Consider the following 144,179-nt stretch of genomic DNA (forward strand, 5'->3'; position numbering starts at 1 on the left):
ATAAATACCTGTGGCATTCTATTGTTTGGTGAACCGACCACCATTTTTCAGTTAGATGCCTGTTCTTGCAAGATCGTGAGTAAATTCTTTCCTTCTCCACAATCAGATGAGCGCTTATTCTCTTTCAAGCACGATGTTCTTTCTAACAAGTGCCTGGTTCATTCCTTTTACTGTGGGTCAAAACTCTTCTTGGGCTACCTGGAAATCTCCTGCTAAAACATCAGGAATCAACACCTTTGGTGCTGCATAATCTCCATCTGACCACAATTTAATTGCATCAGTGAGAGAACTTTCTGGTGAGCAGATGTAGTGAGGCTTGTCTGCTTTCCTTCTTTCTTTTCCCCCTCTCCTCCTCTCCTCCTCCTCCTCTTCCTCCTTCCCCTGCTCCTCCCTCTTTTTCTCTTCTTCTCCCTCTCCCTTTCCCTCTCCCTCTGTCACTCTCTCTCTCCTGCTCTTACTTTCATCTATAAAGATGAGGGTATGTGGCTGAATCATCTGGGACATTTGCACTTGATTCTACAAGCATTTAATAAAAACCCCACACAGTCTGGAAAATTATCAGTCATCTTTTGGAAGACATATACGAGTCAACTGTTCCTTTTTTACTTTGAAAGAGGCTTTCACCATGCCAGAGACCCAGGTTCGATTCCCAGTGCCTGTCCATGTGTTAAAAAAAAAAAAAGAGAGAGAGGCTTTCAGCAACCGAAAGGTCAGAAAGCAAGGCAGAGTAAATACGACCATGCGTTGCCTTCCAATGTGAAGTGAAGTGTACTCTGGAGGCTGTGAGAAATTATGGCTTCCCAAGTAAGCAGAACTAGTGTATAAAGTAATTATACTAAAAATTACCTTTACTCTTCTCGACTGGACTAAGGTTTGCCCATCTTATGGGGGTAGGTTTTAGTAGGTGGGCTTTAAGCACGAGAATGGGTGCTTAATTTATACACCATTATAGTTCTACACCATTAATTTATACACCAAGTATCCATTGAGTGCATACTATGGACTAGGTAGTGTTCAAACACCAGTGACAGATCAGTGAACACACGAAAGTCCCTGTATTCAGCTTGCAAGCTAGTAAGTTGGAGTTAAATAATAGGCAAAAATAAGAAACTTACCTATGTATACTGATTCCAGGGAGTACAATGTTTCACACTAGCAGCTCTGAAAAGTGGGGTACACTCTACTATCACTGTGTCCTATGATTACTGTTGGGCAGGCTGCTGCCAGGAAGTCAGTTTTGTGCATTGTCAGGACTACCTGTGCAAAGCTTCAATTTGATAAAGTTGTATAGAGAAAACCCTGGGGACACGCACAAGAGCTGAAAAAAAAAGGTTCTCTTAAGTTTCCTCTTATCTTTTGAAATTTGAAATTCCCACCAAGGTAGTTGATCCAGATAGACAATCAAGCCGTAGTTCATTCCCTTTAACCCAATACAAAATAAAGGTCACCTGCTAAAACCTGCCCCTATAAGATTGACAAACTCTTGCCCAGTTAAGAGAAGTCAAGATAATTTCCTTTTTAGGTCTATAAAATTTGTGTGCCATCCCTAGAAGCTACTTCTATTCTGGTTTCCTTTGCTGCAGCAAAACTTTGGTATCCCGAATAAAATGCTGGAGTCTGCAAACTCAACTCCCATTCGCCACTGATAATGTCTTCAGAAGTTTACATGATGATAGCACATGGAAACAAGAAGTTATTGTATACAAAGAAGGCATAATAATGACCCCAATTCTAAATTTTCTTGTAAACAACCAGCAAGTGCATTAATATCCTAAGAAAGGAGATGTAAGACATCTTGGAGACAGAAGTCTCCAACAATTTCCAAATTACTAACAGAAATTTGAGAGCTGTGACCTCACATGAAGGCAACGTGCCGTGACCCAATTGGCAACCCTTTTCTTTCAGTGATGACTGATGCAACCTTAAATATGCTGGGTGTTAGAAGTCTTGTGGGGAAAAATCAGACTGGGAGTACCATAGGAGGGGTGCAGCTTGGAATGATGTGGCCATAGACATGCTCCCTGGGAAGGGGACATTTGGGCAGAGCTCGAAGGAGGTCACAGAAACAGGTTTCTTCCAGGGGAAGCATGTCCCAGGCAGAAACATGGAAACAGATCAGTCAGGGGCATGCCCCAGCCAAAGAGAGCAATTGTAGGTTCTCACTGGGACAGGAGATCCAGGAAGACCAAGCTTCTAGCCACTAGATCCCATGCTGGGGCCACTGTGGACAACCAGCAAAAGTTTGTGGAATAAGCTCAAAAAGGGAAGGACTTGTGTTACTGGACAAAGTCTGTGCTCAATAACCAGTTCATAAGACACCAGGGTTTTAAAGAGAGAGTTTATTAATAGGCATGAAATAGGAGAGCAGATGGCCTAACTGCCTAAAATCTGTCTCCCTGAACTGCAGTAATTCTGATAGTTTTGTTAGAGAAAAAGATGGGCAGGGTTTAGGATAATGAGCACAGTGGCCCCAGGTGATCCATTAGAGGTGATCTGATTATTGAGCATGTGCAGATTGATTACATCCTTAGTCACAGAATATATGAAAGAAAATGGTGGAATAAGGTATAGGTGACTTGTAGGTTAAAATCTAAGCTACTGCACATGTGAGGTAGGTCCATTTTGGTTAGATCCAGTCTTGGTCACCAGGATGACTTTGGACTTGGGGTGGGTTAGTCCTGGGCTGACCCAAGACCCTTCATTAATAAACATTAGGGGAGGTCTTTAGTGATTACCAGACTCTGAAGTTGAAAACTGGATAACTGGGTACAAATGAAGGTTAGTCACAAGGTTTTTATAATCCCAGGGGCAGAAGATAAGAGCTAGACAATCATTATCAGAGATCAAGGCAGCTGGATTACCATTTAGAGATTTCAGGAATTTCCCTCTGCAATTCCAATATACCAGAAAGCAAAAGGAATATCTATATAATGATTCAGTAATCAAAATCATCCCTTAAATCCTGATTTCTCAGTTATAATTTCTCCCTCTCATTTGATAATTATTTCTCAATCTTGAGGGATATTTGGGTGACAGCTCTCTAACTGCTACCAGGCTGAGAAGGGGTGTTGTCATTAAGGGACAGAGGGATGAAACAATGAAACAAGTTGTTTTTCTTGGAGAACCCAGTATCTTTGGGTTTCAGAGTTTTTCTGGCATTGGAATAATCTGGAGGTTTCAAGTCTCTGTAAAACAAACTTAATAAATAAAATTTTATAGAGCACAGGATATCTTTCAGGGTTTCCAGGAACACTGTTGGTCAAGGTTTGCTGTATTGTGGCAATTCACAATATCTGGCTGGAACTTGCATAAGATTAACCTCCAGAATGACCTTTCAACTTGATTGAAATCTCTTAGCCATTAAAACTATTTATTTATTCTCTTTTGGTGAACTAATCTATGAAGCCAGGGCCAGGATCATCCTTGGAACTTATGTCTCATGATACCAGGGCCAGTTACGTCCCATGATGCCAGGGCCAGTTATGTTTCATGATGCCAAGGCCAGGCTTATACCCCTGGAAATTATGTTCCATGTCAGGGGGAAGCTCACAGTTTGGCTTAGAACAAGACTATATTTGAGCAACAGCAGAGATTTTCGGGAGATAACTCTTAGCACTAATCATAAGTAGATTTAGTTTACTATTACAGAAATAAGTTTCATAAGGGAAAGACTCACAATTGAGGCCTCAGCTTATTAAATTGGGAAATGTCAGAAATTCCCCAGGTGGGGAAGTTTAATATTTCTATTTTTTTCCCCATCTTTCAGGGGACTTTGCAAAACCTTTTTCATTTTCTGCCCCAAATGCTCTGAAATGCATCATTGCATAATGTTAATTTGTATAGAACATTAAGATTTTATTCCTTATTCCAGGATCTATATCAAATAAAACTGAATTAGATTGTTTAACTGGCTAGACAGATTAAATTAGATAGTGTAAATTTTAGACAAAATAAACATTTTTATTATCTCACACAAAAGTTAAAACTTTAAAATACAGACAATATTATTCTTTATCTTGTATATTAATTTACCTTATTTTTAACCAGGTGAGTTTCATCACATCTTTAATTCGAGTTTGAACATTTTCAGTTATTTTTTTAAAAGTTGCTATATGAACTTATGCTGACTTTCAGAGCTGGAGAACTAAATCTGAGTCTCAGGTGTCAAGCAGATACTTAAAGTTCCAGAGAACTACTAAGTTTTAAAAAGAGCAAAGCATTTCAGAATTTAAAGGTAACAGTTAAAGCTTACAATCCGAGCTTTAATTTTTATAAGTATTTTTAAATGAAGTGACTTTCAGAAATAAAAACATCAGACAGTTGTTTTATATTAAGGAACCATAGCTGAGGTTATGTTCTGTTTCACTTTTACATATTTACTAGTTGTTATTTAACAGAAAAAAATATATATATTTTCCTCTCTTTCTCTTAAAGTTTTTCTTACTGCAGATGGAGCTCTGACCTATAGCTGACCACATATACTTTTAAGTATTAGAGCAAAGTAGTGCGACTCACAATTTGGCTGTTTCTATGATCTGTAGCCTTTTTAGAATAGCTAAAACCATGTCTAACAACACCATACTATTGCTTAACATCATACAGATTAGTATCAGCATATAATATGGACAGTGAGAACATTGTCAAATTTTTAGGAATTTTATACAATCTCTAAATATATGAATAGTATTTTACCTATAAAAATTTAACCAGCAACAGGACAGAAATTTCTTTTAACCACTGTAATTCTTCCCAAACACTTCTTATGCAATCGGTTAAACTATTTTAGCACCTTAACCTACATAAGATATATGAACAAATTATTTGTAACAGTGAGAGAACTGTAATAGTGAGAGGACTTGTCTTCTGAAATAAAGGATAAGGTCAATATAAACATTAATGAGAGTATTATTTTTATGTAAAATCTTTGTTTTCTAGACAGAGTACTCAGGAGATTAAGAAAAACTTTGTTTTAAAAGGCTTTCTATTAAGAGCAGACTAACAAGCCACATTATTTTAACAGGGATAAAACTAAACATAGTTTTGTATGAGTACCCAATTTGACACAAAAGCTTTCTTTTTAAAAAATATTTGATGCACAGTCATTAAATTTTGGCCAGCACTGACTATGACAGACAGAATTCACTTTCATAAACTCCTTTTTTTACAACTCTCTACATTCATTCAGAGCTTATAGTCAACCATGACTATAACAAACAAAGTTCATCTCCTCCAACTTTCTACTATCATCTTCCAAATCCATTCCAACTAAAGCTTTTATTTATGCAGACTGCACATAATCAGAAATAAATTTGACAATAAATCCACGAAGCTTTTAAACCTGTGTATTTCCTTCCAATAACAGTATCCATGATGGGGGAAAGAGATGAAGATACTACAAAATAATGGAAGAAGGAGGAAATTTATGCTTAGATCTAGAACACAGCCAGGCATCTGTATAATTTATACTCAGAACACAAACATTATTATTTACAATATGCCTAAAATCTCTCAGTCCAATTCAGCACTACCTTCAGAGGTGAGAAAAGCACCAAGTTTCAACTATAATCAGCTTTTTGATATGTAAGGGATTTACATCCAGAAAAAAAACCCTCATATTTTAAATAGCATTATTTCCAACTGCTAAATAATACCAGGGATATATTAGTTCAAAAATTAAGTTATGGCTTCTAAAAAACTAGTTCACAGTTCTATTTATTTAAATGCTGCTTTTTAAATTTAAAGGTCTTAAACAAGTGTCATCTCTTCTATGAGGTCCTCTTAGGTTATTCCTTATCTATCTGCTTTTCAAAATTTTCCAGCATTTTAATTCCTTCATTACCATTTTCTATACTATGCCCTGGTATAAATATAGTCTAACTAGAATATAAACTCTCTGAAGTTAAGAATTAGGTTTTCCCTATTTATAACAGCATTTATTAACAGAAATATACTTATTGACATTAACAAAGCCACTACAAATTCAAATTCTTCCACATACTGAGTTAACAAATGGACAAATAACAAAAAGCCAGGTTCTTTGAAATCCAGGTAATCAAGATTGTAAAAAATTCATTTATATTTCTTACTAAATTTAACCAATTTCTTAAATAGGGTATGTTTGAAACATCAGTGTATTCTTAATTATACTTTATATAAGTATTATTATTACCAGGTACATTGCTTAGTTTATGTAACAATCTCTCCAGTTAGGTTATTTTAAGATTAATTTTGAGAAAGTATTTAAAATACTACCTTATTTTTTTTTTCAGTAAGCTTATATAGATTTAGGGAGAAAACACCCGAGCAGAATAAAATTGTATTTGTTCAATTCAAAATTTATCATGAAATTCCTTTTATCAGAGGATGAAAAAAAAACTTTGCTTTCATAATACCTTAGTTATGAACAATTGTAAAAGTACATTAATGATCAAGTTCTGGAAAATATACTATAATTGTTTAATTTGTCCCAAGTCTAAATTCAGGAAAACTTTTCCTTATCTCTCAAAGATCTTTCATTTTACTTAATGAAATTTGGTAAGTAGATTCCCTTCCATTATTCCTATCTCCAGGCTGTTCATATTTAATAATGATCTGATTACCATAGTTACTATTGCAAAGGTATTATTGGAAAAAATGTTATTAACAAACATCAGCCTATTCTGTAGCATTTTTTATGCTTACCATTTCTAATTTCCAGGCCCAGTAAAAAAAGAATTCTAGGCCAACCTTGCCATATCCTTTGTGCCTGGTCTTCCCCCTATAACTGCTTTAGGTGGTTACCCCTTGGGGCAGAGATAGGTTGAACAGAAAAAAAACAGGCTTTTTGGATTTGAAAGTTTTAGGTAAGATCTATGGAATTTTGAGAGTTCCTATGCCCTTCTTGAAGTATTTTCAACTATTAGCTCTAGTTTACTAAGAGCTCTGACCAGGACGATTGGAAAAGGTCTTTGTTCTTTGCAGAGGCAGCCCTTTGGCAGTTTTCTGCTGCCTTAGGGAAATTCCAAGGGTGGTTTTTCTCTAATGTCCAGGTTTGTTTATAGTAATTACAAAACTAAGGTTTTGAATCTTGCTGTTCAGAGAGTTTTATCTCCTTTTGCTCTTTTACTTCAGGAGTACCAATTTATATCTATTTTATATAAAACTGCCTATTTCTTTCTTAAGCAATTCCAATAGAGCTTCTTAAAGAATTTTTGTTACTTTGTTATTACCATCGTGAGGTATGAGAATATACATTGAGCAGGCAGACACAGATAAAAAGTTAATTACACAAGAAATAGAAACACAGAAATAATTTTGAGAGTAACAAATAAAGGATTGACTATATTATCTCATCCCACGTCTACCTTTTTGCAGAACAATTCTAAGTGTAAAACCTTTAACTTGACTATAATGGTAGTATTTTCATTTTAAATTATATTAAGACCAGATTATGTTTCAGAAATAAAATGTTTTTTATAAACTCATAACCAAAATCTTTTCAATTTTCAATACAGCCCAAAGATTCCCTTTTTGAATGTATTTTCATAATCAATAACCAATTAGGAACATGTGACTAATACTAATGCAGGAACATGCCAATCAATAAACCTAAACAGACACTTAATACTTGTTATATTTAAGTAACACACCAATTAATAACTAGACTGAACATACCAACTAACAAAAAGGCATTAAACGCTTATGCACCAATTAACAATTAAACAAACATCAACTCTTCCTATACCAAGGTAACACATTGGCTAACATTAAATAGTTTACTTAATTTCATTAAATACCAATTAGTTGTTGGATTGCTCTTTTTTTTTAGGAGTATAGTCCACAAATTTAGGTCAGGGCCTCAAATCCTGTACAGAGCACACACCCAACACATCAATTAACAATTCACCAGGCATTAAACACTTAGCACAACCAATTAACAATTAAATAATACCTAAGTAACACATGGGCTAGCACTTAAACAGGCCTACTTAATTTTATTAAACACCAATTGATTGTTGGATGAGGTCAGGGCTTCAATCCCTGTATAGTATGGTACCAAAATCAGAGGCATAGTGGTCAGAGCAAAGAGGATCATTGTGGAGGTGTGACCCTGTCCTAGGTCAAGGGGACTTGAACTGCTTATTTATTACCTGATCCACTGTGACCCTGATGACCGACTCACCCAGTCAGATGTCCGGACATGGAACTGGACATGGAAAAGTTTCTCTCTTTAAAGTTTTCCTAAGGTGCCAAAAGTCTCTGGAGCGCCGGCAGAACAGAGAGTCCCCAGTTGCTGAGCCTCTAGACTAAATTCAGTCCAGCGGCCACAAAAGGCTTAATTACCTGGCTCACCTGCTCTGCTGGGGCTCCAGAGATTCTCGCATTCATCCCCTCTGGGTTGCCAAATTGTTACTGGACAAAGGCCGTGGATTATTTTGCCCAATGCACTCAATCACCAATTCCTGAGACACCGGGGTTTCAAAGAGAGAAAAAGTCCTTAACTAGGCACGTAGTAGGAGAGCAGATGGCCTAGTGGCCTAAAATCTGTCTCCCTGAACTGCAGCAATTCTGACAGTTTTTTTTAGAGAAAAAGATGAGCAGAATTTAGGATAATGAACACAGTGGCCCCAGATGACGTAATTAGAGGTGATCTGGTTATTGAGCATGCACAGATTGATTACATGCTTAGTCACAGAATATATGTAAGAAGATGGTGGAATGAGGTATAGGTGACGTGTAGGTTAAGGTCTAAGCTACTGCGCATGTCAGGTGGGCCCATTTTGGTTAGATCCAGTCTTGGTCTTCAAGATAACTTTGGACTTGGGGTGGGTTAGTTCTGGGCTGACCCAGGACCCTTCATTAATAAATATTAGGGGCCATTTTTAGTGATTCCCAGACTCTGAAGTTGAAAAACTGGATAACTGGGTACAAATAAAGGTTAGTGACAAGGTTTTTACAATCACAGGGGCAGAAGATAAGGGCTACACAATTGTTATCAGGGATCAAGGCAGCTGGATTACAATTTAGAGATTTTAGGAATTTCCCTCTGTCTATTCCAGTATATCAGAAAGCAAAAAGAAATGTCTATATAATGATTCAGTTATCAAAATCATCCCTTAAATCTTGACTTCTCAGTTACACCTGGCATATCAGATAATGGGCAAGGAAACCATAAAATGTAATGCCAAAGCAAAGGTCACTGTCAATGTAGTTGGGAGGTTTAAGACTTTTTAAAAGGATTTTTTTTTAAAGAATGGTACAATGTAAAAAACCCCACCATAATAATTACAATCTTGGAGCAATAATTCAAAATTATTTAAGCAAAGCTTATAGGCCAGATGCTATTCAGAAAAAGGGATATAAGAGGCTGTGAACATCTTATCTTACTTGACCTGGAGAAGAGGAAGTTTATAAATTCTATTTAATTGTTCATGTGGATTGAAAAATATGCTTTAATTAAATTAGTTAAAATTGAAGTATAACCATTAGCAAGATAGAAAAGGGTAGAGAAGTTCAAAAAGAGTGTAAGAAAAGAAAGAAAATGTAATCAAGCCATCATGTTAGAAAAGGAAAGAGGAACATAAGAAACAAATTAGAAATACAAACAGAGTTGGCGAGAATTAGGTGAGACTTACCAAGACAGTGGCTAATTCCCTGCATGGAGGGTGGGCTGGGAGCAGGAAAGGGCCACGGTGCATGGCCTGGAAGGAGACTGGCAGTGAGGGTGCTGGCAGGGGCATCCAAGCTGGCAAGCTTCCCTACCCATAGGAGACCCGGAGGGTAGCCAGTGGCTCCCTGGGTGGGACCTGGGCAGTTTGCAAAGTTTGGCTCACCCCCAGCCCTCCCATTGGCCTGCTTGTGAGATTTTCTAGCTGCTGCTCCTCACATTAGGAAATAGGGAAGCACAGGACAGACCATCCTTTTACAGACAGCTCAGTATTAGGACCAGGTTGCAGCTTTATCTGCTTGGGAGCCTCTTCCTTTCTTAGGGGGAAGAAAGGAAGTTCTAGTCTGCCAAAGCTGCCAGAATTCTACACACCAGAGATGGATTGGCTTTTAATAAAAGGGGATTTATTTCATTAAAAACTTATAGTTCTTCAGAGAAAAGGCAGCTGACTTTCATCTGAGGCTCTCTCTTACACTGGAAGTCACAGAGCGATATCTGCTGGCCTTCTCTCCTGGCTTCTGGGTTTCAACAGCTTTCCCCAGGGCAATTCCTTTCTGCATCTCCAAATGTCTGGGTTGAGCGGTGAGAGCTAAAATGAGGTCTGCTGAACTGCTTGGACTGTACTGCATTGAGCTCTCTTCTAACCGCTCTCTTTTAAACCTCCAGCTAATTAAATTAAACGTTACTCACTGCTGAAGTCACTCCCCTTAGCCAACCGCAGATGTAACCAGCCATAGATGAGTTTCACAGGCTAATGGTTCAAGTCCACAGCAGCAGAACTAGGCACCATCACCTGGTCAAGTTGACACCTGAACCAAACTACCACAGGTGTCAAAGCACTTGTTGGTTTTTTATAAGTTATTTCTTCCCTCATTCTAAGGGTGGCACCGTCCGTGTTAGGGAACTGTCCAGGCAAGTCCCCCTTACCCTGCAAGCAGCCCTCCCTATGTGAAGCTGGGGAAGTGGCCAGGGTTCCTGGGCAATTCCAGAAGTTTCCCTGTTTGTCCTTGCCAATGCACCCTACCCCCGACCCCCAACTCATTTTTGTCCCCAGGCAACTCTGAGCTTCAGGATGTTCAGGGTTCCTTGGGGACGTTCTGCTTTTCAAGGAAGCATCCTTACAGAATCACAGACCAGGCAGCCCTGATCACCTTTTCTGTCAGTCCAATTCCATCCACTAAATACCATCCAGAAATATCTCAAAATTTCTGGCTTGTTGATGGCCCTGCCTGTCATTTTCCAGCCCCATTTTATTTGCTTATTTTTATGAGTTTTGGTTGTTTCAGTGGAAGTTTGAGAGGGAGGGGATGGAAGTAGTAATTCAAAGGGGATTTTTAAAGGGGAATTCTGAAATGGCTACCTCGTTGTATAAATGTACTCTGCCTACTTTGGGGGTAAAAACATACACTTTGACACATCAAGTCTGTTATGATATGTTTGCTAAAAACCAAAGCCCCATTTCTTTGAGCACACTAAGAAGGCCTGCCCAGGGAATTTGCACTGCTCTTCTCTCTGCTGGGCAAGGCAGCCCTTTCCCCAGATGCTCCCAGAGCTCATCCCTTCTTCACAGAATCTCTGCTCAGATGCTCCCTCCTAGAGGGTCCAGTTCTATGTACCTTCTCCCTCCCCTTCTCCTTCCTTCCCTGATTTAGTTTTCTCCTTAGCACTTATCATTCCTTGCCATTGTATTATGAATTTATCTGCCCATTTGCTTATTACCTCTCCTCTCACAGGAATCGACTCCAAGTGGGTGGGACTTTGGTGTCACCCCCTCCATTCTTAGCACCTCAGCAGGCCTGGCCTGCAGTGGGACCTCTATCGATATTACAAGGGGAAGAGCTGGTTCACAGTTCACTCATGATCTCTAATAGTGGAGAAGAACTGGTCCAGCTGCCTCAGCTAACCCACCTGCCTCACTCTGCTTTCTGTAATACTAAATTCATGAAACAACCTGTCTTATAATACAATTTAGCTTATAATATGAGATTCTACAAAATCTTACTTTCATTGCATAGTAATAAATTGACAGCATGGTCAACAGATCAGGCCTCTTACTATTGAGTTTTTGAGCTTACAGGGTCTGGAGATGAAACCAAGCCTGAGTTCTAAGCCCTGCCATGGGTCTTCTTTGTACTGGAATTTCCCTCTGAGCATCACCTGTTGTTTGCAAACATGTAGTCCTGATATGCCAGCTGGACAATCACTCAGCGATGAAAAGGCAATACAGCAGTTTCCAATGGCAGTGCTGATGTGATTTTATTGGTAATAGCAATCACTCTTTGCCATTCTATTATTTTCTGGTATGATTAATGGTAAGCTTATGGATGAAAGCAGCTCTACAATAGTGAACGGTCACTGAAGTCATGCTTTGACTACCTCCCACTGACTATTCAAGGGGAAACCAATTGCTAAAGATAGAAATTGCTGTTGCTACATGTAGAATTTAAGTACTGAGAAGTGTAAAGGAGAAGGAGGATCTAAGTGGGCACAAGCCCACCCACACCCTGAAGCTGGCCTTCCAAAGCCTATGTAGGCCACAGCAGGGTGAACCCCCTCTCAGCCTTTTTGCTGGTCAGACTGCAGGCACTATAGGACTGAAAGTCCCCCAGGGAAGAGGGATGGGCCACAAAAAACACAAGCAGGGAGGAAGGAAGGAGTGAACAGAAGAAGTGGAAAAAAAGGAAGTTGTTTTTATTGGAAAGCAATAGAAGATCATAGTAACAGAATTTTGCTCACTGACCTCAGTATGAAATCTTCTATTTAGAACACTTAGTAAGTAGGGCAAGAAGCTGTTCTTGTTCTCATGATTCCATTGACTTCTGGAGATAACAAGAAAGAAGTTGATGGAAAATGCTACGACGTGCTCTGATTTCAGCAAAATTGCACCTGGCATCTGAGGACAGGATTTCACGGACCTTGAAGAGCTTCCAGTTGTACTGTGAAGCTGGCACCAATGGACAGACGTAATGACCATCATGATTGCTGGCCCAGACTCCCTCCTCTGTCCATTAGTAATGGAGACCTTTGCATTGTCTACTAGTGTAGAAAATTCTCTACATTGGTGATATAGTAAAGTTGGAGTCCATCCAGCTTCCAGAAATGACTTTCAGGATATTTTACTGGTCTCATGATGCCAGCTGCTATGTCGGAGCAGAATATGGATATACTAAAACTTAGCTCAAAAGATATATCTTGATGAAAGCTCTTAAAAAGAAAGCCCTTCTCCCTTGGTAGTGCTTCATAATTCCCTCTTCGTTTAGCACCCTCTCCCCCACCCCCGTTGACACCATGCCAACTGGGATGCTATGATAATGGATGGGATACAATCAGGGAGAATGGGAGGAGTCACACCAGAGCAGCTTTGCTTCCTGTTTGGTCTTAATGCTGCCATCCAAGTCCTGGTTAGTGCTCAGCCTTTTATGCTGTATAAATCTCTTCCATGAGTACAGAAAACTTTCCCAGACTTCATTCAACATCGTGGTAACAAAAATAATCCTGGCGTCCAACCTCCCTTCTGGATGCAATATCTCAGACAAATAAGACAATTCCATAAAATCTGGCATCAGAAAAGGGATTTATTTGATGGTAAGAAATAGAAGTTAGCACAGGATTAAAAACAAGGGATTGGGAGACTGAAAAGTCCCAGACTTCCCTTGGGAGCTATGTGAACTTTGGCCAATTACTTATTTTCACTGAGTCTCAATTTCTTTATGTTAGCTGTGGAGCCTCACTCACAGGAGTTCTCATGTAATGCTCTTAGTTGCGGGCCCCACATATGCTAAATACACAATACATAATTGAAATTGTTTGGTTATTACTGTTATCATTAATACTAGAGAAAAATAGGAAGAAATTTTAACCAAAGCAAAATAATTGACTCTAGCTCTTCACTGGCCAAATTCCCTAAGATTCAATTCAGAATCCCACAATAATTGCAGTTGATGCAGACTGGACTGTTGGCTTTTAGTGCCGGGTCCCTCTCACCCATCTTTCATGCCTGTCATTATTTAAAACATGAAAATACTGCCATGTTCCTTTCTGCTTCATCCTCTGGGTCCCTTGGTCCTGAGTAAAGCCCTCTAACACTTTCCGTGGAGGCTCCTGAGAACACCTTGTTCTTACCCCATAATTCTGTAATTCTTCAGAAAAGAGCTCAGACCCCTGAGCTGGACCCAGCAGGGCCCACGGATGCTGGGTATCCCCCCAGAGCGTCCTCTTCTCTCCACTTGGGGAACCACTGGCCATCTTCCAGACATGGCTCAGAGGCAGCCTCCTCTGTGCATCCTTGGCTTAGAGGCAGTCAGCCCATCCCCTCTGCATGCTGCTTGAACCCAGGGCATGCCTCTTGTCTTGTCGGTATTTCCTGGTATTGTGGGCAGCTCTTTGTCTCTCTCCCACTGGACTATATCTGGGGGATTCAGAAGATTGTGTCTTGCTCATCTTGGTGGCTTCCATGCAGCAGGCAGGGTCTGACGACAGAAAGTGCTCAGCAAATTTACTGAATGAATTGAGGAATGGTACTCCATGCCACAGGTCCGTGACTGGAAGCTCCTACCCAGCCTCCCTGCTTTCTCCTTGATGCCGTGGGCATCCCCAGATCCAGCTTGGCAAGTGTCCCCACTCCCTGCCCAGATCCTGTCCATCTTTACCGCCAGCAAATGTTGATTATGTAAATGAAATACAGACAGTACACATCTTTAATATTCGTCTGGGACTTTTAATTGGGAGTTTTAATTGTCTCTTCATATAAAGGCCATATCGTAGACTTCTTGAATTACTTTTAGTGCTGATCCTCAAGAGTTTAATTGGCCCTTAATAGAGACTTTTTTTGTTATTTAAGTCTTTCTTTAATCTTGAATATTATAAGATATTTTGCCATTTTTACATGTCGTAAGTTTTCCCAGAAATGAAAGAAAAATGCCTACTTATAAGTACTTAAATCAAGGTTTTCTCAGAGAGAAAGAATGTTCCAATAATGATGTATAAATAGATAGATGAATATGTGAACAGATGGTGTGCTGTGTGGCAGAAAAGTAGCTCAACACTAGAGGTCCCTCTCTCCATATCAGCGTGGCCTTGCTGGGGATGGCTACAGAATCGGTGACTTCTGGTTTGGAACAAGAATTGAGGAGCAAAGGAAATTTGAACCAGAGAGCTCTTTCTGACACTGCAAATTAGACCTTAAACATTAGGCCTGAACTGCTGAGGCTCCAGCACAGACACAGAAAAAGTGCTGTTTTCTTCCCCCAAATTCTAGCCCCAGTTTAATTTTATTCTATTTATATTTGGCTCTTAAATTAGCCATATGACTTTATTAAAATTCTTTTATCTCTTCCCCATCTGGGAGGCCATCTGGGTTTGGTTGCTAGTTTTACACCGGAATCTCTCTTTGTAGTATGAGCAAGTAATGGTTCTTCAAAAGGCCGTGGAGGACATGGTTATAAGTGCAGGATGACCAGGACCTAGAAGCCCAGACTATATCTTTTCCAGGGTTGACTTTGCCTCACAAAGGGGATGGATCCTCACAGCAACAAAGCACCTTTCATTATTTCCCATGTTGGGGACTGAATCGTGTTCCTTACTAAGACAAGTTCAGGTCTTAATGCATATTCCTTGGGGTGTGAGCCCATTTGTAAATAGTACCTTTGAAGATGCTATGATTAATTAAGGTGTGGACTCATTTGTGAGTAAGATCTTCTAAGATCCTACTTAGATGTGGCCAAATTAAATCAGGATGGGCCATGGGCCATATGACTCGAGTCCTTAGAAGCCAAGGAAATTCACATGCAGCCAGCCCGCAGAAGCCAGAAGTGAGTGGAAATTAGAGGAACGGATGCAAGGTAGAGAGATTGCCACATGATGGAAGCAGAGATGGCAGCCAAGGAACCCCAAGATTGTGGCAAGCTGGTTCCAGAATGACACAGACCCTGGGATAAAGCATGGCCTGTTGAGGCCTTGATTTTGGACTTCCAGCCTCCAAAACTTGAGCCAATAAATTCCTGTTCATTAAGTCAACCCATTTTGCAGTTTTTGTTTTAGCAGTCCTGGCAAACTGAGACACCCCACAATTAACAAGGGCCATACACAAGGATTGAGTCTATTTTTTTTCCATCAAGAATTAATAACTCATAAGAAAAGAGACCAGTAGAGGCATCCATGAAAAGGGCACTGTTTTTATTTTTGTTTGTGTAACAATACACAGAAAATTTAACATGTTAAAAATGAAGAACAGAAAGATGACTTCCAAAGAAATAAGAAAATGATGTTTCAGTTCTTTGTCATGGTGGTGATAGATCAGTGACGAAGAGTGGGTAGAAGGTGAAAGGTTTGCCAGTGGCCTCCTTATTGCTAAAACAAATATGTTTTTAAGGTTTATTATTATGGGAACCCCCAGCAGCAACATTTGCAAGGCCCAGCCCCTAATTTGTCTCTCTGTAGCTGCCCCAAGAGGGGCCTCCCCTCCAACACCTACCCGTTGGCCACCCTTTGTGCTAGGCAGCATGGCCCACCATGCAGAGGACAGACTGAGTCAGAGGCTGATGTGTAGGAAGGGGCTCTTTGGCCAAGGAATTCTGGGTTCTTAGCAGTGGGGCCAAGAGCTCAGGGGAAGGAATATCCTCATTGGCCTCATGAACTACCCCCTTTATCATGAACTCCTTCCCTCACAAGAGGGGCTTGGCTGCAGAAGGACATGCTCAGGCCCACATAGGGTGTCTCGGTGCCCAGATCTCAGGGTGGTCCTAGGTGTCGTTGAGGAACCCACTCTCAGTCCTTTGGCCTCTTTTTCCATGTCCAGACCTCCTTGGGCCGTCCCAGCTCAGGACCAAGGAACACCCTGTCAATAATTCAATCAAGTTTGCTTTTCTCATCTCCGATGGCCAGGACTTTGGGAATTTTTTCCTAATCCAGTGGCTTTGGTCTTGGAACAAAATGTGTGTAGCAAAGGGACTCTGAACCAGAAAATGTTTGATTGATGAGAGTTTTCTTCTGATGGAGAGGCTGAGCCTTGTTTAAAAGTAGTAGAAAGTGGCACATCATCAATGCAATTCTATAACTACCACTGGTACCCTGGCTGGTCCCAAAGTGGATTGCACAAATGAATAAGATTACACACATTTTAAGCTCTGTGCTGAGAGCTTTCAAACAGGGTTCAAAACCACAAGGCTAAGAAGACTTGCCACGCAGCCCCTCTCCTGAAGGTGTGGAGAACCAAGAGCACTATGCAGGGCAGACAGGGTGCTGCACAGATACCTCTCAATGTCAAGAGGGGTGCAACAGAAATTTTTGACATCTCACATTCAAAAGCTATACATCAGATTATGGCCATGTTAGTTTGACACCCTGGAATTCTACTTGTGAGTTGGAAGAACCTCTCAGTTGACTTTGATGTGGCAAAAAATTGGAAGGAAAGGAATGTGTTTCATGTATTATTGGCAACTCTGAGTCCACCCACAGTGGTGAAATAACTCAGGAAATTTCTTTGCTGACTCCTTATTGCTCTTATCTTCCCAACAAAGAGATGACTCAGAGGCCTCTGCAATTTCATGATCAATGAGTAGGAATACCTATAAATTGCTAGTGGCTCGAAAACTTTAAAAAGGTTCAGAACCTGATAAAGATTCTTGTTAATTCAGGGATCAGCAACATGCAACTTTGGACCCCAGAATGAACTGAATTTTCTCAGCATCTTGTTTCTTTTTTTGTGTTATAAGCACATACAACCTCCTATGAGGTGCACAGGTTTTGATATGAAATCCAATTAAACTTTAGCAGTGTTTCATCTGGGAAGCTGGAAAGCACATATGTTTCATCTAATTCTGCAGTTGTTCTGATGCTAATAGATAATAGCATATTGTGAGACCTAATCGATTGTGTTTTTTTTTCACATTAAAAAAAATATTTTTATTATAAACAACGAACCAACACACCAATATTCTTGACATACAATCATTCCTGACATACGAATGTTCTTGACATGGTTACAATCAGTGGCTCAAAATATCATCACATAGTTGTGTATTCATCACTATGATCATATTTTTGAGCATTTGCATTTCTCCAGCAAAAGAAAGAAAAAAGAGGAAATTTATACATGCCAGACTCCTTACCACTTCTTTTCATTGATCACTAGTACTCAGTTTTCTCAATTTATTTGATCCTTAGTTCCCTCTCTTATTTAATTTTAATTTTTTCCCAGGTTTTTATTATTAATTTTTAAATTAAAAAAATATATACAACAACAAACACACACAAACATTCTTAACATATGATCATTCCATTCTACATATATAATTGGTAATTTACAATATCATCACATAGTTGCATATTCATCATCACGATCACTTCTTAGAATATTTGCATCAATTCAGAAAAAGAAATAAAAAGACAGTAGAAAAAAATTCATACATACCATACCCCTTACCCCACCCTTTTATTGATCATAGCATTTCAATCTACTAAATTTATTTTAACATTTTTCTCCCTATTATTTATTTTTATGCTGTATATTTTATTCATCTGTCCATACTGTAGATAAAAGGAGCATCAGACACAAGGTTTTCACAATCACACAGTCACATTGTGAAAGCTATATCATTATATAATCATCTTCAAGAAACATGGCTACTGGAACACAGCTCTACATTTTCAGGCTGTTCCCTCCAGCCTCTCCTTTACATCTTGACTAACAAGGTGATATCTATTTAATGCAAAAGAATAACCTCCAGGATAACCTCTCAACTGTGTTTGGAATCTCTCAGCCATCGATGCTTTATTTTTCGTCATTGCGTTTTAATGGCCTGGTGATTGACGTCATTTTTACAGCAGCCTTGAAGACTTGGAAACTTGAAAGTAGAGTTCTCCATCACAACGCCCCTTCTTTCCAAGCCATGATGGGGGTTTATTCTGCAGGTGCCTAGGAAGCCTCTGATATTCTCTCCCTAGATAACACAACAATGAAACTCCAGTAAGGAGAAAGTAGGTTTCAAAACACCAGAATTGGTTTTCTATCTGAAATACCCTTTTATGGGATTTGTGGGACCTGAATTATGCCAGTAATTTAAAAATATATATTTCTAGGACGTTGGGTTATTCTGGTTACAAATTGCTACGTAATAAACTACCTCCAAACATTAATGGCTTAGAGTAGCAATATTTATTTATCATCAAGAATCTATAATTTGGGCAGAACTCAGCAGGAAGACTCATTTTTCCCTATAATATCTGGGACCTTGGCTGAGATGTCTAGAAAAGCTGGGGGCTGGAAAAACTGCGCTAGCCAGGCATCTCTCTCTCTCTCCTTCTCTCTCTAAATGGTCTCTCCACAGTTGGTCTCTCCCTGGTCTCTCTCTGGTCTCTCCATGGTCTTTCCATGGTCTCTTTGTGATCTCTCTATGGTCTCTTCATGGACTTTCCATGGTCTCTCTCCCCATGGTCCCTCTGTAGTCTCTCAATGATCTCTCCATGATCTCTGTGGTTTCTCTGTGGTCTTTAATAGGCTCTCCACGGTCTGTGTCTTAGTTTGCTAAAGATGCCAGAATGCAATACACCAGAAAGGGATTGGCTTTTATAAAGGGAATTTATTTGGTTACAAATTTACAGTTCCTCTATCACATGGGAAAGTCAAGACTTTCCCTGAGGCAGTTCTTCTGTGCATCTCCAAACATCTGGACCTGTGTCGACTCTGAGCACTGAGCTGAGCTGTACTGAGCTGCTTCTCTCTCTTCTGATTTCTCTTAAGCCTCCAGCTAATTAAATTAAACATCTCTTATTGTGGAAGGCATTCCCCTTAGCCTATTACGGATGAAATCAGCCATAGATGAAATTGGTATACTGAAGATTTAAGTCCAGAACGACAGAACAACTGAGCACCATCACCTGGCCAAGTTGACACCTTACCCTAACTACTACAGTGTCCACCCATTGTCAGCTTGGCAACTAGATACATCACCTTGAACCATACTTAATCTTTAAATAGAAAATAATGACATAATTTTTTTCTAACAATGCTTATCTGTCCTGCATACAATGCACTAAACCTTTCCATATACAAAATACATTCATTTCATCACAATATCACAAAAGCCTTAAATCATTTCAGTTAACAATACAAATACATTACAACTTAAAAATAGTACATAGACTTCTCATCAAAGTCAATTACAGGGATGGTCTGTCCTAAAGCAAAATTCTCCTCTGGCTGTGGACCTGTGAATTGAGAGCAAGTTATCTGCTTCTAATATACAAAGAAGGAATAGTTATAGGATAAATGATCCCATTGCCATAGGGAGAAACTAGAAGGAAAACAAGGGTCACCAGACCTAAACAATTCTGAAAACCTGCAGGAGAAACTCCATTAGATTTCAAAGTCTGAGAATGAGTCATCCTTGGGGCTTCAGAAAGTGGCAGTCCTGCCCTTTTCAAGGGCCCATACAACAGCTGTGCTTTCTCCAAACACTGGGATGAGGGTTGCAACATTAGGGAACATTGGGAGACCACCTTTTTCTCAGCTCCACCCTCCTCAAGCATCTGGTGGCACCTGGATTATTTGTTATCTCCAGGGCACACACTAAGCCCCTTCAGAACAATGGGGCTGCAGCCAGGCTCCCCCCAGTCCCTGAGAAATGTACTCCACCCTTTCCAGAGCCTGGAGCACCAGAACTATTCCTGAACATTGAGGTGGGAAGTCTGCCATCTGCCTCCACAGCAAACTCACCCCGTCCACATGCATGCATGGATCTGCTCTCTTGGCCCAAGATTTCTTGGCTTCAAACCTTATCTTCCATGGTTCTGCCTCTGAGGTTAATTTTCCTTCAGTCTTTCTCTTTTCTGTCCCTTTTAGTCCATACTTGCAGTAGCTCCACTTATATAAGTCTCTCAAAATATTTGTTGACTTGGCATGCAGCATGCAGCATATAGGAATCAAAGTCATCAGACAATAAGACTTTCCACAAGCCCTTTTTGGATAACTCCATCTCTAATCTTGGCTTGTCCTGAAATGACTGACTGGTTCCATGCTTGCTTAAATTCTCAGATGGGGCACTATTTTCTGGGGTCTCACTTTCTGGAAGCCTAGAATTTTCCAGATCATCAATTTCTGGTTTCTTTATACCCAAAAGTTAAGTTCTCAGCTTATTCCTTTCTTGTCACATTTTACTATAAGCTGCAAGGAGAAACTAAGCTACATTTTTCACATTTAGTTTGGAACTTTCCTCAGTCAAATATCCCAGAACATCACATTCATATTCTCCCTTCCATCCAGCACCAGGACTCAATTTTGCCAAATTCTCTGCCACCATAAAACAAAGGTTGCCTTCCGTCCAATCTGCAATGACATATTCCTTCTTCCTGTCTAAGGCTTCAACAGCAGAATCTTTAGAGTCCACATTTCTACCAACAGTCTCTTCAGAGCAATCAAGGACATCTCCATCAAGTTCCTTACAATTCTTCCAGAATCCTTCCCTTATCCATTTAAAAAGTTATTCCAACATGTTTGGTATTGGCATATGCAGCAGCACTCCCACTCCTCTGTACTAAATTGGTTTTAGTTTGCTAAAGCTGTTAGAATGCAATACACCAGAAATGGGCTGGCTTTTATAAAGGGAATTTATTTAGTTACAAATTTACAAGGGAAGGCACATGGTGATGTCTGCTGGCCTTCTCCTTTGGCTTCTGGGTCCAAATGACTTTCCCTGGGGAATTTCCTCTCTGCATCTCCAAACATCTAGTCTATGATGGTTCTGAGCACTGAGCTGAGCTGTGCAGAGCTGTGCAGAGTTGCTGCTCTTATGACTTCCCCTCTTAAGCCTCCAGCTAATTAAGTTAAATACCATTCATTGCAGAAGTCACTCCCCTTAGCTGACTGCAGATATAATCAGTCATAGATGAAATTCATATGCTGATGACTTAAGTCCACAACAACAGAACAACTAGGCACCATCACCTGGCCAAGTTGACACCTGATCCTAACTACTACAGACTCTCCATGGTCTTTCTGTGGTCTCTCAATGGTCTCTCTGTAGTATCTTTGTGGTTTCTCATGGCCTCTCTGTATTTTCTGTGGTCTCTCTACTGACCTGTCCTTGGTCTTTATATAGTATCTCCATGTGATCTCTCTAGGTGTTCTCTCCAAAATTGTCTACTTTTGGGTGGCTGGACTTCTTACTTGCTGAGTCAGTCAGGTCTTCAAGAGACCAAGGTAGGATCTGCAAGGACTTTTATGACCCAGCATTGGAATTCATTGATGGCGCTTTCTCCCTATCTATGGGTCACACAAGATCAGTCATATGGGTCATGCAATTCAGTCTGGCTGGGGTCTAAAAGGAGTGTGAATACCAGGATTGTTGGACCACTGAGGGTCATCTGGATATCCTGGGAAGGACATCTGGCTGCCTGGGCAACTTCACTACAAATGAAGCTGAGAGGAGGGCAAGGTTGTGAGTGGTGCTCTCTAATTACCAGCTTTTCTGTGATGCAGAGTGTGAAGATCTGAGGATTACTCAGCTCCTGCATCTTCTTGGCTGTCTCTCATCTTCCACATATGGTCTTCTAACCACCAGAGGTTCTCTGTCTTTGGCAGAGGGATCACAGTAAATAACATGTGCTGACACTATCCAGGTGGCATGTTTACTTCTGTGTCTAGGACAAGGGAAGAGAGGAGTTAGAACAGTGCACTCAAAGTGTGGCATGCTACAAGTTGTTACTGGTCCTTGAGGAGATGAGTGCAAAAGTGAGAGTAAGAGTTCTTAAAACTTATTGTATCATATGGGAATCCTGTATTTATGCATGGTTGTTCTGTAAACCCACAGCATCTCTAACACAGAAAAAAAATCTTATTGCATCAACATCATTAGCAATTCAGGAAATACAAATTAAAACCACAATGATATACCACTTTATGCCTGCACTGATGCCTTAACTTTTAAAAATGGAAAATAACAAGTGTTGAAAAGGATGCACAGAAATGTGAACTCTAGTGCCTTGTTCATGGGCAGGTAAAATAACCTAGCCACCATGAAAAATAGTATGACATTTCCTCAAAAAGTTAAATATAGAATTACCATATGACCCATCAATTCCATTACTAGGTAGACACCCAAAGAAAGTTAAAGCAAGGTCTAAAATAGATATGTAGATACCCAGTGTTCATAGTAGCATGATTCACAATAGCCCAAGGAGGGAAACAACCCAAATGAGCATCAATAAATGAATGGATAAACGAAATGCCATACATACACACCATGGAATATTATTCAGTCAGAAGAAGGAATGAAATTCCAAGATATGCTGCAATATGAAAAACCTTGAAAACATCATGCTTAAGGAAGTAAACAAGGCACATAAGCACAATTATTGTATGATATCACTTAGAAGAGATGACTAGAAATAGCGAATTTGCAGAGATAGAAAGTAGATTAGCATTACTAAGGGGTATAGAGAGAGGGGGAAAGGGGAGTGTTTGGGAAAAAAAAACCATTTGGCACAATAATTTAAGTCTGTCAAATTTAATAATTAAAAAATGGACTTGTATTTTGTATGTACTTGGTTTTTGATCAATCTGCAATGGATAGCAAATAGAAACTATGGTTGTATCACCATAAATAGTTTGAGAAGCACTGAGCAGAGGGCTGGAAGGCCATGGGAGGCTTGTAAATAGTTTGAGATCAAGCCTGAGCATCTCCTGTTCATGAAATCAAGCACCTCTGCATCACTCTGACAACCCTGGATCCAGCTCTTGTCTTTTTTCATTTGCATTATTGAGTGTTTCTGTCCTGGGCTCTGCCATCACCTTCTTCACTCAGTTCTGCCCCTGTCGGCCTTATATTTACCTCTGGACAGTTCCCCCATGCACCTGGGGTCTCATTCCTTGTACCCTGCTTGGGTACCTGGACTTCTCTGTATCTATTTCAGTAGGCTTAGAGATATCACTGGCCAAGCACAGCTGGCTGGGGATGGATGGATGGACATATGGCTGTTTTTTTGAGAAGTTTATGGTCCAGTGGTAAAGGAGACAGAACCTTGAAGCATAACATTTCCCATGATTAGTGAAATGCTCTGGATGGAGAAACTGTTTGGCAGACAGAAAATCAGGGTGGGGACGTTTATGGATGGGAGGTCTCAGAGCTGTGTGGAACTAGACCAGCAAAGAATGAAGGAAAGACCTGCCTGGTGTAGGGACTAGCTTTCCCTAAAGCCCTTGAAATTCTAGAGTGCAAGGTGCAGGCACCAGGTGCTGAGAGATGAGACTGAAGAGGGCCTGGAGGCTGGTGAGGGGCAGCTGAGGCTATCTTAAAACATGGGAGCCAGCAAAGAGTTCTCAGAAAGGATACAGGACTCTTAGCATTTCTACATATTGCTGTGGGGGTTGAGTGGAGGGACTTGAAAGGGGAGCTTGGGGGCAGGGAGACCTGTTGGGAGACCCTTGCAAGAGCTGGGTGGTAGATCCTAAAAGTCCTAATGAGGGCAGTGATAATAGCAATAGGGAGAAGGTTTGAGGAATACTTCAGAATTAAAATTGGCAGGGCTTGGCTCCTATTGTGAGGATGAGGCATGATATGTGTGCATGAGTGATGATGCTGTGTTAGCCACTCCAGTCAAATGCCTCCTGACTGTCCTTCCCCCTGCTGTTTATGTCTGCTTGAGCTTTCTTCTATTTCTGGTTAGGTCCCTAGGCCCAGGCAGCCATGCTCTCTTCCTGTCCTGAAACTTCCCTCCACAGGATGCTTTTCCTAATTCAACAGAAAAAAGGGGCTGAGCTCCTAAGAGAAAGCCTCTTTCCTCCAGGTTCCCACTAATTTAATTAATCACTTGTTGGTATTTAATTTACTGTTATTGTGTGTTGAATAAAAGATTTTTTTTTTTTGAGAAAAATACCTTCCAAATGATTTTTTTACTGAGGGAGAAAGGTTCATTCTTTTTAAAAAAAATAACGTTTTTCTTTTGCAATAATTTTAGATTTTTAGAAAAGTGACAAAACTGGTTAAGAGTTCCCATCTATCCCTCAACCAGTTCCAGCTTACTCTAAGGATATCATCTGTCATTACTGTGGTGTTTTTGTCAATGCCTAGAAATCAACACTGCTACTTTACCATTAACTAAACTCCAGCCTGGATTTGATTTCATCAGATTTGCTTTTAAATGCCCCTTTTCTGCCCCAGGATCCATTCCAGAATCCCACCTTAAGCTTCATCATCATATCATATCCTCTTGGTCTCCTCTGGTCTGTGACAGTTTCTCAACCTTAACTTATTTTTCACGGCACTGATAGTTTTGAGGAAGGCTGGCAAGGTTTTTGTTTGGCTTTGTCTGAGAGTTTCTTATGGCTGGGATTATTGGCTTTTGAGAATAAGAACACAGAGGTGAAGCAGTAGGTAATATCCACTTGATGTCACCAATACAGTGACCTCATCCTTGGATAAGGTGTAAGGTATAAGGATGAGGTTTTCTCCACAGCACAGTTACTGCTTTTTCCCTTGCCCTACTTTATTGTTCAGAAATGATGCAATGATTTTCAATGCATGAATTAAAAAATGCAACCAGAATGTGTGTGCTTCTTTCTGTCTTGGACTTTAGTGCCAAGTTTGGTTGTGCGTGCTATTTCAGTAATCACAGTCTTAGAGTCTTAAAGGTCAGTGTAATCTTGAATTTGAGTTGTTCATAATGGGCATTGAGTCAGGTGTAGCTGTGTCCTCCATTGCATGGCATATTCTATATGATCTATAACTCATGACTTAACCCCTCTGGTCAGTCCTTTCCTCTTTACACCCAGTTTGTTATAACCCTTGAGGGCAGGTCGGGAATTGGGGGACATTCCCCATCACTTCAGGCAGGGAAGCTATTCTGGGACATAGCTGGTTTCTTTAGTGTTTCTTCTCCATTGCTGTCTGGACACATGCATTTTCTTATCTTTAAAACAGATACCCTTCACGATAACCTACAATATATTTTGTCTTTGAAGATTTCATCTTCACTTTTCCCCTTAAGGATCACCATAGTCTTTGCTTCTCCATTTGATTTGTAAGTAAAGGAGGCTCCCAAGAACCCAACATCTGTCCAAGAATGACAAGATGGCAAGAGGAAACTTGAGGGCGATCTTCCAGCATAATTGTGTCTGACTTAAGAGTGAAGGTCTTGTTTTCATATTAACTGTGGCGGTGAATGCATAACTATGTGATTACACCAAAGAGCCATTGATTATATACTTAGGATGGATTGTTTGGTGTGCGAATAAAATTGTTAAAACAAACACCTAAAAGTCAATGGAGTATTGTTAGCCAAAAAATATGACTTATTGCTTTTATTTAGAGATTAAGTATGGTTTAGGAGATGGTGCCAAGTTGACAAGGGGTGAATTGTGATGGTTAAGTTCATGTGTCACCATGGCCAGGTGATGGTGCCCAGTTGTTTGGTCAAGCAAGCACTGCCTAATTGTTACTGTGAGGATATTTTATGGACTTAAATAATCAGTAGGTTGATTGCATCTATGGCTGACTACATCTACACTCAACTGAGAAGATTGCCTTCAGCAATGAGAGAAGTCTCATCCAATCAGTTGAAGGCTTTAAAAGAAGAAGTGATGATTTCAGCAGTCAGACAGAGAATGTTCATCTGTACTTCAGCTAGCCAGCTTCTTCTGGGGAATTCATTGACAACCTTCACTGGAGTTACCAGCTTCTAGCCATCCTTACAGAATTTGGACTTGCCTTTCCCATTGGTAGTGTGAAATAATTCTTATAAAGATTTACAGATATTGCCTGTCAGTTCTGTTTCCCTAGAGAACCCTGAAAATACAATATATAAATGATCTGTTTGATATTTATCTTTTCTATTGCATTTTAAAAATTTGTGTTTTGGGTTTTGCTTCAGAATCATGTAAGTTTAGTTGTTCAAATTTGAGTAGATCGACACAACTTAATCTTTAAGTCTATTATGCTGTGGTTGAAATCCTGGAGTGTGGTAGCTACATCAAGGCATGACAATTTGTAGATACTTCTCTGGGTGATTAGGAAACTTTTCCCAGTCAGGAAAAATTTGTGTCATTTCTTACTTTCTTCATGATGCCACAGAAAAGACATTAAATATATTTAACTCTTAAAGAGAAAAGTTTAAAGGTAACATTTACCCAACTGGATTTCAGAATATCTATGGGCCAGCAATGGCTATAATGTCTCCCATTTCCCCCCTCTTTGGATGGAAATGTCTAAATCAGTTTCCTATGCCTGTACCCAAAATTGTATATGATGTATGTTGTGGTGGTTGGGTAGATAATTTGTCTTTATAATTCACAGGTCTTCTTTGGAAAGAAACTATTCAAGAAGCTGGACTCAAAGAACAGTACCCAAACATCATCATATGCTTCAAGACTTCACAAGATTCTGGACCTTTAGCCCAAGTCTAATGCTGTAGTGCAATGAGAATTTGCAGGGCTACTGAGAGTAAGTGAATGAGTATATTTTGCTTGTGGTAAGCAAGTAAATCATTTGTGGCCAGAATGTGGATTTTGGAAGTTTGAAAACATGGCCCCACAATTATATAACTCTTCTCTCATCAATCTGATTCTCACTGCATTAATAGAATGAAACAAAAGTGATACTGTGCCAGTTCCTGGACTGTATTTTAAGAAACTGGCAGCTTCTAGTTCCTGTCTTTTGGGACATTTGCTTTTGGAATCTAGCTCCACATGAGGAAGTCAAAGTCACATTAAAGGCCACATGTAGGATTTTGTACAAACTCAGCTGAGGTCCCAGCTAACAGTCAACAACAAGCAACAAAAACATGGGTGCAGACACCTTGGAGACGACTCTAGCTCAGTCATACAACTGCATGTTTGAGATCCATTTCAATATTTCAATGACTCCAGGACACCAGAGGGCTATAGCTATTGAGAAAAGAGCACTGGCACTGGTAACAATGAGTACTCGGGTAAGGATATTGGGGGAAATTAAATGAGGCCTAAGTGAGGATCACTTAGCTGAGCCCCATGAATCCCTAGAACAAAAAATGAGAACAATAAAATGATTATAGTTGTTTTAAAAAATAAAAGTGAAGGTCTTAGAGTCAAGCTTTTATATCCCTTGCTCTGGTTCCCCAGCCCTTTCAGACACAGGCTACACAAGTGTGGGGTAGGGCTGAACTCAGAGGAGACGAGAAGTGGGGGTGGAGGCTTGGCCTTTCAGGAACAAGGCTCAGTCCAGATGCCCATATGGAGGAGGATGTTCATGGCCTGGTTTCCATCATATCCAACTGATATCAATCACATCAACAAAATATCCTTGGACTGCTTGGGGCCAGATCCATTTCAATATTTAAATGACTCCAAGACCCCAGAGGGCTATAGCTATTGAGAAAAGAGTAAGGGCACTGGTAACAAGTACTTGGGGAAAAATACTGGGGGGGGGGGGGGCAGAGGGGGAGGTTAAATGAGGCCTAGTATATTTATATGAAGGGCATGGTACATGGTAAGTGATAAACTAAAGTTTACTTCTTACCCTTCATGCTTTCTGTTTGTGGTTTTAAATAATTTCTTCAAAAATGAGGCTTTTAAAAAAGTAATTTCACCACCATAGCAATTTGAGAAAGTTTATTTTAGGTGTAGGCATAGTTTATAACTCTATATATTAGATGCACCGATGAACTACAGTTTAGCAGGTCAAGCCAACAAAATTGCCCCAAAGTTATTTGAAAAAATATCTTGTGAAAGTGTTTTCCATGATTATAGAAACTGTATATATATATATATTTTTTATGTGGGTGGAAAACAAGTCATAGGAAAGTGAATAAAATGGTTCCTGAGGAACGATAAAATCCATAAGGAAGGACATTGAAAGGCTATTCTTTTGACAGCCAACCAAAATGAATAACACTATGGTCTACCCTGGATCCAAAGCACAGCTTTTGGAGAATAAAGATTTATGATCTTGGTATAGACTGTGATGAATCACTTACTGGTACTTGTTTTCTGGCACAACCTGTCAAAAGTAATGAGCCAGAGTCTGTTCTAAAGTTCATCAGGTTGTAAGCACCTCTATAAAATATGGAATAGAATGGAACACAATTTGTTTGACTTTTTGCACAACTCTCCTCCACTTATTATGCTTCTGTCCCTGTCACCCTGAAAATAAATGGGCTGATAATTACAGCTTCAGACACATTCCTGTGGTCTGAGCCAGCCTGTGTGTCTAATGGGGTCACATTATAAGTCATAACTCAAATGTTATTGTTTCACCAATGCCCTCTTGTGCTTCCACTCCCTACCCCTACCTGTTCTTCCCTGCAAAATTCTTGCCAAGCGTCTCTGGATCTCCCCTGGGAGTGCTTCACCTGACCTTGGGTGGGACTGTTGTGCGAACATTTGCTGCCCCGCTCCTCTTGCTGGGCCCTATTGTCTTCTACTGGAACCATTGCACTTTTCCGGGTATAGCCACTAATTCACAGGGGCCCTCCTGGGGTAAAAATTGTGGAAGGTGGTCTGCGGCAGAGTGGGGAAGAATAAATACCTCTTGTGTGTGTGTATGTATGTGTGTGTGTTGTGAATCTGTCATTTATGTCATGCAGTTTTACAGATATTTGAATGAAGCACCCTTTCCAGTTTTGCTCACTCTCTTCTTTTTTCCCTAAACCTTCTGACAACTCTTACTTTCTGGTCCTAGCTCTTCTCCATTAGAATGCATTCTCTCCTAGTCCCAGGGGTACATGGTAAATCCATTCCACCAAGTTTACAGACGAGTCCAACAAATCTTAGCTGAAACTCAAGCTGGGACCTATAGCACATGTTCTTCTTAATGAAATATTTGCTGTCCTTTTGCCAAGGTTTTCATGATTACCACCCAAATCCCTTTCCGGATGATGGGGAAACAGCTGTTTGGAGACCAGGGCATCACAGCAGCTTTTACCCTGGGCTGGCTCACAGGGACATGCCCAGCTCTTTCTGAGAGGCTTTGACCCATGTAGGATCTTGTCCCGGGAGAGCTGACCCTACACACTTTTTCTTCTATCTCCAACTAGCTCTTTTAGGAGGGATGTCTGTGCCCTAGCCAAGTCATGTTCCAGGAGACAGTGTCAAGGAAATGTGCATGCAGAATGCTTATTTGGCGCATTCTGATTTACATTACTTTTTAATCAATTTAGTTGAGGCATCTAAATTCAGAAATTAGGGATTTAGGTTTTCTTCTTTAAATCAAAATTATGGTTAGGGATACTGTGGAAAAAATCTAGGGAGTTTAAAAACTCAAAACCATGCCAGGGTATCTTTCTACAAGCTTCTGCAGCCCTCTCTGAAGAGGAACGAAAATTGAGAAGACCAGAGATAGATTTTTTTTTTGAAAATAGGAGGAATGTCTGTTTTTCTCTAAAGTTTGGGTGCCATTCCAGAGTTTCAGTGTCTGGATGCATCCAGGATGACCTCGTGTCGTGTCATTGGTTTTCACGAGCCATGAAGGACACCAGCCTGAGTCACAGATGTTGGTCACAGTGAGCCCATGCTACTGAGTTCCAAGGTCTCACCACCTAAGGACGATTGATGAGTGGTTAGGAAAGGCTGTGCTTAACCTCTCCAGAGGTTACCATGAAACTAGCTTAATCACGCCAAAAAGAACCACAGGGACAATTTTGTAAGAGCAGCACATGAATTTGAAAGAAAAAAAAAAAAGACACCCAGAATCCCAATACTCCAATAAGTGGTTATTTTATTTTATTGTGTTCACTTGTACTATAAGACAAAAAAAAAAAAGTGGAAAGAAAGGGGTAAGGGACCTGAGACTTTGAGTCAATGATTACACTAAATTGACTGTATAAACATACATGTAATTATTTTTTACCCAATTGTTTGAGTAAAAAGTCCTAGTTAATATTCAACACCTCTTGTTTATTCAAAGGATTTAAAAAGGCCTCTAAAGAAAAGAAAACTGTATTTTCACACATCTTAGCTGAGTTCCCTTTTGTCTAAAAGCAAGAGTTAATTTAACTCCTTTTATTTTAAAGGGAAAATAATCCGTTTGTTACTTATTAAGAACATTTTTCTGGTTATAAAAGTATACACGGTGGCTCAGCAGGCAGAGTTCTCACTTGCCATGCCAGAGACATGAGTTCAATTCTCGGTGCCTACCCATGCAAAAAAAAAAAAAAAAGTATATACGAGCTTTCCTTTCGGGTAGTTCAGTGATTAGAATGCCCATCTTTCATGCAGAAGGCCAAGATTCAATTCCCAGATGTGCATTTCCCCACCCCCACCAAAAAAATTATATACAGGGCAGTGCACCAGTGGCAGAATTCTCACCTGCTGAGATGGAGACCGGGGTAAGATTCCTGGAGCCTGCCTGTGCTAAAAATAATCAATGTATATATACTGGTGGTAGAAAATCACACAAAGGAGGAAGAAGAAAATAAAAATAATTTATAATTTTACCAGAAGGGATAACAGTTAGTTGAATATTTTAATAGTGTCTTTTCTGTGCACTGGAACTTTAAAAACTAAATTTTGCAACACTATACTGAAAATTTTAATTTCTGCTCTTTCACTTTTTATCTCCATAGCATTTTCACAATGCCATTACATATTATTTGAAGGCATCATTTTTAATGGCTGTATAATATACCATCTCACAAAATCTTCTCAAGTATATTTGCATTTCGGTTCCTGTAGAAAATAAGTAGACTTACATACCAAGAAATACAATACAATAATCCTGGCATTCATAATTATGCAAATGGTATCTTTACCAGAAATCTTTATTTCTCTATGCCACTTTGAGCCCCTGTCTAGCATCCTTTCCTAGTTGCTTCAGCAGGTGTGTTGGTCTCATGTGACCTTTTTTACTCTAACTAGAGCAAGAAGCCTATGCCTACTGTCCTTACCATCTGAATGATTAGTTACTCCTAACTCACTGAACTTTGTCACCTATTTCCACAATTTTCTTGAAACAATGTTCCATAAGATTACAAAAAAATTCTATTTGTCCACAGGCTTGTTTACAGGGATGTCCCATTTGCTATCTCTAAAATATTTGACACCATTCACTCCTCCCTCCTTCTTTACTCTCTTTCCTTACTTTGCTTTCACAAGTACAAAACTACTCTCTGTCAGTTTGTGTTGCTATTTTATTAACCATTCTTGTTATCTTAGTTTGCTTGAGCTGTTATCACCACCACCACACCATGGGTTGACTTAAACAACAGGAATTTATTGGCTCATGATTTTGAGGCTATAAGAAGTACACAATCAGTATATCTCCACAGTTTTTTCTTTCCAAACACTGCATATTTTGGTGCTGGCTATTGGTAATCCTTGGGGTTCCTTGGCTTGCATCTCTGTCTCCTGTCACATGGCAACACCTCCCCCTTTCTCTCTTCTGTGACTTCCAAATTCTCTTTATAAGACCTCCAGTAATTCAGATTAAGACCCACCCTGCTTCAGTTGTGGCACAACTTATCTAAAAGTAACATCTTCAAGTGGTCCTACTGACAATGGTTTCACACCCACAGGGGACATGGACTAAGATTAAAAACATGTGCTTGTTGGGTTACGTAATTCAACCTACCACATCTATACTTTAATATTTTGTTTGTTTCCTCAGTGTTCACGTTCACCGAGATCCAGTTCTCGGCGTTCTCATCTTCTTGGAATATATCATTGCTTTATTGTGAGGGGAATAGTTATATGATCTGATCAGAGCTGTTGATACTCTTTGCAGAGAAATGCACACAGACACACACACAGAACTTTGTATGTATTTTCAAACCATTCCAGATCCTCTTGAAGGGTTCCTATTTAATGTCACCATCAAGGGCAGTCCATCCTCTCCCCCACCCCAAATGGCCACAGAACCAGAGGTGCTGCTCAAGCAGGATGGGTTGCTGCATCCTTTGAGACTGACAATAGCATCTGGGAAAATTGGGAAGATAAATAAAAAAGCACCACCATCAATTCAGTGCCAGGGCAAAAAAATCCATATCATTTGCCTCATCTGAAATAATTTATCTGATTATAACTTAGATTTCAAGTTTTGTGGTACTTTTCTACCTTGAAATGAAACCTAGCAAAATACCATTTTTGAGGGCAATACCATTTTTTAAAATATTGTTGTTGAGAAATCTTCACACACATACAGTCCGTGCACAGTATACACCCAATGGCTCACAATATCATCACATAGTTGTGTATTCATCACCATTATCATTTTTAGAACATTGCATCACTCCAGAAAAAGAAATAAAAAGAAAAAAACTCATACATCCAATACTCCTTACCACTCCCTCTTACTGACCACTAGGATTTCAATCCACCCATTTTTTTCCTTACCTCCCTATTATTTATCTATTTATTTTCCCTGATATATATATATATTTATTTATTCATCTGCCCATGTCCTGGATGAAAGGAGTATAAGATATGAGGTTTTTACAAACACATAATCATATTGTGAAAGCTATATAGTTATACAATATTCTTCAAGAATCAAGCTACTGGTACACAGCTCAACAGTTTCAGGTACTTCCCTCTAACCCCTCCCATGCACGGTAAACTAAAAAAGGATATCTATATAATGCATAAGAATAACCTCTAGGATAACCTCTCAACTCTGTGTGAAGTCTCTCAGTCACTGAAACTTAATTTTTTTCTCATTTCTCTCTTTCCTTTTTTGGTCAAAAAACCTTTCTCAATCCCATGATGCTGGGTCCCAGTTCATCCCAGGACTTCTTTCCCATATTGCCAGTGAGATTTCACCCCTGGAACTCATGTTCCCTGTAGAGGGGAAGGGCAGTGACTTCACCTGCAGAGTTGGCTTAGAGAGAGAGGTCACATTTGAACAACAGAAGAGGTTCTCAGGGTGATTCTTAGGCATAATCATAAATAAGCTTCTCTTTTGCAGAAATAAATTTATGGGGTTGAACCCCCCCAAAAGATCAAGGGCTTAGCTTATTGAATTGGTTGTCCCCACTGCTTGTGAGAATATCAGGTATTCCTCAGATGGGGAAGTTGAATATTTCTTACTTTCTCCCCAGTCCTCCAAAGAGACTTTGCAAATACATTTTTATTCTCTGCCCAAATTACTCTGGAATATATTGGGGCATCACACTAACCTGTACAAACCAACAAGATCTCATGTCTTAATCAAGATTCCATGTACTTATTATTACAGTGTTCAACTAAACTGACCATACAAGTTAAATTAGATCATGCACTACCCAAAATATACATTTTGCAGCAAATAAACATCTTTCCCTTTGTTCTCACACAGAAGTTGAAGTTTAAAATATATACCATACCTTTGATGTGGGAAAGTTCTGGTAGGGCTGGTTTTTCTCCCCCAGCTTTAGATTCATCTAGGAAAGAATACCAAGTAACAACCCGGGTAACTAAAAGCAGATTGTGTGAAGCCAAACACCTCAGCTTCTGTTATCCGAGTAGGCCATCACCCTGTTAGACCTCTGTTCCAATGTTTCCCAGAGACCTAAATAACCTGTGCTTTATATTTCTCCAAGCCCACCAGGTCACTCTGACCTTTAGATTAACAGTGAAAATAAGCATGTTCTCAAGAAAGGAATGATGTGAGCTCAAGACATTTGGCTGTTTTTCATCCCTGGGGGCAGCACATTTCCAGAAAACCACACTGGTGATATCTTAGGCATAGATTTAAAGGTTACAAATGTGAAGACAGAGAATAAAGAATTGCCCAGAATTTGAGGGTTGCCATGACATGACTTCCTCTCTCTTGAACTCAATGAAATATCAGGATGTCAGTGGAAAGGAGAAAATATAAGTTAGAGAAATTGAATTTCTTATTCTGCTTATTTTTCTTTAATGATGTATGTATCCTGCTAGAACTGACAAATTGGGAACTGAGAGCTTGTAGGGATGGATGGACCCACTAAGAAAAGCCTTGGGAAATCTGGTGATTTTGTTCCAAGAGTTCTGTTGTTTCAGCCCACAGTTTTTTTCTCTCTGCTGAGCAGCACTCCTGTTCCTGGCTGTGGGGAGTGCCCACTTTCCCGTGTGTCCATCTGGAGAGCAGTTCTCAGTGTGGGGTGCGTGTCTAGGGTAGAGCCATTCTTGATAAAGCTGAGATGGACACAGAGATTATCTTGGAGGTTTCCCAATGCTTCAGTGCCTCTCTCCACTTCCAGGCCCTGGAACTTGGCACCTTCTCCACGTCCTGGTTTCTGTCTTATTCTTTTGTGTCTGATTTAAGCGTCATCCATACTGAGACATGTATATTGCAGTTGTCATCTCCTGTCTTCTTTCCCTCTACTAGCTGTCCCACAGACAGGCATAGGACCAATCCTTCTGGACTCCCTCTCTCCCTCCCTCCTTCCCTCCCTCCCTTCCTTTCATAAACATTGATTGAGCACCCAGTGTTTGTCAGACTACATATTGGGCATATAAGAATGAACAAAGTAGTCCGTTTTTATGGGATTCGCATTTCAGTGTGGGACTGTGGAAGGGGGCAGTCCTAGCACAGCCTGCTACCCCTTGGTGGGATAAAACACAATCCGCTAGGGGGCAAGGGCACTGCAGGGACCTTCCTTCCCTTGCTGTCCAGAGCACATGCAAACACTCACTGTATTGGCCTGATCAAAGTGGGCATATTTTACTACATCTGGCTCACATCCAGGTGGTTCCCTGGCCGGGAGGAAGCGGGGCTCCTCCACTGCAGCACAGAAACCCAAAAGAGGGGTACTGTGTATAGAACACCTCTGTGAGTCACAAGGACCGAGACCTGAGGCCTTCTAGATAAACAGACCCAGCTCTGTCCCTTCTTCATGTGAGTCAATCTTGTTTCACCCAGAGCCTGTGTGAGTCATGTGTTTACTGGTGGCCCCAACACCTCTACTGGAGTGGTTGACAGCTCCTTGGGGGTCTTTCCTCCTGACCAACAGGGAGATGGACCAAAAAGACATACAAAGGATGATGGTATGTGCTATTAAAACCCAGAGCTGACTTACAGGGAGAAGGAGGAAAGGAGATGGGGTTCTCTTATAGGGTGGTCCAGGAAGGATGCTCTGGCCCAGGAAGGTGAAGGAAGCCATGCAGGCTGAGGCAGCTGTTCGAGGAGGGAAACTGAGGCAGGGGTACAGGTGCGGGGAAAGGAGGTGGAAGAGCTAGGGAAGGCCAGGGACCCAGAGTGACAAGCTCCAGTTGGGTTTTCACTGCTTACCCTGGGTGAGGGTGGCAGCAGGGCCAGTGTGGAGGTCATCACCCTGGGGTCCCATAGCTCTGATCTACTGAGGATCGGTATCAAGAGTCTCTGCTGCTTAGTCCCTATGACTGGGATTTTTTCCTACCCAAATCCTGCCCTGCCTTCATGCTCTGGATTTGAGGATCTGGCCCCATCTTGCCCCTGAACTTGAATGAACTGCTTTGGTAACTTTCTCGGCACCCTCTCTTTCTTTTCTTATCCATTCTCTCCTGTCTGTGGAGTCCAGGTCCACAACCAGGACCCATTATGGCAGGCACAGTTGTAGACTATCTCTTTCTAAACTTTTGACATGGATATTTTTTAATTAATTTTGAGTTTTTAAAAAATTGCATTTAAGATATTATTCACCTTGGTTACTGAATTTCTTTTATATTTTGCTCTTGCCTCCCCCTAATCCCAGCCCTAAGGGGAATGGGGAGGGTAGTGAGGGAGCTAGGGGATTGGCTAGGGGCTGGAAATGGAGATGGACCCACTTTGACAATTGCAAAGTGGCGCCACCGCTAGGGTGGTGGCTTTAGAGTTACTGGCTGTTGAGAGGATCATTTGCTGCTTCCTACTGTTCGCTTTCTTTGACAACGTGTACTGATGAAGTAGTTCTGCTTTCATGGATGGTTTCTGCAAAGGCTGAATTTTTTTTTAAAGGCTGAATTTTGATTACACATATACATTTCTAACTTAGGGCCAATTGTTTATACTAGCAAAGCCAAACAATCTTCCTTTAACGTTTTGGATATTGGAGTGAAAAGGAAACATAGTCTCTAGGCAGTTCCCTTCCTTAGTCAGACTTTGCAGCAGTCAAACATGGAGCCAAAGGCAGCTGAGCATGACCACGTCGGGGGGTTGGAATTCACTCCAGTAAAAGACTCCTCTGACGTGATTAAATCACGTCCATGACCTCCCAGGCCTGCTCATGTGCATCCCGGGATACGGATGTAATCTTACACGAGTGTCAGAAGAGTGATTCTTATTCAGTCTTCTAAAATTCAGAGTGACAGGTGAGGGGACTACAATAAAATATTTTAAGAAACGTTCCCATGGACATCATCATTCTGACAAGGAGTGGAGCATTTTCTGGGTGATTTTTTTTTTCTTAATGTCTCATTAACTTTCTTCTACTTTTTTATTTTTTTTAAGGAAGCTCTATCTAGTTTAAATGACATGCTCCCACGGAAAGAGCATATGCAAATTATCTTTTGTTAGATATGAAAGGGCCTGTCATGAATGCTTTTCTACTGTGGGCTTTTGAAGAAGACATTCTTCTCTTCTGGATAGAGAAATAATGGGCTCTGTATTAGCAATTCAAGGAAGATTAAAATGTAGTTTCCACAACAGGGGTTCTTTGGGTACCTTACCTTCAGGCACAGGTGGGCAGGGCTGAGAAACCTCTTGCTCTCCCAAGGGGTGGCAGTTGAGCTAGGACACGGTTGGAGCCCTGAAGGATATCAGATACAAGATCCTGGTGTGGTTCTTCCCTATGTACCCAAGAAAAACAAGCTCTTAAAACTTAATCCATTCTGGTAGGTGTAAATCCATTGTAGGATGGACCATTTGATGAGGTTGTTCAGTTAAGATGTAGCCCAATTCAATCAGGATGGGTCTTAATCTTATTACTGGGGTCTTATTTAAGCAGAATGTAATTCAGACAGATAGAGAGAAAGCTGTGGGAACCAAGAAGTTACAGATTAGATCAGTGGAATGCAGAAGAGGGGAGAGAAGCCAAGAGAGGCTGCCATATGTATTGCCATGGGACTGAGGAACCAAAAACCAAAGATCACTGGTGGCCAACCTGAGAATGCCTGTTTTGGGGAAGAAAGCATCAACTTCCTGATGCTTTGATTTGGACTTCCCCTACCCTTAAAACTGAGCTAATTAATTCCCATTTGTAAGGCAACTCATTGCATGGCATTTACTTGAGCAGCTGAGGAAACTAAAACACATGGTTCCCAAATATTTTTTCCCATTCTGTAGCTTATATTTTATTTTCTTGATAAATTCCTTTGATGCACAAAATTTTTAATTTTGATGAAGTCCTATTTATCTGTTTCTTTGTTGTTGTTACTTGACTTGTGGTTTTGGTGTAAAGTCTAAGAAACCATTGTCTAGCATAAGGTCCTAAAGATGTTTCTCTATGCTTTATTATAAAAGTTTTATAGTTCTGGTTCTGCTAGTTAGGTCCTTAATTCACTTTGAACTTATTTTTGTACATGGTGTGAGTTAGGAGTCCACCTTTATTTTTTTGCATGTGTATATACAGTTTTCCCAACATGTGTAATGAAAAAATTCTTTCCCCATTGTGTGGACTTGGCAGACTTGTATAGACGTGAGGGTTTATTCAGAATTCTCAATTTGATTCCATTGGTCTGTATGTTTGTCCTTATGCCAGTACCATGCTGTTTTGATAACTGTGGCTTTGCAATAAGTTTTAAAATCAGTAAGTGTGAGTCCTTCAACTTCATTATACTCTTTCAAGATGGTGTTGAATACTCAGGGCCCTTTACCTTTCCACAGGAATTTGATGATTGGCTTTTCCATTTCTGTGAAAAAGGCTGTTGGACTTTTTATTGGGATTGCATTGAATCAGCAAATTCCTTTGGGTAGAATTGTCATCTTAACAATATTTAGTTTTCTAATCCATGAGCATGGAATGTTGGAAGGAACTTTTTAAGTGGGAATATTTCCCCCTTTGGTTCTTGGATCCATCACTGAAAGTAAATACATAGGAGAAAAGGGGTTGAAGGGATGATTGTAGAAGATGAGGGGCCCTCTGGTCTCACAGAAAGAGTGGAGAGGGATGGAGAGAGCTGCAGTTGGGTGGTGGGGGATGATGGCTGCAGGAGTGGCAAGAGCATGTGACACCCACTGGTGACTGGCAGGGACAGCAGTAAACAAGGGAGGTCCTGATCACCTGGTCATCCAGCAGGCCCTGGTCACCTGGGGGTCTCTGACCTACATGACTGTACCACCACTAGCAGAAGAGGGCAAGGGAAAGAGGGAGGGAACCTGCTTCAGGTGCACAGTGTCAAATAGACATGGAGGATCCTGGTCTTAGATCCCCTCCTGGGTGTTGGCTGTGAGCCGGCCAAGAGCTCAGACACCACATTGGGTGGTGGAATTCGGCACCACTGTATCTCCACTTTCATTCACTCATCCACTCCTGCTCACAGCCATTGAGCTTCTTCTCTGTGCCAGATACTGTCCTACTTGGAGACCCTGGGCTCTCCTGACTCAACCTCCCAGAGACCACCGTTGAGTCTTGGAGGAAGTGTTGATATGTTTGGATCCAACAAACACTGCCACATTCGGAGCTTGACTCAGGCTCCCCATCACTTTCATAGCTATCACAGTCAGAAGGAATCTGGGACCCAGGCACTGGATGTGGTCTCAGCACCCCCACCCCACCCTCACCCAGGCCAGGGAAGTGGATGAGCAACTGTCCCTGGATCCTCGAGTTCCCTCTGACCAGCATGCTCAGCTTCTAACTGCTTTATTTGTTAACAATTTGTGAGACATCATTCTGTAAACCATTTTAAGGTTGTTCAAAAACGAATTTAAACCCCCGCATTCCACTGAATCCGCTTTGGAGGTGCAAGGAGATGAACAAGGTTGTCATGTCCTTTTCTAACCCTCAGCCACAGTATAACCTATGGCAAGTCACTGAATTTGTTATTGCTTCACTTGTATTTCATCTGGAAAATAATAATTACTAATATGTAACCTAGCTGTCTCTTTATATACTCAGAATAATTTCATAAACAGTATGTCATTAGATATATATTTCCTCTCTCCCACAGTTATTGGAACAATGCACACAACAATAATTTCAGTTTCTGGGAGAAACAAGAGGATAAACTTAAAAATGGATGGCCTCTGAGTAATGATAGAATAAGTTATGAGAAAATAGTTTTTCATAGCACAGTCATGTTATTACAGAACAGTTGTATACATTTGGGTCTTTGACATATCAATAATTGAACAGGGTCATCAAATAAATATCACAGCGATTCCCCCTTCCCTTTGTCCAATCTGCATAGACATTTTGACATTTTGTGCAGTTGGAATGTCTGACAAATCTGTTTACCACTGTGAAATAAACTGCCTTTCTAAACCAAAGCGGTGCTCAAACAGTATCTGCTCTTGTAATAAGGCATAAAATACATTCTTTGATTAAAAGAAAATGTCAACAGGGAGAATCATTGGGCTTTTCTCCTGACCGTAGCCAGCTTGAGAGCATGAGAAATTAAAAGTAGCACACAGCAAAGTCCCCCAAGCCCCATAGCATTTTATAACACAATGTCCTGTTGATACATTTCAAACAAAGGCAAAACTTTTTGCTGAATTCCACGGCTTTTCATTTTCTCTTTCATTTTTTGGTCATCTTATTTGTTAATTTAAAAATTATTATAATAGTTCATATGCTGAAAAATATTTAAGGTGCAAAGAATGATTAACAACCACAAACTCATCATTTGGCTTAAAAATATTAACAGCAACACGGAAGCTCCTATCGGGTCACCATCTCTTCCTGACTCACCAGGGATAAACACTCTTTATGATTTTTGCGTTTATCATTCATTGCATTTTATTACAGTTTTGCCACCTAAGTATGAATCCTTAAATTAGATGGCTAACATTTGACCCTTAAATAAATGGTATCACAGTGTGTTTTAGTTTGCAAAGCCTGCCATCAGAGATGGACTAGATTTTATTAAGGGAATTTATTGAATTACAAGTTTACTAATTTGGAAGGCATGCAGGATTGTCTGCTGGCCCTCTTTTCCGGTTTCTGAGTTCAAATGGCTTTCCTGGTGGTGTTTCCTTTCTGTATCTCCAGATGTGTGGGTCTGAGCCAGCTCTGAGTACTGAGCTGAGGTGTGCTGGGCTCTACTGGGCTCCTTGGAGCTGTGCAGAGCTTTGCTTTTAAACTTCTAGCTAATTAAATTAAATGTCACTCATTATGGAAGGTATTCCTCTTAGCCAACCCCAGATGGAATCAGCCATAGATGAAACTCACATGCTGATGATTCAAGCCCACAGTACAGAACAATTGGGCACCATCACCTGGCCAAGTTGACACCTGAACCTAACTACTACACACTCTATATTTTTCTTAACTATTTTTTTCCAATCGTGTTTCATAGATTCATTTTTAATAAAATCTATTAGATATATAGTTATGATTTTTTTTTTGTTCAAAGAATGAATGGACCACAGTGCTCTCTCTGATTTCCTGTTGAAGGGCATTGGAACAATTCCATTTTCGTCCAACACAGACAGTGCTGTTAGGAGGTCTCCTGGACATGCTCCCTGGCCCACCTGGGAAGGGTTTTCTCCAGGAGTAGAATTGCAGAGAAGTATGGCTCATGCATCTTCACTTTCACTGGATAATACCTCATTGTTTTCCAAAGTGGTTGTAGCAATTTACACTCACAACAACAGTGTATAAAAGCTCCCATTTCTTCAAAACCTGGCCAACATTTGGCATTTCCTAACTTTAAAAATTTTTGCCTCAATGATGTTGGTGTGGTTTTAATTTACATTTCCTTGGTTATCCTTGAGGTGAGTATTTCTGAGTATCTATGTTGGCTACCTGTGTTTTTATTTCTGGGAAAATATCTCTTCATATCTTTTATTCTTTTTCCTAGTCATTGCTTATCTATTATTATTTTGTGGGTCCTTCATATATGCTGAATACTAATCCTTTGTTGGTTGTATGCATTGCAAATATCTTCTGGTTTGTGGGATGATTTTTAATATCTTCAGATGGTTTGATGAGAAGATATTAATTATAATGTCAGACTTGTCAGTGTTTACTTTATGGGTTGTTCTCTTTCTTGTATGTTGCTTCAGAATGTCTTCTGTACCCAAAGCTGTGAAGACAATTTTCTTATAATATTTTAACAGTTCTGCTTTTTACAGTTAATTTGCTATTCCACCTGGAACTAATGTTTGTATGTATTGCAAAATAGAGGGCAAATATTATTTTTTTCCATATGGATAACAAGTGTTCCACCATTGTTTTGGCTTCCTAGGCTGCTGAAAGCAGATACCATTAGCTTACAGGTTGAGGCCATGAAAATGTCCAAATCAAGGCATTACGAAGGTTATGCTTTCTTTCTGAAGATTGGCTGCCGATGATTCTTGGCTCCTTTGTCACATGGCAATGCACATAGCAGCATCTGCTGATCTCTCCCTTCTCTTCTGGGTTCCATTGATTTCAGCTTCTTGCTTGTATAACTTTCTCTCTCTTTGAATTTCATTTCATTTATAAAGGTCTCCTGAAATAGGATTAAGACCCATCCTGAATGAGATGGGTCACACCTTAATTGAAGTAGCCTCATCAAAAGGTTCTATTTACAATTGGTTCAAACCCAAATAAATGGACTAGATTTAAAAATATGCTTTTCTGGGATACAAGCAACTTCAAAACACCACAACCATCATTAAAAAAATTATCCATTTTCTCCCCATGATTTGTGATATCCTCTCTGAGCTTTCTATTATGTTTCATTGGCTTGAGGACTTCTCCCCTCTTCACACTGGGTGCAGAGAGTAAACTTAATCATAATATGCCTCAGTTCAGGCATCTTATTATTATTATTATTACTACTACTGGTCTATGTGAGCTTCTTTACTGTCTTCTCTCCCTCTTTCTCTCTCTCCTCCCTCTCCCTCTCTACCTCCATTCTTCCTTCCCTCTCTCCCTCCCTCCTTTCATTCCTTCCTTCTTTTTCATTGACAATATTTCTAACATATATAATTTGTGTCCTTTACTTTTGTTTTTATGCATTCTTATAAGATTCTATGTATAATCAGTTTTATTGCTAGGTAATTTACATATAACAAAATCATTCACTTTAAGTGTATAGTTCGATGAGTTTTGACAAATGTTACCATCATTTAACCACATTCCAATCAATATATAGCATATTTCCATCACCCCTAAAACTTCCTCCATGGCTCTCTGTATTCAATCTCCTCTCTCCCCACAGCTCCTGGCAATGACTAATGTGCTTTTTGTCTCTATTTTCTAGAATTCCATATAAATGGAATCAAATAATATGTAGTCTGGTGTGTCTGACTTTTTTGGTTAGGCATAATACTTCTGAGATTCACCCATGTCATTGCATTTATCAGAGGTTCATTCATTTCATTTTTGGGTAGGAATCTGTTGTAAGTATATATCACTTTTTGTTTCTTCACTTACCAATTGATGCATTGGATATCTGGATTTTTTCCAGTTTTGGAGGCTATTGTGAATAAAGCTGTATGTTCTGTACAAAGCTTTATGTGGACATATATCTTCACAGTTTTAGTTGAATACTCATGAAGGGGATCGCTGGGTATATATTTAACTTTATTAGAAACAGTCAACATGTTTTCTAAAGAGTAAATTTTTTATTCCCACTAACAAAAAAATGGGAGCTCCAGCTGTTCCACATCTTTACCAATAAAAATATTGCCTGTTGTTAAATATTTGTCACTTTAGTGCTGCATAGTGAGTTATTGTGGTAGCTTAGTGTGGCTTTAATTTGAATTCCCTTGATGACTAGTGACGCTGAACATTTTTTTCACATGTTCTTGGCCATCCTTAAGTCTTTAGTGAAGTGTTTATTCAAATCTTTTGTACAGTTTGTTTTTAACTGGTTGCTTTTCTACTTATTGAGTGGTAAAAGTTCATTATACTTACTGGTAAAAGTCCTTTATCAATATGTTTTGCAAATGTTTTCTCCAAAGAGGTGACTTGCCCTTTTATTTTCTGAGTTTGTCTTCTTTTTTTTAAGGTACAATTTAGGTCCAGAAAAAAGAAAAAACTCCTGCATACCATACACCTTACTGCTTCCCTTCATTGACCACTAGGATTTCCATCTGTCTAATTTATTTTACCTTTTGCCCCCCCATTATTTATTTATATTTTTATCCATATTTTGTGGATGCCCTGCCCATACCATAGATAAAAGGAGCATCAGACACAAGGTTTTCACAATCACACAGTCACATTGTAAAAGTTATACCTTTATACAATCGTCTTCAAAAACCTAGGCTACTGGAACACAGTTCAACAGTTTCAGGTACTTTTTTCCAACCACTCCAATGTAACATAAACTAAAAAGGGATATCAATATAATGCATAAAAATAACCTCCAGGATAACCTCTCAACTCTCTTTGAAATCTCTCAGCCACTGAAACTTTATTTTGTCTCATTTCTCTCTGACCCTTTTTGATCAAGGTTTTCTCAATCCCTTGATGCTGGGTTCCATCTCATCCTGGGATTTCTGTCCCATATTGCTAGGGAGATTTACACCCCTTGGAGTCACATCTCATGTAAGAGGGAGGGAAGTGAGTTCACCTGCTGAGTTGGCTAAGAGAGGGAGACCACATTTGAGCAACAAAAGAGGTTCCCTGGGGGTGTCTCTTAGGCCTAATTTTAAGTAGGTTTAGCCTAACCTTTGCAGGAATAAGTTTCATAGGGGATCTTGACCTCAAGATCAAGGGCTCAGCTTATTGATTTGGTTGTCCCCGCCCCCTGTTTGTGAGAATATCAGAAATTATGCAAATGGAGAAGTTGAATATTTCCTCCTTTCTCCCCAGTCCCCCAAGGGGACTTTACAAATACTTCTTCATTCACTCTCCAAATTACTCAGGGATATATCAGGGCATCACACTAACCTGGGCAAACCAACAGAATCTCACGCCCTATTCAAGATTCCACGTACTTAAAATGTTCAACTAAACTGACCATACAAGTTAAATTAGGAAATGCACTACCCAAAACATAAATTTCACACCAAAAAAAATCTCTCTCTTTAAAGGGTTTTTTAATGAGCAAAAGTTTTAAATTTAGATGAAGTCCATTTATCAATTTTTTCTTTGATGGTTATGCTTCTGTCTCCTATCTGAGAAATTTCTTTGTATCCCAAATTAGAAACCCAAATCTATTTTCCCATTTTCTTCAGAAAACTTTTATACTTTAAACTCTCACATTTAGGTATTTGATCCATTTCAAGTTTTTTTTTAAATATTGCATAAGACAGTGGTTTATATTAATTTTTCTTAAATGAATATTCAATGGTTTGAAAACAATTGTTGGAACAACTACCTATTATTCCATTTAATGTCTTCAGTTTCTCTGCTGAAAATTAAGTGTCCTTATGTTTGTGCATGGTTCTCTTTCTGGACTCTATTCTGTTTTATTGATCTTCATGGCTATTCTTCTGCCATTACTGCACTATTTGATTACTGGAGTTTCATAGTAAGTTCTGAAATCAGATAGTGCAAGTTCTCCAAATCTGTTCTTTTTCAAAATAGTTTTGCCTATTTCCATATGACTTTTGAAATCAGCTTGGGAATTTCTATTAAAAATTCTGTTGGGACTTGAAGATTACATTAAGGATAGAGATCATTCTAGAAAGAATTGACATCTTATGAATATTGAGTCTTCCAATGCATGAAATGATCTTTCTCTGTCCATTTCTTGAGGTTTTTCTTTAATTTTACTCAGCCAAGTTGTTCAGTTTTCAGTGTAATTATGCTCTCAGTTTGCAGTTATTTATTTTTGTATATAGAAATACAACCGATTTTTGTATATTGATCTTGTATCTTGTAACCTTGCTAAATTCCCCTATTAATTTTAGTGGTATTTTTTTGTGGATTCATTAGGATCATGTCATCTGTGAAAAAAAGACAGTTTTATTTCTTTTTTCTAATTTTTATGTCTTTTTTTCCCTTGCATTATTACACTGCCTAGGAACTTGGTACATTGTTGAATAGAAATGGTGAAGATATGCATTTTTGCCTTATTCCTAAAGTAAACATATTTATTCTTTCATTATTGTGCATGAGGTTCACTGTAGACTTTCAGTAGATATACTTTATCAAGTTGAGGAAGTTTCCCTCTAGTTGAGAGTTTTTTAAATCATGAACCGGTGTTGAATTTTGTCAAATTCTTTCTCTGCATCTATTCGAGGTGATCATATGGATTTATTTTAAACTTGTTAAGATGTTTAATTATATTGTTTGATTTTTTGAAAGGCAATTTTATTGAGATATATTCACACAGAATATATAGCAAGTATGCAGTGACTGGTTCACAGTGTCATCACATAGATGTGTATACAACCCCATGATCAATTTTAGAACATTTTCATTACTCCAGAAAAGAAATAAAAATAAAAAAGAAAACCCTAGTCCTCCCATACTCCTTATCCCCCAATATTATTGGTGATATAGTATTGGTGCGGTACATTTGTTATTATTAAAGAAAGAGTATTAAAATATTACTGGTAACTATAGTCCATACTTTGTGATAGGTACATTTTTTCCCTTATACCCCTCTATTATTAATTCCTTATAACAATGTCATACATCTACTCTAGTTCATGAAATAACTTTTTAAATAATATTTGTTGATTTTTGAGTTTTAAACCAATCTTGCACTTCTAGGATAAATCTCACTTGTTCATAAAGTATTATCCTTTTTATATATTGTGCTGGTTTGAAACTGTTATGTAACCAGAAAAACTGTGTTCTTCTAATCCAATCTCATGTACGCAGACTATTATGGGTGAACCTTTTGACTAGGTTGTTTCCATGGAGATATGACTCACCCAACTCAAGGTGGGTCTTAATCCTTTGACTGGAGTCCACTATGAAGAGAATAAAAGGCAAAAAAAAAAAAAAATAGAAAGCTCAGAGCCAGCGCTTGGAGATAGAAAATGTCCAGGAGATGGTAAGCTAAGAGATGAAATCCAGAGTTTGCCTAGGAGAAGTTAAGAGAGAACCCAAAGATGCTTAGAGAGGGAAAATGCCCCAGCAGAGGCCAGAAGGACCCACAGAAACTGAGATAGGCATTGTGGAAACCAACCAAAGAGAGAAGGACCAGCAAATGTCTCCCATACTTTTCTAAGTGACAGAGGAACCCTGGACATGATTGGCCTTTCTTGAGTGATGGTATCCTCTCGTGGATGCCTTCATGTGGACATTTTCATGGCATTAGATCTGTAAAGCTGTAACCTAATAAATCCCTTTTGTAAAAGCCAATCCATTTCTGGTATATTGCTTTCTGGCAGCATTAGCAAACCAGAATATATATTGCTGGAGTTGGTGGGCTAAACTTTTGTTAGTGAGTTTTGCAACTATGTTGTATTAATTTCCTATAGCCTCTATGACAAGTTACCACAAACTCAGTGACTTAAAATAACTCAAGCTCTCTTACAGTTCTGGAGGTCAGAAGTCTGAACTCCATTTCACTGTGTTGAAGTCAAGGAGTCAGCAGGGCTGGCTCCTTTGGAGGTTCTAAAGGATAAATTGCTTCCTTGACCTTTTAGTTTGTGGAGGCTGCTCGCATTCCTTACTGTGGCTTTTTCCTGCATCAAAGCACATTATTCCAACATTTGTGTCCATTGCCACCTTGCCTTATCCTCTGGCTCTGAGCCACCTGCTTCCCTCTTCTGCAGATCCTTAAAGGCCACCCAGGGATGATCCTGGTGTCTTTCTACATGAAGATTCTTAACAGACTCTGCAAGTACCATTTTCCACATGAAGTAATACTCACAGGTTTCGGGATTAGGGGTCAGACATATTTGGAGCATTATTCAGCCTATTACATCTGATCATGAAGGTATCTAGTTATCTTTTCTGGTAAAGTTTTATGTGACTTAGTAATAAGGGGAATGCTGATCTCATAAACTTGGTTGAACTGTTCCCTCTTCTTCGATTTTCTGAAGGTGTCTGGGAGATTTGTTATAATTTCTCCCTTCAGTGCTCAGTAGAATGCATCTGTGGGGCCATCTACTCCTCAAAGATGTCTTCCTTGAATCTCCAATCTGATCCCAGCTCTTCTGTTACACTTTGTAAAACCGCCCACCCCTATGCCTTTTCCTCAGAATACTCAACATACTTTATAATTATATAGATGTTTGTGTGGTTATTTATTTGTCTGTCTTCCAGTCAGGATATAAGCAGGAAGTATGTCTTTTTTTTCGCTGATGAAATTCCAGCTGATATTTTTGAATGAATGAATGAATGAATGAGTGAATTTCTGTGCATGATATATCCTTGTAGTCTTACAATAAATTCTGCCTCTCACTACATTTTTTTTTCCTCACTACATTTTAAGTTAAACTGAGTCAAGTTGGGTCTTAGTAACTTAAAGTGTTTTAGAGATGGTCAGGGAGAGCTGGTACTTCAGAGACGGGGCAGGGTGATAGCATCATTTCAGTTAAGTACAGGCAGTCAGAAAACTCCAGTAGGCTGAGGATGAACACAGTGGGTGGAAGAAGCCTGGTTTTATGCTTTCATCCATTCACTCCACTCATCTGCCAGACCATAGTCCTGCCCTGGGGCTGCTCTGCCAGATCCACAAATAAGGTAGATCAAAGTAAGGGTGTATCTGAGGCTTTGAGAGAGAAAGAGCAGAACCAATGCATCTCACTTCCTTTAGATAAAGGAAGTCTTCTGTCTTGCTCCTTTGGGTCCCTTTGTAGCAGGACTTGCTCACACTAATGTGTCTTCTCCTTCCTTTCCCAAAGACACAGACATACACACAGGTACAAGCACAGGCACCCACATGCATCTCCAAATTTCAAACACACCTTTAAATGCAATTGACTTAGTGGTGATAAAGAAAATAACCTTCATTTCTGTCAACCAAATTTATTATAATATAAAGCAACAAGAATTGGTTCAGACAGAACATTTCTTTCCATATCAATTTTTTTCTTTGTAGGAATTCATATATATCGAGATTTTTCCAACTGGCTCTACCAGTTCTAACTTGGATAGTTTCAGTATAAATAGAATGTGCCCCTAGGGCTTGCAGTCAGACTTGGCTACTTTATTGTGGTTGCTCTGAGATCAATCATCAACTACCAAATCTTGCAAATTTGCAAGAAATTGAAAAATCTCTGGAGAAGCAAATCCCGGAAAAGAAATGTGTCCTCAGATGCCCTTTCCACACTCAATATGACAAGTGTAGATTATGTTGTTTGAAATACATTCCAGTCTGTGAGGAAGTGTCCCCTAGCAGAATCTAGGAAAGGAATGAAGTCTTTGTATTGTCACACACTGATCTGGTATTTATGAGATGACATAGATTTGAAATGAAAGACTTATTAAGTCATCTGGTCCACCAAGCTAGGACAGGGTTCTTTCTTTCTTGTACTGCATTTAGCTGCAGTGTTTGCATATTCTACTGCCAATAAGTGTTTACTCTTAGCAAAGCTGCACAGAGACAGAGTCATAGCCACTGCATCCTTAGGTCAGCAACATGAGCTCGGTAAAGGTACATGGATGCTTAAGAAATGTTTGTTGAATGGCATTAAATTGATAGTTTATCAAAAGCCCAGTCTTTTGGATATTGAACATTTCCAAGTTTATTCACTGAATCAGCATATATTATCTGCAATATATGGAAGCACTGATTGCTTATTTTTTTTATAATTTCTTCATGGACAATACGAACGTATTCATCCTTCTCACAATAAATAGGAAAAAACACGTAGTACCATTGAATGCTTAATAGCTGACCTCATTTTGGTCAGCTAACAAAATAGAACATACTGTAAATTTGGCCCAAATCTCTTTTTAAAAGGTGAGAAAGGAGGTGTAAAGAAGAGAAAATAGACTGTCTTTTTTTTTTTTTTTTTTTTTGCTAAGACCCAATCTTCATAGACACCACAGGAAAATAAACAAAAAAGACTAATATGGATCTGTGAGAAATACTTAAAATACAAAGAACTCTTTGTAATATAAGGCAAATCTCACAGAAAAATCAGAAAAGATATAACAGCATCCTCACGAAAGGAGAGACTGAAATAACCAAGGGCCTTTTACATTTTTTACTCTACATACTTCCATATTATTGCTTGAATTTTCATCACATAAAAAATGAAGATATTTATTTTAAAAATAAATGCATACAAATTTACCAGATATAGACTGTTTTGAAACCATAGCTTAGGGGCAGTGCCTGCATCTAGGTACTAGGAGTCCCAAAGACTCATATTACATGAGATAGTCATGAAGAGATTTCTGCTTGAACAAATTGTTGCTTTGCATATGTATTCATCTCTGGAAACTGTGAGGGAAGAAGGGGAGATTTTTATTAGACAATTCTGAATAAGGTATGGGGTAAAATGAAAAATTGCAAAAGGTTCATATATCAAACATTCCAGGGCTAGTTAACTTTCCTTCAAAATCTTCCTTGTTGTTATTATACTATGGTGCCATAAAGTTTAAAGAGAATTCCTTTCTTAACAAAACTGTCTTCCTCAAGGGGGTTCTAACAAAATGCATCCAGAACTCAGCCTCTGCTCTTGACCACTCACTTCCCTCTTGATTAGGGCTCAGCTGGTGCCCTTTATAACTTCAGACCTTTGGCTTTTCAACTCCTTTTAGAGTCTTTGGTGGTATCTGATACCACCCCTTGATTCTAAGTCAGCAATGCTTGGGAAATCCAAATCCTTAAGTCACAATCACATATAATAGTAACTTTGAAATCTTATTTCATGTTTATTATTCTGCTGTACTCTTGTTTTTATTTTCAGTAAAAAATGTGAAAGGAGAAGATGCCTTAGTGCATAGTCTGGCATGGCCATGCTCAGGGGCTTCATATTTGGTGAATGCTCTGCAGTCGCCATCTTGGAATTCTCAATAATCTCTGAACAAGGGACCCATGTTTCCATTAAGCACTGAACTCATCATATTATGTAATTTGTCCTGTTGCCATCCACACCCATATGTATCCTTTTCCAAAGGACAAGCTGAAAGCTGGAAGGGATGAAGCTCTAAAAAAGACCGGGGGTTTATTCGGTTGAGAATACACTATGGGTTTTTGCTCTGCTTGTTCACAGTTGTTGAACATAGTGTCTCTGGAGAACCCAGATTCTTTCTGGGGAATGAATGTGGAAGTCTCTAATGTTGCTGGCTGTGATTCCTTCTGATGTGCCTGAAGTCAGGTACAACTTCCAGGCAGTGTTCAAGGAGAAAAGGAGATGCATATGGGAGCAGGGTGGCATGGGAAACAGCCAGTGTTGTTCATGTGGCCACACTTTTTCAAAATTTGGCTACCCTGGACCAAGATTTTTTAAACCACATTATGTTAATTCTGATATAGTGAAGTAAATTCAATCCATATGTTTCTGAGTCATTTATATCTAACTCATAAAAATACTATTCTTAAAGGCCTTCTGAGAGCTAGAAAAATCTTAGAAACTCCTATAATGTTTATTGATCCCTTTTTGCTGAAATTAAAAATTTTTTAAATGAACATTAGGCCAAATATGTGAAATCAAGAATTACAGAATGTGGTTTGGAACTTGCGTGGCCGAGTTCTTTTAGGTTCACCAGGGTATCAGACCGCATGCTCTGCTGCTGTCCCCACTGCACAAACATGACAGCTCCCTTGGTTGTGGAAGACTGGCACTGTGAGAAAATAAATGGAAACCACTTCTTCCAAGATTATCATGTCTTAAAGTGTACTTGCCTGTGGTGGATCTGAATAGAGAGAATAATGATGTCTCTGAAGGTCAGATGCCAGGCTATATGCATTCCATTCCTGTCTCAGGAGTTCTCGTCATCATGAGAGAGTATTAACCTAAGATTTTTGTTCTCAGTTTCAGTCTTGAATGAGCCTCCATGTCACAGAAACTGCCATTCGCTCCTGCCTCCCATATTGGTCCCCAAGGACCAACAGGCTTTTGTTTAACAAAAGGTGCAGTCAAACTTCTGTGAACTATTTAGTGGAGGGGCCATAGATAGAATGACTTTGCCAACATAAGTATGCTCGTCAGAGGTAGTATGGCACGGCCCAGCCCAAGCATGCCCAACCATAGATAGTATATGGCATGGCCCAGCCTAAGCATGCCCAACCATAGGTAGTCTAATAGGTAGTCTATGGCAGGGCCCAACCCAAGCATGCCCAACCATAGGTAGTATATGGCAGGGCCCAACCCGAGCATGCCCAACCATAGGTAGTATATGGCACGGCCCAACCCGAGCATGCCCAACCATAGGTAGTATATGGCACGGCCCAACCCAAGCATGCCCAACCATAGGTAGTATATGGCACGGCCCAACCCAAGCATGCCCAACCATAGGTAGTATATGGCACGGCCCAATCCAAGCATGCCCAACCATAGGTAGTATGGCATGGCCCAGCCCAAGCATGCCCAACCATAGGTAGTATATGGCATGACCCAACCAAAGCATGCCCTACTGTAGGTAGTATGATGTTGTCAAACATAGAAATGATCACAATATCCTTTGAAATAACAGTGTGGGTGCAGCCCACTAAAGTATAAATTTATAGATTTGTCTTATAAATGTTTATCCCTGAAGTTCTTAGCAGAATTCCTTACCACTAGAAAATCTCTCAATATATTTATTTCTGGTATGATTAAAGTGGAAGCAAAGATGGAATTTTTAGTGATAATTTTTAAGTGAGTGACAAAAATCTAAAAAAAGAAAAAAAATTCCCAATCCTCAATACTGTCACAATATGTTTTGCTAAACAGAAACAAACAGATCAAATAATCAAAGCACATCCTAAAATCATATTATGCCAGGAAGGAAATTCTAGGAGGACAGGAATACTTGTCAGTGTCAATCACCTACATAGTCACGGGTTTAAAATAGTGTTGGCATATATGGGTAGTCAATAAAAATATGTTGAATGATTATTATTAGGAATGGACATTTCTAGAAGCCATGGCCCACATTAAGGACAAAAGTTATGATCGTCTACCTACTTCTATTCCCTTTTGCCTCATCCAAGATAAAAAATAAGCCTTTGAAAAAATAAACAAACAAACCAAGAAACCTCCCTCAGTTGCAGATTCCCATAAGTAGGTCAAGTGCATACTACAGGCCAAGTGTATAATAGCTTTGGAAAGAAATGCAATTAATAACGAAACATAATTACTTGAATTCATAATCAGCTATAGGCATATAGTAAAGAAAAGACTGAGGTTTCAGAAAAACATTATATTTTTCATCGGCGCCAAAATTATTTTTTTCTGGTACATTTCCATTCATGTCTGAGTCACTCTGCTTTATACTTTACACAAAAATCAGTCACTGCAGTGTCTGCAGTAACATATATCATATAATTTATGTGGCTGCAGGGCTTTCTTCTACAATCTTTTGGCTTAAACTCCATTATTAGCCTTTTTATTTATTTTCCAAGTGGAAAGTTTCTGTAATCACATTACTGGCAAGAGCACAACTAGGCTTCTCCTCTACTTTCTTTGTTTTATTGATTTTAAGATAAATGTTTTCAGGTACTTTAGAAAGAAGTTCATCTAAATCTGACCCTTCCCTTGAAGCTTAATGATCAAGGGTATTTTAGGAGTTGCAACTGTTTGGAGTTGAGCTCAGGGGTTTCACCAGCTGGTATTACCTGGCGTCCTCTCCTCTCCCTTGCACATGGTCAGTACTGGCTCTCCTTTAGACTGGCAATGGTCTCAGAACCCTCAGTTTGCTACTGCGGTTATCCACCAGGAAACTGGCCTTGGCTATTTATAACCATTAGCTTAGTTTTTCTTCAAAATGCCACTTTGGAGGATACATCATCTAAAGTAATTTTTGTATGATCAGGGCCAGTTTTCATGGTGTGAAAGGAGATTAGGACAATCCTACTGATGTTTCAGTTTTACATTGGAGTAGCTGGAAACTCTATTACATAAACACTCTTACAGAGGCTCCTGTTCTTCTCTTTGAATGAGTCTCCACCATGTAATGATAATGTGCCAAGCTTAATTAGTTGGGGCCCAGACGATTCATGATCACTCATTGCATTAGCTTCTTTGGCTGTCCCAGTTATTTTGCAATTAGGTTGAATCATGTGACTATTTCTAGCCAATGGACTGTGTCCCCTCTAGGCTAAGGCAGGCAAGAGCCAACCTTCTCCTCCCCTGCAGCAGTGACCTTGTGGCTGCGGCAGCATCATAAGAGGGAGGGGCCTTGATCCTTGAGCCACCAGGTAGAAAGTCCCACCCACATGCATTGGACCTACTGTGCGAAGCCACCCAGGTTGTAGGCTTCTGCTTTTGTGGCAGTGATATTAATATCCTACCCTGATTAAAATGCTATGTAAATGCAATATCACAGTTACATGTGAGAGGGAAGGATTAACCTAGCATCCAATGTCTGCCTGATATTTACCTGCCAGTGGAACCTACTGCAATCCTTGAATGTGAACCTCTATTGTCTGCTTTGAAAACAAGGAGCAAGACAGCATATGTGACTTCAGTTAGAAGGATGGCTTCTTTGATTCCCCACCACTCTAGGCAGGGTACTCCTCATCCCAATTCTCCACTCCCAGGTCCTTCACACAAGCTTCCCATGTTTGCTTCTATTCCAAGGCTGTCTCCGTATTTCTGTGGCTCCCTGAAAACACTAGGTCTGTGTCTCTAGTTCCTAGTGCTATGCCTACCTCAGAGTAGACACTTAAGAAACCATTTTCAAATGAGGGAAGGGACACCGTTCTTCCTGCATGGTGGAAGTGGCATGGCTCCAATTAACTCCTCCATTCTGGGGAGTTTGAGACCTCTGGTCTTTCCCCGTGGTCAAAGCCAACCTGGGCTGTACAATTATAGAACAGTTTGGTGGAATTATATCTGTTTTCGACGTTTTCAACCTCCAAGACTTAAGGAGTTACCCAAAACATCATTAACGTTTTTCAATCACTAACTATGGATTTACTACATATTTATCCACCTGAATGAATCTCAAATTATTTCACTCATTATTTCATTCACCCATTCAATAAACATTTATTAAGTGATTACTATTGTCAGATACTCTTCTTGGCATCAAGTGAAAAAATAAACAAGAAATTCCTATCTTCATGGAGCTTCCTTCCAGTGAAGGGTATCGTCTTCCACTGGACAACCAAGCAAGTGAACACAGAGTACTCTGGGGTAGTAAGAGCCATAGAGAACAGATGAGAGAACAGGATCAGTGATGGTTTCCCCAAGGAGCTGATACTTTACTCCATGAAGAGGGGTGAGGGTCTTTTGTGGTTGTCTGGAAGAAGAACATCCAGCATGCAGAGACCAAGTGCTCAAACCTTGCTTTTAAAATATACCTATTTTAATTTAGAACATCATTATGTGAAGAGTACTTGCCTTTAACTATAACATCTTCTAACTAGTGTCTTGCACAATTAAATTAAAAATGTAAGCTCCCAATTATGCTCTGAGCCCTGCTGTTCTAAGATCGGTACAATCTTAGACACAATAGTGTCTGTTTACCCTATTTTGGTTTTCATGAGGTCATGAACTTTCATAAAATCTTCTCTGAGCCTTCATTTTAGACCAAGGTCCCCTTTCCTCATAGAGTGGCCCTCATGGAAGGCCTACTCCACTCCGTGCCTGTTGACTTCAGTTGTTCTTCCCCACTTTTAGTTTCAGGGTTTTGTGCAAGAACTTATGCCATATTTTCAATACTCAGCTATAAGATTGCTTTCTAGGTCACCACTTATCTTCGTGGGAAGAATTAAAATAATTCCAATATTCTTACATATTAGCCATTGTCTTCATTAGGAAATATTTCATTGCAAGGTGTGGGAACCTATTTAGCAATGTCTAGATCAGGATGTTCAACCATGGACAGCATTATTCCCACTCAAGGGGCATTTGGAGATGCATGGAGGGTGTTTTCAGAGTGACTGAGGGATGCTCTGTCATTTGGTATCTAGGGGTCAGTGATGCTACACGTTCTATAATGTAAAGGACCGTCCTGCACAACAATTGTCCCATACTATTAGTATCCTGCTGAGAAATTCTTGTTCAGAAAAAGAAAGTTTTACCATAATTCAAATAAAATTGGGCTGCTCTCTGTCCAGTCTCATTCGAGGATCCTATTAAGAAAGCAACACAAATCTGTTTACTAAGAGGGCTTTGAAAAGTCTTTGCTAAGAAAACTTGAAGTTTCCAGAGGACAACTGCATGTAAGCAAATGGTAAAACTTCGTAAAAATCTCTCCCAGTATCTCAGTTATCTCAGTTGCCCAGTCTTAAAGAGAATTCTTTAAGAGAATATTCTTTAAGAGAATAAATAGTTTTATTCTCTTAAACCATCCTCAACTTCTCCTGCAAGCAGTCTCACCTGAATATTTCTCTGCTCCTGTCCCACACTTGGAGCATGTACCTTCTTTTCTAATGCAAACTATGTCAGTTTTTCTGTTTGCTTTTTTAACCCTGTACCAGATAGATGTACATTTGTATGACTGTGTGTGAATGTGTACACATGTACAAGAAATGATGAGGCTATGCACACGTATTTTTAATCTTTTACAATGGTAAAGTTAAGGGGGAGTAACTAAGGCTACAAGGTATGCTTTTAAAATCCAAAGACCAGGAGTACAGCAGTGTGTCCTAGAAACTAGGAAGCATTAGGTGTTGACCATTCTGTCCTGCCCTTTCTAATCCATTCATATCTTCTTCTCTTGATGATCTACTGGACTCCCCTTTTGGCTGACCTGCATTCTCAATCAGCTTTCTAGCTCCTCTCTTCATAACTCCGGCTTGTATTTGGCTTCAGGGTGCAACATGACCCTCCAGCTCCAGGTACAACACATCTGACTGATGCATTCTCTGTTTCTCTATTTCAAATTCCTATGTGGGAAGATCTGATCAGTTACATTTAAGTCAGGTGCCCTCCCATCCCTGCCTCACAGCAGCTGTGGTCTGTGGGGTGGTCCCTTCCAAGCTGTCAGCAAGGCAGACTCTTTAAGAAGGGACTGTTGACGGAGGAGAAAGAATGGGTATCTTTGGTCCAGCAACACAAGTACATTTAGTTCATGGTGACAGTTAATCAATATTTGAAAATTCCAGGTTAAGGTTAAGAGAATAACTTGAGCTTATTATTTTTCCAAAGCAATTAAGCTGCTCCTGCAGCAGATTAGTGAAATGCAGAGAGGCTATATTACACAATGTGCCTCATTCCTCTCCCATTCCTTTATAATTATAGAGCAAGTGCAAAGCTGAGTTTTAGTCTTTATTTTGAGTATTCCTGGTTTTCACCCACTTTGGCCAAGACAGGAATATTTAACATATAATGTCAAGGGTAGTCTGGTCATAAACGCTAAGAAAATTTTAGGGATGGTCCAGACTTCTGAAAGGGAGATATGCCACTTATTTGGTGGTGGTGCATTAACCCTAAGGCACTATAAATATTATTTCATTTTAATAGCTTCAAAGTCATTCTTCAGTGCCTGTTGAGAACCAGTTACATTACTCAGTTTGATGCACTGTCAAAAAGAATCAAGTTCTCTGCTACTAACAACTATAAGAAAACCATCATTTCCTTTGGTCAATTGGGAAATGTAAGTTACACTATCATTTTTATGTTGACAGAAAGTTAAAGAAGAAAATGAGACCTTCTGACTTTCTACTTATTATTCTCCTAAGTTGAACTGAAGACTCCAGAAATATTGCTACTATGACTAAGACTCACCTTTCATGGAAACATAGATAACTAGAGCTGACTGTGGTTTTAGATTTAATCTCAGCCTCTTGTTTTTAAAGAGGAAACTGAAGGGTAGATCAAGGGGCTAAGTGACCAGGTCAATGTCACATGGCTAATGGGTATCTTTCCATAACAGTCTATTTCTTTGGTGACTTCAATCTGAAGTTTTCAGCTCTCTAGATAGAGAGTTAAGTTGTTTGATGAAGAACACACGAACAGTGCAACTTGAGAGTGTTTCCACATTATTCTTTGGTGCATCCATAGGAGATGTCTTAGCTAGGATTCCAAGAACCCTGTATGATGACCAACTTCATACTGTTTTTAAAATTCTTATTACAATGTATCTACATGTGCTTGAAAATTTATTTTTTATGTACTTTTAGGTTTTTATTTTGCAGCTTTAAGTTTCTTTTTTTTCCAGAAAAGTAAAAAAAAATTCAAACAGAATTATCAGGCAATTATAAATCACTTAAGCAAGAGCTAGTAGGAAACAGGACCGATATGTAAATACTACTCAAACAGCAAATGAATAGGCCCAGGAGTAAAGGATCCCTGAAAAACAAAATTAGAGAAAAGACCTGAATGGAGAACAAAACAGAATTTCACATGGATCAGAAGCATCTTACTACAGTCATTTACTTAGAAAAAACTTGAGGTTACTATAGAGATGGGGTAAAGTGCAAAAAGTGTATTAACCTTAAGTGTTCACCTGGATGAGTTTTTGTATTTATCCATGTACCCACCACCCAGATCAATACCTCCGGCACCTCATAAGATATCTTTTTTCAGTCTGTACCCCATCCCTCCAGACAATTTCTTTTCTGACCCTTGTCATCATTAGAGCATTCCATTTCTTATCTAAAAGGAATTAAAAATTTAAGCTAGCAAGAAGATTTAAGCCGTTCATTAATTTAATAAATACTTAATGAGTACCCTGAAATAAGCATACATAGACCCTGGAGATTGAAGTGGATGAACAGGACAGAAACCATTCTGCATTATTATAAATAAGGCTAGGGCCATCCGTACCCTTCAAAGTCTTTGTTTTCTTAACTTCTGTTCCAATTGGGAGTCTTTATGAAATATATTTCCGATATCAATTCATATTACTTTTTATAGACTTAATACTGGGTTTGGACTTTAAAAAATCATTTTATTGAAGTATAAAAGGCTTGATTTTGCACATGAAAAGAATGAGTGAGAATGGCAAAATGTAAATGTTTCTCACTTACTCAATGGGAATTCCAGCTGTTGGGACGACAGACCATAGCTATGGTTGTACTTGGACAGAACACCCTAAGTGAGGGCAAATTGCCCAGAAGGGAAAGAAGGCATGCTCCTGTTGTGATTGGGGCCCTGTGTCATGGGGCAGGAGCAGAGAGGCCAGGGCAGGGGGCAAGAAGAGGAAGATGGAATCAGATGCCATGAGGATGCTGCATGGGCAACCACTGGGGAGAGTGACACTAGGTGTCCACACCTCATTCATTCTTGAAATATATACTACTGTAAAAGCAAAGTGGGCAGGAACCTGATTATCGTATCACAGTGTCTGAATGATGACTGGACACTTTCTGAGGGCACTTCCCCAGAGAGAAAAACCCCAAAGGTCAATTGCAGGTACTATTCTTAGTCAGTGCTCTTGCAGATTTCAGCACTTTCATAGTCAACCTATGACATTCAGAAGATAGAGCTGGACTTAAATGCATTTGTTCTTAGAAAAGGGAAAAGCAATGATCAGTTTTTCACAAATTCAGAAAAGAGAAATATCTGCTTTCATTATTTCTAAAAAAAAAAGAAAGAAAGAAAACAGTGGGCACCACTGAAAGCAACACCAGTCTATCTCAGTAGGAAACGGCTTCTGTAAAGTGGGATTTGGCCCCCTCTGGATTTATGGGAGTTCTAAAAGGAATCAAAATGTTTGCCCTTTACCATCTACCAAAAAAGTGTGGGGACGGAAGAGTGGAGGGCCTCACAGATTAAAGTCTCAAATAGCTGTGAAGAGTTTGCTGTTTGCCTTTTTTTCCTTGGCAGGAATGGAAAGCTTTCTAAATGAGCATTATTTCAGACAAATAAAGGGGCTCATGATTGATGTGTTTTCATGTGATCCTTTCTTGGTTTGACACAGAAAATCTACTAGAATTGAGCTAATTTACAAATGAAGGGGTTACTTTCACTTTGGTTTGTGGACATAATTGTCTCCATTAACTTTAATGGGAGTAGCGGGGCCAGGTCTGAAGGGAGAATGGATGGCTGCAGCTGGTGGGTTTTATTGAATTCACAGAGAAAATGCAGTGTACATTTCAACACTCAAATGCCACACCTGAAGAAAATAGAAGCTGTTTGAAAGCATTCACGTTTTTCTCTACAGAGCCCTAAAAGGAAATAAAATGAAAGCCCACTATGCACAAGAACAATTTTGTGTGGCCATTGAAAAGATTAAAGCTCATTTTAAAAGGATAGTGAACACTCCGTCTTGAGAAATGGGGGCATGTGTGGCTATAGACAAACATCAACAACCAGTTGCTCATGTCTGCATCATGTAACCAGCCCAAGCCCATCACCCAAACGTTACGCTGGCCAATAAAACCTTCTTAACAAAAGAATATGAGGTATTACCAGGGAAGTATTTCAAAGTGAAGACCTCTGTTTAGCACTTTCCAAGAACAGATATCAAAAGTGCTCTCGTCATTTGGCAAGAGAATGAAGTTCACGTTTAATTATAAACCAGCTTAATGAACGATGCTACCGTTCTATGGCATTGTGTATTGTGTGAAAATGGCCAAAGGGCTCTTGGTGAACACAGCCCTCCCTAGGATTTGATATGTCTAGCAAATATTTGGCACTTAAAAGCACCTGTTGAATAAAAGAATGAATGATTGATGCTTACAATGGTCAATGCACTCTCCTAACCAAGAGAGTCAGACATGATCCCAGCTCTCTAGAAACCATAATCCAGCAGGTACACAATGAGAAAGTTCTTCCAGCTCTAATGGTTATGGACCAAATAGAAAGCATATTACCGAAGTACAGTATTTAGGAGTATAAACTAGGTAAACAGGGGCCGCATAGAAGGAGCAATTAATTCTGTCTGAAGGGAGCTGGAAAGTCTTTGCAGGGGAAATAACATTTGACTGATGCATCGTTTTAAAGTCAAAAAAGGAAATGAATGAGCACAGGATCAGCATATGAAAGTGCATGCTCTTGAGAGAAGAGCAAGTAGTCCAGTGTGGCTAAAGCTGATTGGATGTGTGTGGGAGACAGTGATATGGAGAAGTAGGTAGAGATGCAAGGTTCAATCAAATTGTAAAGGATTTTGAGTGTAATGTAAAAAAAATTTGGCCGTTTCCTAAATTTTTAAAAGATAAGGTGATTACATGATTCAACGTGAGTTTTAAAAGGATGACTCTGGCAGCAGTGTAGAAGATGTATTGGGAGGGAGAAAAGAGATTGGAAACAATGATATTCATTATAGAGGACATTGTATTAACTCAAGTGAAAAAGGTGGTAATCAGAGAAATAGGAATGGGAAGAAGTCTGCCCAACCTTCATCTATCCACTCATCCATCCATCCATCCATTCATCCATCCATCCATGCAGATATCCAGACATCCATCCATTTACTCAATCAACACAAATATCTGTGAAATGCTGTAAAGTCAACACCAGTGCCTCCTCAACACCATTTTGCTCCCCTCATTTTTTCCAAAAAACCTCGATTTAATTCTGATATTGGATGGCCATACATTTTGGAGATGTTGGGTTCTTCCTCAGTCCTTGGCAGGTGATCTCAATTAGTTTAAATCATTCATTCATCTATTCACTCATTCAACAAATATTTGCTGAACACTTATTAGGTTACAAGCACTGTTTTCGGAACTTGGAATCTTGCAGTGAGATGAATAATCATGATTCCTTCAATTAAGATGCACACACACTCTCATTGGAGACATTTACCGTGACTGGAGTACATCAAAATTAATTGTAGTGAGATTTGCAAGGCTCACCCATATCTTCAGCTTTTCTCCTGGACACACATTCCCTCTTGCAGTTAGACAGTCCAAAGTGCCTGTTTCTGGCCAATGGACTGTGGTTGGAAGTGAGGCCAGCATCCTTTTTTCCTGCTGTGCTGGGAAGCTGGCCTCACATTCCAGATGATATAGTGACAAGAACCATCATTAGCCTGGGTATCTGAGTATGAGTGGCATGCAGGTGTCCTAGAGAATCACTTTTATCTGAGCAGTCTTTGCTTTGAAAAAAAATAAACCTATGTTAATATAATGTCTAAGATTTGGGAGCTGATTGTTACTTCAGTATAAACTATCTCACCTGACTAATGAATGTTCAGGTATGAGCTAAGTGCCGTAGGACCACAGTGGAATGATGAACCGACTGCATGAGGGAGTCAAAAAGAGAATTCAGAGATGATGCTTGAGCTGGGATGTAAACATGATCAGGAGGTAAGATGGGCAGAGAGGAAAGTGAAGGGTTCCAATATAGAAGAAACATTCTGGGTAGGGGCTTGGGAGCTTACAATAGCATGCCCTGTTGGGGGAATCACATGTGGTATCTCTGGGCTGCGTGTGGCTTTGTCTGGCGGGTTGAGCTCATTATTTCAAGGGCCTTCCCAGCACACTGATGGTGGATGATAAGACAGCAAGGGTCCTGAGGAAAAGGGGCAAATTGAACATCAAAGCTTTTACTTAATCATGATAATTAGAGGTAGAATTAAGGGTTTCCTTTCCACTTGAGGCTTTCAGTCTTTGTTCTCACTAAGTACCATTAAATGAAGTGATACAACCTATTAGGGCCTTTCACACAATTCTCCTGACCCACTGAGATCTCTTTCGAGATTTTTGGAACCAGTGGTATAAATAGGAATTATCCAGGCAGAATTAACAAGCGTGGGTGGATGCCATTTGAGTTGTATATATTTATAGTCTAAAAAAGGAAACCTACAAATACCCTGAGAGCAGTGACATGGGGGCAGATTTAACTCTATAGAGAGGGACAATTACACCACTCACCAGGATTAATGATTTTTAAAATCCATTCTCTAAGGCTCACACACTTTATAATAAAGTACATGGTGTCATAGAACTTGTTAGATGTCGCAAGAAAACTAATAGACTAGAAAATACTATTCAGTCAGCTTGCAGAAGCGAAGAAAGTTTTGCTTTCCCTTTGTATTTATTATCTTTTTTTTTTCCAACATGACAACTATTAAGTTTATAGATACTCAAGTCTATAAACTCCTCTACTTGGAGGCAAAAGTGTGCTAGTTTTAAAAATATTTCTCCCAAAGCTTAGGTCAAGTTAATGAAATAAAGTAATACATTCAATCGTGTAATAAGTATTTACCAAATGCCTCCTCTGAGTCAGACAATGAACCAAGGCTTGGGGATATTGTAGTTAAAAAAAAAATAGATACATTTTCTGTCTTACAAAGTTTGCATTTGAATATGGGGGAGAGATTATAAACAAATAAATGAGTATATGTATATGATGTCAGATGGTGGAAAAAAATAAATCTGGGAAAAGGGAGGAAATGCTGGGAGTTGTTTGCCATTATATATGGTGGTTGAGGAAGGCCTCGCCTTGATAGAGTGATGTTTATGCAAAGACCTGAAGGAAAGGAGAAAGAGACCATGTAGAATCTGGGGATAGAGAGATCCTGGCAGAAGGAGCAGCCAGAGCAAAGATGTTGAGGTGAGGTATGCCCGGTATATTTTTAGCACGCAAAGAGGCCAGTGTGACTGGAATGGAGTAAGCAAAGGGGAGAATAATGGGGAACAGAAAAATCTTGTGGGCCAGATCCTGCAGGATTTATAGGTCACTTTAAGAATTTTGGCTCCTGTGTTGAGTGTTACAGGAAACCACTGAGTGCATTCTGTGTGCACATGGAGTGTGGAGGGGCAGGGGACAAAGCTGAGAGACAACTATCTTAATCATGTAGGTGAGAGTTGATGGTTTGGTTCCAAGAGAAGGAATGGAAGTGTTGAGAAATGGCCAACTTATGATCTATTTTGAAGGTAGAACAGACAGGAGTTGCTGTTGGGTTACATGTTGGGCATGAGTAAAAGAGGGTCTCTAAGGGTTATGACCTGAGAATTAGAAAAATGAAGTTGCCATTGATTGAGATGGGAAAGAGAGAATTTCAGTGAAGGGCCAGGAAGGGGGCTGTGGGTGTTGGAAGGATAATCTGGGCGTGAAAACTGAAGATGCCTATTAGAGAGACAGCAAACAAATATTTAATGCCAGGGAATGGGATGTAGAAGGGCCACTTTGTCTATGGAGCACCCAGTAGGGGATTATACAATGTTCATTGGATAAATGAGTGAGCAAATTTGGAGAACTGAATTTTAGCTTTTCAACTTTGGGAAAAGCATCCCATCTGTTTTTCAACTTTGGGAAAAGCATACCATTCCTCCGTTTGCATCAGAAATATAGAAATAGTATAGCAGAGATGTCTTGCTTTAAGCAAGTCTGATGTTTTAAAAAAATCATGATGTGATGGCAGTTTATGGGCTTACATTGTAAAGATACAGGATGCATTGTTGTTTTTAGGGCACTTTTCAAATGTATTTCAATAAGGATATATCATTCAAATGTCAAAACGTTTGATGTCTGATGGAACAGATCTGTGCCCTTCCCTCCCATAAGCTGGCCCCTCCATTGAGGTCTGCCTACATCAGGAACCAGAGAGGAACACACTTCTAGGCGTTACCTGCCTTTAAAGGGCTGAAGGTGGGCCATCAAGCAACTCTGTCCGTGATGTGATGGAAGATGGCATATGGTGTCCTCTGATGGAGCAGGTGCAAGTTGGAGCATTTCTAAAATTTCACCCCCGCTGGCTCACTGTGACACGGATAAGTATTTTCAGATTGAATTGTTTCCAGCTGTGCTTTTTTCCCTTGATCTTATTTATTTTGAGATCACTTCAAACTTACAGAAAACCTACAAGAGGAGTACAACAAGCTCCTGAAGATCCTTTTCCCGGGTACATCAATTACTTCCATTTTGCTCTATTTGCTTCTATTTATTTATCATTCTCTTTCTTATCTCTTTATCTCAAGCATACACACATATATATGCAGATACATACAAATTTGCATATTTATGTTCATATATATATTATTTCATGATATGTGAGACTAAACTGGAGAACATCATGTTCCTTTACTCCTAAGTACTTCAGTATACATTTCCTAAAAACATAAATATTCTATTACATAATCATACTATCAGCATCTGAATCAGGAAATTCAACATCAACATAATACTATTACTGAATTTGCAGTCCATATTCAAATTTTTTCAGTTTTAACAGTAGTGTCCTTTATGGCCATTTTTCCCAGTTCGAGATCCAATGCAAGATCCATGGAATGCATTTAATTTTCATGACTTTGGTTTCTGTTCATCTAGAAGAGCTCCTCAGCCTTTCTTTTGAAAAGTAGAGGCCAGTTACTTTGTAGAATGTCCCTCTGCTGGGCTTGTCTGATGCTTCTTCTGGGATTAGAGTTGGGTTCTGCATCTTTGACAGGAATACCACTGGAGCGATGTATTCTCAGAGCTTCATTTCAGGAGGTACCTGGTGTCTGTTTGCCCCAGGACTGCTGATGTTGACTTTGCTCACAGAGTTAAGATGGCACCCTCCAGTCTTCTCTGTTGTAAAGCCACTATTGTTCTCTTTCCAATTAATAATAATTCATGGAGAGATACTACAGGGTCTGTGAGTATCCTGCTCCTCATCAACCTTTCACCCACTAGTCTTAGCCTCCAATGAGATTTCCCATCTCTACGTTGACTGACTTTTATGACTGTAAGCAGTAGCATTCTCTTACAGATGCTGATATGTGTCTGGCATCTCCTGAACTAAGCATGCATAAGACTATTCCTTTCTAGGTCTTTCTGTTGAGCTCAGTGGTCATGACTGAGGCACACATGCACTCTCATCCTCTGTGGGTATTGAGCACTGGGTAGGGTACAGCGCTCTGACAAGGTGTTATACAACTCACAGGCCTTCTGGTAAGCAGAGGGTCTGTTTCAGCCCTTATTTAACACATGAAGGCCAGCTAATACAGCTGAGAGCTCTGTGTAGGTAAAATGTGTACAGTCTGTGTGTACTTCTTAAGGTTGTAAAGTATAAGTTATAAAATAAATCCCTGATGTGAGTTTTCTGCTTAACTTTCATTTCCTATCCCTTTAAAAAATGGAATACAGCAGTATTGAAGTTATTTGAAGATTTCATTTGTGTTCTAATACATTGACCTGTTGTGTGGCTAGATATAAAAATACTACTTCCTAAGCAATTTTCAGGAACGTCACTTCCTTCAACAACATGGAGGCACATATGTACCATCCCCCAGACATGCATATGTGACACCTTCCTCCTCTTCTCTTATTACATGAGTTTTATAATATTTTAGTGAGAGTTAATAAAACCTTTTTTTTTAGTTTCTCCATGAATAGCAATGATGCAAGACCATGAAAACCAAATTAAGGTATAAATTCTTTATGTTACTAAATGATAATTCATGCAAAGCAATGAATATTATTGACCCAAGAGTATTGGAACAATTCCTAAACATTGTCTTATAAATTATAAAACATATTTAAAAATATTCAGCAAAATGAAAAATATATGCTTTTGGAAGTTCCCCATTCTCCTGCATGTCTCAAAGACTTCCCAGTCACTGATTTCTCTTAGTCACTGCCACATTTAAAGGTCAATTCTGCCCTGGAATGGGCAACCCTGGCTTAGCCCACCCCAGGACCTGCCAACCAGTAGTTGGCCCCTTCTTGCCTCTCCCAGACCTCCCAGGAGCATACACAGACTTCGGAGCTTGGTGAAATGCTTGGATAAATGAAAGAATAGGACAAGAAAGAACCTGTTCATGTGAGCATGTGCGCATTGCAACAGATGCTCTCCTCTACCGAGCACAGAAGCTTTTTGTCTGAATAGTGCTGAGTGGGGCAGAAATGGTTCCTCTTGTGTGCAGCTGAGGGGTGTATAAGCATGTCTCAAGCGGTGCTTCCAGGGAGAATGTCAGACTTTTGGAATTTTTAATGTGTTCCACTATTGCAAGACTAACAATCTGTTCAGAGACAACTATTCAACTCTGATCTTTGCTGTATGTGCTCAAAATGAGACCTCCTAGTGGAAGGAGTGGGACTGAAGAAACCGACAAGAGTATAGGAACATTTCATTACAGTGATGGTCCAGGGTTGTATCTTTTGTACAGTGCAAAATCCAGGAAATCTTCAAAGAGAGCAGACACACACAGACGTCCAGGCTTTGTGTTCCTGCTGGAATGACATCTTAGAGAACCCCGCATTTCCTTGGCATGGGTTGTACGTTACTGTTCTATCTGTAGAAGTAGTAGCTCCAGCACCAAGTGAGTTGATTCATCCTTTTGTAAAGCTAGATGTGTGGCTGGGATGCTGACTAGCCCTTAAAATGAAAGTGCTCTTTTAACACCTGTGTCCATGTATTGGATAAATTTTCAGCAGAGCTCTTAAAGCTTTCAAATATTCGCTGCTATATAGAAGGGCTACATTATTATTCAATTACGCAGGAGTTTCTTTATGCAAAATCCAATAAGACATCTATAGATCTGAAGTGAAATCTTTGCTTCCTTTGGGAGATTGCTCCCTGAGCCAGGGAGTCTGCAGTTCTGTGATTGGTTGTCTTCCCAGAGACTGCTCCCCTCAACGCTAGTTTATTGAACTTTAAGCTAATAGGCCACTGTTTTATTAAGTGGAAAGGTTTATGGGTGGCTGGTCAGTCAATAACATTGACCATTCACAAATCAAATAATTAAATCAAACGAAGCCTACACAAGGTGGGTCGACAATCACATTTAGAGTAACTTTCCAAGGCCACGTCAATGGGTACGACTTATTTTTCTAGGCTCCAGTGATCCTCGGTTTGGCTTGTAGTGGTGGCTTTGGGTTGTGGGAATGTGCAGCAATACACACATTATGGTCTGTGTATTTGTCTTGATCCCCCACTAGAGTGAGATGTGGCTGTCACAGTAGCGAGCTGCTCATTTGCCAAGGGCACTCCAAAAGGTACTTCTGAAACTGCCAGGATTCAGACAAGAAAACTGACTCAACACACATACCTCTTGTTCATGCACAGCCGTAGCTGTTTAGCAGAAAGGCTCTCACTGGCTGTGTCTTCTAGGGAAGAACAGGACACTTCTCAAAGCATTTTCTTACTTCTCTCCATGGCAAGATCAAAGGTAGGAAATTAAGGAAACAAAAGAATTTGTATTAAACTTGGTGTCATCCTTAGCATTAGAAGTAATAGTGATTTTTCTAGTTTCCCATTTATTCACCATTTATGAAGCTCCAGTGATGTAATCTTTATAACAGTGACTTAGATGCTCAAAACCACATCATGGCTCAGGTAGTATTCTGATTTTACAGATGAACAGGGCTCAGAATATAAACCAATGAACCTGGGATTCAAACCTAGATCAAGTCACTATCAATAAAATATTTGGATGGATGAGTAAGCCCTACCCAGACCTTACAAGACAAATCCCAGGGTTGTAAGAAACCAACTTCACTGTAACACACATTTCTAGGACTTAAGCCTGAGCTGGGAGTGAGAGGAGGATGGCAGGTATTGGGGGACCGGAGCAAAGGTCAGTTTTGCAAACCTCTGTGGTACCAAGAAGATGATAACTACTTTCAGGTAGAGTTTTTTCTTTCTAACTTTTTTATTGTATGGTATAATATATATGCAAAGCAGAGAAATAAAAAAGCAATAGTTTTCAAAGCCCACTTCAACAAGTAGTTACAAGACAGATCCCAAAGTTTGTCATGAACTACCATACGATCCTCTCCCATTTTTCCTTCTAGCTGCTCCAGAATATAGGAGACTAGAAGGCATACATATTTTTTGATCATGACAATCTACTTTTTTTCTTTTTTTGTGAAAAATGACATGTATATATAAAAACAATAAATTTCAAAGTACAAAGCACCACAATTAGTTGTAGAATATATTTCAGAGTTTGACATGGGTTACAATACCACAATTTTAGGTTTTTACTTTTAGCTGCTCTAAGATACTGAAGAATAAAAGAGATACCAGTTTAATGATTTAGGATTCATATTCATTTGTTAAATCCTATCTTCTATGTATAACTCAACCATCACCTTTGATCTTTCCATCCCTCTCTTTAGGAGTGTTTGGACTATGGCCATTCTAAATTTTTCATATTGGAAGGGGCTGTCACTAATAAGGGGTAGGGACATGGAACTATCTGATGTTTTTGAGAGGCTGGGCCCTCTAGGTTTCAGGACTTATCTGGACCAGGGACCCATTGGAGGTTGTAGGTTTCTGGAAAGTTACTCTGCTGCATGGAACCCTTGTGGAATCTTATATATTGCCCTAGGTGTTCTTTAGGGTTGGCTGGAATGGTCCTGGTTGAGGGTTGGCAGGTTATGATATGTAGCAAGGTCTAACTGAAGCTTGCATAAGAGCAACCTCCAGAGTAGCATGTCAACTGTATTTGAACTCTCTCTGTCACTGATACATTATTAGTTACACTTCTTTTTCCCCTTTTGGCCAGGATGAAATTTGTTGATCCCATGGTGCCAGGTCTGGATTCATCTGTGGGAGTTATCTGTCATGTCACCAGGGAGAATTTCACCCCTAGATGTCATGTCCGACATAGAGGGGAGGGCAATGATTTCACTTGCAGAGTTGGGCTTAGAGAGAGTGAGGCCATATCTAAACAACAAAAGAGTAACTCTTAGGCATGTCTATAGGTAGTCTAAGCTTCTCTGCTACCTATGTAAGCTTCACAAGAGTAAGCCTAAGGATCGAGGGCATGGCCTATTGCTTTGGGTGTCCCTAAAGTTTGATGCAGTATCAGGGGATTCCCTGATGGTAAGGTTTAATAGTTCCATATTCTTTCTCCTATCCCTCAAGGGACTCTACCGATACTTTTTGATTATCTGCTTAATATACTCTAGGATATATCCAGGCATTACAATAACTTGTACAGAATTAAAGAACCTCTTTCTTATTCTGGGTTCCCTGTGTCTCAATTGTTCAAATGAGCTATACAAATAGGTTGGGTTAGATTATGCACTGCAGAAAATTTCAGTTCCAGACCAAATAAACCTTTCTCCCTTTGGTCTCAAAGAGTATGTGTGGTTCTAAAACATAGACACTGCCTTCCTTACCTCTGTGTTCTGAATTACTTTAACCCCAACCTGATCAGCTTTGTTCTTATCTTTAAATATCAGGTTTTATATATATATAATAGCCTCTTGAAATCCAGAAATAATAATCACCACTCAGATTTATTCTGTCTGTTATAAAAGCTTACAATTTAGGCCCCTGTTTTCTTATAAGCATTTTCTAAAGGTGACCATATCACTGTTGTTCTTTGGTTTCTGGCTTATTTTGTCTCACCAAATGTCCCACGTGTTCATTCACATGACTGCGTGCCTCACGACTTTGTTCCTTTTTGTAGCAGCACAGCCTTCGTTCATAAGTATACATCATCATTTGCCAATCTACTTCTCCATCGGTGCATCCTTCAGCCACCTGCCTTATAGGGCATCATGTATAGTGCCCAAAGTCCACAGTCCATCAACATTCTCAATTTTAGATAATTTCATTGTTCCCAAGAGAAAGAGAACCATAAACACACCATTGCCAAATAGGAAATCTAAACCTCCTCTTAAGTCCTGTCCCTCCCCCCCCATTATTTACCTCTGCTGTTGCTGTGGAAGTGCTGATATTTCCCTTTTAAACATAGTACATAGCATGCAATAGCAGTTTTACCCCTGTACCCTGGACTTAAACATTCTCTGTACACGAAGCATATCTTTGAAGTAATTCTTGCACAAACCACTTCATATTTCTAGTGTGAATCAGTGGGATACGTAGGTCTATACAACCCCTTTCAATCTTATTCATCTTCACTATAGTAATATTACTTCTAGACCCAGTAGAGAACCTATCTATTCCTTTACATTGGAGTTCAACCTCATTAACTAACAGTTCACCCATCTGTAGCTTTTATATATCTCTAAATCCCCTATATTTTGTATTATAAGCCTCTGATTTTACCTTTACTGTGGTCATAAAAGTGGAATCATACAGTATCTATCCTGTTGTATCTGGCTTATTTCACTCAACTTTACATCCTTTAAGGCTCATTCATCTTGTTATGTGCTTCAGAAGGTCATTTTGTCTTACTGCTGCATAATATTCCATTGTGTGTATATACCACAAATTGTTGATCCACTTATCTTTTGATGGGCATTTGGTTTGTTTCCAGCTTTTGCGATTGTGAATAATGCTGCTATGAACATTGGTGTGCAAATGTCTGTTTGTGTCTTTGATTTCAGTTCTTCTGGGTATATACCAAGTATTTTATTGCTGGGTCATAGGGCAACTTGATATTTAGTTTCTTAAGGAGCCACCAAACAGTCTTCCATAGTGGCTGCACCATTATGCTTTCCCACCAGCAGTGCATAAGTGTCCCAGTTTCTCCACATCTTCTCCAACATTTATACTTTCCTGTTTGTTTAATAGCAGCCATTCTTACAGGTGTGAAGTGGTATCTCGTAGTCTTTTTTTTTTTTTTTTTTGTCCTGGTGACTGTCATTATTTTGGAGAGGAACAAGGACATGATGAGCTATAGTATTGATATATTTGTAGAATATGTTAATCGTAAGTCTCATTACTCAGCCAAGTTACTATTTTTTCAGATGGCTCTCTCCACTAATCATTTTTGATATTTACAATTTGTCATCCCCAACTATTCACGTCAGTCCCTCAGAAATCTACTTATGTATTTTCGTGCTGTTTGCATAGTAAAAATTTATTGAACAATTGTGCCCCATCACATAATGACAAAATCTTCTGAAAAATCTCTAGAGAATTTAGCTAAGAAAAGAGTAGATTATTAAACTAACATAAAAATATGTTCTCGCTTTTGAAATGAGAAGGCTGAAGTATAAAGTTAAATGACTTCCTAGGAACCCGTAGCAAGACTGAAATGCACGTAGATCTAAACTTTTCTAATTCCAGAAGTTTAAAATGAACCAAGTTTAAATTTGAGGAGGTCTGTATTTAACAAAGGCTCAGAGAACAGGACTCAAATAGTGTTGAAAAGGTAACTAAGAAGGGTAGCTAACAAAGAACAAATATTTCCCTCCTCTCAGTGACATTTTTTTTAATCTTTTCACTATGAAAAATTTCTATCATATAGAAAAGTAGAGAGATCTTACAATGAACTCGCATGTACCCATTACCCAATTTTAACAATTATCAACTTGAAAATCTTTTTTCATACATTTCATTTTCTACTCAAACTCCATCCCCAAGGATTCTTTTGAAACAAATCCCAGGCTGTATATCATTTTCATTATAGTCTTGACCTGCATTTCCCTCAGAGTCAATGAAAATGAAGATCTCTTCATGTGCTTTTGAGCCATCTGTATTTGCTCTTCAGAAAACTGCCTGTTCATATCTTTAGCCCATTTTATAATTGAGTTGTTTGTTCTTTCATTGTTGAGTTGTATGATTTATTTATATATATAGGAAATCAAACCATTGTCTGATATGTGACTTCCAAATATTTTCTCCCATTGGGTTGGCTGCCCCTTCACCTTTTTAACAAAGTCTTTTGAGGTGCAGAAGCATTTGATTTTGAGGAGTTCCCATTTATCTATTTTTTCTTTTGTTGTTTGTGCTTTGGGTGTAAAGTTTAGGAAGCTACCTCCTATTAGTAGGTCTTGAAGATGTTTCCTACATTTTGTTCTAGAACCTTTATGGTGCTAGTTCTTATATTTAGGTGTTTGATCCACTTAGAGTTAATTTTTGTATAGGGTGTGAGGTAAAGATCCTCTTTCATTATTTTTGTTATGATATCCAGTTCTTCCAAGCCCATTTATTGAAAAGACCATTTTGTCCCAGTTCAGTGAATTTGGGTGTTGTTCTAGTTTGCTAGTTGCTAGAAGGCAATATACCAGAAACAGAATGGCTTTTAAAAAGGGGAATTTAATAAGTTACAAGTTTACAGTTCTAAGGCTGAGAAAATGTCCCAATTAAAACAAGTCTATAGAAATGTCCAATTTAAGGCATCTGGGGAAAGATATCTTGGTTCAAGAAGGCTGATGACATTCAACCTTTCTCTCTCAGCTGGAAGGGCAAATGGCGAACATGGTGGCACCTGCTGGCTTTCTCATCACTCTACCAAAAGGACTCTTTCCAAAATGTTTCCTCTTTTAAAAGGATTCTAGTAAGCAACTCCACCTTCAATGGTGGAGACACACCTACATGGAAATCATCTAATCAAAAGTTACCACCCACAATTGGGTGGTTCACATCTCCATGGAAACAATGAAGATGCTCCCACACCCAGCAATACTGAATGAAGATTAAAAGACATGGCTTTTCTGGGGTTCACCACATATTCAAACTGGCACAGGGGCCTTGTCAAAAATCAGTTGACCATATTTTTGGTGGTCTATTTCTGCCCTCTTGATTCAATTCCATTTATCAATACTTCTATTTTTGTGCCAGTACCATGCTGTTTTGACCACTGTGGCTTTATAATAAGTTTTAAAGTTGGAAAGTGGTAACCCTCCCACTTTGTTCTTCTTTTTTTAGGATGCTTTTAGCTATTTGGGGTTTTTTGTCCCTTCCAGATGAATTTGGTAATTAACTTTTCCAAATCTTCAAAGTAAATTTTTGGAATTTTAATTGGTACTGTGTTGAATCTGTAGATGAATTTGGGGAGAATTGACATCTTAACTATATTTAGCCTTCTTATTCATGAGCAAGAAATATCTTTCTACCTATTTAGATCTACTTTGATTTCTTTTAGCAATATTATGTAGCATTTTGTGTACAAGTCATTTATGTCCCTAGTTAAGTTCATTCCTAAGTATTTGATTCTTTCAGGTGCTATTTTGAATGGGATTTTTTCCTGAACTGACTCCTTAGTTAGGACATTGCTTGTGTATAGAAATGTTACTGACTTTTGTACATTAGTTTTATATTCTGCCACCTTGCTGAATTTGTTTATTAGCTCAAGTAACTTTGCTGTAGATTTCTCAGGATCTTCCAAGTATAGTATCGTGCCACCTGCAAATAACGAAAGTTTTACTTCTTCCTTTCCAATTTGGATGCCTTTTATATCTTTGTCCCACCTGATTGCTCAAGCTAGAACTTCTAGCACAATGTTGAATAATAGTGGTGACAGTGGGCATCCTTGCCTTGTTCCTGATCTTAGGGGGAAAGCTTTCAGTCTCTCTGCATTGAGTACGATGCTGGCTATTGGTTTTTCATATATTCTCTTTATCATATTGAGGTAGTTACCTTTGATTTCTATCTTTTGGAGTGTTTTTATTAGAAAAGGATGTTGAATTTTGTTGAGTGCTTTTTCAGAATCAATTGAGATGATCATGTGATTTTTCCCTTTCAATTTGTTAATGTGCTGTATTACATTAATTGATTTTCTTGTGTTAACCCATCCTTGCATACCTGGTATAAACTCCACTTGGTCATGGTGTATAATTCTTTTAATGTGCTGTTGGATTCAATTTGCTAATATTTTGAAGAGAATTTTTACATCTATGTTCATTAGGGAGATTGGCCTGCAGTTTTCCTTTCTTATAGCATCTTTATCTGGTTTTGGTGTTAAAATGATATTAGCTTAATAAAATGAGTTAGGTAGAGTTCGTTTTTCCTCAATTTTTTGGAACAGTTCGAGCAGGATTGGTGTTAGTTCTTTTTGGAATGTTTGATAAAATTCCCCTGTGAAACCATCTGGCCCTGATCTTATCTTTGTAGGACAATTTTTCATGACTGGTTGAATCTTTTTACTTGTAATTGATTTGTTGAGCTCTTCCTAAGCCCATGTAGCTTGTTTGTGTGTTTCCAAGAATTTGTCCTTCACCTAGTTTGTTGGCATATAGTTGTTCATAGTATCATCTTATGATTTCTTTTATTTCTTCAGGATCTGTGGTTATGCATCCCTTCTCATTTCTGATTTTGTTTATTTGCATCCTCTCTTTTTTTCTTTGTCAGTCTTGCTAGTGGCCCATCAATTTTATTGATTTTTCTCAAAGAACCAACTGTTGATTTTATTGCTTATCTTTACGGTTTATCTTTCATTCTTCCATTCATGTATCTCTGCTTTAATAATTGTTATTTCTCTTCTTTTATTTGCATTGGTATTAGTTTGTTATTCTTTCTCAATTTCCTACAGGTGTGCTGTTAAGTCTTTGAGTTTTGTTCTTTCTTGTTTTTAAATATAGGCATTTAGGGCAATAAATTTCCCTCTCAGCACAGCCTTTGCTGAATCCCACAAGTTCTGATAAATTGTATTACCATTTTCAATCATCTCCAGATAGCTACTGATTTCTTTAGCAATTTCTTCTTTGACCCACTGGTTGTTTAAGATTTGTTATTTAATCGCCATATATGGTGGTTATTGAGATTCAGCTTCATCCCATTGTTATCAGAGAAAGTGCTTTGAATAATTTCAATGTTTTTAAATTTATAAAAGACCTGTTTTGTGCACCAGCATATGATCTATTCTGAAGAATGTTCCATGAGTACTACAGAAGAATGAATATCCTGGTGTTTCGGGGGTGCAATGACCTATATATGTCTGTTAGGCCTAATTCATTTGTCAAGTTATTTAACTTTTCTATTTCCTTGTTGATCTTCTGTGTGGTTATTCTATCTATAAAGGAGAGTGGTGTATTGAAGTCATCTACTATTATTGTTGAAACATCTATTGCTCCCTTCAGTTTTACCAACATCTGTCTCATGTACTTTGGAGCTCCTGGATTGGGAGTGTAAACATTTATGATTGTTTTATCTTCTTGCTGAATTGACCCTTTAAGTAATATATATTGTCTCTTAAGATGTCTTTACATTTAAAGTCTATTTTGTCCAATATTAGTAGAGCTACTCCTGTTTTCTTTTGGTTACAACTTGAGAGGACCAGCTTTTTCCATCCTTCCAATGTCAGTCTATTTGTATGCTTGTGTCTAAGATGAGTCTCTTGTATGTGGCATATAGCTGGATTATGTTGCTTAATCCACTCTGCCAATTTGTGTTTTTTAATTGGAAAGTTTAGTCCATTAACATTCAAAGTTATTACTGAAAAGGTGTTTCTTAAATTCACCATCTTATCTTTTTAATTTTATTTGTCAGATCTATATATTCTTTTCCCTCTTTCTTTTTTTATCCCTTAAATTACCCTCAGTGGTACTCTGTGCCCTCCTTCAGACCTTCTTCTCCTGTCTTTTTTTTCCCCAGCCAGCAGAAATTCTTTTGAATTTCTTATAATGTTGGTCTCTTGTTGACAAATTCTTTCAGGACTTCTTTGTTTGTGAAAACTTTAATCCTTCTCTCGGTTTTGAAGGACAATTTGGCTGGGTACTGAATTCTTGGCTGGAAGTCTTTCTCTTTCAGGATCTTGAATATATCATGCTACTGCCTTCTGGCTTCCATGGTGCTAGTTGAGTAGTCTGAACTCAGTCTTATGTGGTTTCCTTTGTATGTATTGTTTTTCTTTTGCTGCTTTCAAGATTTTCTGCTTCTCTTTTGAGAACATTTGACAGACTGATTAGTATCTGTCTTGGGGAAGAACTATTTGGATTTATTCTGTTTGGAGCTTGTTGAGCTTCTTTGACTTGTATATTTATGCCCTTTATAAGGGTTGGTAAGTTCTCTCCCATTATATCCTCAACTACTCTTCCTAGCCCTTTACTCCTCTTTTCTCCTTTTGGGACACCAGTGATTCTTATATTTGTGCACTTTTTCTTGTCTATCATTTCCCACAGGTCCAATTCAAATTTTTCCATCTTTTTTGTCATTTCCTGCTTTGAGTCTTCATAGTCAGTAATACTGCCCTCTATATTGCTTATTCTTTCTTCTGTCTCTTCAAATCTGGTGTTGTGTGCCTCTAGTATGCTTTTTATTTGGTTAACAGAGTCTTTAATCTCTGTGATATCTGCTATTTTTTATTTATTCTTTCAAATTCCTCCTTATGCTCTTTTACAGTCTTTCTGATTTCCTTTATGCCATTTGCCATACCACTTATTTTATAAGTAGAGTTGTATAAACATCTTTGATTAGCTGTTCCAACATCTTTGTCTCCTCTGGTGTTTTAATTTGGTCATTAGACAGGGCTATATCTGTCTGCATTATGATATGCTTACCAATCTTCTGTTGTCTTTGTTGCATATAAATATCTTGATTGATTTACTTCGGGAGTTGATTTTTTTCAGTAGTCTAAGGCCTTGTGTTTGCAGGATGGATGTGCAGCAGGGAGCAGGAATGGGGTGGGGCATAGCAGTGTGGTGATTTGTTTCAGGGCAAACCTGCTCCAAATTTCTCATTTGTCTGTTTTAATTACATTGATGATCTTTAAAAAATAAATTTAAAACCTGAAGTTTTTCAATGATAGGGCATGGAGTTTTGTAAGATGCTCATTCCTTGAGTAAGTCAAGTGGTTTAGGAGAAACCTGAAGAAAGCCACCCTGTATCAGCTGCCTGCTTGAGACCTGAATTACTGAACAGAAAGCATCATTGCTGTAAATAAAGCTGGCAGAATATGGACCATTAATTGTAGCACAGGGATCAAATGGACCTTCCAAAAGCTCTTGATAAAAACCCTGGTTGTATCTCTGAATGACAGGTAATGCTTCCTCAGGATGCATGAGAAAGTCTCAGAAGCAAGTAGTGGTTCATTTGTCAATAGATGTAACAATCCAGTTACTAATTTAAATAAAATACTATCTAGCTTAGAATAGAATAGTGATAAAAAAGCACAAATGTCTATCATGCAAAAATTGAAGATATTATATAAACTGTCATAAAATTATGTGCAATTTTCTTATTATATATGTCCCTTTAGAAAAAATAGGAGCATCCAAATAAACATTAAGAATATTTTCTAAATTGCTGTAATCCTGTGACTCAAAAATAATCTTTGATTGTTTTTGTTTTTCCTGGTTTTGTTTCAGGGACATCTGTGTGATTCTGCTTTGGCTCATGGCACTTGCTGACATGGAGCTGTCTTGTTTCTAGAGACTTTCAACAAACTACCCACTGAACGTGACTCAGAAGGTGGGATAATTGTACCATTTTTAGCCAAACAACAGGAAAAGGAAATGAGAATAATAAAGGGATTTGTACTTAAAGATGCTCTAATTTTGTGAGAGATGGACTGCTGCCCTTCAAGTTACACAAGAAATAAAGGACAAGCTAGACAAAGTCAACATTGGAGACTTGAGATCCCTTGGTATCTGTACTCCAGCCTCTTGGTTGATGCCAAGAGTTATTATAAAGACATAGTCTCCAACTTGGCTTCAACTCTCTTTTTCTGTTTCTCAACTCAAAGCTGTAACATTCTTGGTTCATCTTACAGATCCTAAGATGACTGGGTTTCTTGCTTGGTGTTATAAGCAAAGAGTTTTAGATGAAAATGATTTTATATTTGAGCTTTTAGTGTCTGTTTTAGCTTCTTATAGTAACAAGTAAGGGAGGCAAGATCAATTTAAGGGGAAAAGAATGAGAGGCAGACAAAAAGAGGCAGTTGTCTACCGGAGGTCCAGGAAGGAAGACATGAGATAAAGCGGAAAACTGTGGATGGGCAGGGAGATGAGGCTTTCATGGCAATGATGTGAGAGTAGTGTGATGGCTATACCACAATCCGTTGACTGAGGAAGAGAAAACTTGGGCCTGGTTTACAGATGGTTCTGCATGATATGTAGCTACCACCTGACAGTGGACAGCTGCAGTACTGCTGCCCCTTTCTGTGATGTTCCTGAAGGACAGTCTTGAGGGGAAATCCTCCCAGTGGGTGGTACTCTGAGCAGTGCACCTAGTTGTTCATTTTGCTTGGAAAGATAATTTGTCAGAGGTGTGTTTGTACACTGAGTCATGGGCTGTTGTCAATAGTTTGCCTGGATGGTCAAGGACTTGGAAGGAACATGATTGGAAAATTGATGATAAAGAGGTCTGGTGAAGAGGTATGTGTATTGACCTTTCTGAGTGGGCAAAAAACATGAAAATATTTGTGTCTCATGTGAATGCTCATTAGAGGGTGATGTCAACAGAGGAAGATTTTAATAGGCAAGTTGGTAGAAAGACCCATTCTGTAGACACCAGTCAGCCTCTTTCCCTAGCTACTCCTGTGATTGTCCAATGGGTTCATGAGCAAAGTAGTCATGATGGTAGGGTTGGAAATTGTGCATGGGTTCAGCAATATGGACTTCAACTCACTAAGGCTGACCTGGCTACAACCACTGTTGAATGTCCATTCTGCCAGCAGCAGAAACTCATACTTAGTCCCTGATATTGCACCGTTCCCCAAGGTGATAAGCCTACTACCTGGTGGCAGTTTGATTATATCGGACCACTTCCATCATGGAAGGGGCAATGATTTATTCTAACTGGAATAGACATATACTCCTGATATGGGTTCGCCTTCCCTGAATGCGATGTTTCTGTCCAAACTAACATCTGTGTATTCACAGAATGCCTTACTCACCATCATGGTATTCCACACAACATTGCTTCTGATCAAGGAACTCACTTCACAGCAAGTCAAGTGCAGGAATGGGCACATGTTCAGTGAATTCTCTGTCTTTACCATGTTCCCGTCATCCAGAGGAGCTACATTGATAGAATGGTAGAATGGTCTTTTGATGACTTAATTACTGTTCCAACTATGTGGCTATACTTTGCAGGGCTGGGGAAATGTTCTTTAGGAGGCTGTGGGTGCTCTGAATAAGAACTGATTCTGTGGTGCTGTTTCTCCCATAGGTTGGATTCATGGGTCCAGGAATCAAGGGGTCAAAATGGGAATGGTACCATATACAATTGTCTCTAGTGATTCACTAGAAAAAATTTTGTTTTCTGTCCTTACAGTCTTAAGCTCTGCTGGTATACAGGTCTTACTTCCAAAAATAGGAGTGCATCCACTGGGACACACAGCAGTAATTCCATTGAACTGGAAGTTAAAACTGCCACCTAGCCACTTTGGGCTTCTCATGACTGAATCAACAGGCAAAGAAGGAACTACTACATTGGCTGGGGAGATTGATCTTGACTTTCAAGGGAAAATGAGACTGCAACTACCCAATGGATGTAAAGAAAAGTTTTCCTGGAATACAGGAGATCCCCTAGGGCATCTCTCAGTACTACCGTGTGCACTGATTGAAATCAATGGAAAATTGCACTGACCCAATCTAGGCAGGACTACCAATGGCCCAGAAACTTCAGGAATTAGGGTTTTGTTCACCGCATAAGGAAAAGAACCATGGCCAGCTGAAGCAGGAAGCTCTCCTGCTCCCCTTTTTGTTTGAGGCAAAAAAAAAAGGGCAAAAGCTACATGAATAGATTCTTGGAGGTGGAGAGAAGTGATGTTGTGTGCATGGAGGAGAGAAGTAAGTGGGGACAGAAGTGGGACCAAAATGAAGGCAGAAAAATGAGCAAGTCCCATGAGATCAATCTGGGATTGATTGGAGAGGGGTCTCAAGAAGAGTTTCTGACCAACTAAAACATTTGAGAGAGCAGGAAGGATTGGAATCCAGTCGGAGCCACTCTTCTTTCCTTGTGACCTTGATCCACAATTAATCCATGGAATGGATAGTGGAAGAAGGTAGTGATAAATACAAATTATGAGCATGTGACCAGTCACAGACACAAGGACTGTAATTATTTGAATATTTATTCCTTGTTTTGTTCTGAGTATGTTTGTATTTGTACATAAAGTGAATATCTTTGTTTTCTTCTCTAACTTACCCCTTATCTTATGATAAAAGTAGTATCGATCATGTTGTAGTATTTAAGTTATAAGATATCAAGTTAAAGAGTGAATATTACCCAAGGACTTGCACCCAATTTTGAAAAGATTTGGTGTGTTTCCAGTTGTACACAGGAGAGTTCAGTATTGTTAGGTGAAAAATATGTCTGCTATTATTTTTTATGTAGAGATTGAGCATGGTTTAAGGTGATGTTTATAGCTGTCAAGTTGACAAGGGGTGGACTCTGATGGTTAGGTTCATGTGTCAACTTAGCCAGGTGTTGGTGCCCAGTTGTCTGGTCAGGCAAGCACTGGCCTATCTGTTAGTGTGAGGACATTTCATGGACTTTAGTTATCAGTAAGTTGATTGCATCTATGGCTGGTTATATCTACAATCAACTAAGGAGATTGTCTTTAGCAATGAGATACATTTAATTCAATCAGTTGAAGGCTTTAAAAAGGGTAGTTATGACTTTTTCAGCAGTCAAAAGAGAGAACTTTCATCTCTAGTTCAGCCAGCCAGCTTCTCCTGGGAAATTCACGGAAAACACGAATTTATCAGAATTGTCAGCTTGCAGATTGCCCCATGGAATTTGGACTCATGCATCCCTATAGTTCTGTGAGACACTTTTATAAAATCGCATAATATTTACAGATATCTTCTAGAGAAACCTGACTAATACACATGGAAATGAAGAAAACCATCAAAATGCTAAAGCAAAAAGGACCAAGAAGTTGGGCAAGAGGATTCAGATATTTTCTCCATCTAATTTTTATTTATTTATTTATTTTCCTCCATTCTAATTTTATAATTCAAAAATAATAGTAGGGTATTGGTTTTCTTGAAATGTAATTTCTTCTATTTTTGGTTATTTAGAGTCATCTATAACTGTTTATTGTCATCTTCTCCCTCATCAGTAAATATTGATAATTAATAAATCTGTATTTTTTTATTATTGTTCCAGCCTTCAAGCTTTACCTATGGTGTGAGTATATTCAATAATGACAGCTCTTATTTTATAATAATCCACAGAAATAGGCTAACACTGTAGAATTCAGTGTGATTATGTCAAGCATGAAAAATATGATTTCAGTTAGGTTAAAAAAAGGAGTTTTTGGTTAAATGAGTATTAAAATATAAATAAGAATTGGAATGAAACAAAATCCAGGGAGGGTTATAAATTATACTGTGCTGGCAATGATGCTAGTTATGATTTTGATGGCCAGAAAAAATTACAACATTTCCCATGCCATCCAAGGGCTAATATCACAATTTATGGACCATATAAAATGTTTTATATAAACTCATGGGAAATTTAAAAATGATATACATCAAAATAATGCTTGAGAAAATTAAAAAGCTTGTGTTTTAACTCTATGAGATGGTATAAAAATTATTAGTGTATGGTGTCCACAGCTTCCTCAACCCTTTTGCCTCAGCATCTTCTCCTCTCCTGCTCCCCTTTTTGTTTGAGACAAAAAAAAAAGGGCAAAAGCTACATGAATAGATTTTTGGAGGTGGAGAGAGTGGAGGTGATGTTGTGTGCATGGAGGAGAGAGGCAAGTGGGGACAGAAGTGGGACCAAAATGAAGGCAGAAAAATGAGCAAGTCCCATGAGATCAATCTGGGATTGATTGGAGAGGGGTCTCAAGAAGAGTTTCTGACCAACTAAAACATTTGAGAGAGCAGTAAGGATTGGAATCCCATCTGGGCCACTCTTCTTTCCTTGTGACCTTGATCCACAATTAAACAGCGAGAATCAAGGGTTTATAAGGGCCGTTAAAGCAAAGTGACTGTACCCTCAACTAAATCTGTGGTGGAGGACAAAAGCGTGTTGCTTCCAGACTTTCCATGTGTTATTTCATCCTCATAACAACTGTATAATGAAGATATTATCATCATTTTATTTCCGGGCAAGGAAAACTGAGGTTTACACAGCATGCATGTGTTCATTAAAACGGCTAGTATTCTACATCCAATATACAGAGCCATGCCACGCCCATCCATGCTGTGAGTCCTTTTTCAAAACAACTTCTCAATCCAAGCTCGATTCCTTGTTCTTTTAATTTGGAGCCCAGATTGTGAGTCTTTTCCTTCTACCCTCAGGAAAAGTCTGGCAGGAAGATGAGTGATGAAATGTCAGCTGTGTATATGGCTTTGCCTACTGACCTGTTTGACCACAAGTGGCTTAAAATCTCTGGGCCTTGGACCTTCCTAAGTGAAAAACAGCCATGAACATTTTGTTCCTCTCAGTCTCATGGAAAGTTTGTGGAGATGAACACATCAACGCCCTCCCTAAAACCCTTTAGGAGAAAAGAACATGGTGAAAGTAACAAGAACCGGTGTCCTTCCCACAGTAACCCTGTGTTTTTCTGGGACCTCTCCCATCTGAGTGCCTGGAAGGTCAAGGTTTGATCAATACTCTGGTTCTGTTTATGGAGGCAAATTCAGAATCTGAGTTGCTCTTCTCCTGCGTGAGAATTGGAGATGAGAAGGATGGGGGAAGAAATGTCCTCCCTGATGAAAATTTAGCAGGGTTTGTGGTGTGGAACACAGGATCCCATAGAGTAAACCCTACCCAAACACAGAGGCATGAATTGATGGAGCCTGCACAGGGACGCTGCCATGCTGTACATGCAATCTTTCATTAGTTTCCTCTGCCTAGGTAAGCAGTGGTGGTGGTAAAATGGGGTTAGATTCGCGGCTCTGATCAGATAAATTTGGAATGAACTTTCTTACTCTATTGATTTCAGAACAAACACCCACCCAACAGAGGAGTGCTTTTCCCTCAGGGGAACTCCCTATAATTCAGAGACTGCTTGAAAAGTAACTATTCCTTTGATGCCAGGAATTATTCAAAACTCATCTTAATAATGACAGAACCCAGTGTAATTGGCAGAAGGAAGGCTGCCGGATCTGTGTGTTTTTGTCAGACTGGCTTGTGGTGGCAGATTGCCCAACTCCCCTGTAGCCATCTGAGACCGAGAAACTCAGAAGGAAAGTCACTGTGCCAAGAGAAGCATAGCAAGTAAGAAGATGGTTTGCTCTTAGAGCTGATCTGTGGCTGGTTGGATCTGAAAGAGGGGAAATATCTGTCTGGTGTCCTCTCGCTGAGGGTGCTAGTTTGATGAGGGTGTACCAGACAAATTTCTGGTGTTCCAGCAAAAACAACAAAACCCAGCAACATGACCCAGAATCCAGAAGAGACTGCAGAGCTGTGGGTCTTCCTGGATGGGGCCCCCTCTTTGGGGCTCAGGAAACTCTCTCAGCCAAGGAATCTTCTAATCCTTCTGCAGGCTGACTTTAGGCCTGTCCCTAAGAAGGAAATTGAAAATGGGCTTGACGTCTCCTTAAGTTGCCCCTTTATTTAAACATGGAAATGTATTTTATTTTTACTGTTGTGCTGTTATTTTTAAAGCAGACTGCTTATTCAACCTCAATGCCATCCATTTTGGGTGCCAACAGAGCCAAGGAGCAGACGCGGAAATCAACATGGGCTGTGGATTTCTAGGCTAGCTCAAGGGAGCCGAGGATTCACATGTCCCCCAAGCTCTGTATATTGACCAGATAAGGTGACTCACATGCGTTGTGTTCCCATAGTGTATTGTAAGACATTCCATACAAACTTGTTTATAAATGTTGTTAAAATACTTTGCCATTTTTGCCTTTTGGGGGTTATTTTATTTGATGTGTACTGAAAAAGCATAGTGATCTTTTTGAAAAGCACAAAGGGAATCTAAACCAGAAAAGGATAGAAGTTTGGGAGCACAAGAAAGAGAGTCTGACTAGACCTCAGACACAAGAGTGGAGCCCATTCCACTGGCAGGAAACCATGAGGGGACTGGAGTCAAATGGCTGGATTAGAATTCCAGCCCTGCTCCTTCATTTCCAAGAAGGCAGCCCTGGGTGCACTCTGGGTTTTCTCTTCTGCAATATGGGAACAATAATAGAGCTACTTAAAAGGCTTGGCATGAAGTTTGGAACACAGCCGATATTCACTAAATAATTGCTATTTACAAAAATAGTAATAGCACCTGTATCTTTTAGACTCTAAGATGGGATAATTTCCACCTGACCCAAAAGACTCCCCCTTTGTGGTCCACTGCTCTCATGGAGTCTGCTCTGCCCTTAGCTTGGAGTAAAAATTCTGCATGTGAAGTCTTCTGCTCACACGGGCAAGACACCAAAATTTAGCTCCACGGGCAATGAGGCTTATGAAAATGTTCACTTTCGATCAGATTGGACAAACGCAATCCATATTTAATAGTTCCTTTATTTTTAAAATTAAAAGGGAAACTGGGGGAATCTGAAGGCTTCCGGGCAAATCTGCCTGGCAATGCAGAAGAACTGACCAGCAGTGACTGCTGAGCATCAGGGATGTGGCTCCCACCAGGCTGCCAGCCATATCCTTCAACCTTGACGGAAGATTCTGGAAGACAGTCTGGCAGCCTGCAGCCCATTAAGGCAACAGACACAAACACACCCGGAAGCTGACTGTGAAATCAGATTAATTTCAGCCTCACCTGCTGCTACCCTTCCACAGCCAAACCCAACTCAACCCAGACCAGGGCAAGGTCAGGCCATGGTAAAACTTCCACTAATGGACCTATCTCAGCAGGGCATGTACTAAATAAATGCAAAACTGGGCAGCTGTAGAAAATCTCTTTAGAAAAGAAATTGCCAGCCTATCATTAGAAGATGGAGGTAGGATGAAGCATAGAAAATGGGAGACAAATGGGCAGAAGTGAGTCAGGTGGATAGAAAACATGTATTAGATTTGATATGTGTTCCCTTCCCACAAGATTGTTTCAGGAACAGTGGTCTTGATGGCATCATGCATTGAGCTTTTTAAGGAATTATAATGCTTATTTGTATTTGCCTTTGTGACAGCCATGTGACCCTATAAGGAGAAGTGGGGAGACTAAGTAGTTCCATGGCAGCTGCTGTTGGGGTTTTACATCATTTGTCTTTACCTTCTTTCCATGTATACTGTTTTGCTCGCTTGTTTATCTAAATGTGCATTTAATGTGGTAAGTTTATCAAGATAAATAACACTGTTCCTTGCCCTATGGAGCCCACATTGTGGTAGCAGAAAATTCACTTGCCACTGGAGGGAAAGGTCATGGCAAAACGATCTTAGAGAATCCCACATACATGCTCCTTATTTTGCGATTTTCACCTGGAAGGTACCACAGGCTTATGTGTGTGCTTGGATGGTACTGGGGTGGTTTGAATTGTGTACCTCTGGTTGGACATGTTGTTGGTCTTTTTCACATTCTGGTGAGTGTGAAAATTGTAAATAAGATTTCTTCAAGGTGTTACTTCAGTTAAAGCGTGGCCGAAATGAATGGGGTTAGGCTATTTAATCTGGATTATTGAGTCCTTTATTAGCAGAGTGAAAGTCAGATGGAGAGAGAAGCCACAGGGAGCAGCCAGAAGCCAAATTCAAGAGAACTCAGGTGAGAAAAGAGAAGATGCCTCCATATATGCATTGCCATGTGACGGAAAAGCCAAGGAGCCCCACAAATTGCCCATCAGCCAGGTGATACAACTCCAGCAAAGAGCAAGCCTTCTAGCTGCTGAAACCATGAGCCAATAGATTCCTGTTGTTAAACCAACCCATGATGTGGTATTTGTTTTAGCATCTAGGGAACTAAACTAGGTGGACAGGTGCTTGGTTGATGGGACATTTTCAGGAGAAGTGGCTTACGTAGCTGTGTGTCACATGGATAAGAGCCTTGGCTTGGGAGTTAGACCTGGACTGGAATCCTGCCTCTGCCATTAATCTCTGTGCTACCTTGAAAGATACATCTGCCCCCTCTGAGCATACATACCTGTGGATGCCAAAGTGGGATAACAACAACTGCACTTCACAGGGCTGTTAAATGAGTTATTGTAAGCAGTGCTGGGGAAGTGGCCAGCACAGAGTGGGCACTTACTAGGTGGTAACTACTGCAGGGCCCTCATTGTCTGTGTTGGTGTATGAGTTGATTCATGTCTGTAGGAAGGGTTAGGCCGGGTGGTGTTGGGAGGAGAGGACAGCTGGAGCAGGTGATATGAGCCCAGGATCAAGGTGGGTGTGAGCAGGTGGGTGCACTGACAACCTCTTTGCTTTGCAGCATCTGCCTTTTCTCTTGCGGAAAGCAAATGGAAATGTTTAGCCAGCCAGATAGCCAGGCTGCTCCCTCAGTGAGCCTTTTAAATGGAGCTTTGCGAATGTGTTCAGTGCAGCCCGCGGTAATGAGATTCATGCTTCTTCAGTGGTAATCCTCTACTAGACAGCATTTTAAATCTTTTCCTATTTTGTGCACAGAACTGGGGTCCAGGATATACATATTTCCAAGTGTCATTTTTAATTTAATGCATGGTTGAACATATTACAGATGGCACAGTTAAATAGTTAAACTAGAACCCATCAATTTGTCCTGAACTGTTGACATGCAGAACAAGACTATGGTTAAATTAAATTTAAATATAAGAACAAGAGGCAGCTTGGACTCCTTGGCAGCTCTGGAGCTTGCTTTGTCATTGACTCTGCTGCAGGAGGAAAAGGGTATTTAAAATATGGGGTACATTTTTCACTGTCCTTCAGTCTGGCTGGGGGAATACACCAATGTTGGTACTTTTCTGGTTACACAAGGCAGGCCAGGCATCCAGACTTTAGCAGGAGGGTACCATGCAAACGTAAAAAAAATCTTGGTCAATGGGGCAAACCTGGTTTGTAAATCAATCACAGCATTGCAAAACTGGATTTGGGAGGTCCCAAAAGGTCAGGGTTGGGAGACCCAAGGCTATCTGGGTGTGAATCTTGTCCCATGACTCAGCATTATACCGCTTTATATGCAAAGACATCCCCGAGGTGCCCTGCCCTTGGATGGTGAGAACCCAGGCTAATGAGTGACCCTCTGAGCTCAGCTTGCTTGCCTATAAATTGGACACACTCATGGTAGCAGTCCCAGAGGGTCATCAGGAGAATTAAATGTGTTAGTAGGCATGAGACAATTAGAATAGTGCCAAACTTGATACAAGCTCAATAGAGGTAAACCAGCACTGTTTAATAATAGCAAGACTTTAGTTTTACTATTGACCCAACATTTATTCTGAGTTTGCTTTTCTACAGTGGGGAGTCCTGTGCTGCCAGCCCTGACTGGGTCATGGTGTGTCCCTCGTGGAAAGTCCAGTGCAATTCTAAGATGGTGGGTGTTGTTGGGGGTGGGAACTGAGTATTATGGAGCAAGACTAGAAGGAGTTAAACCCACAGACAAGGCTTTGTTAAACTTTGTCCTAACCACTCACCCCCCCCCCCCCCATGGTTTCTGGCAATTAGAGGGCCATGTGTGCTAGAAAGAGAAATGTGATGGGAGAAGTTTATTATTTGACTGATGGAAATGAAACGTGGATTGGGACTGTTAACTAAAATGGGCCCACATTCATTCTTTCAACAAACACTGGTTGAGAGCCTCCTCTGTCCCAGGAATGACTGTGTGCTATTGCTGGGGATAAAGAGATGAATGAGGCACGGTTCCTCTTCTTCTGGGGTGAAACAGACATGTAAACAAAAATATTTAACACAATCAGTGAGCACAAGGCTAGAACAAGGCTCCAAGCATTATAAGAGCAGGGATGGAGCCTGCAGTCCAGTTGGGGACTGAATAATGAGCCAGTTCCGGCTTCCTGAAGAGGTGACAGTGAGCCAAACTGGAGAAATGGGGTCAAATCAGATGTAAAAGGTGCCATGGAGAAGAAGAGAAAGAATAAGAGAAGAGCTTACCAGGCAAAGATGACAGACTGAAGGCACAAAGACACAAGGCTAAGTCAACAAATGTGGGGACCCCGAAGCAATTCAGAGTAGAGGTAGACAGGTGGACCATGGAGAGCCTCACACATTGTAGTCAGAGCTTAGTGCCTATCTTACAGGAAACCCTGGAGGGTTTGAGTATTTTAAGCATTGTAGAGAATCAGAGATAGATTCCAGTGGCCACACAGAAGAGATTTGAGGGAAAGACAAGAATGGGGACAGGGAGAAACTCAAGAAGTATTTGGAAAAAACTCAACCAAGAACTTAGTTATTGGATATTGTGAAAGAAAAGGAGAAAAAAAAAAAAGCTGTGACTCTATGTCTCAAGCTTGGGTGCCTGGAAAGCTGGTGGTAGCCCCAAATGAGTGAAGGGTATAAGAAAGAACAGATTTTGAAGGGAAGATCATGAGTTTTGCTATAGATATGCTGAATTTAATTGGCCTATAGGACATCCAGGAAGAAAAGTCAAGTGGAAAGATGAATGTGGGGCTTGGGGAGAGGGCTAAGCTGCTGGCATAGATTTGTCATCAGCATGTTCATAGTATTTAAGACAACAGGAGTAGATGTGATCATACAAGGAGTGAGTAGCAGGCTGGGAACAGAATACTTACTTTTGAGGGAAGTGGAGGCAAGGGAGCCTGGAGGTGGGAGAAGGAGAGTTAGCCAGCAGAAGCAGGAGAGGCTGCCTGCAGAAGAGAAGATGGAGAATTTCAGGAGGAGGGTGGATGTTACCAAGTTTGTTAGTGTTGGAGACTGTCATTTGGAATTGTCAGTGAAAAAAGAGAGAGAATTGACCAATAAGTAGGAACTGGCCAATAATTTTGCTTGGCAAGGTTGAAGAACCTTTTGAGTAGTAGACCATGACTTTGTAGACCAACTGTTCAATCTTTATTTTTGGCAGCTTTTTCCCTTTGTGCTTAGGAGCAGAAAAAGTAGAAGCGGATTCTCTTGCACCCAGTTCCTCCTAAACTTCATCCTTGTGTAAGAGACAGGGTGCAAGAGAATCCAATGAGAGAGAAGAGAGAAGCTCAGATAATCAGCTGTGGAGAGAGGGATAGCGGTCAGGAGGAGCTGATGGACTGGGAGAAAGAGGTAGTAACTGATAATATGTGGTGCAGATTAATTACTAACAATAATTTTACTCCTCATTTCAACCAAAATAACTTTAATGAGTTCATCATCAGTCTCATTTGATGAAAAATGTAAGCAAAGTGAAGGTATCATGGGTCAAGAGATGTTGTTGAAAAGAAATTTAATGCCATGAAGAAAAGACATTCAGCTCCAAGGGTTATGATACCTCATACAACATTCTCTTAGACCTGAATTGATTTATCCAAAGTCACACAGATAATTAGCGGCAAAGCATGGGTTGGAACTAAGGGCAGTGTTGATCTCAATTACCCTGACTCACATGTATAATCCATTTACAAACCCTGAGAACTGTCATTCCTCAATGTACTGTCTCTGCTTTCCATTCACTGGCCCACCTAGTTCAGAACCTCATTACCTTATACTAGACTTAATGGGACATGTGTAGGTGTTGTCCATACCTCTAGTCAACTCTCCACCCTAATTGTGTTTCAGAGACTATAGAATCATGGAATTTCCAGAGGGAAAAAATAGGGGGGTAAAATGGCTCTCAATGGGTTAAAATATTCTTAAAGATTTCGTACCTTTCCTCTACTCAAACTGTTTGTGATTCCCATTTTTTTAAAAATACATTCCTATCTCAATAACTGACCTTCCCCAAATTATTCTCCTACAAGTTGCCCTTTATAGCCAGACTGGCTGAAATAGCTCCTTTACATCTTGAAACCAATCAAGTCCCAAACTCATGTTCTGTGGTCTCCGTGAATTTCCTCTCAATCATTTTAGTCACACAGCAACTTTTCCTCTTCTGACTTTCTTTGGCTTTGTATTAACTGTGCTGTTCATAAAACATATTTTACATGATACTTTGAATTAGTTCTTTTCTGCCTGTTTTTCCTTCCCAGATGAATTCCAAAATCCTTTGGAAGACCACTTGACATGGCAGGAAGTCCTAGGAAGAGAATGAGAAAAATTGACCTGGACCTGGTTCTGTAAGTCCTGATTTTGAATGAGTCACAGGGCACCTAGTGCATCTCACTTTGTAATGAGGGATTTGCAGTGGTCTCTTGTACCTTCCTCATCTGCTTGCTGAGATCAAGAGGAAACACATGGGGTAGAGGCATACCAGTAAGGCACCTTGACATGCTGGGCACTCAATAAATATCTGGTATTTCAGTCAAAATCCCCTAACATGGATTGAGTCTATCCCCTACAAAAGACATGCTCAAGTCCAACCCCCCAGTCCTGTGGGTTTGAACCCATTTGTAAACGGGACCTTTGGAGATCCCATTTTTACATGAGGCCAAACTGAGTCAGGGTAGGCTTAATCCAATATGCTTGGAATCCTTTTAAGCAGAGGGGATCTAGACACAGAGCAGGAGACAGATGGGGAGACAGACACACTGTGATGAGGCAGAGATGACGTTATGGATCCCTGGAAGCCATTACTGAAACCCTACAGACTTGAGAGGAAGCAGGCCCTGGCAACACCTTGATTTTAGACTTCTGGTCTCCAAAACTGTGAAGCAATAAACTCTCTTGTTAAAACCAAATAGTCTGTGCTATTTGTTTCAGCAGCCCTGGTAGACTAGGACATAAGCCTTTGCTATTTGGGAACTAATGGCACCTAGAGGAGAGAGATTCTTCTATTTACAAAGTATCTCAGGAACACAATGGTTCCTCAAGTCAAATTATACCCAGAATGTGTATACACACATACACACACACACACATGCCATCTCTTTTAAAATTTTAAAAGGAAATATGTACTCAATTTGCTTCATTACTCATTTTCTGTTACGTTTGTTTGCCTGGTGCCAGGTGCCGCCTCTATTTGAATGCCATAAGTGCAGAAGGAAAGTTTCAGTTATCTGTTCTCATAAAAATGCCCTGCACATTTTGCTGGGATCCCTGCAGAAATTTTCAAACTCCGGCTCCTTCAGTACTATCCTTTAAGGAGGACCCTATGTTCAGTTTGGGCAGGAAACGGTGCTAAATTCCCTGTTTTCTACATTGTTTGGATTTGCAGCTTAAGTTTCTTTTGAAGCTAAAGAGAAAAGGAAGGCAAAGTCCTTTGATGACCCCTACATGAGACCTAGCTGGCCTCCAGCCTGCCAAGCCCACTCAGCTTGTGCCATGCCATCCGGTACAGGGAAGGCCACCAGACCCTGGTGTGGCATTATCAGTTGAGCAGCTGTGGGCCCTGGCAGGTCAGCTCGAGCTTGGTGGTAGCCTTCCACCAAGGCTAAATAGCTTTTGATTAGGATGAGTGGCCCAGCAGATGGATCAGATGTAAGCCAAGCTGCATGGGGTCTGTAGCAGCCATTTTTATCACTGTCATATTTAGGGAGACTTCAGCACTCAGGCGATTTCTTAATTTCTCTGGCCCCTGGCCTGTGAATAACAATCACATTTTGTGAGCACTTGACACTTTCATCTTGATAGTCTCAGTGTCTCCAGGCCTAGGCCCCCTTTCTTCTCCCTGGAATTAGAGGTCGATGCAGCAGTTCTGGGAGGGATTCTGCATGGATTAGTATCCAAGAAACACTTGAAGCTGACTTTCATACCCTGTGCTTTTTATGATTCCAGAACTTAGAGTCTTTGGATCTGAGTGGGAATTTCAAAGGAGAGGCAACTAGTCAAACCTTAAGTTGGGTAACAGGGAAATGGATAGCAGACAAATGGATAAGAAGCTGGTGGAGCCTGGGGCTTCCCTTCGTGTGAAGTCGTAGTCACTAGGGAAGCCACTTGTGACCACCGTATCAATGAGTGCTGACATTTTTCCAGCAGAGCTCCATTATTGTGATTTAAGCTTGTTCTTTTACTGGTGGGCACATGCTCCTGGGTAGGGGAGCCAGAGCATTTCATCAACCATTGCTGGATGCCTCAGCTTCTTTCTCAGCAATTCTGCAACCACTTGGAAATGGAGCAGAGATTTTCCCACAAAGTCATTCCAAGAGGGTCTAAGACTGATAAGAATTATAGCTCACCTATATTTGAAATAACAGGTATCCCACAGGGTGTAGATATTAGCCTGTCTCCTTCATTTTACCAAATGAAATTAAAACTAGCTTGAACTGTATGGAAGTAAAATGATAAACCTAAAATTACATTTTTGCATTCTTGGATACAAGCAGGGTGGGGGAGGGAACCAAGGTTAAGATGGGTTTGATGTGGTAAAATCTTGAAACAGAACAAACTTTGTTGATAAAACAAAATTTATCAAGAATCCAATGTGTAGGTTTAAGCGTTGCCATATCACAATAAGATAGGAAAGTTGAAGTTAAGCAGTGCTTATATTTGCTGGTCATTAAAAGTTTAATGGACAATCTGAGCCAAGGGAAGCAGCTTTGCTTTTTTAGGTTTAAATTTATACATGTAATAATTACAGTAGATATAGTCAATTAAGACAGTTCTTCTTAAATGTTGATTAAGGAAGGACATGAAATCCCCTGGGAGGGAGCTGACCTCTACTTGATTGATTGCTTATTTGTTTGTTTGTTTGTTTTTAATTATCGGCCAAGGTTGGAACCTAAAATCTCCAGCCTGAGTAAACCTTGAAGCTTATTTAAATGTAGCTGTTAAGGGAAATTTTATTTGTTAACTTACACTTATAAATTCTGTCATAGGAAATTGAATTTTTTCACTAGTAACTACTAGTTTCTCACTAGTAACTTTTGTCCAGGATTTTATGGTCCTATATAATATGAGCTGGTCGATTCTCTCACTAGTCAGAAAAATATTTTAAGCTCTGAATCCAGAGTTTCATCCTTGCTTACTGGATAAGTAAAATAAGATCCCGTTCATCAAAAATTCATTTCAAAACCACAGCCACAAAAGCCAATTCTTCCACAGCTCCCACCCCAGAAGAGGCAGGAATCTAGTCCTTTAGGGACTCTGCCTTACCCTGGATTGCCAGAGATTCCCAGAGCACCTACACCATCTCAAACAGGGCTGCACAAGCCTTTTTCTTAGGCCCATATGGAAAGTACTTTACTTCCAGGAAGTGTTCTGCCCTAGAACCCAAGTCTGTGGTACCACGTTTATGCCTGTGATTGAGCAGATGTTGGGAACTAGAAAACACTCCCTTTTGAGTCAGAGACAATGGCTCACTGAACTCACTGAGATGAATACGCGTTGATGGGTCATTTGTCTATCTGTATCCTACTGAGACTGATCATGATACCTAAATAAGTAGGAAACCAAGACTATGTAATGAATATTGGACACTCCCATTAATCACCCAATATATAATATGCTTAGGGCGAATGTGTGCTAGGTTTTTGGGGTGAATATAGCCTCATCAATTGTTCATATGTGTGTGGGAGAGGGAGCGCAGTGAGGGAAGATTCCTTCCAGGATCAAATTGTCTTCAGGACTCAATATCATTTATGCAACACATGCACACTCTGAATTCTTGAATAATATCCATCAGTCTTACTAAATCCACAAATGGCTATAAATGGAATCTGGATTCTCTTGAGAGAGCCTGTTCAGCAAGCCAAACCTCTCAAAACACTTCCTGCTTTACCTTGAGCCACTCGAATGGAGAAATATGTATTTTACAAATATTGCTCTGTAGTTTCTGGTTTATCCACTTTTGCTAAGGTTTCGTGTCCAGGTCGATGTCCCCAACCAGCCCCAAGCAACTTCTGTCAGCATTTTTTGGGTCTTATGCTGTACCACTAGGGTTGAGGCCATCTCATCATACTAAATGTTTCCTTACTTGAAGGAATGTCCTACACTCCTTCCTTTTACTGAATGTTATTGATTAATTGATTGGTTGATTCATCCAGTCAGTCCTTTGTTAATCAATAATGAAATAATGCCTTCTAGCCATTCTTCTGGACTCTTCATTAGTCCAGAGTTAGTCAACATATACTTATTGAGCCCTAGGGATAAAATGGTGAGAAAAATAAACCTGGAACCTGGATCCAGGTGACTGACCTCTAGTGGCCACTTTAGCTGGTTATAAAGCTTTCCTGCTCATCTCCGGATTTCTGGAGACCAATGATTCAGTAGGACATGTGTGAGATTCTGAGCATTGTGCCTAAGTAGGGGGCTGGAGGTGACCCTTCTGGCGAGTCAGGTTTAATCCCTGAGTCTTATGACAGTTTCAGGATAGCCATGAACTTTTCAAGAGGCTTCCTTCAAAACTTAGGATTGATATTTATTGTAATTCAGGTTTCCGCTGTCCCTACCAGACTGAGGGAGAAAACCATGTCCTCTGGATCTCACTAACAGTGGCTTCCTGTCCACAGCTCCCTTGGGAGTCCAGCCATCTCACTCAGGGATACTTAGGTTTCTCCCACCTACTTCCTGACTGCCCCCAGTGGTCCCCACCATTTCTTTTGCTGGATGGATAATGGGCTGTGTTGATGCCTTTGATATGGTGTGAGATGGAACCTCTGAATATTCTGACATTAACTTTGGTCTAGGTTTCTTGTTTTGTATGACTTTGGGTTACCAAGAGCATTCACTCTTATATTCTTCTTTCCTCTGAGCTCAGGTTCCCATCTACTGCAACCAACCGCCATCCCTTCAGAACCTGGCACAACTCCTCTGGGGGAGAAAGAGAACTAAGAAGCAGTATAAGCAATACCAACTGGTGTGTAGTTACCAATACCACTATCTGCCCGGGCAGTGTAGGCTCTTTAATTTGAAGAAAGAGCTTCAGATGCGGAAATATGTCTCAATGCAATGCAGGTAATTTGAGGGAGGGTGAACCCAATCTATTACCCACAAGTTTAAACTTTCCAAAATTCTGTGTGGGAGCTGCTGTTATAAATCCTGTTGTCTGTTAATGGGATTTGAGCCTAAAACGCCCACATGCTGCTTTTAAATTTTCCTCCATCTGTTCATTTCTGCCAAGCTTATTTACTTATCTAGGACAAGAGGAGTGGCCTGCCAGTGTCTTCAGCTGAACAGTCAGTTGTAGAATGTGGAGAAAACTGATGAGCAATTTTGGGGCTTTATTGATATATGACTCTGATGCCTACTTCTCTGTCTTCAGGTGAAAAGGCTCCAGTAGAAGTGGGATAGGAGCGGCAATTAGCAACAGTTCCCATCGGTTGACTATGTCAATACTCAAGTTGGGGAGTCCCATAGATTGACTCATGTGGTGTCAGCCCAGGCCACAGGGAAGTCTCAGATCGCAATGCTGTGCAGACTGCAGTGATAGGGGAGGGTTTCCCATAGGCTTCAGAAAATAAGATCTAACAGACGCTTAAGAGACTCAGTTCTGAGTTAACCTAACTTAAAGCTAGCTGAGGAAAGAATTTATTCCTTAATTCATCTTTGGAAAATGTCTCCATGTATGCTGTTTTTCTTTGTTATTTGGCTTGTATAATGTTTCCCTCATCTCCTCTTTTGGTTATGGGTCATCTATACCTAGAAGCTGCTTCTTTCAGAACCACTTTCCTTCCATTTCATGCCAGGTGAGGTGTTGGTCTTGAGTCGCACCCTCAGGGTCTCTGATGTGTGCCATGAGCTGTTGTGGACAAATGAGGCCAAGGCTTTCAGGGCCCTAACCCTGTCTCTCTGCCAGTCCACTGTAAACTACAGATGCAAATTTCTTTCCAGAAGAAATTGGAATACTGAATTTTGCAGTTAATTTTTAAAGATAAAAACCTTCTTGAATATTTATTTTTTGAGCCAGGTATTTACTGAGTGCCAAATATGAACCAGACAGGAGGAAGATATCTGGCAGTGGAGGCTCCAGTAGACAGTGGAGGGAACTCTCTCCTCCGTTCCTTCAGGTAACTCCAGCAGGTGATGTGGAGGAGATGACCATGTGACAGTAAATTAGCTTTAGGATCTACCAAGAAAAGATCTGAGATCCATTTTTTGGAAATGCATCAGGTCTTGATGAACATTTTTCCTGGACTCGGTGAAGAGTGAAAAGTCTTTGGATAGGCCCAAGGATTTTTGTTTCTAGCAAAGTCCTAGGCGATGCTGCTTGTGATGGCTCTGCAGATAACCTCCATGTTCTCTCTCCTCATTTTTCTCTGTTGACTCTGTGCCTCCCATACATTGCTTACTTCTCACCTGGACGTTTATTTTCACCCACATTTCTTATCACTGTTTCTCTCTTCTGTAGCTCTACCTGGCTCCACCTCCATCTCAACTCATACTTTGGCCATTTCTGAAATGAGTGCAACAAAGAAAAGATTATCTTTCTGTGTTCCCTATAACATAGATATTAAACCTGGGCTCTTAGTGGAACAAGTAGTGCTACCAGATATCTAAACCAGACAGCCTTTCTTCTTGTATCTTTCAATGTCTCTACTGAGCTTATTTCAGACTATAGTTTTTTCATTGCTGGAATCCTCTTATTTCCGGGAGTGAGGGATTTGCTATTTCTGTGGGTGTGTATGTGTGCAGGTATGTGTGTGTGTGTGTCAGTGTCTGTGTATTTATTTGTGCCTGTGTGGGTTGGTGTATTTATGCATGTGCATGAGGGTGAATATGTGTATGTATGTGTCTGGGTGGATGCATGTTTGTGAGTGTGTATGTATGTGTGAGTGCATATGTGTGTATGTATATTTGTGTGCATGTCTCTGCGTATATGTGGGTGCATATGTCTGTACATAGTTGTATGTCTATATATATATGTATATGTGTAGGTATGAGTATATGTGTGTTCCTGTGCACGTGTATATCTGTGGGTGTATATGTGTTTGCCTCTGTGTATGTGTATGAGTGTATGAGCACGTCTGTGTGTGTATATGTGTGTGTGTGTATGTGTATGAGCATGTGTGTATGTGCGCATGTTCATGTGTGTGGTGGTTGGGGGTCATCTCTGACAAGGTGACATTTGAGCATAGAGGTGAAGCCCTGTGGACATCCTGAGGCAGCAGGCTCTGGCAGAGGGACAGGACCTGCACATGGCCTGAAGTGAGGGCAACTTGGCCTTTCCAGGAATAGTCAGACAGCTCATGTGGCAAAGGTGGAGGAATGGAAAAGGGGAAGGTAAGAGGGAAGGTCAGAGAGGGGACCGGGCCGGAGGGTGGAGGACCCTATAAACCACTGTGAAGGGTAAGGGGAAAATCCGCAGAAGGGTAAGGTTTGTGGTCTCATAGTAAGACCAGGAGAAAAGAGTAAGTATAACAGTAAGAGAAAACCTGCAGCAAAGAGTATAAAAGAAAATCACCTAAATCTTACCATCTTAACAGAGCCGATGTGTTTGTGATTCTTCCCATGCTGTATTCTTAGCCATTTGTATTTTACTAACAGTAATAGTTAACGCTGTTGAGCAGGTGATGTATGGCAGGCACTCTGAAAAAGTGTCTTATGTGCATTATCCCCGATTTAATCCTCTTGACACCATTTGTGGTAGGAAAAAACAAATACTTTGGAATAAAGATGAGAAAAGGATAGACAGTTAGGTAACACAACTAGAGACCAGGATTGCTTGACTCCATTAATGTGTTGTTACCTACTCTGCTACATGGCTTCATGTCCATTGCCTATATTCTGTGTCTATATAACCCAGAGAGCTCTAAGTTGTCCAGGTTTTGGAGCCATCCTTGCCTTTCTATTGTACCAAGGGGCATTCTCCCCTCCAGGCTGCTCCAGTAGACTTTCGGGGCTCATCTTCTCTGCCCAGAGACCACAGGGATAAGAGTGACTTACAGAGTGAAGTTTATTAACCAGCTACAAGGAGAACCATGGCGTGCCTTGTCATGCAAAGCAAGAGACACAGTTAATAAAAGATTTTCAGGGAAAAGGTGCAATTTAGCTAAAATTCCCATGAGTGGTATTTTGATGGACTGAAAGCAAATCAGGGTTATATATAAAGGAATTATACCAGCCTGGGCCAGAGAGCAGACAAAGGGACCTGTTTCCTTGGCAACTATGAGGTTAAATAAATTAGAATGTTGATCCCCAAACCCCTTATCTGAAGCACTGCACCTGGTTTGGAAATCAAACCTTTTCTCTGTATTAGAGACCTCAGATGCTCCAGGCAGGACTGGGATGCTCTGTTCTCACTGATGGGATTTCCTACAGAAAAATTCCTGAAAGCTTAAAATATTTGCAAATAAGGTTTCTGAACATTATGTCCTTTTGTTCATTGACTAAAGCAGTTTATTTTACAGGTTCGCAGACTTAAGCTTGGCTTTACTGCTTCTAGAAACTGTTCCCTGGCTGCTGTTTTCCTTGCCAACCCACCTAACCACTGCATGCCTGTGTCTGTCCATTCCCAGGAGTGTTGCTAAACTCTGGCTGTTGTATAGCAGAACTTCTTTGAATGTTCAGGGTCATGGTGTGGGATTTTGATGCAGTGAAAACAGCAGTATCAGATTGTAATATTTATATGCCTGCTCCCACAATCATTTCCCTATGTCCAGAAGTGGCTTGTTGGTTGAGTATGTCCAAAAGTGGCTTGTTGGGTGAGTCTGTGTGCCGTCCTTTTTCTCATGCCCCTCTCACCTCATCCAGATTCTTCTCCCGTCTCTCCCCCTTTCCCCTGTTTTGGGCTTTTTGCTGTTCCTTGCCACAAAATATTCTCGAATATGCCCTGTGTTCTTGAGCAGTTCAACTCATTCTTTCCTTTCTCCTTCCCAGTCATGATCTGCGGACCAGGCAACCCTCACCTCCTGCGTGTATAGAGGCTCACCCAGGTTGGACTGGCAGGTAGGGGCCTGGCTGGGTGAGTGAGTAGTAAGGAGGCAAGAGGAGGAGCACAACATGCACAGTGAACCCTGATGTAAACTGTGAGATGAAGTTAACCGTACAATTATAATTATATTGTTTCATCACTTGTAACAAATTTACTGTTCTAATGTAAAGATGGTAATACTAGGGAAAACTGTGTGTGTGAGAAGAGTATATGGGGATGCTGTACTTGTTTTTCTGGAAACCTACAACTGCTCTGATTAAAAAAAAGAAGAAAGGAAAGGAGGAGCTGAAGGCTCTCTAAGTTATGTGTATCCTCTCTGAGACTGGCTATGTCCTTATTTATAGGTCATCAGGCTGCAAAAGGCAGCATATCATGTTTTTATTTAAATATAGATAGATGCTTTTTGTAGAGTCATCATAGCTTTAAATTAAAAAGGTTCTGTGATTTGGAACTGAGGATCCCAGCATGAGTGTCTGGTGTCCCTCCCTGGGAGGAGGACATAGGAGATGCAAATAGAAAAGAGGTGGCTGAGGCAATGAGGCTATCCTGGGTGAGGCACTGGAACCATAGCACACACTGTAAGTAACTGAAGTACTCAACCTGGGCCATGCAGTCTGTACCATCTGTTCTAGTTTGCTTGCTGTTGGAGTGTGATATACCAGAAATGGAAAAGCTTTTAAATAGGGGAATTTATTACATTTTAAATTTACAGTTCTAAGCACATGATAATGTCCAAAGTAAAGCAAGTCTCTAGAAATGTCCAATGTAAGGCATCCAGGGGAAAATATCTTGGTTCCAGAAGGCCCATGACATTCAGGGTTTCTCTCTCAACTGGAAATACAAGTGGCAAGCATGGCCATGTCTTCTAGCTTTCTCTCAGGCTTCTTATTTCATGAAGCATCCCCAGTGGCATTTTCCTTCTTTATCTCCAAAGGTCTGCAGCTGCATTTCTCGTGTCTCTCCCATGTCTCTCTTGTGACTCTCTACTTCCGGCCACTCTCTCCAAAATGTTTACTCTTTTAAAGGATTCCAGTAAACTAATATCCACAATTGAGTGTGTCACAGCTCCATAGAGATAATCTAATCAAAAGATTCCAACCTGCATTATTGAATAAGGATTAAAAGAAATGGTTGATCCCACAAGATTGGATCAGAAAAGCCGGATTAAAACATGGCTTTTCTGGGGTGCATAATACTTTCAAACCTGGATACCATCTAAAGAAGGAAACAGATACTGACCTCACCTCACTGGACATTCATTTATGGAAAACATTTTTACTGAGGGCTTACTTTGTTTCAGGTGCTAAACCAGAGTTTTGTGTAGAAAGAAGAGTAAAATAAAATGGAGACTTGTCCCGAAGGAGCCTGACCTAATGGGAAAGACAGTCAGGAAAATAAGCAATGTAAGTAAAATACACAATGAAGGCAATGTATAAATTGCTTCAGTAACATCATGTCCAAGAACAACTAGACATCAAAGAAGGGACCTAAATTACTCTGGACTGAAAATTTGGTGTAACTAAGAGAAGCTTAAGAAATAAGATGAAGTTCAGACAGAATCTTTAAGTATGCAGAGAAGGAGATGGGAGTGCACAGGGCATACGGAGATACTTAAGTACAGGTAAGGGGGTAAGCCTGGGGTGGGGGATGCATTTAGGAAAAGGGTGGAAAATGAGGCAGAAGATTAGTAGGAGCAGAGCAGGAGAGAATGGATGTGCAGACCAAGAAGGCTGCCTCATCTGGGGTCTTTAGGACCCTCTGAGCCTCCCCTTTTATATCCATCAGGCATCACACAGTGTTAAATTGAACTGTAGGGAAAGGGTCATCGCTGGGTGGTGATTTTGACCTCATATCACTCATCACTTCCTTGGCAAAGCAGACAGCCCCTTGGCACTAAGCTCCTCCTAGCTGCCTGGGACCCTGGCATGTGTTTGATGATGTATATTTCATGACTGCTCAAAGCAGCATGAGAATAGATACTCAGGATCAAACTAGCCTATTTATCTTCATACCATGAATAGAAAACATCATATAATTAGGTACTGGAATAATTGCCCACCATACAGAGGGAGGGTGAAGAACAAAGAAGAACATGGCATTTTGACCTTCCTTTACTAAGATCACTGATTCAGTAAAAAAACAATTGTGGCAACCCTACAATGTGCCAGATGCTGTGCCAGGACTTGGAACATGGTGATAGACATGGCAGACAAGATTCCAGCTGAGCAAAAGCTGACACGGTGCAGGAGGAGTGTGAATAGAGTAAAAAGAATGAATTGACAGGGCAGCATGGTAGAACATGGCTGGGAAAGGCTGAGGCCAGTGGGTGGTCAGGGCACTCTTTTCCAAAGAGGTGACATGGAGTGATACCAGAAGGACATGCTTTCACCAGCTGTAAAGAATCAGCAGGCAAGATGCACAGGCCAAGGTTGCAGGGAGTCCAGGGGGTCTTGTGGTGAGGAAGGGCTCTCTATGGGAGAGGCCAGAGAGGAGTACTCAGGCCAGCAGGCCTTTGGACCAGGTTGGTGGATGCTACATTGATTTTAAAAGCAACTGGAAGCTTTGAAGGGTTTGAGCTGAAGAGAGCCCTGGTTCACACCATGAATATCTCCCTGGGTGGGGGGCAAATGACAGCATAGTGAGGGGTGGAATTTAGTTCTTCCTCCAGAATAGCTAGTAAATAGCCAGGAACTGTATGGAACAGCTGCTGGGGGTACATCGGTGACTGGACACATGTTGTGCACCAATTTGAAATGGGTGAGATGACTGAGATCAGTGAGGCTAGTACCCCTTCCTTACAGGCACAGCAGGCTGGTTCCCTGAGAGGAAAGGAAACAGACTTTATTAGTAGCAAGGAAGTTAGCTCAACTGAGCTCCAGTTGCAGAATTAATCAACAAATTCTGTATTCTGTTTACATCAAAAGCTGTAAACAGGTTCCAAGCACAGATAAGCCTGAAGTAAGCACTAAAGGAACCAGGAGTTTTCATGCTGGCAGAGAAGGAGTGAAGCTGACAGAAACAAACAAACAGACAGAGGCTTTTTTAATTAAACAGCACAAAATACTGGAAAAGGACTGGACCCAAGAAAAGGGGCACACAGAGCCATGTACAAACTCCAACTCTTGATTGACAAACCTAGGGCACTGGGGTCCAGCTCTGAAAATGCTTTTTTAAAACTTCTTAATAACTTATTAGCTAGAACCACAAGCACTCTCAGGTTTCAGCACTGCCCCAGGCAAAGGCAGAATTAAGGCATGCCTGAGAGACAAAGTAAATAGTCAGGTGAATGGGGACACTCCTTTAAAGGGTGCATCTTCCCCAAGATAAAGGGGACAGGTCTCAATGTAAATGGTGGCCCTCCTTCAGGGAATTTGGGTCCCAGCAGCTGGAAAACAGAAGCAGCCTAAACCTGACTTCTACCTCAGCCTCTGTCTCTGCCATGCCTCTGGAAGAAAATCTGCTGAAATTAAAGGCACCACATCACTTAGCAATAGTGGGAAGCTGCAGGTAGACAAGTGTCACATCTGGGCAGGATAAGAAAGGCACAGGGTCTAGAGGCTTCATAAGGAAGTCTGATAACCTGCTGAGTCTCACCCTCAGGGAAATTTGATACTGGGTACTCTCTTCCTGAGAAGTGAGCCTCTCTGGTCTGGGCAAATCTGACTGGGGTCAATCATATCTGAAGAAACCTTCCTAAAAAAAAAATGGTTTCATACAGGCAGGGCAAGAACCAGAAAAACAAGAGCTGAAAAATTTTGATCAGTTAAACAGAACCTATGCTGGAGGTCTAGAATAAATTGATCAGAAAGCCAAAGAACAGATAAAGAAGAAAGCCACCGAAAAAGAAAAGCTTAGGTAAGAGAGTGAAAACAACCTCCAGAATAAACTGATTAAGGAAATCAAATGCTTGAATGCCACTAAAAAAATAACGAGTCATACTAAGAAAATCAAAGATATGGCCCAAAGGAACAAACCAGCAATTCAAATGAGATACTGGAATTGAAATAATTAATTCAGGAAGTTCAAAAAGACATGCAAGGGGTGGGGGTGCAAGGGTAGTTTAACAGTAAAATTCTCATCTGCCATACAGGAGACCCAGGTTCAATAACAGACCCATGCACTTCCAAAACAAACAAACAAACAAAGAGAAAACAAACAAACTAAAATTCAACAAATGGTCCTGCAATAATAGTATACTCACATGGAAAAAGAATAAAGTGTGACCCCCACCATATGGCAAAAAAAAAAAACATGCAAAATCACATTAAAAATCAAATCAGCAAGTTGAGGAAAGATACAGCAAAAGAGATGAAGGAAATAAAGAAGAGATTGGATAAACATAAGGAAGAAATTGAAAGTTTGATAAAACAAATCACAGGACCTATGGGAATGAGGGATACAATAGAAGAGATGAAAAAATGGAGACCTACAACAGCAGATTTGAAGAGGCAGAAGAAAGGATTAGTGGACTAGAGGTCACACCATCTGAAATCCTACACACAAAGAAAAGATAGGGAAAAGAAGAAAAAAATATGAGCAGGGTCTCAGGGAATTGAATGACAACACAAAGCACACAAATATATGTGTTATGAGTATTCCAGAAGGAGAAGAAAAGGGAAAAGGAGCAGAAAGCCTATGGAGGAAATAATCACTGAAAATTTCCCATCTCTTATGAAAGACATAAAATTACAGGTACAAGAAATGCAGCATACCCCAAACAGAATAGATCCAAATAGACGTACTCCAAGACATTTGCTAATCAGATTGCCAAATGCCAAAGGCAAAGAGAGAGTTTTGAAAGCAGCAAGAGAAAAAAATCCATCACATATAAGGGAAGCTCAATAAGACTATGTGTGGATTTCTCAGTAGAAACCATGGAGGCAAGAAGGCAGTGAAAGAGAAAAACTGCCAGCCAAAAATTCCACATCCAGCAAGACTGTCCTTCAAAAATGACGGGGAGATTAAAATATTTTCAGACAAACAGTCACTGAGAGAACTTGTGACTAAGAGACTGGCTCTGCAAGAAATATTAAAGGGAGAACTGCAGACAGATAGGAAAAGACAGAAGAGAGAGGTCTGGAGAAGAGCATAGAAATGAAGATCATCAGTAAAGGTAAATAGAGAAAAAAATGGCATATGAAATTCAAAAGACAAAATGATAAAAGAAAGTACTGCCTTTACAGTAATAACATAAAACTTTAATGTATTAAACTCCCCAATCAAAAGACATAGACTGGCAGAATGGATTAAAAAACAGGACTCATCTATATGCTGTCTACAGGAGACTCATTTTAGACCCAAGGACAAAAGCAGATTGAAAGTGAAAGATTGGAAAAATATATTTCATGCAAACAACAACCAGAAAAGAGCAGGGTTAGCTATACTAATATCTGACAAATTAGACTTCAAATGTAAAACAATTAAAAGAGACAAAGAAGAAGACTATGTACTAATAAAATGAACAATTCAACAGGAAGACATAACAATCATAGATATTTATGCATTGAGCCAGAATGCCCCAAAATACATGAGGCAAACACTGATAACATTGAAGGGAGAAGTAGACACCTCTACAGTAATAGTTAGAGACTTCAATTCCCTGCTCTTATCAATGGGTAGAACATATAGACAGAGGGTCAATAAGGAAACAGAAATTTTGAATAATATGATAAATGAACTTGACTTAACATACATCTCCAGAACATTACACCCCAAAACAGCAGGTTACACTTTTTTCTCAGGTGCTCCTGGATCATTCTCAAGGATAGGCCATATGCTGGGACACAAAGCAAGTATCAGTACAGTTCTAAAAGTTTGAAATTATACAAAGCACTTTCTTGGATCATAATGGAATGAAATTGGGAATCAATAACAGGCAGAGAGCCAGAAAATTCACAAATATATGGAGGCTAAACACCACACTCATAAATAACCTGTGGGTCAAGGAAAAAAATTACGAGAGAAATCAGTAATTATCTCAAGGCAAATTAAAATGAGAATGCAATATATCAAAACTTATAGGATGCAGCAAAGTTGGTGCTGAGAGGGAAATTCATTTCTCTAAATGCTTATATTAAAAAAATGAAAGTACAAAAATTGAGGAATTAATTGTTCACCTGGAAGAACTAGAAAGAAACAGAAAACTAATGCCAAATCAAACAGAAAGAGAAGAAATAATGAAGATTAGAGCAGAAATAAATGAAATTGAGCATATGAACAATAGAGAAAATCAACAAAATCAGAGTGTCTCTGAGAAAATCAATAAAATTGATGGAACCTTAGCTAAGCTGACAAAAAGAGAGATGATGCAAATAAATAATATCATAAATGGAAGAGGAGACATAGCCACTGATCCCACAGAAATAAAGGTGGTAATGAAAGGATGGTATGAACAACCATATGCTAATAAACTAGACAATGTAGATGAAGTGGACAGCTTCTTAGAAAAGCTTGAACAACCAACATTGACTGAGAAGATATAGATGACCTCAACAACTCAATCACAAGTAAAGAGATTGAATCAGTCATCAAGAAGCTTCCCTCCCAAAAAAAAAGAACAGGACCAGGTGGCTTCACATGTGAATTCTACCAAGCATTCAAGAAAGAATTAGCACCAATCCTGCTCAAACTCTTCAAAAATATTGAAGAGAAGGGAAAGCTACATAATTCATTCTATGAAGCCAACATCACCCTAATAGTGAATTCTACCAAGCATTCAAGAAAGAATTAGCACCAATCCTGCTCAAACTCTTCAAAAATATTGAAGAGAAGGGAAAGCTACATAATTCATTCTATGAGGCCAACATCACCCTAATACCAAAGCCAGACAAAGATATTACAAGAAAAGAAAGTTATAGACCAATCTCTTTAGTGAATATAGGTGTAAAAATCCTCAACAAAATACTTGCAAATTGAATCCAGCAGCACATTAAAAGAATTATTGACCTTGACAAAGTGGGATTTATTCTAAGTATGCAAGACTGGTTCAACACAATCAATTAATGTAATATATCATATCCATAAGTCAAAGCAGATAAACTGCATGATCATCTTGATTGATGCAGAAAAGGCATTTGACAAAAATTCAACATCCTTTCTTAATGAATACACTTCAAAGGATATGAATAGAAGGGAACTTCCTCAACATGATAAAGGGAATATATGAAAAACCCACAGCTAACATCATCCTCAATGGGAAAAGCCTGAAAGCTTTCTTTGTAAGATCATGAATAAGGCAAGGATGGCCACTGTCACAATTGTTATTCAACATTGTGCTGGACACTCTAACCAGAGCAATTAGGCAAGAAAAAGAAATGAAAGGTATCCAAATTAGAAAGGAAGCAGTAAAACTCTCACTGCGTACAGATGGCATGATACTATCTGTTAAAAGTCCCCAAAAATCTACAGCAAAGCTAATAGAACTATTAAATGAGTACAGCAAAATGGCAGGGTACAAGATTAACACCCAAATATCAGTACAGTTTGTATGTACTAGTAATAAATAATATGAGGAGGAAATAAAGAGAAAATTCCATTTACAATAGCAATCAAAAGAATAAAATACTTATGAATATATTTAACTAAGAACACAAAAAACCTAAACACGAAAAACTCAAAGAAATTTCAGAAAGAAATCATGGAAGAACTAAATAAATTAAAGGGCATACTGTGTTCATGAATTGAAAGACTTAATATAGTCACATTTTATAAATTGATTTATAGATTCAATGAAATACCAATTAAAATCCCAACAACTACCTTGCACATATAGAAAAAACAGTAACCAAATTTATCTGGAAAGGGAAGGTGCTAAAAATATCTTGAGAAAGAAAAATGAAGTGGAAGCTCTCACCTTACTTGATTTTAAAGCATATTATGGAGCTAGAGTGGTCAAAACAGCATGGTACTGGCATAAAGACAGATATACTGCCCAATGGACTCGAATTCAGTGTTCATAGACCCTCTCATCTATGGACAATTGATCTTTGATAAGACAGTCAAGCTAACCCAACTGGGACAGAGCAGTCTCTTCAATAAATGGTGTTTAGAGAACTGGATATTCATAAGCAAAAGAATAAAAGAGGATACATATCTCATACCTTATATAAAAATTAACTCAATATGGATCAAGGACCTAAACAATAGAGCTAAGGCCATAAAACTTTCAGAAGAAAATGTAGGAAAATGACTTTTAAATCTTGTGATAGGAGATAGTTTCCTAGACCTTGCACCCAGAGCAGGAGCAATGAAAAAAAATAGATAAATGGGATTTCCTCAAAATTAAACACTGTGTGCATTAAAGAACTTTGTCAGGAAAGTAAAAAGGCAGCTTATGCAAGAGAGCATATTTGGAAACCACGTATCAGATAAGTGTTTAATATCCAGAATTTATAAAGAGATTCAACAACAAAAAGACAAACAACCCAATTAAAAAATGGATGAAAGACATGAATACTTTTCAGAAGAGGAAATACAAATGGCTAAAAGGCATAAGAAAAGATGCTCAACTTCATTGGCTGTTAGGGAAATGCAAATCAAAACCACAATGAGATATCATTTTACACCTACTAGAATGGCCATTATCAGACAAAAACAAAACAAAAAACAGAAAATGACAAGTGCCAGAGAGGATGTGGAGAAAGAGGCACACTTATTCACTGTTGGTGGGAATATAAAACAGTGTAACCACTTTGGTAAGTAGTTTTGCAGTTCCCAGTAAGCTAAGTACAGAATTGCCATATGATCCAGCAAAGACACAAACAGATATTTGCACACTGATGTTCATAGCAGCATTTTTTTTTTATGATTGTCAAGCGATAGAAACAACCTAAATGTCCATTAATGAACAAGAGGTTAAACAAGCTGTGGTATAGATATACGATGGAATATTATGCAGCTGTAAGACAGAATAAAGTCATAAGCATGTAACAACATGGATGAACCTTAGGGACATTACATTGAGTGAAATTAGCCACAAACAAAAGGACAGATACTAGATAGTCTTACTAATATGAACTAACATTAATGGAGTCAACTTTGAGAATTAAAGTTAAGAACACAAGTTATCAGGGGATGGAAAGAGGGTAGAGATTGGGCATTTGTTGCTGAAGGAATACAGACTGTGCATCAAGACTGATTGTAAAAATTCAGAAATGGATAGTGAAATACTATCTGATGGAAGCACAATAATATAAGTACATTGAATGAAACTGAATGTTTAGGTCTTTGATCCATATTGAGTTAATTTTTATATAGGGTATGAGGTATGTATCCTCTTTTATTCTTTTGCTTATGAATATCCAGTTCTCTAAACACCATTTATTGAAGAGACTGCTCTGTCCCAGTTGGGTTAGCTTGACTGTCTTATCAAAGATCAATTGTCCATAGATGAGAGGGTCTATGAACACTGAATTCGAGTCCATTGGGCAGTATATCTGTCTTTATGCCAGTACCATGCTGTTTTGACCACTCTAGCTCCATAATATGCTTTAAAATCAAGTAAGGTGAGAGCTTCCACTTCATTTTTCTTTCTCAAGATATTTTTAGCACCTTCCCTTTCCAGATAAATTTGGTTACTGTTTTTTCTATATGTGCAAGGTAGTTGTTGGGATTTTAATTGGTATTTCATTGAATCTATAAATCAATTTATAAAATGTAACTATATTAAGTCTTTCAATTCATGAACACAGTATGCCCTTTAATTTATGTAGGTCTTTCATGATTTCTTTCATGGGGGAGAAGAGTTGGGGACACGTATGACACCGGAAAGTAAGAGAGAGGATAATGACTGAGATGGTACAACTTAGGAATGCCTAGAGTTGTCAATGATGATAATTAAATGTACAAATATAAGAATATTTTTGCATGAGAGAGAACAAATGAATGTCAACATTGCAAGGTGTTGAAAATGGGAATGGTATACAGGAGAAAATACAATCAAAGCAAGCTAGGTTCTATAGTCAACAGTAACATTGTAATATGCTTCTACTGACTATAGCAAAGGCATTATAACAAAACTAAATGTCAAGAAGTAGGGGATGGAAAGGAGGTGTATGGGATTCTTTGTGGAACTGTTTAAAAATGAAGAGAAAGAAAAAAGTTCTGGAAAAAATGTGGAGGAACAGATGTACTTATTCACTGTCGGTAGGGAAGCTGAGAGGTGCAGCCACTCCAGAGGGAGTGGTTCCACAGCTGGCTAGTGATGGGGTTGCCATATGATCCTGCAATCCCATTGTTAGATATATACTTGGAGAATCTGAGAGTGGGAACACGAATGGACATTCGCACACTGGTGTTATGCACACTGGTGTTTATGGTGGAAGTGTTCATGATTTGCAATGCATGGAGGTGGCCTAAGTGTACAGTGACTGAGGAATGGAAGGGGGAACTGTGATATATATATACAATGGACTCCTGAGTAGGCTGCAAGAAAGAATGAAGTTGTGTGGCATGCAACTAGGTGAATGAACCTTGAGGACAGTATGTTAAATAAAATGTCAGAAACAAAAAGACAAGTACTGTCCTGCCTCACTCATAGGAACTAGCTATAATATATAAACTCAGAGAATTGAAGTTGAGTGCATGGGTTATCAGGTTGGGGCCTATTGTAAAGGGTCCTAGACTGTAAACTTTTATAGCATTCCTATCTATTCTAGAGTTGTAATTTTTATTTCTAAATTCTGAGATACTGAGCTATTTGTGTATAACCTGTAACTTTGGGTATTTATGTGACATCTGAGACTCAAAGTTAGAGCTCTTGAAACTATGAAAGTCAGCATTACTCTGTAAAGCAACTGTTAAAAAAATTGAAAGAGTGATCAGACTTCGATTAGAGATATGAATGAAACTCATCTAGATAGGACTAAAGCAAATCATAATACAGGGTAAAGGATGATATGGTCTGTAATTTAAAACTTCAACTTCTGTGTAAGACCAAAGGAAGAGATGTTTATTTGGTGCAAAATTTATTTTCTGGTAGTGCATTATCTAATTTAACTTGTGTGTTCAGTTTATTTGAACAGCATAATTACATGAACTCTTGAATAGGGCATGAGATCTTGCTGGTTTGTAGAGATTAGTGTGATGCCCTGATACATCCCAGAGTAATTTGGGTAGAGACTAAAAAAGTATTTTCAAAGTCCCCTTGGGGGACTGGGGAGAAAAGAGGAAATATTAAACTTCCCCATCTGGGGAATTCCTGATATTCTTGCAAGCATTGAGGACAACCAATTCAATAGGTTGAAACCTCGATCTTGGAGCTCACCCCTATGAAACATATTCTGGCAAAGGAGAAGCCAAGCCTGCTGATAATAACGCTGAGAGTCCCCCCAGAGAAGCTCTTTTGTTGCTCAGACGTGGCCTCTCTCTCTAAGCCAACTCGTTAGGTGAACTCACTGCCCTTCCCCCCTACATGGGACATGACTCCCAGGGATATGAATCTCCTTGTCAATGTGGGACATGACTCCCAGGGATGAGTTGGAACCTGGCATCATGAGATTGAGAAAGCCTTCTTGACCAAAATGGGGAAGAGAGAAATGGAACAAAATGAAGTTTCAGTGGCTGAGAGATTTCCAACAGAGTTGAGAAGTTATCCTGGAGGTTATTCTTATGCATTATATAGCTACCCTTTTTTAGTTTATGATGTATTGGAGTGGCTAGAGGGAAATACCTGAAACTATTGAACCGTATTCCAGTAGCCTTGATTCTTGAAGATGATCACATAACCGTATAGCTTTTACAAGGTGATCATGTGATTGTGAAAACCTTGTGGCTGATGCATTCTTTATCCAGGGTATGGACAGATGAGTTAAAAAATAAGGGCAAAAAAAGTAAATAGTCAGGAGATTGAAATACTTGTGGTCAATGAGAGGGAGGGATAAGGGGTAAGGATGCATGAATTTTTTTTTCTTTTTCTGTAGTGAGGCAAATATAAAAATGATTATGGTGATGAGTGCACAGCTATGTGATGGTATTGTGGGACATTGATTGCATACTTTGGTTGGATTGTATGTGCATGAAGACATCTCATAAATACATTAAAATATATGTCTCCCTGGCTCCTGAGTGGAGAATGGACTGGAGGAGGGTCAGAGTAGTAGCAGGGAGTCTGGTCAGGAGGCCCAGGCTATTGATCAAATGCACCTTGTGGTGGCTTGCATTGGGACAATACTCAAGAATAGTGAGTCCAGGAATGTTCTTGAGGGAGAGTTGACAGGTGGGGCAATTTGGGTGTAGGGTGGCACCATTTACTAAGATGGCACATCCTGGTAAGGCACGGACAGTCCATGTGCTACCATGGTTCATGCACTGTGTCTGAGGTCCCATGGATGTGCAGGTGGAGGGGGCACTGCTGGTATGAACCGACTACCTGGAAGCCAGATAGGGGCTGCATGTGTGGGCCTTGTCAGCTGTACAGGCACCTTCTCTGTGTACGATGGACTGATGCCACCTCACATCTAGAAGGTGGCACTGGAGGAGGGTCCTGTGAGGGATTAGGAGCTAGCGAGGCAGCAGGAAGCCAACTGCATGCAGCATATGACAAGGCACAAGAGGAGAGCGCTCCAGGAAGGAGGCATCTTGAATGTCACTGAACACGAAGTGAAGGGCAACAAAGACTGATGACTGGATTTAGCATTAGGAGGTGCTTGGGGGTGTGGACTGGGTATGCAGGGTCTTAGGCAGGATATGACTCATCTAAGAATGCAGGGAATGGCAGAATCTAGAACTCTAATTATTTTTCAAATTAACCTTGGCACCACAGTTTCCCTGGGCCACTTATTGGATTAATGTAAATAGGTAAGCGGCAATTATTGTGGTAAGAACTATGGAGAGCTGGTTCCCTGTATTGTCATGGAACAGTCAGATCTTTGCTTTCATTAAACAAGCTTCCAAAGGAAGAGTGAAATCTGACTTCATAGTAGGCTCTTTGAGAACCACTACCATGTATTCTTCCAAATATCAGATTAGACCTGATAGTCCAATTGAGTCAAGCCATGGAAGGCAAGTTGGATGCTCTGGTGCTCTGGACACCAGGGAACTTTAACTGGAATTCCTGTGGAGCCCATAGTTTCTTTCCAGGTGCCTACATTGCCTGGAAAGGTAGGCTATTTTGGTGTTGATAAGGCACTGCGTTCTTGAAAAGGCATCATGATGAAGGTATCTGGATAATACTCACTACCAGACAAGGACGCGGAAGCTCAGAGAGGGGTGCAACCAATGCATGATGGATGACATCAGGGTCAGACCTGAAGACATGGACCCTCATCTCGTTCTGTACTCCTTCTTCTCTGCCCTGCCAGGGACTCAGGGTCCTTTGCAGAATTCCATGTCCCAGCATCATTTTAGGTCTCAACAGTTGTGCTGACAAGGACTGTCACCTGCTGGTTTGTCTTTTCTTTCCTGTAGCAGCTTGCACTGAAGAGAAAATGTACTTAGGACTAGGGAGATATTTTATTGTTTGATGGCCTGCCTCTGTCTAGAAATATCATGGAGGGATCAGCATCTAAAAGCATGCACAAGACCCCTTGAGGGACTGGGAAAAAAATGTAGAAATATTAAGCTTCTCCACCTGGGAAATTCCTGATATTCTCACAAGCATTGGGGACTGCCAATTTAATAGGCTGAACCTTCAACCTTGAGGTTTACCTTTATGAACTTTTTTCCTGCAAAGAAGCTAAGATTACTTGCAATTATACCTTAGAGTCACATGCAGAGAACGACTTTTGTTGCTCAGATGTGGCCTTTCTCTTTAAACCAACTCTGCAGGTAAGTTCACTGCCCTTTCCCCTTCATGGGAAAGACTTCTTGACCAAAAGAGGGAAGAGAAATAAAGCAAAATAAAGTTTCAGTGGCTGAGAGACTTCAAATAGAGTCTAGAGGTCATTCTAGAGGTTTCACATTTTATAGATATTCTTTTTCAGTTTTTGGTGTTTGGAGTAGCTAGAGAGAAATTCCTGAATCACTGAACTATAAGCCAGTAGCCTTGATTGTTGAAGAGGAGTGTATGATTATAGAGCTTTTACAGTGGGACTGTGTGATTATGAAAATCTTGTGACTGACACTTCCTTTATCCAGTGTATGGGCAAATGAGCAAGAAAATAAAAACAAAAAATAAATAAATAAGAGGTGGGAATGAGTGTTTGGGATGTTTTGGGTGTTCTTTTTTACTTTAACTTTTATTCTTATTTTTGTTGTTTTTATAGTAATGAAATTGTTCAAAAACCGATGGTAATGATAAATGCACAACTATTTGATGATATTATGAACCATTTATGTATATTTTGAATGATTATGTGATATGTGAATTTATCTCAATGAAATTGCATTAAAAAGCATGCAAAATAGAAGAGACAAGTAAATAAATTAGAAAAAGCATACTAGTATATATATCAACCAGTAAAGAAATTAAATATTTTGAAAATGACTGTTGTTTGAGCCTGATGTTCCAAATAGCTATGTATGATGGTTAGGTTCATGTGTCCACTTGTCCAGGTGATGGTGTCCAGTTGTCTTGTCAAGTGAGCACTGGCCCAAGAGGACATTTCATGGCTGGTTGATAAACCAGAAGGTTGGTTTAATAAATCACCAGTCAGTTTATTGCACCTGTGGCTGATTACATCTATGATCAATTAAGGGGAGTGTCTTCTACAATGAGAGAATCCCATCAGCTGGATTTAATCTAAACAGTTGAAGAGTTTTAAGGGAGAAGAGAGAACTTTCACTTTTTCAACCAGCCAGCCCCTCCTGGAGAGGTCATTGAAGACTTTCATTGGAGCTGTCAGCTTGCAGCCTGCATATGGAATTTGTACTCGTGCATCCTCAGAGTTGCATGAGAGACTTTTATAAAATCCTATATTTACTGATATTTCTTAGTTGGTTCTGTTTCTCCAGAGAAACCTGACTAATACACTATGGAAAGCTGACTTTGGTGGTGGAGAAACCCCATGGTCCATGCTCCAAGCTCATGCACCAACCCACTCCTGAGTTGCCGGCTGGTGATGCTTCTCTAGCATATTGGTCTAAAGGGATTTGAGGGGCCTGGAGGAGCAGGGGACCCTGACATCCATAACTGCTACCTCTCAGATGAGCCCACTTCACACTGTGTTGCCCACCAGGGAGATCTGAGTGAGCCCTTTCTCTTTTTTTTTTTTCACATCGGCAGGCACCGGGAATCGAACCCAGGTCCTCTGGCATGGCAGGCAAGCGTTCTTGCCTGCTGAGCCACCATGGCCCACCCTAGTGAGCCCTTTCTCAATATCACTCCCACACTGGCCTGGTGCAGGCGGAGGTGGACCTTGGGGCTGGGCTTTCTGGACACGAGGTCTGCCTGGAGGTTCACCCTCACTGCGGCATGAGAGGCCCACACCAGAGCCTTGAGCATTCCTCATCTTGTTTAAAATGCAGACAGACAGCTACTTGTTTCCCAGAGTGTTGGCAGGGAGGGGGCCATTATGGCAGCTCATGGAGGCTGTGAGGGGTACCACGTTCTCTCACTCTAGTGTCCATCCTTCAGCAAACATGGGCCGAATGCTTCCTGCACACCAGCACCAGGTTGGGTGAAGGGCTTTAGTGGAGGACACAAGCCACCTAAATCCTCACCAGCTTGTATTCTAGTGGAGGGGAAGTAAGAAGAAATAAGGAAAATAGATGTATGCAAGAATGAAACAGAGGGGTACAGAATGCCTGCAAGGAGATGAGTCAGAGGTCAGGGGAGACCAAACAGGGATGGGGAGAACTGTGGTAATGGGGGGAGGTAGACCCAGAGGGAGGGACAAGGAGTGTGTGAGGTGTGAGGTAGGACTGCAGGGATGATGGGGGAGCAGCAGGGAGGCCAGTGTGCTGGGGTGGCTGGACCCAGGGGAGTAGCTGAGGCTGGGTCCTGGGGAAGCCAGGGCAGGCTTTTGAGCGAGGACTGACATGGCCAGGCTTAAATACAAAGTGTCCTGTTGGCCACTGTATTTCTGTAAGCAATGAGGGAAGCTGGGGTCCATGGGCACAGTTCAGGTGGAATCAACAGTAGAGATGCTGAAAAGAGGCAATGCCCAGGAGAGGATTCAGGGGCCCAGAAGACAAGCACTTTGTCTGAGCCCCAAATCCCTCTGCCTCCTTAGGCATGCCTGGCTCTAGAATCCTCTGGAAGACATTTGTGGGCCATTGCTCACCCCAACTCAGCCAGTCTGTCACCCAGAACCCAGGCCCCTGAGTCTCATCCAACAAAGGCTCACTGGGGACAGAGCTGGAGGCTGCAACTCTCGAGCCTTTTTCTGTCCTTGGCGTGTGTCCTCTCTGTGACCTTGGACACGTGCTGAGAATGACCTTGTGGGATGTAGGATGCTAGGTGTCTGGTGCAGACAAGCCTCCAAGGTGGAAAAGGGTTCAATTGACTACAGGCCCCTTGAAATTCGCTTTTGTGGTGGTGGAAACCCTGGGCAGAAATGTCCATTTTGTAAATGCCGAAAAAAGAGTGGGTACAAACGCATTCTTTATGATTGTTCTCACCTGTGGCCCACCCTGCCTTCTGCAGGTGTGACAGAACATTCTAGTGACAGTGAGAGAATTTTTCCTGACTGTCTTCACGGTCTCTTTCCTAAGAAGAGAGGCTCTCCAAAATGCTCGGAAAAGGGTCTTCTTCAAGCAGTGCTTTTGTAAGTTTGAAAACGCCAGGTCACAGTGGTTCCCAAATTACTAGAGCCTTTACCCCTTCATGCAGAAATCCCATGTTTGAAATTCATTTTACAGGATTACTTCTCTGTATGAGAAATGAGCCCTGCACATGACTGCTCACCTATTGGTAGTAACAGAGAAATGGTTGGTTATAAATCAGACACTCACACACATTGGAATATGATGCTGTCACCACAGGAAATCAGGATGACCTCTGCTGACTGGTATGGAATGATTGCTCAGATGTACTGTTCCATGGGAAAAAACAACAAGGAGAATGAGCCAATTTTTGCATTGGAGCAAAATAAAAGCGTATTTATACTTGCTTGCATGTGTGTAAAACACTGGAAGGTAAAAGAGCGATGAATAAAAACAGGTCCTTTGAGGGATGAGAAGAATGGAGTGGATGAAGTACAACTATTCCCCAGGGCATTTGTTTTGATGGGTTTGGATTCTAATGTCAAGTTAATGTATTATCTCCTGGTTTTAGTTTGTTAATGCTGCCGGATATGCAATATACCTTTATTTTATAAAGGGAATTTATTAAGTTACAGGTTGATGGTTTTAAGGCTATGAAAATGTCCAAACTAAGGCATCCAGGAAAAGATACCTTGACTCAAGAAAGGTTGATTTGGAAAGGCACATGTCTGGTATCTGCTAGCCCCTTGGCTTCTGGTTTCAAGCAGCTTCCCTAGGAACATTTTTCTTTCTGCACCTACACTTGTGTCTGTGTGTCAGCTCTAAAGCTTTTTCCAAAATGGTTCCCTCTTAAAGAACTCCAGTGAGCAACCTCACCTTGAATGTGTGAAGACACATCTTGTGGAAACCACTTCATCAAAGGGCCTCACCCACAATTTGGTGGGTCATATACATGGAAACAACTTAATAAAAAAGATCCCACTCAACAAAATTGAATCAGGATTAAAGAATATGGCTTTTCTGGGGTATACAACAGTTTCAAACCAGTATACCTTTCAAAGTTCTTAAAGGAGAGTGTGATGGATGGAATGGTGTCCTCCACAAAGACCAGATCATGTCCTAACCCTTGGTCCTGCAGGTGTTAACCTGTTTGTGAATAGGGTGTGTGAAGATGCTATTAATTAAAAGGAAGCCCAACTGAAACAGCAGCACCTTAACGCCATATGCTGGAGCCATTATAAGCAGAGAAAATTTGAAGGAAGGGTCAGGAGGAGACAGATAGGGAGAAAGATGGCATGGGAAAGAACCAGAGATTTCAATATCAATGAATGAAATTCATTCATTCTGCACAGCCAGCCACCATTAGAACACTATAAGCCTCAGAGGTAGCAAGGCCCTGCAGACTCCTTGATTTGGACTTCCAGCCCCCAAAACCGTAAGTCAATAAACCCCTGTGGGTTAAGTCACAGAGTCTTTGTGGTAGCTATTATAACAGCTCTGGCAGAGATGTACCTCATACCTGCCCCTTGATCTGCCTCTTGGTGTCTGATGACACTGCATGCAGGTGTACAGCTTCAGTGAATGTGTAGTCTCTGAATACCCACGTGGACTGGGCAGGGTCTGAGGGGTCAGAGAGGGAGAGAGGAGAACTCAGGACTGGCTCTGGAGGCAGAGAAGAAAACAGCTGGTGACAACACCTTGCACCAGGGGCCACGGAGTTGCTCGGAGGAGAGGCAGCTGGCTGGGGAGAGGGACGGAGAGAGTCATCCCAGCTCCCCAAGGACAGCAGTATCTACATGACTTGTAGGTGAAGGAGGTGGGGAGGCCAGGGAGGTGCAGAGGCCAGGCAACAAGAGGAGGGCCAGAAGGGGAGGGGGGGAGCTCTGTGCACTTGGGGAAATGCGCATCATTCAACATAGCAGAGATAGGGGCCCATAAAAACTCCTGAAGACATCTCCAGGTCCCAATGCCGGGAACTGTGAAGAGGACCTTATGTGGAAAAGGTTTTTGCAGATGTGGTTAAGTGAAGGAATCTGGGTTTTCCGGGTGGGTCCCACATGCAATCACAGGCATCCCCAGGAGAAGGAGGTAGAGGGAGATTTGACACACTGGAGGGAGAGGTGATATGAAGACAGAGCACAAAGGGATTTGAAGGGGATGGTCTTGGAGATTGGAGTGGCACAGCCACAAGCCCAGGATTGTCAGCAACTACTAAGAGCTTGAGGATGCAAGGAACGAGCTCTTCCCTAGAGCCTCCGGAGGGAGCCTGGCCCTGTTGTTTTCAGCTCAGTGATACTGAGTTCAGATTTCTGGCTCCAAGACTGTGAGAGGATTAATTTCTGTTGTTTTAAGCCATCCAGCTTTGGGGCATTTTGTTATAGTAGCCACAGAAAATTATTACATGTGGGATCAGGGGATGTTGGAAGCAAGAGTAAAGTAACTAAATAAAAAAGATGGTTATGTGTCATTCTGTGGCAGATGGTGCTGCTTGGGCCACCAATATCCCACTCCCTTTACCCAATCACTTGTTTTACTCAGCACATGGTCTTTTGGAATAAAGACTATATTTCCCAACCTTCCTTCCAGATGGATATGGTCGCTTGACTAAGTCCTGGCGGATGGAATGTAAAAGGAAATGATGTGTGCAACTTCCAGGTTGAGCTGGGTGAGCCTGCTTCTTTTTTCCCTTCCTGCTGACTGAAATGCAGATACGTTGGCTAGAGCTAAGGCAGCCATCTTGGGCCAGATGGGAGATGTGTCAACATTGATGGAATAATGAAATTTAAGTGCCTACATTTATGTAAGAGAGAAATACATTTCTAACATAGTTTAAGCCACTGCAAGGATTTTCTGTCCTTTTCAGCTAAATCCAATACTAATTAACCTGGATTTTTAATTTCTACAGTGTATTATCCTTGGTGGTTTAGAATTCTAGTTCTAAAATACGTGGCTTCCATTTCGTAGCTCTTTCTTAATCTAGGAACCCTCAATTTAGGTGAATGTATATTCTTGGTCTGCATAGTGACTTGGAATGAATGTCTTATTTTTCCTACCTATTTTTTATGTCTGTTTTGAATCACTATGAAACCATCTCCTGCAGGTTCACTATCATTTGTTTAAATCAATACAGTGCAGCAAAGTGGCTGAAAGTTTGAGGTATAATACCAAATCGCCAGGATACAAATCGTGCCTCTCTTTTTTACCAGCTTTATGACCTCACTCGCATCATTTATCCCCTCTTAGTCCCGGTTTCCCCATCTTTAAAATGAGGAAACTAATAGTCCTGTTTCATAAGCTAGTTGAGAGGATCAACTGATACAGCCTGGTTAGCCCAATTAGCAAGTCCTTGATGCTTAGCTACTTCCCAGTAATATCAGTCACTATTAAATTTATGATCTAAGCACGTCTTCCATTTTTGAGACCTAAGCACATTTCAAACATGGTCTCATTGGCATACACAAAATCCCCAACCAAAAGCCAAATGAACACAGTGTATTTATGCCATATCTATTTATATGTACAAAGACATGAACCTGTGTTTCTCACAAAGCCTGAACATAAATGGAACCAGATCCTCAAGTCCCCACCTTGAAGATGATGCATGAGAAAGTATGCTGTAAGGCATGCAGAGCTTTATGGAGGATGGATCTTGGCATCACCCCCTGTGCTGGTTTGAAAGGGTTTATGTACTCTAGAAAAGCCATGTTTAAATCCTAATCGATTTTGTGAGAACAATGGTTTTTTCTAATCCCTATTCAGTGCTATAGGTTGGAAAGTTGATTAAGTTATCACCATGGAGTTGTGACTCTAATCAATTGTGAATATTAAGCTTGATTAGATGGAGATGTATCTCTACCCATTCTACATGGGTCTTGATTAGTTTACTGGAATCCTATAAAAGAGGAGACATTTTGGAGAGAGTTCCTTTTGAGAACAAGGAGAGAGCCACAGAACATGACAGAATGACAGGAGAACCTCAGAGTCAACCAGCCAGCGATCTTCGGAGATGAAGAAGGAAAATGCCACCAGGGAGCTTCATGAAGCAAGAGGCCTGGAGAGGAAGCTAGCAGATGTTGCCCTGTTCACCACATGCCTTTCTAGTGGAGAGAGAAACCCTGAACGTCATAGGCCTTCTTGAGCCAAGGTATCTTTTCCTTAATGCCTTAGATTGGACATTTCTATCTTGCTTTTTGACATTTCCATGGCCTAGAACTGTAAACTAGCAACTTATTAATTCCCCTTTTAAAAAGCTGCTCCAGTTCTGATATATCACATCCCAGCACTTAGCAAGCTAGAACATCCCCTTCCCCCCTTCCTCTAACTCCTAGCAGGCTGGCCTCTAGCCCTGGCCCCTTGTTGTGCACTGTCACCATCTACCCCTTTCCTATTGGGCTCCACAGGATGACAGAACCTCACTGGGGCTCCTTTCCCTACTACCTTCCACCATTACCAAACTCTGAGCCCCCAAGCTGCCCTGTCCTTGACCCCATACCCCGCCCCAAGGTAGACAGGCTGAAGGGGAAAATGACCCTTTGGGATTTGCTCTTGTTGGCAGAAATAACGGGGTGGACATAGCATGTTCCCTCTAGAGTTATGCAGTGGCTCCTCCAAGATGCAACCCATGTGGAGCACAAGAACAGCTGTTAGGGGGTGCCTGCTGGATTGGGCATGTATTGTCCCTGAGTATAGGACAATTACTTTTAAAATAGGGCAATGTTATATTTTTATGAAGATTCTGGGTTCTGAGTGAGTTTGCCTGGGTTCTAAGTCTGGCTCGAGTACTTTCTCTCTGCATGGATATGTATGGTGATGTCACTATCTTTCTACATGAGGCTGACATGCTTCACCTTGGTGGGAAGGAAATAGGAGAAGGACTGCACATGGAGTATGTGCTCTGCAGGACACCTGGTCCTGGTAAGCACATGACTCATGTTTGCTGGATTGATAAGTGATATCTTTCAGGGGACCATCGAAGTTTGTCCCTTGGTGCATGTGGGCTTCCCTGAGTGCTGAGCTGCACTCTTAGCTGTAATCCATGTATTCCTTTGTATGCACAAATCTTCCTCCCCCAACTATATCATGGGCTCTAGAGTTTGCTTCTTCTTTTTTAATTCTCAGTCTGCCTGGCTAACATGACACCTATATCAGGTAGTGTTTGGTGTGTAACGAACTATCTTAAAACCTGGTAATTTAAAATAATAGCTATTGATTTAGCTCTTTGTTTTGCAGGTTGGCAGTTTGGGCTGTCTTGGCTGGTGGTTCTGTTCCAGGCTGGCCTCACTCAAGCTCACTTGCATGTCTGTGTAGTGGGAGGGCCAGCAGCAGGCTAGTTTGTCTCAGCCCCATGGGGATGGCTGGCTGCCTGGGGCCCTCTCCAGATGGTTTCCCTGCTCCATCAGGCTAGCCTGGGATTGCCAACCTGCTGGTTGTAGGGTTCAGAGCACAAGAGAGGGCAAATTCTGAGATGCCAGATATCTTTGTATTTTTCTGTTGTACTTGTGTCCAAAGCAAGCTTGAGTGGTTTCACTCTGGCCCCCTTTCCAAGCTGGGTAGCTGACAGATATCACTGGTCCTCTACTTTGTTCTCCAATGCCAGCCTCCCAGTCAGCTCTGGTCAGTACCACAGGCTCTGCACTGGTGGCCAGGAGTGAGATATCTGCCCCTCCTGTAGATTCCACCTAAGAGGAAAAGTTATGCCCCTTTCTTCATGGAGACATCTAGGGACCTATGTTTCACCAATTCTGGGGTTGCAATTCACACGTGGGACAGCTCAGTTGCTGTTCAGGCCAGAAGGAAGGGGAAAGTTTGCACAGCCACAATTCACATTCATTTTAGTAGAGGGTAGTTGCTGGGCCTTGTACTCATCACCTGTAAATTGAGAAGCTTGCACCAGAGATTCCAGAAAGTTTCCCATCAGCTCTCACCTTCTCGGTGATTCACAGGACATAAAACATAAAGTGATGCCGCCCTAACTGAGAGGAAAGAATTGAGTGGGAACAAGCATTTATCAAAGGTCTATCATGTGCAATACCTTGTCTAGATCATCTCATTTAATCAAAACCCTGAGAAAAGGGTATAATTAGCCCAATTTTTACAAAAGAGGAAACTGGGCATCAGAGGGGTTGAGGTCACGTGGACAGTAAGTAATAAAGGGCTGGGATTTGAACTCTGGCTTGCCTGGTCCCGAAGCACTTTCCTTTCTGCTCATGCTGCTGCTGAGTCAGGTGAAGACACACAGCTTACCTGCCACGAGTGTTCAACTGACCATCGAAGGCCTCCAGCAGCAAACAGCAGCTGTCACCATCAAACCTGGGGATGGGGTGAGAGCAGCATGCAGGAGTCAGTGGGGACAAGGCACCCCTCATGGCATCACGAACAGGGTCCCTCTAATAAACTAGGCCAAGGGCAGGATCATTGGCTGGCTGCCAGTTCTGTTTGGGGCGAATCAGCTTTTTACCAAAGATAATAAAACAGAAGTAATTCCACACTAAAGTATCTGAGGGCTGCGAGAGAAAGATTTTATAGCTTTAAGGATGAGCTGCAGAGGCTGGTTTGAAAACACCATATAGTTCCATCCTCACTGAAAAGAGGAGACTGGTGATTAAAATAGAGTGAACGGTCGAACCTGGAAATGGTATGATTTCAATGGGATGTGATGGGTAGTGGTTGGTGCAGGAGCATGGCTTGTATTTCTACTGAGGGTGAATGCTGTGGGTCTGTTTAGGTTTGTGGCCTGGCTGTGAGTGGGTGGGGGCATCACCTGGAGCTCAGTGGACTGGAGGCAGCTGTCCCCTGTTCTCATAGAGGGCCTGGGAGGAGCTGGGAGACCTCTTCCAGGCTTTAGAGCCCGATTACTATGTAGCTCCCCTCTATGCAGTCAACTCTCAGTTACCTGCCCTGGAGGAGAAGACTGTGGCTCAGCCCCAGGTAAGGTGGAGTTTCGACCACGGCTGTTTTGGACCACTCTGGTTGGGTCCGGGAAAGGGAGGATGAAGGAAGCCTCTTTTCCCCCACTGACCCCACCTAGGCTGGTTAGGAGGGCAAATGGGCAGCTCAGGGTGATCTGTCAAATGATATGGGGGACAGGGAGGCCAGTCTGAGCACGCATCCACCATATAGTGTTCTGGGGAGGCTGCAGGGCCAGTGTACTGGGGGCACGGTATGGGGGTGGGAGGCCCCATCCTCAGGAGTCCAGGGAGGCACTGGGCATCTGCCTTCCAATGCAGCCTGTCTACCTCACCATGGTCCAGACCCACTGGGGCTGGGAGGACAGGTGGGGCCAGGGCTCTGGGGGAGCCCAGGGTGGGCTCCTTTCTGACCATGCAGTCTAATGTGCTGTGCTTGGATATTTTCAACCACGTTGCAGCCATACGGCTGTGTGCTGGCTTCGCCCCTGGCCCAGCTGGGAGACAGCACACGGCTGAAGATGCTGAGGTGGGCATTCGAGGAGGGGGAGTGGGGTTTCACAGAGGATTAGTGGGAGGGGAGAGGTGAGGCTCGGGGTACAGGCAGGCCCAGCCTTGGAGCTCATTCTATGGGGGCTTGGAGTGTTTTTCTCTTGGTAAAGGCATGCTATGTAAGGGTTGTATGTAACCAATGATGTTATCACAGCCACTAAAATGAGCACTTGCTATGCACTCTACAATGTACAATGTGCTTTACAGAACTTTTTTTTATTTAATTCTAGGAATAATCCTATAGGTTAGGAATTATTGCCTTCTATTCCAGAGTTCCGATAAGTCAACTTTCCACAGATTGTACAACTGGTGACAGGCCAGCAGGGACTTTTACACCCATCTGTCCCCAGAACCCCACCCCCTGACACCCAGTTTGCTATACTGCCTCAAGTAGAAAAGCTTTAGATGTGTGTCAGCTAGAAACCTCTGCTTACGGCGAGTGTGAACAGTGAATGTTAAGGGGGCAAAAATGCCAGATGATGCCCACTGAGCCTTGTGGCTGGCATTAAGTTGGGACCCATAAGTGGTTCATCAAATAAAGGAAGGATGGCAGGCAGGAGGCCCGTGCAGGGAGGAGTCCTGAGCTGGAGGTTGGCCTCAGGCTTTTAGACAGGTCGAAAGCTGACACCTGAACTCTGGATGTCTGGCTTCCAGAGCTGTGAGGGAATAAATTTTTAAAAAACTTTTTATTGTAGTAACATGTGCAGAACTCAGATTTTCTCATTTTATCTAGTTTGAAATATATAATTCAGTAATATTAATTACATTTACAATATTGTACTACCATCACTGATATTCATTGGCCAAACCTTTCCGACAACTTAAACAGAAACTCTGCACCCATTAAGCAATAACTCCTTATTCCCTTTCTCCCACTTTAGCCCCGGTAACCTATAATCTACTATCTGTTTCTATGAATTTGCATATTCTAATTATTTCATATAAATGACATCATACAATATCTGTCCTTTTGTGTCTGGCTTATTTCACTCAACGTGATGTCTTCTAGGTTCATCCAGGTTGTAGCATGCATCAGAACTTCATTCTGCATTTTATGGCTTAATAAATTCCATTCTGTGTATGCACCACATTATGTTTATCCATTCAGCATTTGAAAAATATTGGATTGCGCCTATGTTTTAGCTATTGTGCACATTGCTGCTATAAACATTGGTGTACAAATGACTGTTCAAGTCCCTGCTTTCAATTCTTTTGGTTATATGCCAGAAAGTGGTATTGTTGGGCCTTGCGGTAGTAATGCTATACTTAACTTTCTGAGGAACCGCCAAACAGATTTCCACAGTAGCTACACCATTTGCAATGCCACCAGTAATGTAGAAGTGTTCTTATTTCTCATAAAAACTTATTATTTTATGTTTTTTTTTTTAAATAATAGCCATCCTATTATGGTGAGAATTGGTCTTTAGCCATTGAGTATATTAGGGGTAAGTTTTTATATATATACCCTCTATCATATTGAAGAAGTTACCTCCTATTCCTATTTTTCTGAGTATTTTTATCACTTAAAGAACAATGGATTTTTGTCAAATGCCTTTTCCATATCAATTGATATGTTCATGTATTTTGTATTACATTGATTGATTTTTTATGTTGAACCAGCTTTGCATTCCTGGAATAAATCCCATATGATGATGGTGTATAATCATTTTAATGTACAGTTGAATTTTGTTTGTTACTATTTTGTTGAGGATTTTTGCATTTATATTCATAAGGAATATCATTATGGTTTTGATTTGCATTCCCCTGATGATCAATGATGTTGAACCTCTTTTTATGTGCTCATTGGCCATTTTATATCTTCTTTAGAGAATGTCTATTGAGATGTTTTACCAGAGAGCTGGTTTTTAAAGCACCAGCTTTAATCTGCAGAGAGAAGCCGTGAGTCACCATGTTTTGCTTTATTCAGCTTCCAATAATCTCTTCTTAATGACAGATAATGTCAAATCCAGTTAACCTGTCTGAAAAGGCAGCTCCTTTCTGGTTGGAGCTTGGAGCATTCACTTCTTTTATGATTGTGACTGGCATAGTAGGAAGCTTAGTCTACAAACCCACCCTGAAATCAAAATAGGGTGAAAAATGTTCAGGGCCAAATGGCTTCAGTGGTGAATTTTACCAAACATTCAAAGAAGAATTGACAGAAATCCTGCACATACTCTTCCAAAAATTCTAAGAGAAGGGAAAACTCATTCAATGAGGGCAGCATTACCCTAATACCAAAGCCAGACGAAGACATCACAAGAAAGAAAATTACAGACTAATATTCCTTATGAATATAAATGCGAAAATCCTCAACAAAATAGTAACAAACAAAATTCAACTGCACATTAAAATGATTATACACCATCGTTATATGGGATTTATTCCAGGAATGCAAAGCTGGTTCAACATAAGAAAATCAATCAATGTAATACAAAATAAATGAACATATCAATGGATACGGAAAAGGCATTTGACAAAAATCCAATGTCCTTTAAATGATAAAAATACTCAGAAAAATAGGAATAGGAGGTAACTTCCTCAATATGATAGAGGATATATATGAAAAACTTACCCCTAATATACTCAATGGCTAAAGACTAAAAGTATTTCTCCTCTGCTCAGGAAGAAGACAGGGATGCCTGCTTTCACAACTGCTATCCAATATTGAACTAGAAGTTTGCAGAACAATCAAGCAAGGAAAAGAAATAAAAAGCATGCAAGTTGTAAAGGAATTTTTTAGTCACAGATTACAATATCCTTTACACAGAAAATTCTAAAGAATCTGCAAGAAAACCACTAGAACTAATAAATTAATTCAGAAAAGTAGCAGCTTACTCTCTGTACAACAGCAAGGAATATTCTGAAGTGGAAATTAAAAATAATTCCATTTGTAATAGCTCCTAAAAGAATAAAATACCTAGGAATAAATTTAAACAAAGAAATGAAGGACTTGTATACTGAAAACAACAAAACAATGCTGAACGAAATCAAATAAGACCTAAATAAATGGCAAGACATTCTGTGTAGACGAATGGAAAGACTTAACATTATTAGGATGTCAAAACTATGCCCAGTAAAAGTCATACTCAATGCAATACCTATTAAAATCCTAGCAGCCTTTTTAGCAGAAATGGAAAGACTAAAGCTGCAGGTCTCATATTTCCTAATTTTAAAGCTAACTACAAAGACACCATAATCAAAACAATGACCAATAGAATACAATTGAGATTCAGAAATAAACCCATCTATCTATGGCGAACTGATTGTTTTTAACTTTTTTTAAGTGCAATAAATAACATATATGCAAAAAAGCAATAAATTTCCAAGCACATTTTAACGAGTAGTTATACAATGGATTTTAAAATTTCGTATGAGTGACAGTTCCACTATTTTTTCATTTTTTTTCTTCTAGCTGCTCCAACACACTGCAGACCAAAAGAAATATCAATATATTGATTCGGCAGTGTCATGGTTAGGGACAGGTGTCAACTTGGCCAAGTTGTGGTACCTGTTCATCTGATTGGGCAAGCGCTGGCCTGTCTGTTGCAATGAGGACATTTCATAGGATTAGGTCATGATCACGTCAGCTACATCCACAGCTGATTCCATTTGTAATCAGCCAAAAGGGAGTGTCTTCTGCAATTAGTGATGCTAAATCCAATCATGGGAAGCCTTTTAAGGAGGACTCAGAGGAGACAGGTTCCATTCCTGCTTTGGCTGGTGAGCCTCTCCTGTGGAGTTCATCCAGGCCATCCATTGGAGTCATCGGCTTCACAGCCTGCCCTGTGGATTTTGGACTCTGCATTCCTACGGTCACGTGAGACACTTTCATAAATTTTATATTTGCAAGTGTTCCCTGTTGATTCTGTTTCTCTAGAGAACCCTAACTAATACAGGCAGTCTATTCATTTGTTAAATCCTATCTTCTCTATTATAACCTTCCTTCTCTATCATTGACAACAAAAAGACAAATAACCCAAGTTAAAAATGGGCATTGGCCTTAAATACACATTTCTTTAAAGATATGCAAGTGGTCAATAAGAACATAGAAAGACACTCAACATCATTGGTCATCAGGGAAAGGCAAATCAAAACCATAATGATATACCACTTCTTACCCAATAGAATGGCTACTATTAAAAAAAAAAAGAAAATAATAAGTGTTGATGAGAAAAAAGAGCTGTTCCACATAGATGGTGACATTGAAAATGATGTAACCACTGTGGATCCATTTAGTGGTTCCTTAGAAGGTTGACAAGAGAATTACCATACAACCTGACAATCCCAATTCTTGATATATACCCAGAAGAATTGAAAGCAGGGACGTGAGCAGATATTTTTATACCAATGTTTATAGCAACAACATGTACTAAATTGGAAGTGACTCAAGTGTCCATCAACAGAAGTATGAATAAACAAAATGTGGTATATGCACACAATGGAATATTGTTCAGCTATAAAAAGGAATGAAGCACTGATGCATGTTACAACATGGATGAACCTAGAAGACATCAAGTTGAGTGAAATAAACCACACTCAAAAGACTAATATCATATGATCTCACTTAAATAAAATAACTAAAGAAAACAACTTTTATAGAGACAGATATAGGAGAATAGGGAATTATTGCTTAATGGGTATAGAGTTTCTGTGGAATTGATAAAAATGTTGGGGTAAATGGATAATGGTGATGGTAGCAAAATACTGTGAATGTAATTAATACAATTGAATTGTACACTTTTAAGAGGTTAAAGTGGGAAAACTTGAGTTGCATATATGCTGTTATAATAAAAAGTTAAAAAATATAATCACTGTTAAGCTGAGTGAAATAAGTCAGACACAAAGGGTATTGTATGAATCCATGTATGAAAAATAACTAGGATATGCAAATTCAGGAGACAGAAAATAGAGTACAAATTACCAGTGGTGTGGTGAGAAGGGACAGAGGGAGAATTGGGTGTTAATGCATAATGAGTGTAGGTTTTGGGGTGATGGGAAAGTTCTGGTAATGATGGTAGTGAGGAGAGCATTACATTGTGAATGTGCTCAGTCACACTGAATGGTATGCTTAGGCAAGGTCAAGACGGGACATTTTATATTGCTTGTATGTTTCCACAACAAAAAAACAAGAGATAGAATAAAGAGACAATAACAATCAAATGTGATACATGGTCCTGGACTGGATCTAATAATAGAAGAGAAAAGTTTCAAAAGGATATCCTTGGGATGTATGAAAAATTAGAATATAGACTGAAACCTAATGTCTTCAACTCGATAATTGTACTGAAGTTTATTACATAAGTGAATATCCTTGTTTTTAGAAAAGTATATATGGAGGTATTAAGTGTTCAGAAAGCATGACATGCACAAACTACTTTCAAATGTTTAGAAGACAGATCAATATAGATGATAGACAATAGATAGATGATTAGATAGCTGGATAGGTAGATGGAAGGAAGGAAGAAAGAAAGGGAGGAAGGAAGGGAGGGAGGAGGGAGGGAGGAAAAGAGAAAGAGAATATATAGCAAAAGTGGTCAAAGGTTAAAAGTTGGTGGATCTCGCTATCTGGGTAGGGGTTTTGTTGGTGTTCTCTGTATGGGTTTTATATATTTTTTAATTGTCCTGTAAGTTTGAAATTATTTCAAAATAATGAAAGACAAAGAAGCAAAAATATACTGGGGGGGGGGGGTCACCTTTGCTGTGGGCGGCTCAGCCCCTGGAGGCCCCTGATACTGTGGGTGCACCACTCTCCCTGTCATACCTTCAGCTGTCTTGCTCCGCTATGGGCACCTGGGAGGAGACGACAGTGGTGGAGTCTCTGCCCCATGCAGACTAGACCAGGCTCCTGGGAAGCAGAGGCAGGACTTCGTCACATTCCAGGGCTGGGTGCACACTCTGTCTGAGAGGGTTTGTTGACTGAGCTCAGGTGGGGGGGGGGGTGCTGCTTTGTGTATTTTAACCTTTTTGTTGAAAATAATCTCAAACTTACAGAAAAGACACAAGAAAAAAATAGGACACAGAACTCCCATATACGGTATACCCAGAAATATCTATCATTAATATTTGCTTCATTTTCATTCCCAGTATTATTTTTATCTGAACCACTTGAGAGCAGGTTCCATATATCATAACCTTTTACCCCTAAATGTTACAGTGTGTATTTGCTAAAAATAAAACATCTCTATAAAACTGTGTGGCTAACCTCAATAAATGTAACATTGCTACAATACTTTCATTGACTCGAGTGTCTCGGTATTGCTGTTCTCTCAACTGTCCCAATATTATTCTCAATTGTTTACTTCTTCCCTTCTGAATAGGGTCCCTATAATAGGGCAGCTGGTTGGCCTGTGTTTCCCACACATTAGAGTGAGAAGTGATTCCCTAAACCTCTAAGCATCGTGCCCTCTGCTATCACTTTCATTCTACTCTTCTGTTCCTGGGACCATCTCCAGCTCTGCCTAACAATAGCACCACCCAGCATTCTGCTGCCACCTCTACCTCAAATAGCCCCCAAATTAGTTTCTCCCCTGCTGCAGCTGACTGTTCGATACTTTTGAAAAAGGGTAAACAACATGTGCTGCTAGTTGGTGCTGGCACACATGCACATACATCAATGTGTGTGGTCCTTGTACCCTTATCCACAAAGTGAACCCTTCCAAGGCACTTCCAAAGTACCTTGGAAGGCAGCCAAGCCTTCCAGGATGGATCTAGCATAACTGATGGTGGCCAGTGTTGTACTGATGCATGCTGGCAGTGGTATCGGGTAGTTGACAAGGACAATCATGAGGTCCCTAGTGGTACCCAGATCCAGCAGCTCTAAATGTGAAGATGTGGAGATGCTGAATTGCATCTGTGATTTTTGATGGGAAGTGGGGATCCTGGCTCTCATGGGCTTATGCTGGGTCCATGCTCTCCTGAGGGACAAGCTGCACTGGAAGCCTGCTCCCTGACTTTCCTTAGCTCTTTGCCAGACATGGATTTGCTGCTGTAGCTGCTCAGATAATTTTAAATCATGGGAAAGCTGGGCTTGGCACACGTGCTGGACAAAAAGTATGACTGGTTGGGACATGCTGCCTCTTAGTCTCCTGATTTCTCCCTGAACTCATTTCTACTACATGTGTCCATTGGGTTTCTAGTAGGAAACAGATGGCCTACACAGACAGAGTACCTGCAGAGAGTTAAGACATACAGTGTGGATACAAACCAGAGATGAGGAGGTGCCGTGTTGAGCCGAAACTCTTACCTCCCCTAAGGGTCAAGGGAAAGGAACAATTATGAGAGCTGACAGTGGGGTAAGAGGTGGAATGGAGAGGGCTGTTTAGGGTGGTGACTTCAGTTCTGAAGTTCAGTTACTCATGCAGAGTGGGGATAGGGGAAAACCACCCTGACCTCATTCTCCATTGGCCCTCCAATCTCTTCCCTTCTTACCAAACTCAACCAGAAACCAAAGGACAGCCTGTGTAGGTCAGCTTCTTGGGGTACTGATGAAGGGTAGAAAGTGGATGCAGAGAAACAAATAGAAAACAATAAGCAACTATAGTCGGAGGGAATTTATTCTACAATATCTGGACCTATCAAATGTCTCATTGCTCTACTCTTCTAGCTTAGAATAAGACTGGCTCAAGATACCATTATCATAGTGGATCACAAATCAAATAGCTATGACTAGGAGACTCCCCTCAAACATAGGATCCTATAACAATCCTGGATCACCTGTGCATATGGCAAAGACTGGAAGGGCATTTCCTACTGTGCAGCAACCACTATCTGAGATAGAAGGGCATGCTCCCTTCTTTTAGCAAACAGCCCCTCGAGTTCATTTGAGAGAAAATGCTGCCTTGGAGAAATTGTCAACTCAGAGCCCCGCCCTTCCTTGGCCATCCTGACGGCACTCAGCTTCCTAGAGTTTGAACTGGAGATGAGTGAGTGGACAGAAAATGGGTGGGACCTGACTCGCCCCTAACCGTGGACGCCAGAGACTAACCTTCCCTGATTTCTTTCCCTTCTGAGGCCTGGGTTTTCAGTTTTCTCTGGTTTTGCAAGGATCCGCTGTCCTTTCTAGTGGCTGCCATTGTTTGTGCTGCCGACAACCACTGCTCCCTGACGGGGACCCATTGTTGCCCTGGTCCCCAGCGCCCCCTCAGGCCCAGCTGCAATACCCCACGGAATTCTTCCCCAGCCCCAGGCTTGGACAGAGCATCCCCTGGCTGCAACTCAGTGCCTGGCCTCCCTGTACAGAGGGCAGTCTTCCCATGCATGGACAGACCACCCCTCTGGGCCCCCTTCCCCTCCTTCCCAGTCTTGACATTACTCTGCTATCACCTGGGTGGGGCCGGCTCCCTCCCGCCAGCCCTCAGAGTCCTCTCCTTTTGGACAGTTCACCTCTTTTATCTCTATAGGCTCTACTTTAAAAAATGAAAGCCTGTTAATTTTTCTTAGGCATGATGAGGTCTGATTTCTAGGGCTCCAAAGCCTTGGATTGCCATCTCAAAAGGTAGAGTGCAGGGAAAATGCTATCGTTCTTTGGTGAGGAGACTTCCGTCACAAAACCAAAAACAAAATAAGCAAAACTGTTAATTCCTCAATAAGGTTTTCCTGACGATACCTTTTTGAGTGAGGGGGTGTAAACCTAGGCATAGGTGCCTCTGTGGGGGTCCCCCCCACTCTCTGTACACATAATATCATGGATGTTAATTTACACTAAGCTATAAAGAACTTCTGGACATATAAATACATTTGAACAATTCATATGCCCATAATCAAGTTCATGTCATTCTATATGAATACTATTTCCCTTAGATGTGCTGCCAAAATGAACCAAGCAATGACTACAATGAATGGGTTTCTACTAATTTACTGGCATTGGTCTTTAATGATCAACACAATTAAGACTAAAACTCACTGTTTTGCTCTGTCTTCCCTCCTGATGCCTGTTGGCCATCCTCGGCTCACCTGGGTACAGAGAACCTCCGTTCTCACCCCAGCCCTGCAGGTCAGCCTCTCCCTGCATCTGCAACTCTTCTGCCCTTCCATTTCCATTTCCTCCTGTCTTAGTGTATGACATCACCCAAAATTGATTGGACTTTCGTCTTCGTACAATGTGAATCCAAAATGTCAATCCAAAGACATGTTCACACTCTCTTCCACTATTGTGTATTGATGTCTGTCTATCTATCTATCTATTCATTCATCCATCATCTATGTCTATATATGTATATCTATGTTTATGTACATATCTATAAATATATCTATATCTACCTGTCATCATCATCCATCTATCTAATCTACATATCATCTATAACTAATCTTTATATCTCTATCATCTGTCTTTCTGTCTATCATCTTTTATCTCTCTATGCTTATATTAGCTGATAGAAAATTTGCTTTTATGTTGTAAACAAGAATCCATTTATTTATTAGCAGAAGTCCCCTCAAGAGGAGATAAATTCCTCTTTTCCCTGAATATGCTGTTTTGCATTTTCTTAAAGTCTGGACAAACAGGAACAATTTTCTCTAATTTGATGTTTGAATGAAGGGTCTCTAACTGGTTTGTAATAATGTAAGGGTAATAGATTAGACTTTCTACAGCCACAGGGAGTGGGAGGGCACAAAGACACAAGGGCGAAGGTGCACAGAGTTGATTAGGAAGGGTTTGTTATCATTAAAAATTGGTAATGGATCTGGCAGTCTGGGAGAATGGGGAGTGGGACAAATCAGGGAGAAAAACTCATTCATTACCCTCTAATAATGCCTTGCCCAGTGCCCACCAGGCCCTGAGTGGTTCTTTTATATTTGATTGAGGAGTAGGGTTTGGAGGCTGGGGACAGGAAGCGCTCAGCAGCATGGCAGCAGATGCTGGGGCAGCGAGGAGCAGGCAGCCAGGACTGGGACCTTAGCGTCGGAGCTTTTCCCATAGACGTGATTGGTCCTCAGTTTTCAAGGTCTGCAAGTTTTTAAGCTATTGTGGACTCGGCTCCCTGCTGGCACAGCAGCCTCCTGGTAGGAAATGTCTCCTATCCAAAGCTGTCACTGGGAGCTTGTCCTGGCAGTGGCTACACAGAACCTGCTGACCCAGCTGAAGTACTCGGTCCTCTCCCACGGGCAGCGGGAGTGCTGTCCCGGGAAAGGAGCAGATGGACGCACAGCCCAGGGTGCAAATGGAGTCCTTGGAGTGGACTCTGGGCACTTGGAGTGATGCCATACACTTTTTTTTTTTCCAACCCTATTCTAAAGAATGTTTCTTTAAAAAAGGACTGATCTAGTTTCTAAAACGCTTTAGAAAGTTTGAGAGCCTGGGAATGGTTTTATATTTATAGAGCCATTATGAGCAGATAATTGGGACAAAATGGGACATGTCTGACCACTTTGGTGGAAAAATGAAAGGGTGAACAGACATTATGTAACACTGGTCTTTATCTTAATCACCTGCATTCCGTCTGCATACACATAAATGTGCAAAACCGTAATAACTGATGAAGAATTTATCTTTAATTTTACCTTTATCTTCTCTCTCTCCCTGTGAACAAATGGCAGGTAAAACATTAATATTATAAATACATGGCTTAGACCACTTCACAGTAAGTGGCTAGATCTCCTGAAACTTGCCATCTAACTGGTGACCTTTTGGACATTTGGCATTAATTATTTGGGCTTGCACGTTCTCTGCATTTTTCCAGGGTCTAATAAGGGTGCGTTTGTATTTCCATTTGCAAAGCCTAACTGATGGGGGTAGGGGTGGGGGTTACCTTTGGGCATTCTGTAATGAATCCTTTTTTTAGCTATTATTCCAGCAAAAAGAGGGAGTAACAATGTTTTTCTTGCTTTCCTGTTCTCTCCTTGACTGTCTTTGGTTCTTGCCTGGAACAGGCTCAGGGTGTCCCCGGCCCCCTTGGTAGCAGATGAGAGGAGGGAGCTGCTGGCTACGGCAGCTGACCCATTTCTTGAGTGGGAACCCAATATTTAAATTCCGTGTCAAGGCTGAGCCTACACTTCTGCAGCTCCCAGAGATCACAACTGAGTCTGCAGCTCTGTGATGAACTGGAAATAAAGCGTTCATGGAGACGACATCAGGGATAGTGTGCCCCCCGCTAGAAGAAAATGGGGCAAAGTTTGTATATGCTTTTCCTCTTGGGCTATGATATTTTAGGTTAATTTTCCCCTGGTTGCTGTATCACATGACTTAAACTAGTGTTGCTTTAAAAAGTATTCTGAAATAGAAAACTTACCTATATTGCATATGATTGATTCATTAACATTAATAAATTAATAATTTTACATATTATGCTAAATTTAATATATTTAGTAATTCTAGTTCTTTTCTAGTTTTTAAATTTTTATTTGTATCTTTATATATATGTACGTATGTATATATATATATTTAAACAGGTTTATTCCCATATCATATAATTCATTCAAAGTGTACAATTAATGACTTTTGGTATAATCACATAGTTAGGCATTCAACACCAGAATCAATATGAGAACATTTTCATTTCTTTGGGAAAAAAAAATCCCATATTCCTTATACCCTGATGTTATTGACATTTAGCTTTGGTATAGTGTCTTTGTTACAATTAATGAAAGAACATTGCAATATTACTCTTAACTACAGGCCTTGGTTTATATTAACACCTTGTAATAGTGATGTACTTTTGTTCTAATCATGTAAGAACTTTCTTATATTTATACAACTAACCACCATCATTGCCCACAACATTTTGCTAAGGTATACAGTCCCAGATTTTATCCTCTAGCTTTCTTTCTGGTGACATACATGACTCTAGCCTTCCTCTTTCAACCATATCCACACTCAGCTTTGTTAGTTAAACTTACACTATTGTGCTAACATTACATATATCCAATTTTAATATTTTTAAATAAACTTTTCCCTAAGAGCTTTAGTAGAGATAGCATATGTGGTAGTTAGATTCAGTTGTCAACTTGGCCAGGTGAAGGCACCTAGTTCTGTTGCTGTGGACATGAGCCAATGGTACGTGAACCTCATCTGTTGGTGGTTTACATCTGTAGTCGGCTAGGAGGCGTGCCTGCTGCAGTGAATGACGTTTGACTTCATTGGCTGGTGCTTAAATGAGAGAGTACAACGTAGCACAGTCTAAGCAGCTCAGCATACCTCATTTCAGTGCTCGCAGCTCAGCCCAGGCCTTTGGAGATGCAGAAAGAAATCACCCTGGGGAAAGTTGTTGGAACCCAGAGGTCTGGAGAGAAGGCCAGCAGAGATTACCCTGAGCCTTCCCACATAAGAAAGAACCTCACATGAAAGTTAGCTGCCTTTCCTCTGAAGAACTAACAAAATAAATTCCCTCTTATTAAAAGCCAGTCCGTCTCTGGTGTGTTGCATTCCAGCAGCCAGCAAACTAGAACAGCATATTTAGTGCATGATGAGGAAATATTTGTTGCTATCTTTTTACATTGGCAAATGTTATTTATACTTAAAATATTTACAAAAAACAACAATGGCAGATTTGTTCATGGTCATGGAAGCTAGACATTTGGAATTATCTCCTAAGATTCATTCCCACCCCCCTTTGCACCTTCTAAAATGCTTTGCTGGAGAATATTTAGCCTCAATTCTTCTGAAAGAGGCAGATGTGGGGAGTTAAAATGTAGGGACAGGGTTCATAGCATTGCTGAGCTGTAAGCCTAAAGGCATCTTTGCTGCCAGCTCTTTGTTTGACTTTCTGTCCTGACATTTGCTTGGGTGATAAGTAAAGAATTCTAACTTTGCACTTGGGTCATACATCTTCAGCTTACAGACCTGAGGGGCCTGACTCCTTTGGTTCCCAAGGGATGATGATGGATAACCACTCATTGCTGAGCAGCAGGGCATTTTCCTTCAGGCTAGTGCTCCTCTTTCCATCACACAAGCAGAACCCGAGCTCTTCCATCTTTGCGGATGTTACTTGGCTGGCTGACATCTGTTTCCTGGGAGGGCTGAACTTTGGTTTGATCCCACTGGATATACCGTATTTTTTTCTGTTTGTAGAGATATGCATTGGCTTAAGCAAAAATAGTGCACAAAAATCAAATGTTAAAGAGGAAAATGCAACTACTGTTATATATTTTACAAAAGGTTCATTAATTATCCAAAGATATTTATCATAGCACTGTTTGAAAAAAAAAAGATCCATACTTATTCTTTTTTATGCAGTTTTATTGTGATATATTCACAAAGCATATAATCATCCAAATTATGAAATCAATGGCTCACAGATTCCTGATATAATTGTGCATTCATCACGACAGTCAATTTTAGAAATTTTCATTACTCCAAAAAAAACACCTAAAAATAAAAAAGAGCACCCCAAACATTTCATATCCCTGCTGCCCCTATTGTTTTGTGTCTTTTATTTTCTTATCATCTGCCCTTACACTGGATAAAGGGAGTGTCAGTCACAAGGTTTTCACAATCACGTGATCACACTGTAAAAGCTACATAATTTTACAATCAACTTCAACAATCAAGGCTACTGGATTACAGTTCAACAGTTTCAGGTAATTCCTTCTAGCTATTCTAATATACTAGACACTAAAAAGAAATATCTATACAATGCACTGGAATAACCTCCAGAATGACCTCTTAATTCTATTGAAGACTCTGAGCACTGAAACTTTATTTTGTTTCATTTCTTTTTCCCTTTTTGGTCAAGAAGTCTTTCTCAATCCCATGATGCCAGAGCCAGGCTCATCCCTAGGAGTCATGTCCCATGTTTCCAGGGAGATTTACACTCCTTGGAATCATGTCCCATGTAGGGGTGAGGATCGTCAGTTTATTTGCAGAGTTGGCTTAGAGAGAAGCCACATCTGAGCAACAAAAGAAGTTCTCTGGGAGTGACGCTTAGGCATAATTATAAGTAAGCTTAGCTTTTCCTTTGTAGAAATAAGTTTTATAACAGCAAGCCCCAAGATTGAGGACCTGGCTTATTAAATTGGGAGTCCCAAATTCTTGTAAGAATATCAGGACTTCTCTAGTTAGGAAGTTTGATAGTCCCACATTTTTCTCCAGTCCCTCAAGGTGATGTATTTATTTTCTGCCCATAACACTCTGGTGTGTATTGAAGTATTGCACTAACCTGTACAAAATAACAAGATTTCATTGTCTATTCAAGGTTCCATGTAATTATGTTGTTTTAATAAACTGACCATACAAGGTTAAATTAGAAAATAAAAATTTTGTACCAAACAGATGTCTCTTCTTTTGGTCTCATACAGAAGTTGAAGTTTTAAAATACAACCAGTATCGAAACAGAGTTCTGGGAAGATGGCAGAATAAGATAGTCGAGTTCAACCCTGCTCCAAGGAACACCTAGAGAAGAGAGGGAGGGCAACTGAGACAGCAATTCCAGGGTGTAAGTGACCTGGGAGAGTCTTCTGCACCACATAGGGCAGACTTGGTGCAAAAGCTCAGGAACTGAGAGGCAGAAAACTGGAGACCATATAGCTGGTGCAAACTGCCTAAAGCAGAAGCCCAAAGCCCTCAAGAGTGCATGGACGGGGAGACAGGGACTTGGAAGTAAACCAAGGTACATTCCTTGAATGTGCTACTCTCATCAGTGCAGCCCTGTGGCCCACAACTCATCCCACACTCCATGCACCTGAACCCCATCACCTGCCCCCCTCTCTGCACTCCAAGCATCCCCACCTTGCCAACCCCTCATGCATGTACCTGTCCCACAATCTGCAGCCCAACCCAACCCACCTCTCCTGCACAAGCCCTTCCCAAGCCCTACCTCCCAGTCCCTGACCCCTTCAGGCTTTTACCAGTCCATAAAGGCTGCTGGTGCTTACTTCCATACCCAGGCTACACCTACCCCCAGCCCATGCAGTCATACAGTCCAACCCCACTCCCCTGAGCTCTGCACACAGGTACATCAGTTTATGGATGGCACTCTCAGATGCACGAATATGCATGGCCCCAAGTTGCACCTCCAAGCTCCAGGAAAGCACTGACCTACACAGCCCATGCCGGTGTAATCTAGTTGCTCTAGCTCTGTGCATGCACACAAACGGCCCTATGCCCTAGACCATGCACAACAGGGCCTTGCCCCTTAGACCGGTATACCGCACAGCCACATCCTCCCCCCCCATGCTGGGCACCCAAGCTCACAGGCACCAGTGTAGCATCTCCAACCTGCGCCTATACCGGCGCTGCAATGCATCACCACACCATTGTGCCCCGCCTTGTGACCTGCATTCTGCTACACATCCATCCCGTGAATACAAGGCTTTAGACTACTGAAGGAAATCAACTTCCAAAGTAAACCAATCAAGATATTTAAATGCCAGGCAGGCAATGGGGCTCACTGGCAGAATTGTTGCCTGTCATGCCAGAGACCTGGGTTCAATTCCCAGAGCCTGCCCATGCCAAAAAAAAAAAAAAAGGATATTTAAATGCTGTGAAAACAACAGAAGATCACCAAGCATATCACAGTGCAGACAGATATAACCCAGTCTAATGACCAAATTAAAATACCATAGGAGAAGTTGGAACAACTAATCAAAGATGTTTATATAACTCGACTATATAAAATAAACGGGATGACTAATGACATAAAGGAGATCAAGAAGACACTAGAAAAGCATAAAGAAGAATTAGAAATAATAAATAGAAAAATAGCCAATATTACAGGGATTAAAGAGGCTGTAGACCAAATAAAAAAAAATGCTAGGTATGCACAACAGCAGATTTGAAAAGACAGAAGAAAGAATAAGAGAACTAGAGGGCAGAACAACTGATTTTGAACACTTAAAACAGCAAATGTCAAAAAAGATGGAAAATTTGAATTGGATCTCAGGGAAAGGATGGGCAAAACAAACCACGCTAATATAAGACTTATTGGTGTCCCAGAAAGAGAAGAGATGAGTAAAGGGATAGGAAGATTAGTTGAGGATATAATGGGGGAACACTTCCCAACCCTTATAAAGGACATAAATATAAGTCAAAGAAGCTCAATGAACTCCAAATAGAATAAGCCCAAATAGGCCTTCCCCAAGACATATACTTATCAGTCTGTCAAATGTTGAAAAGAAGCAGAAAATCCTGAAAGTGGCAACAGAAAAAAAAAATCTACTGCATTCAAAGGAAATCATGTAAGACTGAGTTCAGACTACTCAATCGGCATCATGGAGGTGAGAGGCAGTGGTATGTTATTTTTAAGATCCTGAAAGAGAAAGACTTCCAGCCAAGAATTCTTTATCCAGTCAAATTGTCCTTCAAAACTGAGGGAGAGATTAAAATGTTCACAGACAAACAAATCCTGAAAGGATTTGTCAACAAGAGGCCAGACTTAAAAGAAATACTAAACAGAGTTATGTAAATTGAAAAAAAAGCAGAAGAGGGAGGTCTGGGAGAGGGCACAGAACTGAAGAGTACCAGTAAGGGTAACTTAACAGATAAAAAGAGAAAGAGGGAGAGAATATTTAGATCTGACAAATAAAATCCAAAAAATAAGATGATGGATTCAAGAAACACCTTTTCAGTGAGACCTTTGAATGTTAACAGACTAAATTTATCAATTAAAAGATACAGATTGGCAGAATGGAGTAAGAAATTTAATCCAGCTATATGGCACTTACAAGAGACTCATCTTAGACATGAGGATACAAATAGATTGAAAGTGAAAGAATGGAAAAAGATGTTCCATGTACATTGTATCCAAAAGAAAGCAGGAGTAGCTATACTAATATCAGACAAAATAGACTTTAAGTTAGTAAAGACATCTAAAGAGACAGAGGAGGACACTATATATTAATAAAAGAACAATTAACTAAGAAGAAATAACAATCATACATGTTTATGCTCCCAATCAAGAAGCTCCAAAGTACATGAGACAAACATTGGCAAAACTGAAGGGAGCAATAAATGCTTCAACAATAATCATACAATACACCACTCTCCTCTATAGAAAGAACAACCAGACAGAAGACCAACAAGGAAATAGAGAAATTAAACCACTTGATAAATGTATTCAACCTAATAGACATATATAGGTCATTACAGCCCCAAATACCAAGATATACATCTTCTCTAGTGCTCATGGAATGTTCTCCAGGACAGCACATATGCTGGGGCACAAAAAAGGTCTTTATAAATTTAAAAACATTGAAATTATTCAAAGCACTTTCTCTGATCACAATAGATTGAAGCTGGACCTCAATAACCACCAAAGAATGAGAACATTCACAAATATATGGAGATTAAATAACACACTCTTAAAAAGCCAGTGGGTCAAATAAATTTCTAGAGAAATCAGTAGCTATCTGGAGATGAATGAAAATGGGAATACAACATATCAGAACTTATAGGATGTGACAAAGGCTGTGCTGAGAGGGAAATTTATTGCCCTAAATTTCAGTATTAAAAAATAAGAAAGAGCAAAAATCGAGAACTTAACTGCTCACCTGAATGAACTTGAGAAAGAATAGCATACTAACCCCAAAGGAAATAGACAAAGAGAAATAACAAGGATTAAAGCAAGAGTTAAATGAATAAGAGAACAAAGAACAATAGAAAGAATCAATAAAACCAAAAGTTGGTTCCTTGAGAAAATCAATAAAATTGATGGACCACTAGCAAAGACTGACAAAGGAGAAAAGAGAGAGGATGCAAATAAACAAAATCAGAAATGAGAAGGGATGCTTTACCACAGATCCTGAAAAAATAACGGATATTATAAGAGGATACTATCAGCAACTACATGTCAACAAACTAGACAACTTAGATGAAATGGACAAATTCCTGGAAACACACAAACAAGCTACACTGACTGAGGAAGAAATAGAAGAGCTCAATAAACCAATCACAAGTAAAGAGATTCAATCAGTCATTAAAAATCTTCCTACAAAGAAAAGCCCAGGGTCAGATGGCTTCTTGGGGGAATTTAACCAAACATTCCAAAAAGAACTAACACCAACCCTGCTGAAACTTTTCCAAACAATTAAGGAAAAAGGAACTCTACTTTAAAAAGCTAATATCATTTTAATACCAAAACCTGGTAAAGATGCTCTAAGAAAGGAAAACTACAGGCCAATCTCCCTAATGAACATAGATGAAAAAATTCTCAACAAAATATCGAATCCAACAACACATTAAAAGAATTATACACCACAACCAAGCAGGGTTTATACCAGGAATAAAAGGATGGTTCAACACAAGAAAATCAATTAATGTAATACAACACATTAACAAAATGAAAGGGAAAAATCACATGATCATCCAGATTGACACTGAAAAAGCATTCAACAAAATTCAACATCCTTTTCTGATAAAAACACTTCAAAAGATAGGAATCAAAGGTAACTTCTTCAATATGATAAAGGTCATATGTGAAAAATCAATAGCCAGCACTGTACTCATTGGAGAGAGAGACTGAAAGCTTTCCCACTAAAATCAGGAATGAGACAAAGATCCCCTCTGTTACCACTATAATTCAACATGGTATTAGAAGTTCTAGCTAGAGCAATCAGGCAGGACAAAGAAATAAAAGACATCCAAATTGGAAAGGAAGAAGTAAAACTTTCATTATTTGCAGATGACGTGATACTAGGAAAATCCTGAGAAATCTACAACAAAGTTACTTGAGCTAATAAACAAATTCAGCAAGGTGACAAGATATAAAATTAATATGTAAAAATCAGTAATGTTCCTATACGCAAACAATGGTCTAACTGAAGGGTCAGTTAAGGAAAAAATTCCATTCAAAATAGCAACTAAAAGAATCAAGTACTTAGGAATGAACTTAACTAGGGACGTTAATGACTTGTACACCAAAAACTACATAATATTGCTAAAAGAAATCAAAGAAGATCTCAATAGGTGGAAAGACATTCCCTGCTCATGGATAGGAATGTTAAATAGAGTTAAGATGTCAATTCTACCCAAATTGATCTACAGATTCAACACAGCACCAATCAAAATTCCAACAACCTACTTTGAGGACTTGGAAAAGCTAGTTACCAAATTCATCTGTAAAGGAAAGAGACCCCAAACAGCTAAAAGCACCCAAAAAAAGAAGGATGAAGTGGAAGGATTATTACTTCCTGACTTTAATACTTATTATAAAGCCACCGTAGTCAAAACAGCATGTCACTGGCACAACAATAGACGTATTATCAATGGAATTGAATCAAGAGGGCAGAAATAGACCACCAAATCTATGGTCAACTGATTTTTTGATAAGACCCCCAAATCCACTGAACTGAGACAAAATGGTCTTTTCAATAAATGGACATGGAAGAACTGGATATTAATAGCCAAAAGAATGAAAGAAGACCCTTATCTCATACCCTATACAAAAATTAATTCAAAGTGTACCAAACACCTAAATATGAGAGCTAGCACCATAGAGTTTCTAGAAGAAAATGTAGGGAAACATTTTCAAGACCTAGTAATAGGAGGTAGCTTACTAAATTTTACACCCAAAGCACAAGCAACAAAAGAAAAAATAGATAAATGGAAACTCCTCAAAATCAAATCCTTCTGCACCTCAAAAGACTGTCAAAAAAAGGTGAAGAGGCAGCCAACTCAATGGGAGAAAATATTTGGAAATCACACATTGGACAAAGGGTTGATATCCTGAATACATAAAGAAATCATATAAATTCAACAACAAAAGAACAAACAAACCAATTATAAACCGGGCTAAAGATATGAATAGGTATTTTTCTTAAGAGCAAAACAGATAGCTCAAAAGCACATGAAGAGATGCTCATTTTCATTAGCTATAAGGGAAATGCAGATCAAACCTAGAATGAGTTATCACCTCACACCTATAAGAACAGCTGCTATTAAACAAATAGGGAACTATAAATGTTGGAAAGGACATGGAGAAATTGGGACATTTACCTACTGCTTGTGGGAATGTATAGTGAGTGGTGCAGCCACTATGGAAGACAGTTTGGTGGTTCCTTAGGAAACTAAATATTGAGTTGCCCTATGACCCAGTAATAGCACTATTTGTTATATACCAAGTGACAGCAGTGACACAAACAGACACTTGCACACCGATGTTCATAGTAATGTTATTCACAATCACCAAAAGATGGAAACAATCCAAATGCCCATCAACAGATGAGTGGATTAACAAAATGTGGTATATACATACGATGGAATATTATGCAGCAGTGAGATGAAATATACATACTGAAGCACATGACAAGATAGATGAGCCTTGAGGACATAATGCTGAGTGAAATTAGCCAGAACCAAAATGATAGATACTGTACTATTCCACTTTTATGACTATGGTAAAGGTAAAAATCAGAGACTATAATATAGAATATAGGGGACTTAGAGACATAGATGCTAGAGGTGGGTGAACAGTTAGCTTATGAGGTAGAACTCAAATGTAAGGGAATAGTTAGAAGTGAAGGTGGTTCTCTAGTGGGTCTACAAGTAATATTACCAGATTATATATGAACATTATTGAAAGGGCTTGTATAGACCTATGCATCCCACTGATCAACACAAGAAATATAAATAAGTTCTTGCAAGAAATACTTCAAAGGTATGATTCATGTACAAAGTGTGTTTAAGTCCAGGGTACAGGGGAAAACTGCTATTGCATGCTATGGGCTATTGCATGCTATGGGCTATCAACAGTACCACAGCAACAGCAGGGGTAAATAATGGGTGAGGAACAAGAGTTAAGGGAACATTTAGACTTTCTATTTGGTGAGTGTGCATTTATTTATTGGTTATCCTTCTCTTGAGAACAATGAAGTTATCTAAAATTGAGAGTGCTGATATATGGTGGACTTTGGGTATTATACATGATACCTAATGAATGCAGGTGGGTGAAGGATGCACCAACTGAGAAGTAGATTGTTGAACAATGGTGTATACATATGATTGAATATTGTGCTGTTACAAAAAGAAATGAAGTCATGAGTCATGCAAGGATGTGAATGAAACTGTGGGTCATTTGATGAGGCAAAATAAGCCAGAAATGAAAGAACAATTACTGTATGGCCTCCTTTGGAAATGCTTATAAGAAAACATGGGCCTAGATTGCAAGCTCTTATAGCAGACACATTGAATCCAGAGTGGTAATTGTTATTTCTGGATTTTGAGAGTCTGTTTTACATATTTATAACCTAGTATTTAGAGATAAGAATGATGGCCTTTAATCCTGTATAGCTTAATGTAAAGCTTGGTTACATCCTAGAATATATTAAGCAGAAAAGCAAAAAAGTATCATCGAACTCCATTGAGGGATGGGAGATATAATAAGGAACTATTAAACTTTACCATCAGGAAATCCCCTGATACTGTGTCAAACATTAGGGACACCCAAATCAGTATGCTGAGCCCTTGATCTTGAAGCTTATGATCTTGTGAAGCTTATGTAGGTAGGCCAAAGAGTTACTTCTGGAGGACTTCTTTTGTTGCTCAGGTGTGGTCTCACTCTCTTTAAACCCAACTCTGCAAGTGAGATCATTGCCCTCCCCCCTACATGGTATATGACATCCAGAGGTGAAAATCTCCCTGGCAGCATGG

General features: G+C 40.2%; 1 long non-coding RNA gene across 1 annotated transcript; it reads right to left on the minus strand.

Moving 5' to 3' along the window:
- Positions 1–66,701: 66,701 nt before the first annotated feature.
- On the minus strand, positions 66,702–115,497 carry LOC143689650 (uncharacterized). Its single transcript, XR_013178867.1, has 3 exons — positions 115,458–115,497; positions 67,431–67,526; positions 66,702–66,757 (listed from the first exon to the last, which is right to left on the minus strand). It is a non-coding gene; the product is annotated as an uncharacterized LOC143689650 (long non-coding RNA).
- Positions 115,498–144,179: the final 28,682 nt, after the last annotated feature.

This window comes from Tamandua tetradactyla, chromosome 7 (assembly GCF_023851605.1).
Source record: "Tamandua tetradactyla isolate mTamTet1 chromosome 7, mTamTet1.pri, whole genome shotgun sequence".
NCBI classification, from domain to species: Eukaryota; Metazoa; Chordata; class Mammalia; order Pilosa; family Myrmecophagidae; genus Tamandua; species Tamandua tetradactyla.